At 41.7% G+C, this 144179-nt stretch overlaps 6 protein-coding genes across 9 annotated transcripts; 3 read left to right on the top strand and 3 right to left on the bottom strand.

Moving 5' to 3' along the window:
- Positions 1–7718: 7718 nt before the first annotated feature.
- Positions 7719–23268, top strand: LOC306909725 (uncharacterized protein; the record flags this gene model as incomplete). Its single annotated transcript, XM_079483734.1, has 6 exons — positions 7719–7799; positions 7884–8084; positions 8671–8758; positions 8875–9017; positions 9154–9366; positions 22022–23268. 6 exons carry the CDS (start codon positions 7719–7721, stop codon positions 22127–22129), a joined length of 834 nt encoding a protein of 277 aa, XP_079339860.1. The 3' UTR covers positions 22130–23268.
- A 3721-nt stretch (positions 23269–26989) lies between these two features.
- LOC306909849 (serine/threonine-protein phosphatase 6 regulatory ankyrin repeat subunit C-like) lies at positions 26990–68931 on the top strand. The gene is made up of 20 exons (XM_079483930.1): positions 26990–27373; positions 40236–40350; positions 41168–41250; positions 44036–44108; positions 44195–44263; positions 47588–47728; positions 51903–51962; positions 52053–52164; positions 58325–58396; positions 59238–59439; positions 60204–60291; positions 61551–61668; positions 62155–62374; positions 64516–64603; positions 64693–64776; positions 64890–65035; positions 67722–67804; positions 67896–67978; positions 68389–68480; positions 68558–68931. The coding sequence occupies exons 2-20, from the start codon at positions 40343–40345 to the stop codon at positions 68683–68685; spliced, it is 1950 nt and encodes a 649-aa protein (XP_079340056.1). The 5' UTR covers positions 26990–27373; positions 40236–40342; the 3' UTR covers positions 68686–68931.
- Positions 68932–77561: 8630 nt separating this feature from the next.
- nabp2 (nucleic acid binding protein 2) lies at positions 77562–91063 on the bottom strand. Of its 4 annotated transcripts, none has more exons than XM_079482697.1 (8): positions 90786–90865; positions 89959–90071; positions 89706–89808; positions 80063–80201; positions 78782–78853; positions 78600–78675; positions 78481–78529; positions 77562–78340 (listed from the first exon to the last, which is right to left on the bottom strand). In XM_079482697.1, the coding sequence occupies exons 3-8, from the start codon at positions 89782–89784 to the stop codon at positions 78174–78176; spliced, it is 582 nt and encodes a 193-aa protein (XP_079338823.1). In that variant the 5' UTR covers positions 89785–89808; positions 89959–90071; positions 90786–90865; the 3' UTR covers positions 77562–78173. The 4 variants fall into 4 exon arrangements, with proteins under 4 accessions (XP_079338823.1, XP_079338820.1, XP_079338822.1 ...); XM_079482694.1 differs by having other exon boundaries at positions 89930–90071; XM_079482696.1 differs by lacking the exon at positions 89959–90071 and having other exon boundaries at positions 90786–91063.
- A 2894-nt stretch (positions 91064–93957) lies between these two features.
- On the bottom strand, positions 93958–95563 carry LOC306909802 (P2Y purinoceptor 1-like). The gene has a single exon (XM_079483844.1). The coding sequence runs from the start codon at positions 95490–95492 to the stop codon at positions 94467–94469; it is 1026 nt and encodes a 341-aa protein (XP_079339970.1). The 5' UTR covers positions 95493–95563; the 3' UTR covers positions 93958–94466.
- A 17760-nt stretch (positions 95564–113323) lies between these two features.
- sarnp (SAP domain containing ribonucleoprotein) lies at positions 113324–122629 on the bottom strand. Its single transcript, XM_079482678.1, has 11 exons — positions 122573–122629; positions 122182–122281; positions 118487–118527; positions 118280–118347; positions 117677–117728; positions 117489–117562; positions 115915–115946; positions 114997–115022; positions 114855–114923; positions 114521–114598; positions 113324–113492 (listed from the first exon to the last, which is right to left on the bottom strand). Exons 1-11 carry the CDS (start codon positions 122603–122605, stop codon positions 113451–113453), a joined length of 615 nt encoding a protein of 204 aa, XP_079338804.1. The 5' UTR covers positions 122606–122629; the 3' UTR covers positions 113324–113450.
- Positions 122630–131029: 8400 nt separating this feature from the next.
- Positions 131030–131975, top strand: npffl (neuropeptide FF-amide peptide precursor like; the record flags this gene model as incomplete). Its single annotated transcript, XM_079483741.1, has 3 exons — positions 131030–131188; positions 131479–131600; positions 131852–131975. 3 exons carry the CDS (start codon positions 131030–131032, stop codon positions 131973–131975), a joined length of 405 nt encoding a protein of 134 aa, XP_079339867.1.
- Positions 131976–144179: the final 12204 nt, after the last annotated feature.

Raw genomic sequence — 144179 nt, forward strand, 5'->3', positions numbered from 1 at the left:
CGGCGCTGAGTGTTTTGGTTTAAGATCTTCAAGTAAATAACCAGGAGATGGTCATTGAGATATCAGGATAAGTTTAGCAACAGCAGTGATAAGTAACAATGTATGCTATGAATACACTAATATGAAAGAAAGTACAAGTGCAGTGATACAACAAACCGATTCCGCTGCAGTGAGGTGAAACTCCGTGTGTCCGTGTGTCCGTGAGTGATAGTTGCTTAACCACTAATATTTTGCGTTCTATGTTCTGAATTATGTACCGCTTTACTTTTTCTATGAGGTTATATTACGTTAATTACCTGTCAAGCTTGAATTCCCTAAATTCAGCAATCACCCGAGGAAGACCCACTTGCCTTCATTGAACGCTGTGAGGAGTATTTTGCTGTCCGCCCATTAACAGATGAAGAAACAATAGCTTCTCTTACTGCTGTATTGAGTCACACGGCCAAAGATTGGTGGATTGCAGTGACGAAAAGGGTCCATGATTTGCAGCAGTTTAAAGCGTCTTTTCTTCAAGCCTTCTAAAATGATGATTATGAAGTAGTGGCAATGAGAAAGCTCATGGAAAGGAGGCAAGGGGTGGGTAAATTAAAGTTTCAGGGACTACGCTTTCCACTACCTTGCTATGTGCTTAAGGTGAAAAAAGGGAATGGCTGAATAGGAGATGATTCAGGTCATATTGAGGAACTGCAACCCGCGGTTTGCCAGTCTTTTAAGGGGGAACATACAGTCAGTCCATGAACTGGTTCGGGTTGGAATGCAACTTGAAAGGGACATTAGTGAGTCAAAGAAGTACTGGAGCATGATGAACGCTGATGAGCAGCGGAAGAAGATTGTCAGGAGTCAGGAGTCACAAAGAAGTAGTATTCCATCCTATACTAAAGTGGTGCAAAATAGTAAAGAGGATGTGCAACCTAATCCCAGAAACCTCACCATCCCGCTTAACATTCAAGGTAAACGGATATCTGGCCAACGGCCATCAGCAAGTGGTAGTTGGGAAAGTACTTTGGATAACAGAAATGCATGATGTTCCAATCTAGGTTGAATTCTACATAATGAACGATTCTGACCTTGCAGTGTCTGTTATATTGGGAATGGATTTTTTGTTGAAGTCAGGAATGGTGATAGATTTTCAGCTTGTTCAATATACCTTGCCCATAGAAGAGGGCCAGGTGATTACCCATCCCTTTATCTGGCAGGATACCATCTTGATGACACATAAGGTCCATTTCTACCCTGCCCTGTTTTTACCATCACGCAATAAAGAGGATCTTCAGGCTATCCATAGTCTGACTGCCCAGGCTGACACTAGCATACAGGGGCAGATTCAGTTAGAAGGTCTGATGTTGGGTTGGCCTACAGTTTGTAGTCACGAAATCAGTCATACGACATTGGTTAAACACAGAATTCTTATCACTGATGAGGTGCCTGTAAGGAAGAGAACTTCTCGAGTGTCCAGGGAGAAGCAAGCTTTCATTGACGAACAGGTAAAAGAGATGTTAGATAAACATATAATACATTCATCTACCTCAGCTGGGGCTTCTCCGGTAGTTGTGGTACCAAAGAAAGATGGTGGAACACGTTTTTGTGTGGATTATCGGGGCCTTAATGCCAGGACACCTTTGGAAGCATATCCTATGCCACAGATTCAAGACATTTTGGAGTCTATGCATGGGGCATCCGTGTTCAGTACCCTTGATCTGAAAAGCGGGTATTGGCATTTGGACATGGATCGTTATAGCATTCATAAAACAGCCTTTGTGACTGCATCAGGGTTATATGAAATCCAACGTTTACCTTTTTGCCTGAAAAATGCTGCAGCGTCTTTCCAAAGATTAATGGAGCATGTGCTTAGAGATCGGAAGGGGAAGTGATGTATGGTATACATTGACGATGTGGTGATCCACTCCAAAGATGAACAAGAGCACTTCAAGCATTTTCAACAGGTATTCAAATGCCTATCCAAAGCTGGTCTTACCCTCAATATGAAAAAGTGCAATTTCATTAAAAAAAATCCCTTAAATTTCTCGGTCACCTAGTTTCTGGAGACGGCATTAGAACTGACCCAGACAAAGTTTCAGCTATTCAATCGTTTCCATCCCCTGAATCCCTGAAAGATGTACAAAGATTCTTGGTATTAGCTGGGTGGTATCATAGATTCATTCCCAACTTCTCAGAAAAAGCATTCCCCATTCATGCACTAAAACAAATGAAATACCACTTGGATTTGGTCAGAGCAGTGTCAGCAATTGTTGGATCTACTCAAGATGGATTTAACCAAAGCACCCATTCTGGCAGCACCTGATTTCGATAAACCTTTTAAAGTGCAGACGGATGCGAGTGAAGTAGGTTTAGATGCTGTTCTTACCCAGGGAGAAGAGGGAATTGAGCGTGTCATTGCCTATGCCTCACGGTTATTGAGGGGGGCAGAAAAAGCCTATTCGGTGTCAGAAAAGGAGTGTTTGGCAGTTGTGTGGGCTGTTGAAAAGTGGCGACCCTACTTAGAAGGGTCGCCACTTTTTTCTGAGGAGGAGTCAAGTCGCAGTCAGACGCTCCTGCTTACTTCTCCACGCTTTACTCTGTCGCTTTTATACTTTTATATTTTATCTCCTTTTAATACCTAATTTTAACTTCAGCAAATCAGCACAGTGCTCAAACGCTTGTATTACTACAAAAATCCAAATTTTATCTTATTTGACCAGCCTCCCACTGATCATAAGGATAAGAGAAAATGCCTTCTCTGGAATCTACTTGCTGTATAAACTACCACAAACTTTTACAAAGGATTGCAGTTCTTGAAACAAAGTTACTTGTGGGACCACCAAACCAGACGGAACACAAATCAGAGCTCCGTCATGGACGCCATCAGCACACAGCCGGTGAGTCCCATAAATCTAGTACTCCTCGACCGGCCATTCTGAGTGTAGAGAAACAAACTCGATCAACTTACAAATGATCAAACGATCGTCTTACAAATAGATGGCATAAACAGGGAGCGAGACCTAAAGGCACTCGAGACATCAGGCTGTCACGAGTATCACAAATTGCCGCAGCAGCATCCTCTACCCCAAAAACGGCTACAAGGATTGCAAACACTGGTCTCCGAACACCGCCTATACATCTTTACTCTATGGGGCATTCCAGCATACCCCATATGCTGGAATGCATATGGGGTAGTGTCTGATCGGGGAACACAGTTTACTTCTTAACTACTCAGTCTTGTATGCAAACAGTGGGGCGTTGTTCAAAAACTAACAACTGCCTATCATCCCCAAACTAACCTTACTGAGCGGGTTAACAGAAAATTGAAGACAATCATTGCCTCATATGTAGGTTACCATCACCGATCATGGGACAGATGGATTCCTGAATTCAGGTTTGCCCTCAATACAGCTTTTCATGAAAGTACTGGAATTACTCCTGCGGAAATAGCACTAGGAAGAAGACTTAAAGGTCCCCTGGAGCGTGCGTTTCGGAGACCGCCAGATCCTAGTAACCCTGCCTATAATACCCTTGATAAACAAAGTGAACTTCCTAAAATTGTCAAGTGTAATGTTTGCTCAGGCAAAACAGAAGAAATACTATGACCAACGTCGAAAACCTGTTCATTTCCTGGAAGGAGATATGGTTTGGGTACAGGCTCATCCCATATCTAAAGCTGAAGATGTAATGGCTAGATGATCTGCCAAGTGGAAAGGGCCGGCCACAGTTAAGAAAAAGTTAGGACCTGTAAACTATGCAATTGTTTTGATCTCAGACCCTGCTAAATGTGACACCTATCATGTACAAAATCAAAAAATTTGCCATGGTTATGACAAATTTTCCTCTGAGCGGTGGGGTATGTAACAGTTTTAACTCTGTTTCCTAAGCGGTTATATTGCTCCCCTCCATTAGGGGGCGCTAATCATCTTGCTAGATGAGTATTTAGCCAGGTATTATACCTGAAGAAAAGGCAAGCATGTGAATGGGGAAAGAAATGTCGTTCGGTGGCCTATTACCTGTCTCTAGTCCCTAGTGTCTACCACTGTTTTCCAGGCTGTTTTTAGTAAGTCCCGAGCCACTTCCCTACCACCACACCGCTCCTATGATTTGACCATTGACCATCTCCCTGGCACCTGTCCTACTAGGGATTGTATCTTTTCACTGTCTCCTCCCGAGCGCATCGCTATGGACACGTACATCAAGGAGTCCCTAGCGGCCGGCATCATCCGTGCTTCCTCTTCCCCGGCAGGAGCGGGCTTCTTCTTTGTGGGGAAGAAGGATGGAGGACTCAGGCCGTGTATCGATTAACGGGCACTTAATAAAATCACGGTTTGGAATCTCTACCCCCTTCCTCTGATGGCCTCCGCCTATGAGCTGCTACAAGGACCTTCAATTTTCTCCAAGCTGGATCTACGCAATGCCTAACATATTCATTCAGCAAGGGGATGAATGGAAGATTCCCATGGGTCACTTTGAGTACCTGGTGATGCCGTTCGGGCTCACCAACGCTCCAGCAGTCTTTCAGACTCTAATAAATGACGTACTCCGGGACATGCTAAACAAGTTTGTTTTCGTTTACTTGGACGATATTTTAATCTTTTCGAGGTCTCTTGAGGAGCATGAAGGGCATGTCAGTGCCGTTCTCGAACGCCTCCTGAATAACCATCTCTATGTGAAACCTGATAAATGTGAGTTCCACGTTACCCATGCTCAGTTTCTCGGCTTTATCATCACCCCAGGTCATGTTTAGATGGATCCTAAGAAGGTCGAGGCAGTCCTGAAATGTCCTACCCCTACGACTGTCAAGGAAGTTCAACGCTTCATTGGCTTTGCTAATTTCTAAAGGAGATTTATCAAGAACTTTAGCTCAGTGGCTGCACCCTTAACAGCACTGACTAAGGGGGGTGTTACCAAGATCTGCTGGACCTCAGAGGCAGAAGGAGCCTTCCGTGACCTCAAGCGTCGCTTCACATCTGCACCTATACTCTCAGTTCCCGATCCTGAAAGACCTTTTGTGGTAGAGGTGGATGCATCGGATGTGGGAGTTGGGGCCATCCTTTCTCAGAGAGGGGAGGACTGTAGGATGCACCCTTCCGCCTTCATGTCTCGGCGGAATAGGAACACAACTACCGGGAACCTCTTGCGGTGAAGCTCGCCTTGGAAGAGTGGCGCCACTGGCTTGAGGGTTCTCAACACCCTTTCCAGGTTCTCACAGACCACAAGAACCTTGAGTACCTGCAGTAGGCTAAGCAACTCAATCCTCGCCAAGCTAGATGGTCCTTATTTTCTTATCATTTTCAGTTCCTCCTGTCCTACAGGCCCGGAACCAAGAACGTCAAGCTGGATGCCTTGTCCCGAGCTTACTCTCCTGAGTCACAAGAAAAATCACTAGAATTGATCATTCCTAAGGCTTGGATCGTTGCGCCGCTTCGCAGGGAACTGGAAAGGGGGATACGTGAAGCCCAAGATCCAGACCCAGGAGGTGGTTCCCCAGGTCGCTTTTACGTTCCTCAATCCGTCCGAGCCCGAGTTCTACAGTGGGGTCATGACTCTCCAATGACATGCCATCCTGGTATTGCACGTACCCTGGACTTCCTCCTGCGGTGGTTCTGGTGGCCCTCCATCATGAAGGACGTAAGGAGCTTTGTGGAGGCCTGTCTAGTGTGCTGCCAAGGGAAGTCGAGGCGCCAGCGGCCTTTAGGACTCCTACACCCCTTGCCTGTTCCCCGGACACTGTGGTCGCATATATCTCTGGCTTTCATCCCAGGACTCCCTCCATCCCAGGGCAACTCTGTCATCCTTGTTATTGTGGACCGGTTCTCGAAGGCCGCCCGATTCATTCCCTTAACCAAACTGCCTTCATCCAAGGAGACTGCCACACTCCTGATGAATCACGTCTTCAGAGTCTTTGGAATTCCTCAGGATGTCGTCTCAGATCGAGGCCCCCAGTTTTAGTCTCGATTCTGGGGGGCCTTTTTTAAATTGGTCGGGTCGTCTGCCAGATTGTCTTCTGGGTTCCATCCTGAGTCTAATGGCCAGACAGAACGGGTCAACCAGAACCTCGAGACCACCCTGTGCTGCATGGTGGCCAACAACCCCACCTCATGGTCCACCTTCATCGTGTGGGCAGAATATGCACACAACACCCTCCGATCATCTGCCACGGGACTGTCCCCCTTTGAGTGCTAACAGTGCTATCTCCCTCCACTGTTTCCTGAGGAAGAGGCACAGGTCGGTGTCCCATCTGCCCAACACTTTGTCCGACGCTGCCAGCCGACCTGGAAGAAGGCTATATGTGCGCTTATCCAGAGGCTGGCTACCAAGAACTTACCTTTTCGGGTTGAGTCTAAGAAACTTGCCCAGAAGTTGGAACCGAAGAGAGCGCATATAACTCCGTTCTTCATCAGGTTACACTGGCTCCCTGTTGCCGCCCGCATAAAGTTCAAAGCTATGCTCCTGGCCTACAAGACCAACACCGGATCTGCACCATCGTATCTCCACTCGCTAATGCAGATCTATGTTCCTGCCAGATCACTGCGGTCTGCAAAGGAACAACGACTAGTGGTACCATTCCAAAAAGAAAAAAAGTCACTTTTACCTTCTCTGGATCTGTTCCACATTGGTGGAATGATCTACCAGCTGCTACAAGATCAGCAGACTCGGTTGCCATCTTTAAAAAACGCCTAAAAACGCATCTCTTCCATCAACACGTCGCTGATTGATTTTTCCTAATTCTCTTCACTTTCCTTCTTTATAATATAAAAAAAACTTCTAACCTCACTATTCTTAGCTTTTTATTCTGTGCTAGGCTTTAATGGACTAGTTTGATGCACTTATGTATTTTGTGGCATCTGTCACACTGCACTTTCACCTTTGTGTGCTTAACTTTTATTTTATTCTGTACTTTCATTGCCTTTGTTGATTGTTACTTGTCTTGTAACCTTACTTGTGTACTGGAAGCTTCTGTAACCAAGACAAATTCCTCGTGTGTGCAAGCACACCTGGCAATAAAGCTTGTTCTGATTCTGATTCTGATGTTGTTATAATTGCTTCCAATGTTTCCTCATCTGTAAGTCGCTTTGGATAAAAGCGTCTGCTAAATGACTAAATGTAAATGTAAATGTAAGTTCTCTGGCATCTGTCTATTTTTCTCCCCTTGTGGAGTTTTGTTGGAGTTTTTGTAATCATCTTTTTCATTAAAACATCTTACCTGAGAGCTTGTAGCCTGTGTTTCGATTGGATCCTACCCCTGCTTGCTGGTGACTCATCTGTATCATCTGTAAATATTTCCTCTGAAAGTCTTGTGGCTTTACAGTTTCCATGTTTTACAGTCTCAACTGTTACCTTTTCCTACATGTCCTAACTGTCACATTGTCTCTCATATTGTGTCTGATGTATTCTTTTAAAGGGTCATACGAATCTGGTTTACTATATCATTTTTGATTGAAGTGGAAATCTATTTAATACATAATGTTAACTTGACTGGATGGTTCATTTCCACTTTAAATAAAATGTAAATAAGAAAATACAAATCTCCATGTATATTTCATCTAAAATAAATGTATTTTTACAAGTTTAATCTTTTATGCGCTTCTGAAGCTATAAATCAACATGCCATTGTCAAACCATATACAAACAAACATACAACATTGGGCTCTGGAATGGTGTATGTACAGTAAATGATGACAGAATTTATCATAACTGCTCTTTTACTGCATGTTTTAGTAGATTGGGATTTTATGTTGTCAGGTGCGAATGTGAACGCTAAAGATCAGGAGTGGCTGACTCCCCTTCACCGGGCAGCTGCCTCACACAATGAAGTAAGAGCAAAAAAGGTGAATTTATTTTATTATTTTATTATTTATTTTGTGTATTTGGTCATTGTGTATCGCGTTTCATTGCAGAGAGCTGTTTGGCTGCTAGTGAAGAAGGGGGCAGACGTGAACACACAGGATAAGATCCGGCAGACTCCTCTACACGTGGCTGCAGCTAACAATGCAATAGATTGTGTTGAGGTTCTGCTTCTTCATCTCAATGATGTAGATGTAGCCGATTGTTTTGGTAGAACAGCTCTACATCACGCAGCCCACAGTGGACACACAGAGGTATGAATTAAAATATCAATGATTGAATTACTGTATCACCATTTACTCACCCATGTGTTGTTCAGACCTCACATTTGTTTTCTTCCATCATTTGGTTAAAATTTGGAGTGGCCTAATGGTTAGAGAGTTGGGTTTGTGATCAATCAGGAAATGACCCAAGTCAGTGCCCATGAGCCAACACCACATAAAGGTTTGTAGCAAACAGACATACACAGAGCCAAAGCTCCATCTGAAGCCCATCGCTGAGAAGAATTTGAGGAGGTTTGGCCAAAAGTGACACGTGAGTGCAGCCTATTGAGTCAAGAGCCAGTGAGAGTGACTGTTGTAGTTAAAAACAAGAGAGGATCACTTTTAGTCGATACTGTGTAATTTTCCTGAGGGGAAATTGTAAGTATGTTCATGAGAAGAGGCTGCGTAATTTCCTTTTGTGTTCCACATTAGAAAGTCATGTGGATTTGGAACAACAGAAGTGAGTAAATGATGACAGATTTTTATTATAACGCTATTCCTTTAAATGTTGTGGTTGTCAAAAACTGGATGTCAAACTTTGTTAAGGTTTCCATTAACACATTTCAAATGTATTCAGACAGTGACCCTGCTCCTCAATAACAGGGTCAACCTGAATGCCAGAGACATCAAGGAAAGACAGTCTATCCATTTGGCAGCTCATCTAGGTACTTGGTGCTTTGATTTGCTACTTCAGAAAGCATGTCTGCTATTGGGGATTTTATTCAGATTATATAGTTTTTTACGGTGCATATCTTGTATATGTATTTTGTCTGATGGTCAGGGCATCTGGAGGTTGTGAAGCTTTTACTCTCATGCAGTGCTGATGTATCATGCAGGGATAAGCAAGGATTTACCCCACTGCATGCTGCTGCTCTTAGTGGACACATCGAAGTGGTCAAGTGCCTGTTAAGACATGGAGCAGAGGTGAAGAAAACATTCTGTTGGCTAATTTTACTTGCTATTAAAAAACTACGTTTTTTTATATCGTGAATAAATGTTTGAGGATATAATAGGATATACTGTAAGTGTTTTTCTATTGTCTCTCTTGTTCTTCTCATAGATTGATGAAGTAGATATCTTTGGAAACACGGCCCTTCATATGGTTTGTTACACCTGTCAACGGAGAGTAGCCAGTGAGCTGATTTACTGCGGTGCCAGGGTTAACCAGACAAATGTGCGTGGCTGCACACCGTTGCACCTGTCTGCCATCGCTACAGATGGAGCTGAGTGTTTGGAGCTGCTGCTTAATAATGGGGCAGACATCAATGCACAGGTCAGTAAGGGAAAGAGATCATGATTGATTACATTTTTTAAAATCTTTTGAATCGTCCTCTGAATTAGGAGTGTGCGATATAACCAAAATCTTCTGTCACGATAGAAGCAATTTTATACAACAATAAGAATACACATCGATACTAATTATGATTCGATCTGGGGAAAGACGTCAGATGTCATGGTGGGATGTAGGGATGCTCATTTCAGCCAATTTAGATTTTTAAAACCGAGAACCGTTATCCGAACATTAACCGATAACTGATAAGATCTGAATATTTAATTGGAATTAACAAAAAATACATAATGCATCTCATTTAGAAGGCATGCGTGATTTCCAGCATGGAGATGATTGACTGTGTAGTGAGATGTAAGAAGGTAAACATAACAATGCCAACGGTTCACAGTAAAAATTTAAAATGGTAAGATTCAGCGATGCAAACTACTTAACAGGCCTCAAGATTCAAGATTAGTAATGCTGTTTATTTGAAATTCCTAATCTACCTTTTTTATGTAACTTCATAGTTACAGGCTTACAGCACATATTTAGCGACATGATAACATTCATTTGAATGGAGAGCTGGCGATACGAGCAGTAGAGGCCGCTAGACAGCCTGTTAAACAGCAGCACAAAACACCCTTTCAGATGGAATTCAGAGATAACGGCTCGGGAAGCGTATTTCATGTGCTTTCCACCAGCCAGGAGTAATATCCAAAGAGGGCACTTGGCCACATTAATGTGTCTCATCTTTCACAATGCGCAGTGAGCGATTTTCGCGCATCTACATTTGAAACTGAACTTGAACAATAAATTTTTTACCATCAGTTAACGTTAATTCTTACTGGGATGTTTTCAGGAATATAAAAAATTGATGGAATGTTCAATTCAATTTTTAATTCAATTTGATTTATATAGGTAGTAACTTGTTATATAAGAACCTAGTAAATAATATCTAATGTCAGCAGTCTCCCGGTGGTTTATTTAGCATATTTTGCATGAAGTGAATAATGTGTCTTTAGTCTAGATTTAAATTGGGCGAGTGTGTCTGATCCTGGAATAATATCAGGAAGGTTATTCCAGAGTTTAGGTGCTACGTATGAGAAAGCTCGGCCCCCTTTGGTGGATTTAGATATTCTAGGTATTATCAAAAGAGTTTTGAGATCTTAGAGAGCGTGATGGGTTGTAGTGTGATAGAAGCTCTGTTAGGTAGGTAGGGGCTAAACCCTTTAAGGCGCTATAAGTGATTAAAAGAACTTTAAAGTCAATACGATACTTAATGTGTTGCCAGTGAAGGGTTGATAACATTGGGGTTATGTGATGGTATTTTCTGGACCTGGTTAGAACTCTGGCAGCTGCGTTCTGCATATTTCGTAATTTGGCAACATTTCTTAGGTGGAAAAAGGCTGTTTTTGTGACATTTGACATGTGATTTCGAAATGACAGGTTGCTGTCTAATATAACGCCTAAATATTTTACAGTATTTGTTGGAGTGACATAATCAGAAATATTCGGTTTGCGTGTCTTTGGTCCAAAAGTAATATTTCTGTGTTATTAGAATTTAAAAGAAGGAAATTACAGGTCATCCAATGTTTTATATCTTCAATGCACTCTGCCAATTTGGATAGCTGGGAGGAATCATCTGGTCTTGATGAAATATATAGCTGAGTATCATCTGCATAGCAATGGAAGCTAATACCATGTTTTTTAATAATGTTTCCGAGGGGCAGCATGTATATGGAGAACAGCACGGGTCCCAGAACCGATCCCTGAGGTAATCCATAATTTACTTGCGTTAGATTTGATGATTCCCCATTTAAATGGACAAATTGATGTCTGTCAAGAGCACAACTGAGTGCACACTACTTTTCTAGTATTTTAGACAGGTATGGGAGATTTGAAATCGTTCTATAGTTTCCTAGTTCATTTGGATCTAAGTTTGGTTTTTTGATTAGAGGCTTAATGACGGCCATTTTAAAGGGTCCTGGGACATGGCCTAGATTAATTGATGAGTTGATAATGTTATAAATGGGCTCAATTGCAACAGGTAGTAGCTCTTTTAATAATTTAGTTGGTATGGGGTCTAATAAGCAAGTTTTAGGTTTAGATGTTGCAATAAGTTTAATTAAATCTTCCTGTTTTATAGGTGAAAAACACTGTAGCCTTTCTTTTGGAGCGATGGTTGGTTCTAATTCCTAGGACAGACTTTGATGTTGAGGTTGTACTATTTTGTCTGAAATGTTTTCGATTTTCTTTGTAAAAAATATCATGAATTCATTGCTACCGAGGTGCGGCGGAATAGCCAGGTCAGGTGGAGTCTGTTTATTTGTTAATTTAGCAACTGTGATAAATAAAAACCTTGGATTGTTTTTGTTGGTTTCTATGAGGTTACGGAGGTGCTCAGCCTTTGCAGCTTTTAGTGCCTTTTTATAACAATTTGCAATCTCTAATTCAGAAAACCAAAAATGTGCAGGAACTATAGGCCTGTATTGATTACATTATGAATAAAATGTGCGTTATTTAGAAGAAAGTCGAGGTGGTGTGTGACTGACTTTAGCCCACTAATTGAATTCGCGTCATGGGAGGGGTTTCTGCCGCTAGCTATGTCATAATCACAGCCTTACTAGAGCAAGCTCCTGATTGGTTAAAGCGGCACAAATTTTTGCCAAAATTCAGATTTTTCAACTTGCGCTAATCATTCGAACGATCATTTCGCACTATTCGTGCAATTTGCGTCATTCGTGCCGCCTCATTCGCGCGAATCGCACCTCAAGTAGGTCATCACGTCTTTGCATTGACTTAACATGTAAATCACCAATTAACACTTCATTCACGTTCGGTGTGAACACACTATTACCTAGAGGTGAACTATCCCCTTTCCCCTTCTCATAAACACGGCACCTTCTCAGCATGCAGGGGCGCGAATTTTCCAATACCCCACACAATGAATGAATGATAGAAAAGTGCCGCCCCGGGCGACTGCCTGGTTCGCCCGTGACTAAAACCGCTACTGGTGATCGGTGACATCGTTGCTTTGAGGCATAATATCTATATTGGTTAGATCGGCTCCGTGAGATATAATCAGGTCTAGTGTATGATTAGATCGATGAGTGGGTCCTTTAATGTGTTGTATTTCTCCAAAAGAGTGTAGTAGTTCTGTAAACGCCACAGCTAATGCATCGTTAAAGCTATCTACATGGATATTAAAATCTCAGACAATTAGTACTTTATCAACGTTAACCAATAGGTCCAATAGGAAGTCTGCGAACTCTTTCAGAAAACCAGGGGGTCTATACACCGTAGCCAATTTAAAAGAAAGCAATGGTTTTTCACTTTTGTTAGGAATAATTATGTTCAACGCAAGCACTTCAAAGGATTTAAATTTATGCTCTGTTCTCTGAGTTACAGTAAGAAAGTTTCTAAATATTGTAGCGACACTGCCAGCCCCAACCAACCGGACGTGGCTCATGCATATAACCGTAACTGGGTGGGGTACACTCATTTAGACCGAAATAATCATTTGGTTTAAGCCAGGTCTCGGTAAAACAGAGTATATCAAAACTGTTGTCCGTGATCATTTCATTTACAATAACTGCCTTTGAATTTAGTGACCTAATATTAAGTAGGCCGAACTTTATGAATTGGTTTTGGTTGTTTATTACATTGTCTTCAGGTTTAATCACGATCAAATTTTTTCTCTGACTTGCCAAAATATTTACTTTGTAGTTTTATTCGGGGGACACATACAGTCTCTATATATTTGGAAACAGTAACATTTATAGCAGTTGAGGAGCACAGAATATGGTTAAAGTTTTGACTTACCTGAGGGAGACTTACCGGAGGGAGACATAGTCAACAGGTGCGTAGCGCATTCAAGATGTTGTTGGACAGGAGAGCCGCTCTGATGCTGCTGGGGTGCAGACCGTCAGGGCGGAAGAGCCTAGGTCACTCTCAAAACGGATCAAATATATTAACAAAGAGCAGCTTCTGTTCAATACACCATGACATTAACCATTGATTAAGCGAAAAAAGTCTACTGAACTTTTCATTCCCTCGTCGGTAGGTAGGCAGCGGTCCTGATACGATGATCCTCGCTGCGGGCGATGCATCGCTTACCGTCTCGATCAGACTCCTGAAGTCCCTCTTCAGGATCTCCGACTGCCGCATCCTGACGTCGTTCACTCCTGCGTGCAGCACGACAGCTCCGACGTTAGCGTCGTCCTTCTGGATCGCAGGTACCTGCGCAGACACATCAAGAACACGAGCGCCAGGAAAACAATGAGTGCGCACATTACCTTTAGTGGAGGAAGCGCGTACGCTCCGGACAATCGAGTCTCCGATGATCACAGCGTTGCATTCAGTCTCTGTACAGAGAAACACGCGGAGTAGATGTGGTAGAAGTATTATAATCGCGATGAAAACTTCCTGCAGATTTGTGAGCTTCAGCATGGGATGTTTCCAGCGCCGTTTTATGTTCTCGCAGCCGTGTCTGCTTCTCAAGTAAATCCTGGATCTACTTCTCCACAGCCTCCAATTCTGACTGAAGTGCGAGCGTTTCCTCATCTGCACTCAAAGGTACAAACACCTCTGAAACATTAGCATTAACCATTAGTGATGTAATAATGAGAACAGTGAGTTAAGCAGTATGCAGGCTGGTAATGCTAACAGCCTTAGGGCTAACACAGAAGGATCCGATAAAAATAATTTATCAAGGCAAGGCAAGTTTATTTGTATAGCACATTTCATACACAATGGCAATTCAAAGTGCTTTACATAGAAGAAATTAAAAATATCCATTTGATAAAACAGTTAAGAAATAAGAAAAATAAAATTAACCAGTTAAGAATAAAAATAAAATAAAATATAGTTTAGAATAGATAATAAATAAAATAAAGTACAAACAGTCGGGGGCACAGTGGCACATTAATCTAATGTAAAACTTAAACAGATGTGTTTTGAGTCTGGATTTGAATGTGGCTACTGTGGGAGCACATCTGATTTCTTCTGGAAGCTGGTTCCAGCTGCGACTGGCATAATAGCTAAATGCAGACTCTCCTTGCTTGGAGAAAACCCTTGGTATTTCTAGCTGATGTGATCCTAATGACCTGAGTGTTCTTTTGGGTCTGTATTCAATGAGCATATCTGCAATGTATTGAGGTCCTAGGCCATTGAACAATTTATATACCAGTAATAAAACTTTAAAATCTATCCTATATGTAACTGGTAGCCAGTGTAAAGACCTGAGGACTGGTGTGATATGATCATATTTTCTGGTTCTGCTCAGAATCCTTGCCGCAGTGTTCTGTATGAGCTGCATCTGTCTTATGGTCTTTTTGGGGAGGCCAGTTAGGAGTCCATTACAATAATCCACCCTGCTGGTGATTAAAGCATGCACAAGTCTTGACTGGAAACAAAGCATCTAATTCTTGCAATATTTTTCAGATGATAGTATGCTGATTTAGTTATTGCTTTGACATGACTACTGAAGCTAAGGTCTGACTCTAGAGACACACCGAGATTCCTGACTTGATTTTTTGTTGTTTGACCTTTAGAGTGAAGGTCCGCGTTCACCTTGAGAACTTCATCTTTATTTCCAAACGCAATGACTTCAGTTTTGTCTTTGTTTAACTGAAGAAAGTTTTGGCTCATCCAACTATTTATTTCATCAATGCATTTGAGCAGGGAGTCAATGGGGCTGTAATCGTTAGGCGATAGGGCTAAGTATATCTGTGTGTCGTCTGCATAGCTGTGGTAAGCAATTTGGTTATTTCTCATTATTTGGTTCATTGGGAGCATGTACAGGTTGAATAGGAGAGGCGCAAGAATTGAGCCTTGGGGGACTCCGCATGTCATGGATGTCCACTCAGACTTATGGTCACCTATACTCACATAATAACCTCTTGCTTCTAGGTATGACCTGAACCATTTTAGGACTATCCCAGAAAGCCCCACCCAGTTTTCCAGCCTGTCTATAAGTATGTTGTGATCGACCGTGTCAAATGCAGCACTGAGGTCGAGTAGGACCAGCACGGATAATTTGCCTGAATCAGTACTTAAGCGAATGTCGTTTACTATCTTAATGAGCGCTGTCTCTGTGCTGTGATGCGGGCGGAACCCAGATTGAAAATTGTCAAAGTATCCGTTTGAGCTTAAGAATTTGTTCAGCTGGTTGAAGACAACCTTTTCAATTATCTTACCTATGAAGGGAAGATTTGAGATCGGTCTATAGTTGTTTAATATGGTCTTATCCAGATTGCTCTTTTTCAGGAGGGGTTTGACAACAGCAGTTTTCAGGGAGTTTGGGAAACTTCCAGAGAGAAGTGAGGCATTTACCACATCTAGGAGATCTGCTTCTAAACAGTTTAACGCACTTTTGAAAAAAGATGTGGGAAGTGCGTCAAGGGCGCAGGTTGATGTTTTAAGGTGTTGAACGGTTTCTTCCAAATTTTTGCCATCAATTTCTTCAAAATCAGACATTGTAACTACTTTCTCAGGTCGTGGTGTGATCTGCCCGACCCCAGCGCTACTCAAGGATGTGCTGATCACCTTTCTAATATTATTGATTTTATCAGAGAAGAAAGATGCAAACTCACTGCACTTGCTGTCTGAGAGCATTTCACTGGGAATCTGTCTTGGGGGGTTTGTCAGTCTGTCTACAGTAGCGAAAAGAGTCCGGGTGTTGTTTAAGTTGCTGTTTATAATATTTGAGAAGAAAGTCTGCCTAGCTTTGCCTAGTTCCATATTGAAAGCATGGATGGTGTCTTTGTAGATGTTATAATGGACTACAAGTTTTGTCTTCCGCCACAAGCGCTCTGCTTTTCTGCATTGTCTTTTCATATTTTGCACCGCTGTTGAGTTTCTCCAAGGTGCTTTTTGTCTACCACTCTTCCTGACTTTCACAGGGGCAATATCATCAATTACACTTTTAACCTTCGAGTTAAAAGAATCAAGGAGAGAATCAACAGAGTCAGCAGATATGCTTGGTGTTAAGGATATGGCCTTCATAAATAGTACACTAGTGTTCTCATTTAAGCATCTCTTCTTGACAGACACAGATCTAACTTCAATGGCAGGAGAGATCAATATATCAAAGAAAATACAGAAATGATCAGATAGTGCTACATCCTTAATAACAATAGATGAAATGTTTAGACCCTTACTGATAAGTAAATCTAGAGTGTGTCCACGATTGTGTGTGGGTCCATGTACATGCTGAGTCAGGTCAAATGTTTTTAAAACAGTTTTGATTTCTTTTGCCATATTGTTTTCTGCATTATCTAGGTGCATGTTAAAATCTCCGGCAATAGAGAAACAGTCAAACTCTGAGGAAATTGTTGATAACAGTTCTATAAAGTCCTCAGCAAAGGATGAAGAGTATTTTGGAGGCCTGTAAATAGTGATTAGTAAAATGCGAGGAGCACCTTTTAACACAATACCCAGATATTCAAAAGACGTGTAATTTCCAAATGATATTTGCTTACATTGATAGACATCTTTAAAAAGAGCAGCTACTCCCCCACCTCTCCTAACTGATCTGCAGACACTCATAAAAGTAAAGTTAGGAGGTGATGCTTCATTGAGGACTGTTGCACTGCAGCTGTCTTCTAGCCAGGTTTCATTTAGAAACATCAAATCCAGGTTGTATGTGGTTATAAAGTCGTTGACTAGAAGTGATTTGTTTTTAAGTGAGCGGATGTTTAAAAGTGCTAACTTTACAGTCTTGCTTTTTGCCCCCATAGCAATCTTGGTTTGACGTGCAATGGGCACCAGATTAGTCTGGTTTGATCTACGACTATCGAAGGCCTTAGACTTTCTGTCGTGTGATAGCACAGCAATAGAAAAAGATACAGGCACACTGGATTCCCGCTTGTTCTGTAAACATTTGATAAAGTTACTGTTATCATAGCGGGGACCCGACACATATCACTGGAGGAGGGTGTGGGCCCTGGCGTTGTGGTAGAGGCCGAAGAGCTCTCACAGGAGGAGGGCGAGGGCGAGCTGGGTCCGCAGGCTTTGGTGGCCGTGGGGCTTGTCGTTTTTTGGTCGATATTTGGGGGCTTCCAGCATGTTTGGTTCAAGCATACACCAGTTTTTCCATTTTCTCTGAGAAGCACAGAAGTGGAGATGCTGGGGAGAGAGATAACGTGTCTGGTGAGAGGGGCTGTATCTCTGGTGTTATCAGAGGCTGTAATACGCTGTCCTGGTTTCCCTGGCTGTTTTCCAGGAAGTCGTCCTTGGGTGCTGAATCTTGGAGCAGTTCTAATATGTCACAGTCTGTCTGTGTGGAGCTCGGTGGGCAGGGCTCAGCTGAGATGGTGTCCATGAACTGAGTGGTGTTATCATTGTGTGACGTGTCAGCCGCATGTCCAACCAGGTGCTGAGGTGAAGACATGTGGTCATTCACACTGTGTTCGGGTGTGTGTGTGCCATTCTGGTTGAGTGGATTGGCAGAAGGATGACTGAGGGAGGAGAAGATATTGTCCTTAAGCACTCTGGAACCCAGTTTGTTTAGCTGGTGGCCATTTTGTTGAAACAGTTGCCTCTGACTCCAGAAAATATTGAAGTTGTCAATGAAGTTCACTCCTTTTATATTGCAGTTTTTTTGCAGCCATGTATTAAGCCCAAGCAAACGTGAAAACCTGTTTGTTCCTCTTGCTGGGAGTGGTCCACTGATGAATGTTTGCACATTCAGTGTTTCAATGAGTTCATTGAAGTCCTTCTTAAGAAGTTCTGACTGTTCTTTATGAATATCATTTTTCCCCACATGAATGATGAGTCGATTTACAGTCTTATGTTTCATCAGAATGTTCTGAAGTTCCCTGTTTACATCAGAAGTTGTTACTTGTGGACGGCAGCACGTAGTTGTATCCCTGCTACTAATGTTTCTGATTATGGAGTCACCCACTATCAGAGTCCTGGGCTCAGCTGCGCTTTGAGCTGAGTGCCGCTGTCTGTTCGACCTTGAGCGCCTGTTAAAATCAGAGTTAGCTGCTGGCTGATTTAGTCTGTGTTCAGACACATTCATCAAATTTGGGGATTCCTCATTGAATAGTACTTCAAATCTGTTCTCAAGATGTATGGGCGGTGTTCGGAGACCAGTGTTTGCAATCCTTGTAGCCGTATTTGGGGTAGAGGATGCTGCTGCAGCAATATGTGATACTCGTGACAGTCTGATGTCTCGAGTGCCTTTAGGTCTCGCTCCCTGTTTATGCCATCTATTTGTAAGTCGATCGGCTTGTTTCTCTACACTCAGAAAGGCCGGTCGAGGAGTACTAGATTCATGGGACTCACCGGCTGTGTGCTGAGGGCGTCCATGACAGAGCTCTGATTTGTGTTCCGTCTGGATTGGTGGTCCCACAAGTAACTTTGTTTCAAGAACTGCAATCCTTTGTAAAAGTTTGTGGCAGTTTATGCAGCAAGTAGATTCCAGAGAAGGCATTTTCTCTTATCCTTATGAGTGTAGACAGTTGTGTTTTCTCTTCCCCGGAATGTAAGCTTTCAGTTGGAGGCTGGTCAAAATAAGATAATTCTGATTTTTGTAGTAATACGTTTGAGCACTGTGCCGAAGTTAAAATTAGGTGATAAAAGGAGATAAAATATAAAAGTATAAAAGCGACAGAGTAAGCGCGGAGAAGTAAGCAGGAGCGCCCGACTGCGACTTGAATCCTCCTCAGAAAATCTAAGTAAAACAGTCAGTTTTACTTAGACGTATCAGTACGTTTAACAATGGTCGTACTCAGGGGAAATGAAGTAGAGGTTGTCATCGAAAGTCTTCGATGCCCAAGCTGCCCACGCTTTGCGATGGGTACATCAAGAAAGCGGACTCTCCCGATGCCTCCCATCTGCGCAGAAGAAACCACCATCTGCAGGGGGGCCACCTGAGGAGGGGGCACCGGAACCACAGGTGGATGTACGGGGCTGCTGGGATGCAGGCACCAACCGGGACCACGATGCCCTAGTGGGGGCCGGGTCGCGGCAGAGAGGCTGATGGCCTCCGTCTGCTATTTCGTAGAAAGACTTGAAATTCTTCTATGATGCCCAAGCAGCCCACGCTGTGCGATGGGTGCATCAGGAAAGCGGACTCTCTCGACGGCTCCCATCTGCGCAGAACTGAGTCAGAGGTGTCTCTCTTTGACCACAAGAGTGGACATCTTCAGACCCAGTGTGCGCGCCGTCACTTCGGTCGCCCGGAGAGCGAGGTCTGTGGCAGTGCGCAGGCCCTGCATAACCACTGGGTCGGCGGAGTTAGGCCCACCGGGACTCCATATAACCACCGCCGCTCTGCTTTTTAGCCGTGACCGCAATACCATTACCACGAACAGTGCTTTAGCGCGCCGAAGCATGTAAGGTAGTTATCATGCCTGTCTGTCTCAAGGATGGTGCGGTCGCACCCAAGACTACAGCGGCGAAACATGTCTGACGACATGTGTACGCTGCAGGAGAAATTGCTCTTTTAGAAATACACTCTTTTAGACACCTCCAACCAGCTACAGAAATGCCCAGGGGGATTGCAAATGCCAGGACAAGTTCCGCTGCTCTGTGTCGTAGATCCAGTAGGTAGATCCATTCGCCAAGTTCATTGGCCTTTTCAAAGAGTCGGAGATGATTGGTTCTCAAGTCAAACCCCATTCTGTCAGTCTCGACACAACGTCGAGAGACTGTGAGAAAGGGAACCGTGTAACTGAGATTACTGTCAATCTTGTCCTCTGCTACAGTGATCCAGGTCTCTGCTTCTTTGATGCGCTTTTCATTAGCTGACATGTCTTGTTTAATATCAGACAAGCTGCTCTCCAGAGCACCTATGGAGTTTGCCATTGCATCAAGACGATTGTTTATAACGTTTAATTTTGAACCAAACTCTGAGCTAAATTATTTCAGTTCAGCTAGCACATCCGCTATGTCCGCTATTCTGTTAGCATCGGCACACTCTGCTATCATTGTCTTCACGCTTCGCGTATGTTCATACGTGCTTTCGTAAAAATGTCACATTCCTTGACTGAAGGGGCCTGAGACATATTTTCATCCAGATGGAATGGTCGGGTTGCTAAGATTCAGAGGTAGTTTATATTTCAAGGGCATGTCTTCTTTGCCATAAGGCAGCACCCGTTTAAGTATTTAAGTGTACTCAAACTGATCCATGATCCCTGGTATGCTATTGTAACAAGGTTCAATAGAAGGGAAGGAAGGAGGCGGGAACTTAAACAGTAAAACTTTAATTAAACAAACAATAAACATGGAAGTAAAGACTCACGGTAGACTGCCGGCCAAAAAACATAAACACAAACTTAACATATGTTTGGGCCCGGTGCTCTCTCGTCAACAGTCCTGCCAGTCGTCCTTTTAAGCTCCCGATCTCCTTCATAAAATATGCGTGACCGCTGCGTACACAGCTGATTGCAACTATCACTCACGCCACCGACCCGCTTCACGGCTCTCGTCCCGCCTTCCTCACCACAGCTATAAAAAGGCCCAACACCATGGAATGAAAAAACATCCCCATATTGTGAATCTTCAAATTGAACTGTGGTTTGATTTCAGTGTTTGGAGGGTCGTCTAACAAACTGTCTTTGGCCTCTAGACCCAAAAGAATAAACTTCCTTTCATCAGTCCAAAAAAAAAGCAACATTCGCTTTAGACCAGTCAATGTGTTCTTTGGTGAATTAAAACCTCTTCAGCAACAAAACTCTCACAAACTCTAATAAAAACTTGAAATAACATGAACACTGAAAATGTTGAAGCATTGTTCCAGCCCTACATAAAACAACAAATGTGAAATGAAAGATGTCAAGTTGTTCCAAACCTGTACACATTTCTTTGTTCTGTTGTACACAGAGAAAGATATTTCAAACATATTTGGAAACCAACAGTTCAGGGGCAGCATCGACTACCATAGTAGAAAAACTTACAATGGTAGTAAAAGATGCCCGAGAACTGTTCGCTTTCCTAATTTTTTTTATATTTGATTTTGTTTACAACAGAACAAAACAAAAATGTATGGATTGCACAATGTTGCATATTTTGAACATGCCCCTTTCAATTCATGATTTAACAAAGCAAGTATGCATGTCATGACTGGTTGGGTCTGTTTGTTTTCTATTACTCTACTACACCTACTTGCGAATTATTTGCCTTGTAGAAATATAATTTAAACCAAAAACAGTGATTGATCTGGTTAGTGATGTTTGACTGCTATGGAGTCCAGCCACCTGCCACGGTTCATCTTTGTTGATTTAACACTTAAATGTTAAATATTTCACATGGTGTGGGCACATTCGGAGAACGATCATAAAGTGTGGTGGGACTGGGCCACTTTGAACACAATATTATATCTAACTAAAGTACTGTTGGTCTGATTGACTTCAATAATTGACATGCAGTGTATTTGTCTCAGTTGCTATTAAAATTTCATCACTTTTAATATTTGACAGAACATGCACAGTTTCATCACAATGCTACTGGTGCAAACTGCCAAATTTTTTTTTTTAATTTATATTTTTGATTATCACTTTGTAATACTAAACTTGTGTCTAAACTCATAATGGTGTTTCATAGTTCTTTTAAGTCCTTTCTCAAATTCACCTTTTATTTCTCTTTGTGCCTTTAAAAGGCTTGATCCCATAATTGCTGCTTTCCTTAGGAAAACTTCTTGTGTTTTCAGAATAAAGAAGGAAAGAGCCCTTTGCACATGGCTGCTATTCGTGGATGCTGCACCCGTTCAGAAATACTTATTCAAAAGGGTATGTACTTAACACATACAAAAACATAACATTTAGCAGCCCTGCTGAAATAAGGCAATAATAATAATATATTTTATAAGGACACCTTACAAGCAAAGATTATGCAGTGCTTTGTAAACAAGAAGCACATTTTTTAATTCAATACGCTGTGTAACAGGAAGCCAGTGAAGTTGTTTAAGAACTGGAGAACTTAGAAGTTCTAGTGTTTATTCGTGCAGATGAGTTCTGCACTAACTGTAACTTGTGTAGGAGTTTGAGGGGAAGACCATAGAAAAGAGCATTGCAGTAGTCAATACGTGAGGTAACAAGAGCATGAACCAAAGTAGCAGTGCTCCTTGTTGAGAGGGCAGGGCAGAGGCGATTAATGTTACAGATGTGATAGTATGCAATCCGAGTAATCTTGTCAATGTGCAAAAGACAGAGTACTTTAACCTGCGTTGAAGGAGCAATTGTGGAACTTTCAATGCACATAGAGAAACTGCTCGACATATTATTGTTTTTACCTGTGTTAAAACCTATTGTTTTAAACTGTTTTAGCACTATTATGCTTAAGATTAAATAAATTGAAAACCAAGCTTTAACTTCAGACAAACAGTTAAAAAGAGAGGACGGAGGAAGTTCAGGAGGGGGTTTTGAAGATAAATAAAGCTTGGTGTCATCTGTGTAACAATGAAAAGGGATACCATATTTCCTAAAAATGTTTCCAAGTGGCAATAAATAAATAATATAGGACCCAGAACTGATCCCTGTAGGACACCTGTAGTAATATTTAATGATCTAGAACTGGCCTAATTGAATAAATTGTTAACGGCTGGAGAGATATGATGTGAACCAAGCCAGAGGAGTACCAACAATTCCAATAGACTGCAGTCTGGCTCAAACGATTTCATGAGAAATAGTGTCAAACGCTGAAGTTAAATCAAGAAGAATTAATATAGATCAGAGTCCTGAGTCAGCCGCTACTAATCATTAGAGATCTTGACAAGGGCAATCTCAGTACGAAGATAGGAACGAAAACCTGATTGAAATTGTTCATAAAGGTTCTTCATTGAAAGATGATAATTTACCTGAGCCGCAACAATCTTTTCCAGATTTATTAATAGAAATGTCCAATTAGAAATTGGACGGAAATTCAAAAATTATTTGGACCTGGCTTCTTAACTACTGGATAAATAAATAAGAAAGAGAAGAATGAATGATCAAAGCAATAAAAGGCAAAATATCTAACAGACAGGCATTAACTAATTGAGTTGTAAGAGGATCTAATTGACAAGTAGTTGATTTCCGAATAACTGAAGTTCCCTATCGATACTTCACTCGTACTGAGTAGCAGGACGCTATGGGGAAAACTCCTTTTTCTCCGATGACTGAAGCAATTCAATAGCGCAGTGAAAACTGCACGGTGATTGGTTGGAAAAAAGTAAAACTTTAAACCAATCGTAGCCGAGCTGCCGGACCAATGGCGATGGAACCCGCCAAAATGGGCGGGGCTTATGGCTATATAAGCAGACACATCGCCATAGGGTCTTCAGATCTCTTCTCCTTCAGGGACGACCTGATCTTCGCCTGCCGAGACTGACTGCTTCGCCGTCGAGAGAGCACCTGCAGCGGATTCGACCTCCTGCTCAGCGTCTTCGCTCAGCGGCTTCGTTCAGCGCTTCCCCTCCGGCGGATTCTGTTGACGGCTTCGCTAGCGAACGGTTCGCTACTCAGCTACGGTCTTTTCCCTGCCGCTATCCGGCGACGCTAAAAGAGTTAATTTCTGAGCAAATTTCCTGCGGTATTTACGTGCAGTTTTCACTGCGCTACAATGCCGCGTCGTCCCTGTCGCTCGTTTGGGGTCTTCCTACACGCCGCTGACGGGCACGACGAGTGCGTCTCATGCCTGGGTCTCTCCCACGCAGAGAACACGCTCAAAGAGACGGAATGCTCTCACTGCGAGAGTATGAGTCTCTCCTCTCTGCGCTCGCGGATAGCTTTCTTTTCAGAGAGTGACTCCGCCCCTCGATCCCCGCCGCCTCTGCCCGCACAGGCCACTGTGCGAATGAAGCAGCGGGGTAGAGGAACTAAGGGCTCGGGGAAGCGCAAGCTCACGTCGGCTCGCCGTGCCTCGCCTTCCCCGGAGAGAGAGCTTTCCCCGGTCTGTTTCACCCAGACAGATCAGCGTCCACTGGCGGCCGCCTGTGACATGATCTCGTTCGGTGGAAACGAACTCGAGGAAGACGACACCATGTCGTTAGCGGCTTCAGACGGGGAGGAGTTAGCGGGCTCGTTAGATGACCCCGCCCCCTCGCCGTCTCCAGAACCCAGCGGACACGGCCCAAGTGCGGACTCCGAGTTCTTCCGGGTCCTCACGAAGGCAATCAACGAACTGGGTCTAGAGTGGTCACCCCCAGAGGAACCCACTCGTAGCCGCCTGGACGAATGGTTCTTGCCGGGGCGCCGTCAGGCTCTGCTTCTCGCTTTAGCATCGGTGAAGCATGTGGGTGACCTACAGGCTCTCTCTGTGAGCCCATCCTGTCTTGAATTTGGGCCTAACGACGCCAGGGTCGTCCTCAAACCAAGGCATGGCTATGTACCTAAGGTGCTCTCTACTGTCTGTGTTTTTCGTTCCATCTGTGGCACGGCGTGATTATACTGGTTCCCCATAGCGTCCTGCTACGCAGTACGAGTGAAGTATCGATAGGGAACGTACTCGGTTACTAACGTAACCTCGGTTCCCTGAGATACGGGAACGAGTACTGCGTTCCTTGCCGTGCTACGAGCTGCATCGCTTCAGTCGAAGTAACCTGAAGACCCTATGGCGATGTGTCTGCTTATATAGCCATAAGCCCCGCCCATTTTGGCGGGTGCCATCGCCATAGGTCCGGCAGCTCCGCTACGATTGGTTTAAAGTTTTACTTTTTTCCAACCAATCACCGTGCAGTTTTGACTGCGCCATTGAATTGCTTCAGTCATCAGAGAAAAATGAGTTTTCCCCATAGCGTCCTGCTACGCAGTACTCGTTCCCGTATCTCAGGGAACCGAGGTTACGTTAGTAACCGAGTACGTTATCTCATTTACTGTTGGAAGTTTGAAAGTAGAGCGAGTAGAGTTAACTGACTGTGTAAGACAGAAACAAAATGAAGAACAGGCTAAATCTGTAGCTAACAAAGACTGACTATTAATTTCTATTTTTGCATTACAAAAGTTAATAAAAAGCATCACATAAATCAATTGAGTGTAAATATGATGTTATTGAATCAGAAGGATTTGAAATATTGTTTGAAAGTGAATTTCAGTTTTGGTCCAGGCAGGTAAGTGCTGGTCTGGTGGTGATCTCGCTGGAGAATGTGCATATCCACTCTATTTACTAGGCAAAATAATATTTCTACCAAAGCACCTTAAGTAGTATCTGTGACACAGACAAACTTCATGAATAAATAGTTGTAGACTGTCAATTAAATGTAAAACAACCATTATATAAAAGAGTCTGCCAAAATGTGTAGTCTATAAATAATGCAAATATAATACACTTTGATTTTAATAAAAACAATTAAAGGATTTACTTAACCACAAAATGAAAATTTTGTCTTAAGTTAGCTCCTCGGACTATTGATTGCACTCACCTGTTCCCCTTTACACAGACTCTATATTCCTACCTTATGTGTCTAGTCTTTGTCAGATCTAGTTGTTGTATGTTGCCATATCTTTAGTGCTGATCTTCAGTGGATGTATTTTTGTGTTTCCCTGTTTGTATTTATACCTGTGGATGTCTATTTGTGTTGGATTTCTTGCCTGTGTGTTCCCCCTCTTCGTAATCAACCATCTTATAACTCACCTTCTGTTTTCCTCCGGTTCCTCAGACCTGACAAATGCTGTGATGATAGAGCTGGACAAAGGAGGTGGCGAATCTACAAAATTATTAATGATAATCTTAAATCTAATAATTTTTTATTTTGCCTTGTGCAAGCACTGTCGAGCTTGTGCATAGGCTGCAGCTTTTGCAGGATGGGAACTGGAATCCCCTGGTTAACCCCTCTGAGGTTTTTTTCTCCTCCAATGGAGTTTTGGGTTCCTCGACACTGTTTGCATACTGTTTTGCACTGTTTCCCTGGCCGGAGGGGCTGCTAGAATTTTATAGTTTTATTTAATTAACACTGCATATAGGAATTTATAGTGTGTCTGATATTTGACCTGTGTTTTGACTTGCATAACCTTATATGTTTTGCTTATAATCAATGTTTTCTTGTACAGCTGCCTTGTAAAGTTGACTTGAGTTGACTTATTTTCGCGCATATCTAAACACATACTCAAGAGGTGCTGCTTAAGCCCTCGTGTGAATCCCGCCTCGTGTGAATACTGATGAGTGTTAAGACCTGCGACTCTACCTGCACGACTCCACCGAGCAAAGACACCTGAAAGGCACTTTAGTATATTTAATATACCTTTGCTTTCACACTCCTTTGTATACTAGCAACATGTGTTTACAGTTTATTCCTGTACTCCTCCGTAGACATTGTTCTCACCCAAGATGCAAGGCATTACGTGCTCACTCTCACACGAGTCCCGTTCACACCTCACCTTCTACACCTCTGACTCTCTTTGTGGGTCTCTGGAACTGCCAGACAGCTGTGAACAAGACTGACTTCATCCATGCTTTTGCTAGCCAGTCTTACTAAGACATGGATTCGTCCTGAGAACTCCTCCGCTGCTCTCTCCACAAACTGAAAGAGGAGGATGCACAGGTTTAGCTTATCAACAATAATTGGAAATATGTCCCACTATCTTCACTATGCAACAACTATTCATTTGAATACCAAACTGTTAATATCACTTGTGTAGGAGCCATTTTTGAGTTTAATCTAAATTGTTGTGCTATATAAGCACTGGTAATTTTTGTTAGATATAGGGTTCTTTATTTTGTAGGGACTTTTATTTTGATAGGGGGTGAGAAGGTTGAAAGATAAATATGGCCACCTGTCGCCTGCCTAGAACAAAGAATAAGAAAGCTGTTGGAACGTGTTAACCATACAGTTTTTTACATCGCTATTTGAATTAGTATTGAATTGTTATTGAACATTATTTTGATCTTAAGTTGTGACTTTTTTGACCACCATTCTCTTTTGACCATGGTAACAACAATTAACCACTTACTAATCGTTTGTTGGATTACTGGAGTCCATGCCTTTTTGATACTATCAACCTACTTACCTGCCTGCTGCCTGCATTGCTCTGCTTACCTTCCCGGCTAACCATTTGCAGGAATCCCATTTCGTCCTCCACAAAAAAAGGTAAAATTTTAAGTTCAGACATCGTTGGATAGCTTGTCAAAGAAGTTAAGCAATACATCCCAGCTGAGAGTGGTCCGCCACAACATAAAAGTAAAAAACTTTTCAATCGTTTACGCTGCTTCACAACCTTGTTTGGAACACATGGAAGCATTTGTTTGACTGCCATTGAAGCGTAAAAGTTTTTTGATACTTTGGAGTTGACGAAGTTTTGGATCTTTTTGACAATTCACTATTGGAGTGCATTATTGTTTGTTAATGGATTTGCTACTGGAGCGGACCATGCCTTTTGTTCAGCATCTGTAAGCTTAAATGAAGCCAGATAATAAAGAATTGAGTTGAAGATAATTGTGCAGTTTCATTTTTTGAAAAGGAAACTTTCACAACAAGGTTAAAATATGGCTGATGACAAATTTAAAGAGCTTTGCGCAACGCGCAGAGGAAAACTTGGCGTGTGTACACGTAGAATGAATGAGTTAAAGGAATTATTAAAAGGTGGAGATATTGAAGCCATTGACACTGGCCCTGTACAGCTCCATGTGGCATTGGACTAATTTAAAGATGTGCATCAATCCGTGCAAGTGCTATATGAGGAAGAGGAAAAGAAAAGTGACAATGATGATTGGTACCAACCAAAGATGCAAACCTTTGAAAAAAAATTTAATGAGGTAGAAATGTGGAAAAGTGCTCAAAGCTATGGACACCAAACTGCGGTGTCTCCTTTGGATAGTATATCCATTGTGGCAGCACGCGCCAGTAAAGTAGAACCTTCACGTTCTGGTGCCAGTGTTGCCTCAAAATCTTCGTCAGTGTCTTCCGCACGTTTGAAAGCTGAATCTGAAATTGCAGCTCTATTGCAACGTACTGAAGGACTCAAGAAAAGACACGCCTTGGAAATGGAAAGAATTAAAGTGCAAAATGCAGTGGAAAGAGTTGAACTTGAAACAGAGTTGGCTACTGCAATGGTGCAAGTGTTACAGAGAATTGAGGACGAATCTATTTACTCTAAACTCAATTCGGCAGAAGTTTCAGAATCATCAGGAGCTCTGCACAGTTATGCTCTTTTCCTCTGTGGATGCTGTAATGTAATGCGTACCTTAAGGTACATGGATGAGCTGAACCTTCCATTAAACCAGTGGCTTCTAATATCCTAGGTGCCTTACAAAGTGAAAGTAAAAAGGACATCACATGCTTTTGACATCAGGCCACGGCCACGTTTGCCGATCTTGTCCACTTCCTGGAAAGGCAGGCCAGGATTTTACAAGACCCAGTCTTTGGTAACCTCCAAGACGGTTCCTTAAACAGAAGGTAACCAAAAGTAGCCGCTAATAGTAGCAAGCCAATGAGTTCCATGCAGAAGAGCAGAGGGAGCAGTTTCGCCACAACAGTAGCAGCTGTGCCAAAGTACGACACAGAGAGCACAATGCAAGTATCCAATGTGCCCAAAAACAGCTCATCAAAACTCTGTCCTGTCTGTAATGGTGAACATGACATTGTGTCATGTCAAGAGCTGATGAAGAAGCCTCACAACGCACGAGTTGAGGTGCTAAAGTCTAAAGGTGTCTGCTTTGGTTGTCTTGCTAAAGGTCATATGAATTTGACTTGCAGAAATAGACAAACATGCTCAATTTGTTTAAAATTACATCCCACTATCTTGCATATGCAGGTCATTCAGACAAAAGGACAGTGAGCAGCCGGTTGGTTTCATTGAAAACAGAGGCACCTGACTGTAGTGATAAACATTGTACACTTGCAATAATACCAGTTCAAGTCAAAATGAGTAATTCAAATCACGTAGTTTAGACATACGCTTTCCTTGACCCAGGGAGTTCTGCAACATTTTGCACAGAACAAGTTAGGAGGAACTTGAATGCTAAGGGCAGACATCAACAAATACTTCTGCGCACTATGGGGCAAAATAAATCTGTTAACAGCCTTGGAGTCAAGGGCTTGGAAGTATGTATTCTGGAAGGAAAGGAATTCATAAAATTGCCTGAAGTCTACACTCAGCAGGAAATTCCAGTCAACAGGAAGCATATTCCCAGATGAGAAGATATTCGAAAATGGCCTTATCAAGATGTTGATATTCCCAACATTAATGCTGGGGTTGATCTTCTGATTGGTATTAATGCACCCAAATTGATGGAACCTTGGAGAATTATCAATAGCCAGGGTAATGGACCCTTTGCTGTTAAGACACTGCTAGGTTGGGTAGTGAATGGACTTCTCCACACTGAGGATGCATGCATCAACAAGCAAGGTCAGAAATATGTTCATGCACATCGGATTTATGTTGATAACCTGAGTGAACTTTTGATTCAGCAATACAACCATGATTTCCCAGAAAAGAGTTTTGAAGAAAAGAAAGGAGAGCTTGCGTGTGGTATTTGACTGCTCTGCAGCTTATCAGGGGGCTTCACTGAACGCTGAACTCATTCCAGGTCCCAATCTTACAACCAGCTTAATTGGGGTCTTAGTCAGTTTTCGTCTTGACAGCATTGCTATCATGGCTGATGTGGAGAAAATGTACTATCTAGTAAAGGTCCCACCTCATCATGTGAACTTCTTGCGCTTCCTTTGGTGGCCAAACGGGGACGTTAGTCAGCCACTGAAAGAGTACATGATGATTGTACATCTTTTTGGCGCAACATCATCAGCTAGCAAGTTATGCTCAGGACGGGTGAGGATAACAAAGGGTGTTTCTCAGCTAATGCAACTTGCACAATCACTAACAGCTTCTATGTGGATGATTTGTTGAAGGCTGTGGACACAGAGGGCCATGCCATTAGACTTTGTAAAGAGCTGAAATTACTCTGTGCAACTGGAGGCTTTTAGTTGACCAAATGGATTAGTAACAACAGAGCTGTCTTGGTTTCCATTCCAGAGCATGAGAGGGCCAAGGACATAAAGAATCGTGATCTTGACATAGGGAATTTGCCAGTTGAAAGAGCTCTCTGTGTGCAATGGTGTGTTACGGAAGACACTTTCACATTCCAGGTGACCATAAAGGAGCGTCCATGTACCAGACGTGGGATTCTGTCCATGGTCAATTCTATATATGATCCACTTGGATTCCTTGCACTTCTCACCATTCCAGCAAAACACATCTTGCAAGAGTTATGCAAGCAGAGCATTAGATGGGATGAAGAATTGCCAAAGGTCCACGCTCAAGCCTGGACACAATGGTGTCAGCCATTTGTGTCTTCCAAGAGTGAGGGAGTTCAAGGTTAATCGATGTCTTATACCATACAACTTCGGGGATGTCAAAACGGCACAAATGCACCACTTCTGTGATGCGAGTGACTTCGGGTATGGAACAGTTACCTATCTTAGGCTTCCTAGCAGCAACAAGATCACCTTTATAATGGGAAAGTCCTGAGTTTCTCCCTTAAAGCTGATGACCACACCACGAATGGAGCTCACTGCTGCAGTTTTGGCTGTAAGAATGGACAAGATGCTATCTGAGTGGTTGCAAATGGAATTGGAAAGGTCTCTATTTTTTTTAAACAGATAGTATGACTGTTTTAAGGTACATCACAATGAAAGCAGATGATTCCTAACCTTTGTGGCAAACCGTGTTAATGTCATCAGAAGTGCATCAGATGTCTCCAAATGGAAGTATATAGGCACAAAACTTAATCCCGCTGATTACGCCTCCCGGGGACTACCTGTCAACACATTCTAGAAAAGAACAACATGGATCAGTGGCCCAGACTTTCTGAAAGAACCAACTCATTGCTGGCCAAAGCTTCCTCTGAACCCATTCTCTTTCAAGATGACCTTGAATTAAGAAAAGGAGTTGTCACTGTCAATGTTGCTTTGAAGGAAAACTGTGACGCCACTACTTACCTCATGAATTATTTCTCAACATGGATGAGGCTAAAGAAAGCTGTGGCATGGTTCCTGAGGTTCAAATCTGTTCTGTTGTAATTATTTAAGAATGGCAAGAAATATCTAAACAGACATGACATATGACCACAAGGAAAGGAAAACATGAAAAGACAGGTCCATATGTTCTATCTGTCAATGATCTAGAAAATGCTGAGGTCGCAATCTTATAGTTTTGCCAAAAGCAGGGATTCCCACAAGAAATAACCTGTTTGCAGAAAGGCATGCAAAATGTAAACCGAAACAGCTCCATCTACAGGTTACATCCTCTTCTGGCCAGAAAGGTAGTTTACGAATGCACCATGTGCAGAAGAGCTATATTGAGTACAGGTTAACAGAAAATGGCAGACTTGCCAGTTGACCGGCTGACCTTCCGCCCTTCACGTATGTAGGGGTTGATTATTTTGGGCCATTAGAGGTCAAACGAGGCCGCTGCATTGTAAAACGGTTCGGCGTGATTTTCTTTTAGATTTCTTACTAGCCGTGCTATACACTTCGAGGTTGCACATTCATTTGACACTGACTCTTGCATTCATGCATTCAGACGTTTCATTGCCAGAAGAGGACCAGTGTCTGAGTTGCGGTCAAATTCAATTCAATTTTATTTATATAGCGCTTTTCACAATTTGCATTGTTCCAAAGCAGCTTTACAGGGGAAAAACACAAAAAAAGGTAAAACACAGAACATGAATAGTTTAACTTGTTATAAAAAAGACCTAGTAAATAATTTCTAATGTCAGCAGTCTCCCGGTGGTTTATTTTGCATATTTTGCATTAAGTGAATGCTTGGCTGAAAAGATGTATCTTTAATCTACTGTAGATTTAAATTGGGCGAGTGTGTGATCCTCGAATAATATCAGGAAGGCTATTCCAGAGTTAAGGTGCTACGTATGAGAAAGCTCGACCCCCTTTAGTGGATTTAGTTATTCTAAGTATTATCAAAAGTCCTGAGTTTTGAGATCTTAGAGAGCGTGATGGGTTGTAGTGTGATAGAGGCTTCATAAGTGATTAAAAGAACTTTAAAGTCAATACGATACTACTACGTGTAGCCAGTGAAGGGTTGATAAAATTGGGGTTATGTGATCGTATTTTCTGGACCTGGTTAGAACTCTGGCAGCTGCATTCTGAACTAACTATAATTTGTTTATTGATTATGCTGGACAACCACTAAGTAGGGCATTACAGTAGTCAAGTCTTGAGGTCTTAAATGCATGAATAAGCTTCTCCGCATCAGCAACACATAGAATATTTCGTAATTTGGCAACTTTTCTTAGGTGGAAAAAGGCTGTTTTGTGACATTTGAGATTGGATTTCGAAATGACAGGTTGCTGTCTAATATAACGCCTAGATCTTTTACTGTATTTGTTAGAGTAACCATACATCCTTCAACTTGTAGTTTATAATCAGAAATATTCGGTTTGCGTCTCTTTGGTCCGATAAGTAATATTTCTGTTTTATTAGAATTTAAAAGAAGGAAATTACAGGTCATCCAATGTTTTATATCTTCAATGCTCTCTGTCAATTTGGATAGCTGGGAGGAATCATCTGGTCTTGATGAAATATATAGCGGAGTATCATCTGCATAGCAATGGAAACTAATTCCATGTTTTTTAATAATGTTTCTGAGGGGCAGCATGTATATGGAGAACAGCACGGGTCCCAGAACAGATCCCTGAGGTAATCCATAATTAACTTGCGTTAGATTTGATGATTCTCCATTTAAATTGACAAATTGATGTCTTTCTGACAAGTAAGATCTAAACCATTGTAGTGCCTGTCCCTCAATACAGGTATATTTGAATAAATGATCTAGAACTATGTTATGGTCTACGGTATCAAACGCAGCACTAAGGTCAAGCAGGACCAGGAGTGAGATGTTACCTTTATCTGATGCTATAAGCAGGTCGTTTGTAATTTTAACGAGCACAGTTTCAGTGCTATAAGCCTGATTGAAATGTTTCTTGTATGTCATTATTTTGTAAGAAAGAGCACAACTGAGTGGACAATACTTTTCTAGTATAAATCGGTCTATAGATTCCTAGTTCATTTGGATCTAAGTTTGGTTTCTTGATTAGAGGCTTAATGACGGCCATTTTAAAGGGTCCTGGGACATGGCCTAGATTAATTGACGAGTTGTTAATGTTATAAATGGGCTCAATTGCAACAGCCAGTAACTCATTTAATAATTTAGTTGGTATGGGGTCTAATAAGCAAGTTTTAGGTTTAGATGTTGCAATAAGTTTAATTAAATCTTCCTGTTTTATAGGTGAAAAACGCTGTAGCCTATCTTTTGGAGCGATGGTTGGTGCTAGTTCATAGGACAGACTTGGAGGTTGAGTTTTTACAATTTTTTTGTCGCAAATGTTTTTGATTTTCTCTGTAAAAAATATCATGAATTCATTGCTACCGAGGTGCGGCAGAATAGCCAGGTAATGGAACAAACTTTGTTGCAACTGAAAAGGAACTAAAAGAGTCCTTAGAATCTTGGAACATTCTACAAATTGAAAAACATCTGCTCCAGCAAGGGGAGAAATGGACATTTAACCCTCCCCATGGTGCCCATCATGGAGGTATATGGGAGAGGCTGATTCGCATGATCAAAACGACGTTACGGTCTGTCACCAGCCAGCAGTATCTAGATGAGGAAGGCTTTCAGACAGTAATGTGTGAGGTTGAGGCCATTCTTAATAGCCGTCCACTCACAACGGTTTCTGACAACCCAAATGACTTGGAGCAGTTAACGCCTAATCATACTGCAGCTTAAAGTGCAGCCTGTTCTACCTCCAGGTTTGTTCGTGAAAGAAGATCATTACACCAGAAATCGCTGGAGGCAAATCCAGTACATTGCCGACTTATTTTGGAAACGCTGGGTCTGAGAGTACCTCCCTCTTCTGCAAACACGGCAAAAATGGACTTGTGTCAGAAGCAACTTCTGTCCAGGAGACGTCGTGCTAGTAGCTGATAGCACGGCGCCAAGAGGATCATGGATGCTGGCTAGAGTCACTGAAGCCTTCCCAGACTCCAAAGGCTTGGTCCGCAGTGTACTCACAGCCAGTACTCACAGATCAGGAAACCAGCTTGATCTCATCTACACCCGTAATTCCACCACAGATAACATTCAAGTTGCACCTCTTCACATTTCTGACCACTGCTTCATTATTTTCAACATTCTCCTTCCTACATGCTCTACACTTGCAACACCACCTCCAGTTTATTTTAGATGGGACCTTCGCACTCTCTCCCCTAGCACCCTTTGCCAAAGTCACATCCTCTCTTCCTCTATCATACTGTATCCTGTGACTTTCACTGAAAAAACATCATCTGTCAGCAAAAAATCCTCTCTACTACCGACAGTTGCAGACCTGTCTCTCTACTCCCATTTATTGCAAAAACACTTGAAAGGGCAGTATCAACCAGCTTTCTACCAATCCCAGAATAAACTACTGGATAACAAAGGGTCCAGCTTCAAAATAAACCACTCCTCTAAGACTGCACTGCTATCGGTCACAGAAGAACTTCAGCTAGCTGAGGCGGAATCTAAATCCTCGATCGTGATTCTGCAGCATTTGGCTCTTCTGTCTCCTGCTGTGGCTCCTTGCAGTCTTTATTAGGCCCTCTTGCCTGTTATTAAGATGCGTTTTGGTCGATTGGATCACAAGTTGACGAAAGAGTCGCACATACCCGTTTTAACCTGCTGTTGTAATTCGTCTATTTTGTCTACTTTGACCACTTCTGTCCTGATTTCTTCAAGAAATATCGGAAAAAGCATACACATTTACACAAGTAAATGTATTTGCTTTTTCAGATATTTCATTCGAATAGACAAAATAAGTGCATACAATGTACATATGAGCATGACTGGAGATTACATACATACAGAGAGCTGTGGTTTTATTTCTGCTTTGACAGATGTGAGACAGCGCCGATGTTTGTATGCGTGTGTTAGAAATGGAATGATGAGAACATTCTGCATGGTATGTTTTTCATCTTTAAACCAAACTTTTAGGTCTTTCCTGTAGCTCAGTGGTAAAAGCATTGCGTTAGATTATATTATATTCAACTTTATTGTCATTACACATATACAAGTACAGTGTTACGAAATGTAGTTTAGGTCTAACCAGAAGTGCAGTTAGCAAGTGCAGGATATACAGTTAGAATAAATACAGAATACAATATGAGAGAATATAATACAGTGGGCATGGACTATAAAAATATTTTGCAGTAGGAATGTTCTATGAAAATATGACAGAAGGTATATACTATGAACAATATATACAGATGGCTATATACTATGAACATTAATGTACAGCTGGATATGAACAGATAATAATTTAGACAAAAATAGTGCAAGTGACTTAGGTATGCATAAATTATTGACATTGGCTATTAAAGTTGCAGTGCAATAGGTGAGTTAATGCAGTTGTTGAAGTTACAGTGCAGTGGATGAGTTAATGCATGACTTAATGCGGTTATTAAAGTTACGGTGCAGTATACGAGTTAATGCAGTTAATAGGTTGCAGTCCAGAAGATGAGTTAATGCAGTTTATAGGTTACAGAGCAGTAGATTAGTTAATGCAGTTATTGAAGTTACAGTGCAATAGATGAGTGGATGCAGTTAATAGTTACCGTGCAGTAGATTAGTTAATGCAGTTATTGAAGTTACAGTGCAATAGATGAGTAGATGCAGTTAATAGAGTTACAGTGCAGTAGATAAGTTAGTGCAGTTATGAAAGTGGTCCATTAGTGCAAATGAGCATATTTCAGATGTGCAAGTGAGCAGTATAGAGTGCAAATGATGCTGTGCGTGTGTAAACAGTCCAGTAGAGCAGATACATGAAGTACTGTTGTGTACAGTTCAGTCATTTATGCAGCCCTGTAGTGCAATGTAAACGATGTTATAGCAGCTTGGAGTTCAAGGTAAGAGCGGTAGTGGAATCAGTGGGGGGCAGAGTTCAATAATGAAACAGCTCTGGGAAAAAAGCTGTTTCTTAGTCTGCTGGTTCTTGTGCGGAGGCACCGGAAGCGCCTACCGGAAGGCAGGAGAGTAAACAGTCTATGAGCGGGGTGAGAGGAGTCCTTGAGAATGCTGCGAGCTCGTCGCAGACAGCGTTTCTTCTGGATGTCCTCAATGGCAGAAAGTGTAGTCCCTGTGATGCGCTGGGCTGTTTTCACCACCCGCTGCAGTGCCTTGCGCTCAGCAACAGAACAGATCCCGTACCAGACTGTGACACAGTTGGTCAGGATGCTCTCTATCGTGCAGCGATAGAAGTTCACCAGGATAGTTGAAGACAGTTGGTTCTTCTTCAGTGTCCTCAGAAAGAAAAGACGCTGGTGAGCCTTCTTGACCAGGCATGAGGTGTTGGTGGTCCAGGACAGGTCCTCCGAAATGTGAGTCCCCAGGAACTTAAAACTGGAAACACGTTCAACAGCCATCCCATTAATGTGGATGGGGTCGTGTGTGCCTCCTTTCGCCTTCCTGAAGTCCACGATGATCTCCTTTGTCTTGGAGGTGTTAAGGAGCAGGTTGTTGTCTGAGCACCATGTGGCCAGGTGCCGGACCTCCTCCCTGTATGCAGTCTCATCGTTGTTGCTGATGAGACCAATCACTGTTGTATTGTCTGCAAACTTGATGAAGGAGTTAGATCCGTTCACAGGCCTGCAGTCGAGTGTGAAAAGGGAGTAGAGAAAGGGGCTCAGTACGCAGCCCCGTGGTACACCAGTGTTGAGGGTGGTGGTGGTGGAGCAGATGGGGCCTAACCTAACAAGCTGAGGCCTGTTCGTCAGGAAGTCCATAATCCAGTTGCAGGTAGGGTTGTTGATGCCTAGGTTTCCAAGTTTGACGATTAGCTTGGAAGGGATGACGGTATTGAAAGCAGAGCTGAAGTCTACAAACAACATGCGTGCGTAAGTGTCCTTATTGTCAGATATGTGAGCACAGAGTGCAGCGCCATGGACACTGCATCATCCGTGCTCCTATTGTTGCGATAGGCAAATTGGTATGGGTCCAGTGTGGGTGGTAGGGAGACCTTTAGGTGTGCCAGGACCAGCCGCTCAAAGCACTTCATAACAATGGGTGTGAGTGCTACAGGGCGGTAGTCGTTAAGGCATGTCGGGTTCGAATGTTTTGGAATGGGCACAATGGAGGTGGATTTAAGACATGCTGGAACCACTGCTTGGGCGAGGGACAGGTTGAAGATGTCTGTGAAAACCCCAGCGAGCTGCTCCGCACATGCCTTGAGTACACGACCAGGGATGCCGTCTGGGCCAGCAGCCTTGCTCGCGTTGATCCGGCTTAGTGCAGTGTGAACATCAGTGGAGTTAAGTGTGATGATTGGGTGGTCAGCAGAGGGTGTGAGCTTGGTAGCTGTTTCCTTACTGTCTCTCTCAAAGCGAGCATAAAAGTCATTAAGCTGGTTCAGGAAGACGGCATCTGTGGCTATGGGGGTGGAGTGTTTGGGTTTGTAGTCACTGATGGCCTGGATGCCCTGCCACATGCGTCGAGGGTCAGAATTGGAAAAATGCTCCTCTAGCTTCAGCTTGTAGCAGTGCTTGGCCTTTTTGATGCCCCTCTTAAGATTTGCCCTAGAAGTACTATAGGCCTGTGCATCATCCGATCGGAAGGCAGTGTTGCGTACTTTAAACAGGAGGCGCACTTCCTTGTTCATCCATGGCTTCTGATTGGGGTACGTGGTGATCTGCTTCTGGGTTGTGACACTATCAATGGTGGAATTGATGTAGTCCAATACAGAGGAGGTGTAACTGTCGATGTCCGTGTGAGAGCCACTGGTGGCCTGAGAAGCAAACACACTCCAGTCTGTATGTAGAAACCTTTCCTGGAGTCAAAAGTCTGCCCCCGCAGGCCACACCTTGATGGTCTTCACTGATGGCTTCACACGATTAATGAGATTACTATACTTGGGGGTGAGGAACAAAGAAAGGTGATCAGATTGACCCAGGTGGGGGAGGGGGTCGCGGCGTAAACTTCAGCCATGTTTGTGTAGACATGATCCAAAGTTTTGTTTCCTCTTGTGTGGCAGGAAACATGCTGATGAAATTTAGGGAGCACTGTCTTTAAGTTTGAGTGATTAAAATCTCCCGCAACAATAAATGCAGCCTCCGGGTGAGCAGTCTGTTGTTTACTGATGGCTGCATGAAGTTCTTTCATAGCAAGCTTGGCATCAGCATCCGGTGGAATATAAACTGCCGTTATAATGTTGAAAGTGAATTCCCGTGGCAGATAAAACGGTCTACATTTAACCATGAGAAACTCAAGGTTAGCCGAGCAGTGTCTCCCGACAATAACAGAGTTCGTGCACCAAGTTTTGTTGATGTAGATGCACAATCCACCTCCTCTTGTCTTACCGGATTCCTCTGCCGTTCTATCCGCCCGGTGTGTGTTGTAGCCCGCTAACTCAATAGCGTTGTCCGGTATGTCGCTGTGTAGTAGGGTGGCCATTTTCATAACACCAAAAAGGAGGACACTTTGCGGCATTTAGTGAGGCAAGAATAACTGCATCTGGTGTACTCGCAAATACAATACAATTTGTCTATCATATCTATGGTATCATGATACAGTGATTCCGAAATAGCCTACTCTATTCATTACCAGACAATTTGATCTACGACATATCTTGATGTAGACCTTTGTGTAACAGAAGCAAAAAAGTGTTTGTTCACAGTATTTATTCAGGACACTCCTGTATGACTGGTGATGCTTGACTGCATGATAGACTTTACAAAGCTCTGCAGTGGAGATTTTGTCATCCTGAGGTTACCAGTCGAAAATAAGACCTAAGGGAAGACGTACCAGCAGCTCATCGGTTACCTTTGTTTTTCAGTGCTGTCATGTCGGCTTTCCCTTTACTACTAACGTCCACTTCACAGCGACATAGTGTGCAAAATCCATGGAAATCATCTCTACTATTTTCGTTTTTAACCAATGATCTATTTGACACCTCTTTCAGCCAATCATTTGTTTGACCGGAGATCTTACGGCGTCAGACGCAATGCTGCTGCGTCCCAATAAAGGTTTTACAGCGCGTTTTTAAAGGGCGATTCAGCGCAACTCCGAAAAGGAGGACAAATGAGTGTCCGGCTTGAGGCTGCGCCGGACGCCGGACAGGGGGCCAAAAGCCGGACGTATGGCCACCCTACTGTGTAGCCATGATTCCGTGAAGATTATGACATTGCAGTTCAAAAGTCTTTTGCTGTTGATGATGCGGAGTCGAATCTCATCCGTTTTGTTCACTAATGAACATTAGCAAGGAAAATGCTGGGTAAAGAGAGCCGGTGTGGTGTTAGCTTTAGCCTAGCTCCTAGACCTCCGCTCTTCCCCCGCCTTTGTTTACGATCTTGACGCCGCCGACGAGCACTTCCGCCCGGCCGTGTGGAATGCGTTGCATCGGATGTTCTGACGATCTCAGGGACGAGTCGAATGTTGCTGATGCAACTTCCGGACATGCGTAAACTGATATCCAAACGCTCCTGCCGGGTGTACGATGTAAATGCACAACTGTTCTGGACGAACAGACCCGAGATGAGCAAGAAATACACTATATAAATGCTAAAACTGGAGAGACGCTGAGCCTCGCGATGTTCACGCGCCGCCATCTTGGTCATTAAAAAAATAAAAAATAAAATAATGGTCAGATAGTGAGGTTTACACACTGCACAGCTCTTCAAGCTGGCCTCCATTATACCAGCGATTAAATTATCCTGGTCATAGTCGTAAAAGAATGCCTTCTATTCTGTTTTTTTATGAACAGTTTAATATAGAAACCATTGGAGTCTGCCGTTTATCGCCTTTGAGGCTGATGTGGACAAAAACTCAAAATTCTCAACATAATCGATTGGCACCTTGCAATATATTTTGTAGTAATCGTGTGCCTTTCTGTTGTCTAAGAAGTCTTTCTAAGAAGAGAAACTTATTTATTTTGATGGTCAATTTTAGACATTTTTGTAACATTTTCTCTTCTAGGTGCAGATGTGGAATGCTCCGATAAAGATGGTAATACCTCTCTTCACATTGCTGCTAAACATGGTCATGAGCTGCTCATAAGCACACTTATAAAGAGTGGTGCAAACATGGCCAGGTGTGTCTATACAAACAATAAACTGAACACACATTCCAGATTCTGGATATACTTTGTATTTCCCATTTCAGATATGTGAAATCTTGGGCTGTATGTAGAATCAAATATTGATTCTCTGATTTTAACCGATTTTCAATATCACAAACAGTATCTTTTAAGAAATTCCCTGAAACAATTATTAATCCTCCTTTGGAGGATGTGAATATCTGTTCTTCACCTCTCATCCTGAAGCAGTCGCCAGCTTTTGATTTGGTCTGCTTAAAACTATATAATAACAGCACAAGCAGCCCTATGTCAGACTTAGACCATGTGGATTAGCTTCAATCAAAAAATGAGTAGGCAAATTAATAATGTTGAATTGTTTTAGGTAATGCTTGTTGGGCTGTCTGTGCCAATGCCTACCTTTGTGTAAGCAAAGGTAGTGTTTGTTACTGAAAGTAAAAGTCCAATGTTGATGTGTCTTTTAGTAATATATCAAAGTAAGAGGGTTTAGTAACAAATGTTGATAAATAATCTACTATTTATAATAAATGAATCAAATCAATTCTGAAATTTTAAATCAAAACCATTTAAATAAGTATTATAACTGAATAAATAATAAATTGGATTACCAAATTGGTTGCAAAACCTTTCCGTAATTTGAAATGTTTTGGTCCATATTTGGCTGTGTATGATTGAAACACTGACTTGTAGTTTTTTTTGTCATTCTCTTTTTCAATTATATTGACTACAGCAAAAATGTATTACCCTTTATCTTCAGATTACTGCAAACTTGATGTTGTTTAATTATAATTTGCTCTACTCAATCACCTCACAGACGACGCATTAATAAGATGTATCCACAGCACCTGGCTTTACTTCACCGCTTTTCTGGCTGTTGGCAAAAGTTACCATCATCAGGTAAAAATCATAAACCTGTTTAAGTATCTACCATGATAAGCAAGCTGGTGAGAATTTTAAGTGCAAGTAGTATACACTGCAACATTTTTACACTTCAAAAGTATTTTATACATTTTGTTGTTGACCCTTATTGTCATAATTATGTAGATTTTGTCTAAATGTTGCATTAGCATTTAGGGCTGGGCGATAAATGTTATTGATTTACTGGAATGTGTATTTTACATCGGTTTGTTTGAATGTCTCTTTAACGTCCACCGGCGCTCCCATAGTTCTGAATGGGCTCAGCCCTTCCCCATGATGGGGAAAAACTTTTGAATCTGAAAACATTTTGAATCTGTAGTGATAAGCCGTTTGTGAAGATTTTCAGCTTTCAAATTATATAATTTGAACTTCAGTTCCGTTTAGAGCCATATTCCTAACTGTTTGAACATATAAATGCGTGTTATCCCCCCGATGGAGGGGATGAGACGTTGTGTTGAGACAGACAGAATCATCTGCGATTTTACTTGTAAAAGACCAATGAACTTTGCAAATGGGACGGCATGCCAGTCCCTGCCCCCTACATACGTGCACATTCATTTAACTCTTTGGGCTGAGGAACCTGAGGGGTATTCACGGTCGGTACATGCTTGTAGTCTTCGCTGCACGATGCAACGTCGAGTTGATGCTGTGTTCCTGGAAAACATGCAGGGAAAAAGAACGGAAAAAGAAGTGGGCGCCAGGCAATGAAAAGGGCCTGGCATGAGATGAGTCCCTCCAGGTTAGTGAGTGTGTCGGGGCATGGGTGGTCCGTGGCAGTGGCTGCGGTGGGTTAACGTCCAAGGGAGTCCCCACATCACCATCGCCGCTGCGAATGGCTTGGCAGCCACCGCGGACCGAGAAGCAGTCAATGTTGTGGCTGCGTCCCGAAGAACACAGCTAACCGTGACTACATAACCTTGACTGGCATATGTTCGCAGTCCGGGCATGCCGTATCCACAAACGCTACATCAGCATGCTGCCCCAGCATGGAATGCAAGTATCATGCCTGTCTGGCGACATGTGTAAACTGTAGGCCATTTCAGGGAAATTTGCTCTTTTAGACACCTAACTCGGCTACCCAAACTCCCAGGGGAGTCGCACACAAGGGGACGAGTCCGCAGCTCTGCGCCGTAGAAGTCCAGTAGGATCAGAGAGATATTTATAGCTCAGAGTTTCTGCCTAGCAGGTTCCAAAGAACAAAAAGTTGAATGAAGGGCCATGAATTCGGCAAGTTTATTCGTCCTTTTAAAAGTACAATCGGAGATGATAGGTTCTCAAGTCAAACCCCATTCTGTCTGTCTCGACACAACGTGGAGAAAGCTGTATGTGATACACGACTGCGCTTGACCGCGCTCCATTGACGCGCACGCACTATAAAACTGAGCTTACAACATGTGAACACAACAGACTCTCATATAGATCAGCAGAATGATCTGATTATGTAGTTTCCTCTAGCCCATGTCCTGAATCGCATTTCAAGCACATATATGATTTTTTAAAGCACATTCCAACTACTATGCATGTAATAATTTTAGAGTAATTGTAGAACTTCATTTTAACTATTTCCCTGCCAGCCTTATTAAAAAATATTCAAATACTCCCCCCAGATTAGATTTTTTTTTAGATTAGATTCAACCTTATTGTCATTACACATATACAAGTACAGTGCAACGAAATGTAGTTTAGGTCTAACCAGAAGTGCAGTTAGCAAGTACAGGATATACAGTTAGAATAAATACAGAATACAATATAAGGAAAATATTATACAGTTATGAGAATATTTTACAGTAGGTATGTTCTATGAAAATATGACCGTAGGTATGTACTATGAACAATATATACAGATGACTATATACTATGAACATCAACACTATGAACATTAATGTACAGGTGGATATGAGCAGATAATAATTTACACTAAACAATAGTGCAAGTGATTTAGGTGTGCATAGATTATTGACATTAGCTGTTAAAGTTGGAATGCAATAGGTGAGTTAATGCAGTTGTTGAACTAACAGTTCAGTGGATGAGTTAATGCGGTTATTGAGATTACAGTGCAATAGATGAGTAAATGCAGTTAATAGAGTTACAGTGCATTAGATAAGTTAGTGCAGTTATGAAAGTGGTCCATTATTGCAAATGAGCATATTTCATATTTCACTCAAAACAATGATTAAAAACCGATAAATACTTTCTAAATTCAGAGATTCCGTACTTTTCCAAAGGTGTGTAACAGCACCACCTGCTGTACAACAGTACAAAAACCGATTGCCGTTATAACTCGTCTTTGGCAGGGAACGGTTGACTTTCAAATGGCGAAATAAATTGTCAATGGCGGGGAAAGAGTTAAATAGGTTATTGGTAAAAAGTTCGATTTTATTCTGTTGCAAAAAAATAAACAAATTTTGTCATTTTTAATGTTAAAAGTGTAATATTAAAACAGTTTAAATCCCCCATTCACTAATCATTTAAGGGGAATTCGCCCCAGTATAAAAACTAAATTCAGGCCCTGCCACGAAAGGCGCAGTGTCATCCGTAATTTGGAATTGGTTTGGTTTTTCGGCATCAGACACAAAACAAACAGCGCCCGCTGAAAAATGTGTTTGAAGGTAGCAAAGGTAGCAGTGCAACCTATTTTCTGCGGCACCACAAACAGAAAATTCTATTAAAATTGTACGAAATTTGTTAGGCCACATCACCCAGCCCTATTAGCATTATAACCACCATATGTCTTATATTGTGCATTTGTCTTATATACATGCAGTGTCAACAGGGCTTGAGATAAACACACAGGACAGCCTGGGAAGGACGTGTTTGCATATAGCTGCTTTAGGGGGGTATGTTGAACATATATGCATTATGTGCTTACATTCTTTTCAAAATTTGTTGTCATTCATTCTTTGTTCTTTTTGTTTGTTGCCAGAAATGTTGAATGTCTTAAATTTCTGTTGAGCTGTGGTGCTGATGTGAATAAAAAGGACATATTTGGAAGGTAAAATATAGTAGGTTTTATATTTAGAGTTCTCTATTTTTAGTGCAGTATGTCTTACTTTTGACGACAGCAGTACTTATGCTGGCAGGAAACATGGTGGACCATGTTAGAAACCATGAGATTAATGGGATGCAGTCATTAGCATAGGTCAGACAGGCACAAGTCAAAGGCAAAAAACAAGAAAACACTGCAAGGGTTTAAAAAAAAATCCACACCGACATAGAAGCCAATTAAAACGGCACATGTGACAAGACTTTGCATACAAGGGGAGAGTGCAATAATGTCTGTACATAAATAGACGTTGCATTGGTCGCTAATTTGTTTGTTGCCATCATACTGTGTTAACATCCAGTATGTTAACATGGTTTACAGTCTTCATCAAGTGCAAATAAGTTCTGACTCTACTTTAAACCTTAAAAGACTGTTGTTATTGTTAATCATGAATTTCGACAACTCTGGCTTTAAGCAGATGTCGAGTTGATTTAGCTTTTCATATTTAATTATAATATGTTGGAGTTGGGCTTGGCTACTACTGGCTTTATTTCAATAACCCTTGCATCAAGTCATCACACATTTGCAAATTCTGCTTGCCGTGTTCTCTGACTTGTCGTGTGACCTCAAACAGCCCTTGCCACTTTGCAAGTAAAATCTAATTTGGAATCAACACAAGCTATTTATCTTCCAGGGTGAATTTTGCTAATTGGTTCCCCTGTTATACTCCAAGTTCTCCATAGATAGCCGCCCCAATGTATGGAGTTTTGCTTTTAGGTCCACGACATTTCATTTTCTTTGAGAAGGTCCGTCCTACCAAGTTTCGTTTTAGACGTCTAAAACCCCTCAGGGCTGACGTCTATAAAGAAGCTTGAAGGGGGAAAACCCCGTGGAGGCTTTTGGGACCTCCCGCCCAGTGAATAAGAGTTGTTCCAACCATATTCAAAATTTGGTATCATATTTTTAAACGTGCGATTAAATCGCTCCACCAGACCGTCCGTTTGTGGGTGAAAGACGCTGGTGCGAATCGATTTAACCGTGGTGGTTGGGAGAGAGATGCCACTGGTAAAGGCTCGCCAACCCCGGGGCACGCAACCATATGGTCCTCCACCAGTTGGATGGCCGAGTCCAGGGACGTCTGTCAGTGGCACTGGACCCACTCTGCCATCTTCCTGGATAGGCAGGTGATGCTCTTCGGGCTCCGGCCGACCACCTGCAGGATAGCCTTCGGCAGGTCATCGTAGACCAGGAGGTTCTGGATGGGCAGTCACTGGGCAGCTACCTGGGACTCCCCTGCCAGTAGAGGCACCAGTTGCATGGACCACTGACCCCGAGGCCAGCCGCTGGTCTCTGCTGCCCTCTCAAAGAGATCCAGGAAGGCTTCTGGGTCATCCTGCGTGCCGATTTTGTTCAGCAACAGGTGGGTGGGACGGTGGACAGAGTCTTCCTAAAAGTATTTAAAACTCACCTAGTAATTGTTCTAGCTTTGTTTAGGCTCCTAGCTTGTAGGAGTTCTGTTTCTTTACATTACCATTTATTTACTTAGCAGACTCTTTTCTCCAGCTTCTACTGTACCCATATAGTGCTGCCCCAGCCATCACAGCTCTTGCTCTCGACCTGAGTGTTTATTAAGACCTGAGGGATTATCTCCCTGCCTAAAATCAAGTCTCCCGGTCTCGCCGCTGACTGCATTTCATCACTAAGGACCGTTGCTCCAGTAGCAGCTCTCCCTGCACATCATGGCAACATCCCCTCGAGCTGCTGAAAAGTCTACTCTCCTTGCAGGGTTACTTTCTCGTCCAAGTGAATTAATTCTCTCCATTTGGGGTTCACATTTCTCAAGACTCATGCGTCTGCTTGCGATTGGAATGAGAGCATGCTGCACGCTCGCTTCCTTGAAGGACTCAATCATACCATCGCCGATGTACTGGCTGCCCTAGACAGGCCACGTGATCAAGTCACTCATTAGTCTCGCTCTTTGGGTGGAGAGCCACCTTTCCTGTGGACGACGGCTCTTGCTGTTCCCGTCTCCGACTCAGAACCCATGCAGCTGGGACACCCTCGCCTCACCCGGTGCAGAAGCAACAGCCTCTGGTTCAGGGCCTCTATTTGTACTGTAGTAAGGCTGGCCACTTTGCCTTCCAGTGCTTGCTAAATGTCAGAGCCCACCATACGGTAATATAATAATACGGAGAGTCCTTTGGGTGCTATTCCATGCTCAAACTCTCCCACCGGCCGCGCCCAGCTGCCCTTCAAACTGTTTCCCCCCCCCCCACAACTGCCAAGCACTTCTTGGGGGAGCCAAGGGGGAACTTAATCGATGCTGCTGCGGCTATAGAGTGAATTACCAGCCATGCCAGGCAGCCCGGTTTTGGAAAGAGTTTTGTAGACCGATCGGGCCTCCAGGAGTCTGTCTTCAGGCTTTCACCACAGACCAACAGGCAATGCGATTGGTCCAACCAAGATCTTGGTAGAACGCTCCGCTGTCTGACATCCAGTAACCCAAGCTTTTGGTGCTATCAGCTCTCTTGGGTAGAGAACGCCCACAACTCCTGCTGACGCTGACACACTTGGGAGAAGCCTAGAGGGGTTCTGGCCCGGACCGAAGGACAAACCAAAGCAGCGGCCGATCGTCACAGGCCCTCTCCTCCTGCCTATGTGTGTGGTGTGCGGGTATGGCTCTCCACCAAGGATCTGCCTCTCCCAATGCCGCCTTGCAAGCCTTGTCGCACAAAATTTTTGAAGCCGTCAAACCGAAATCACACAAGCCAACTCAATAAACGTAATGAAAAGTGACAGAACTTTTGAATAGACAAACGTTAATTTGTTCCACAAGATTTGTCCACAGATATGTAAAAAAATTAATAGTGTTTTTCAGAATGTACATTAACCAGTTTTTAAAGAGTAATCATGGTTTTGATCTTGTGGCTGTTTATCGGATTACAGTGTAGTCTTGGTTTCTGCCCTCTTTCCTGTTTTGTTTATTTTGTATGGTTATACATATGATTCAGAATTTTCCTATTTAATTCTGCATTTGGATCCTTAACTGGTGTACTTCAGGGCATTTCTAACTGTCAAGATGTTTTGTACTCCATATAGATAAACCATTGAAATCAGTAGAAAAGGCAAGTGTTGTTATTCTTGAAATATAGTAAGATAGCTTAAAAAATTCCTGCATTGACATTTTGTAGCAATGTCCCAAAGCACTAGATGCAGATGTGACATAGAGTATTTTACAATTAAAGATGGTCTCAGACTTTCGGACCTGCCTCGGACCATTTTATACATTTTTTGTGTGGGTGTAAAAATGTTTTGTGTGTGTTTGTTTTGCAGGTCTCCTATACACTATACATCAATGAATGGCCTGTATCTATGTACAGTAGCTTTGGTAAAAGCCGGTGCTGATGTTAATGAACTGGATATAAATGGATGCAGTTCACTGCATTATGGAGCTACTGCCAAAACTTCACACAGGTATTTATATTTACCCCTTAGCTTATCTGTTAGAACAACAAAAGAAAGATAATTGCAGTGTATGTTTTTGGTATAGTAGATGTTCAACCAGCCTCAGACACTGTGTTTGTACTCTGCAAGGCACAGATCCCTTCTTTTACATGACAGTTGACAGCTTGCATTCACCATTCATGTTTACATTAACAGCTTGAGTAGTACGATCACATAAGTGTGATTCATATGTCCGAATGTGGGATTTCAAAATGAACAGTAACTTGTGCCGCAAAATTAAAATCCGCTTTTTCGGCATACAGAGAGATGCAGTGGAAGGGACTTAAACAGCTTTGTAGACAAATTATGTGTGTATTTTCAGAAGAAACATACATTTCTCCTGGGCAGTGGGCAGAAAAGCTCCATATTCAGCAGAGAAATACAGCTAAAACCAGCATTGGCTGGCTGGCTGGTTTAAAATGGTCTCCTAGCCTGGTTCTGTCTGGTTAAGATGGTCAAGCAGGCTGGCGTTTTGGCCACTTTTTTTAAGCAGGTCTTCCAGCCAATAAACTAGTGTTTAGCAGGTGGGTTCCAGCTTGAGCAGGCTGAAAGACTTGCTGGTACAATATTTGCCAGGCTGGGTGGATCAGCTTAAACCAGTTTTACCAAGGTGCGATTCACAATTGCATCATCAGCCAACTATGGTCGCAAGTTCTGTTGTCCCAGCATAGTTCAATGATTCAAGTGTTACCCAAATCCTTTGTTCCAACGATCAATCGCAACCAGCATCCCAAAGTTGCATAGTTAGAACTTCAGGTCTACAGCTGTGGTCTAAAGTCTAGTTCCTTATTATTATGACATGTAAACTTACATGCACCATGCTGTCAAGCAAAGTAATCAAGCAACATGTAGTGCATTTCTATATCCATCATTCTAAATATATACAATTAAATTTTATATCTTTTAATTTGTCAAGAAAATATAAGCGCTGTTTTTTAAAAGTGCACATGCACCTGAGCCTACATGCTCTGAGACCCTGGGGAATCCCTGGGCGGAGGGACTTAGATCCAAATGAACTTGGAAACTATAGACCGATTTCAAATCTCCCATACCTGTCTAAAATACTAGAAAAAGTAGTGTGACTCAGTTGTGCTCTTTCTTACAAAATAACAACATGCACGAAAAATTTCAGTCAGGCTTTAGATCGCATCATAGCACAGAAACTGCGCTCGTTAAAATTACAAACGACCTGCTTATAGCATCAGATAAAGGTAACATCTCACTCCTGGTCCTGCTTGACCTTAGTGCTGCGTTCGATACCGTAGACCATAACATACTTCTAGATCGCTTACACAATTATACCGGTATTGAGGGACAGGCACTACAGTGGTTTAAGATCTTACTTGTCAGACAGACATCAATTTGTCCATTTAAATGGAGAATCATCCAATCTAATGCAAGTAAATTATGGATTACCTCAGGGATCGGTTCTGGGACCCGTGCTGTTCTCCACATACATGCTGCCCCTCTGAAACATTATTAAAAAACATGGAATCAGCTTCCACTGCTATGCAGATGATACTCAGCTATATATCTCATCAAAACCAAATGATTCCTCCCAGCTATCCAAATTGGCAGAGTGCATTGAAGATATACAACATTGGATGACCTGTAATTTCCTTCTTTTAAATTCTAATAAAACAGAAATATTACTTATCGGACCAAAGACACGCAAACCGAATATTTCTGATTATAAACTGCAAATTGAAGGATGTATGGTTACTCTAACAAATACAGTAAAAGATCGAGGCATTATATTAGACAGCAACCTGTCATTTCGAAATCACATCTCAAATGTCACAAAAACAGCCTTTTTCCACCTAAGAAATGTTGCCAAGTTACGAAATATTCTGTGTGTTGCTGACGCGGAGAAGCTTATTCATGCATTTATGACCTCAAGACTTGACAAATGTAATTCGTACTTAGTGGTTGTCCTGCATCATCAATAAACAAACTACAGTTAGTTCAGAACGCAGCTGCCAGAGTTCTAACCAGGTCCAGAAAATACGATCACATAACCCCAATTTTATCAACCCTTCACTGGCTACACATTAAGTATCGTATTGACTTTAAAGTTCTTTTAATCACTTATAAAGCTTTAAAGGGTTTAGCCCCTACCTACCTAACAGAGCTTCTATCACACTACAACCCATCACGCTCTCTAAGATCTCAAAATGCAGGACTTTTGATAATACCTAGAATAACTAAATCCACCAAAGGGGGTCGAGCTTTCTCATACGTAGCACCCAAACTCTGGAATAGCCTTCGAGGATCAGACACACTCGCCCAATTTAAATCTAGCTTAAAGACGCATCTTTTCAGCCAAGCATTCACTTAATGCAAAATATGCTAAATAAACCACCAGGAGATGCTGACATTAGATATTATTTACTAGGTCTTTTTTATAACAAGTTAAACTATTCATGTTCTGTGTTTTACCCTTTTGTTTTTTTCCCCTGTAAAGCTGCTTTGGAACAATGCAAATTGTGAAAAGCGCTATATAAATAAAATTGAATTGAAAGGGGAGAGAAAAATCCGGGCCATGTAATAGCGGGCCGCCACACAGAGCAGCCTTAACTTGGGTGAAAGCCTGCTGGCACAGCTCTGTCCACTGGACGGTATCCGGTGCCTCATTTTTAGTGAGGTCAGTCAGCGGGCTGTGAGTGCCGAATAATTAGGTACAAACCTTTGATAATATCCCGCCAAGCCCAGGAACTGCCTCACCTCCTTTTTGGTCACCACGGCAGTCTTATCAATTTGGGGACGCACCTGAACATGGCCCAAGTCGAAGCCCAGATACCTTACCTCCACCCGCCCAATTGCACACTTCGGGTTAGCCGTAAGCCCGGCCGCCCTCAACGACTTTAGGGCCGCCCTTAGGTGTTGGATATGCCGCTGCCAATAATTACTATAAATGATGATGTCATCCAAGTCAACCGGCATACGCTGTATGGGGTCGCAGGATTCGGTCAATGAGGCGCTGAAAAGTGGCCGGTGCTCCGAATAAGCCAAAAGGAAGGGTGACAAATTGGTGTAAACCGAACGGCGTGGTGAAGGCTGTTTTTTCTTCAGACATGGGAGATAAGGGGATCTGCCGATATCCCTTCGTCAAATCCAGTGTTGAATAAAAGCGAGCCGAACCTAGTCGATCTAGCAACTCGTCAACTCATGGCCTTGGGTATGCATCTAATTTCGACACAGCATTCACCTTGCGATAGTCCACACAGAACCGTACTGAGCCGTCTGTTTTAGGGACCAAACTTCTATTACCCCCATATCTAGCATTGCTTTTAATTCATACTGAGCCACAATTTTGTTGTGTTCAGGCAACTTATAGGAGAGGGGAAGAGTGGAAAATGGCTTTCATCACTCCTACTGGTCATTACAAATATCTGGTAATGCCTAACGGAGTAGTCAATGCCCTGTCAGTATTCCAAGACTTTATGCATAATGCTCTCCAGGATTTCCTCAGCAAGTTTGTTCTTGTCTGCATAGACGATGTCCTCAGCTACTCTGAAGATTCTTAGCAATCCGATCCCACAAACCTCTTTCCACTGAGCTAGTTTCCAAGTTTTCTAAGATCTCCAAGCTTGTCACGATCTCACCATCCACGAACGGCACCTCTCCGGATTCCTCTGCCCGCCGTCCATGATCTCCTATCAATACCAGTTTACTCTCATCGGTCAATATCTCATGAAAATTACTTACCTGTTGTTCTCCTGTCTGTTTATTAAACATTGTTGAAGTCTTAGCTCTCGCCGTCTAAGTGGTTCTGTTACACCATGTCTCTTAAGAAGAATAACAGTGTTTTAAACAGACAGCTTTGTGAATGAATGGTGCTACTGAAACTCTCATTATGTAACATAAAATGTCAACACGTGCCTTTATTCAGCAGTTTTATGCAGCACAGTGATGGAAAGAGTATCTATCCATCTTCTGATGACAATTTGAGGCAATAACAGTTTTGTAATATATCATTATATATTTAAGCATATCAGGCATGCTGTAGTTTGTTTTGTAATGTTGTTTCAACTTTGGTGTTTATACTGGAAGAACTACAACACTACAGCCACTTGACTAAATAAATATTTCAAATGATGTGTTTTAGAGTTTCATAAGTTTACTGTATGTGTTTGTCCCATAGAGTGGAACAGATCTGTCCTGACCAACAATGCAGCAATGATTGTGATGAGGAGACCCTATGGTAAAGATGCAATTTATAGTTTTACAACAAAAAAGATTGACCTCCCTGTTCAATTCAACCTAACAATTCATGTGTTGTGCGTTCTTGCAGGTGTTTAAAGTTTCTGTTGAGTTATGGTGCTGATCCAGCCTTGCTTGACAATGAAGGGTTCAGTCCAGTTCACTATGCAGCTGCCCACGGCAAGAAACACAATCTAAAACTGGTAATGAACTCCAAACACCAAATGTGATGTGTATTAGGCTCTTGGTCTGAAATAAAAAACAGGGCTTTGAAATGCTCATGTGTGTAAGGTAACAGTAGCCCTGTAAATTAAGTTATTTTTATTCATTGTCATTCCTGGAAAATGAGTGTCCATTAATGTATGTTTTGTTAGAATATAACAATATTTGTCCGAGATACAACTACTTAAAACTCTGGAATCTGAGGGTGCAAAAAATCCAAATAATGAGAAATCGCCTTTAAGGTTGTTAATCAGAGGTGCTGTAGCAGGCTGTTGATAAGAAGAAACCGTTTTGTTTTAATGCTCTCTTTTTGCTTTCCGCTGCAATGACGTTGTGGAGAGTAGATAAACCTGAAAACTGATATTCTAAGCTTGTCATAGAGAGTAAACTTGAAGAGCGGCCAGAAGCGAGTGAAGTTTGTAGGCGTGTGTCTGGACATTTTTGTTAGTGATTTTGCCTCATCCACTCACAAAAATAAAGTTTTGACCCCTACAATGCATTGTTAGCTTTTGCCACAAATATTCCTGTGCTATGAATGATATTGTGGTCCAGGGTCACATATTACTAAATTATTAACAAATAAGTAAAAAACTAAAATCAAATGAAACCAATAAAAATGTCAAAACTATTATACCTTCGGTGTTATCTTCTCGTGCCCCTTCATTCCACCTCATCCCAGCAATGCTTTATTGTGTTAAGGGTTGGATATCACCAAATTGAAAATTTTCTGTTAAACTACTCGCCCTCAGGCCACACAAAATGAAGGTAACATTCTATAGAAACCATTTCTTAAATGAAGTAAATGACCCCCAGTCAATTTCCAGAATCAACATCTTTAAGAAAGACTTTAATAAACACTGTTTATATATTTTTAGACATTTATTTATTTATTTTAAAAGGACCCCAAAAAGTATTTGGGAAATGAAGCCACAGTTTTATGAATGATTGAGATTCACATTAAAGTTCCTGTGATATTAAGATGGCTCATTTTCATATTGAAGTGTTTGTTATAAATAAAGTATCATTGCAATTCATTCTCTTTTTAAAAATCAAGTGCCCTCGTAATCTTCATTTCTGAAAAGGCTCTTCCGTCCTCCAGTGGCTATCCACTTCAGATGGTGTTAGTTAAGATTGCTTGGGCAGAACATACGTTCCCTTTCTGTCGGTCTCTCGACGTTGTGTCGAAGCCGACAGATGGGGTTCGCCCTTGAGAACCAATCATCTCTGACTATTTTGAAAAGGCCAATGAAATTGGCGAATGAAATTTGCATGCCGGGCCCCCCCCGGATATCCGGGTGTAAAAGGGGAGCCGGCGTGCTCATTCATTCACCTTTTGTTCTTCGGAGCCTTCGCATCTGATGACATTCTTCGAATTGCCGATTTCTACGACGCGGTGCAGCGGAGATTCCCCTGGGCGTCCTGGCAGTTCCTGAGGTATTTTTCTAAAAGAGCAATTTCCTCAGCGTGGCATTGCCCGCTGATCTCTTGGGTGCAGTACACTCATCGAGGACGGGGACGGACACGGTGGTTGCCGCAAGTGTTCGGGGGTCCGACCACTGTGGCAGCCTCGTGGATTCGTCCTGCCCGCACGGCGCGCGGATGGCTATTCAGACGTTGCGTCACTGCGCGCGGATGGCTAGTCAGACGTTGCGTCACTGCGGGCGGACGGCTATTCAGACGTTGCGTCACATTGGCTATGTTCTGTCAAGAGCAAGCCACCACCTCGTTTGCTTCCCGTTCTGTGACCACAGCGGCTACGGCCCTGCCGTCAGCGGTGGCGAGCAGCGAGGGTGATGTGGGGATTATCGTGAGCGTTAATCCGTCAGCCGGTCGGCTCGCGGACCGCTCGCGCCCCGTCTCGCTTGTTTAGCAGTTCCCCAAGGATGGTCCTAAGCCATCTTATTCCTCAGCCACGCGCTCGGACACGAGCCGTGGAGATGAGGTGTCTCTTGCAACATCGGAGCGCGACCTGCTGGCATCAGACTCTGGCGATTCCCTGAAGCTCCCTCCCTCGGGAGGTCGAGCACAGGTGAGAGCAGACGTCAAGATGTCAGCCATGCTGGCTCGGACCGCCGTGAGCGTCGGGTTGCGGTGCAGCCCTGGTGCTCGCGGCTGGGTACTCGCACATTGGGCCCGGCTCAAGTGCCAAGTTTTACCGAGCTGCATAAGGAGTTCAGTAGGACCTGGAGCGCCCCCTTCGGCGCGCTTCCGTCTAGCTGACTCTATCGCCCTCTCTTCCCTCGGGGCGGGGAGGCAGCTAGGGACTATGTCAATGCACCCTGGGTGGAGCATGCTGTCGCGGGTATCTGCAGACGGCGGGCACCTGGGGAGCTTGACCTAGGCTCACCGTCCAGGGCATGTAAGGTCTCGACATCGCTGGTGTTGGGGCTGGCAGTGCCGTGGACCAAGCTGCCTCCACTCTTACGCCATGGCCACCCTGCAGGCCAGGGCGCTAAAGAGAGCCCCACGGGGTAAGACCGACCCAAGTAGTGCCGCCGCCGACTGGCCCTCCGGGGACCGCGGTGGCAGCGCAGGCTGGGTCGGACGATGTCCACATCAGTGGCCCGGAAAGATGCCTCGGACCCAATCTTGCGCAGGGGGGCGAGCTCGAGAAAGGCCACTTTCCCGACTCCCCTCTCGCAAGGTCGGCTGATTGGTGGCGCTGTCAAGGACTGCTCCAGCAGCCTTTTGACAGTGTAGAAACAGACCGGCCTGCTGTGACCCGGCCGCCTTTCGGCCGTCGAGGTCTCGCACGTGGTCTGCCCCAGCAGCCCTGGCCTTCTCCAGCGTCGACTCCGGTTCCGGTGCCCCCGCAGGTGGCCCCCCGGAGGAAGACGTCGAGAGAAGGACCACCTAGAGAGATTGAACCATCGGGCCCGACCCAGCCTTGGTTGCTGGATGGTCGGAATGGGGCGGTCCCTGCCGTGTCCCAAACACCTTCTGGGCCCCTTCGGGGGCCTAGTGCCCGCCTTCTCACAAGGAGAGGTCTCTCTCTGGGTCCCACTTGTAGCCGCTCTCACCCTCTGAAAGATGGTGTTCGGCAACTCGACGTTGCGTCGTGGCGGCACGCAATGACGAGTATAAAGCAGCCCTCAGCACTCTCGCTTCGACGGTGCGTCGAGCTGCGCCATCGCCTGGCAGGTGATTTAGCAGAGCCGTTTCCCCCGGGGGGAACAGCACTGCTAGTCATTGAACCAACCCCCGCGGGTTGATGAAGTAGATCGCAGCCCCCCCTGTGAGGTCTCTGGGTGCTTGGTTAGCATTTCAAACCATCACGGTGGCTGGGAGTGTGGTCCGTCTCTGCATTCGATCCAGCTCGCCAGACCTCCGCCGGACTTCAGGCATCCTCTTACCTCAGCAGAGGCAGGGATGTTCCTGTGCTCCAGGCCGGGGCTGCCACCCCTCTGGCGAAGGCGATCGAACCGTCCCCTCGGCCAAGATGTCCAGTAGCTTCGACAGCCGCACTTCATCATCCCCAAAACCAGGGGTCGCTGCATACCTTGAGCAGCACCTTGCAAGAGTGCCGTTCGGGAGGCGCAGAAGCGCGTCCTGGTGTCTGTCAGACGCCAGGAGTGGTTCATGACAACTGACCGCATACTCTCATGTACAGTTTCCCTCGGCACTGTCGAGGGGCTGGCATGTCAGTAACGGGTCAGCCGGGACAAAGAGAGCAGCTCTCCCTGGCGCGGAGCTCCCCTTTTTCCTGGTAGAGAACTCAACACTGTCTCCATGACGGCGTGCTCGCTCACGAGCACGCACAGTCAGTGCTGAGCTGCTTGAACTTTCAGGCAGCAGCCAGCGGTCCCCTGAAATCAGTTTCAGAGGCTCCTGGGCATGGTGTCCTCGGGGGTGGCCTGTCCCCCTCGGGTTGACGCACATGGGACCGCGACAGCACTGACTACAGAGATGAGTTCCCTGGAGAGCGTGGCGCACTGGCAGTAGGCGTATCGTCATTACGCCTGCTGCCGTCGCATCCTAACCCCGAGCAGGTCTTGAGGCCGGTCGTGGAACGACAGACGCCTCCCTACGGGGTGCGGGTGCGGTGTGCAACTGGCGCGCAGTGTCGGGTCGCTGGACGGGCCCCCGCCTGCGTTGGCAGATCACTGCCTTCAAGTTGCTAGCTGTCCTGCTTGCACTGATGAGGCTCCGGCCTCTCGTGCAGAGCCAGCATACTGGCCCGGACAGCACGACCGGCGTAGCGTACTAAACCTCAGGGTGGCATTCGCTCGCTGCAGTCATCGCAACTCGCCCAAAACGCCTCCTCCCGTGGAGACAGCAGGTGGCAAGGCCCCTGCAGGTCACACGCCCACCGGGTGTCCTGAACCAGACAGCCAAGCGCTCTCTCGTCAGTTGACACCCCGTGGGAAGTGATGACTCCACCCCTGCGGGCTGGCCTGGGTGTGGTTTGGGCGGGCACAGGGGGACCTGTCGCCTCCCTGAACACCACCCAGTACCGCTGGGCATTCCTTGGACGAGGACCCCCTCGACACGGAGGCCCTAGCGCGCAGCCTCCAGTGGAGACAGCAGGTGGAAAAGCCCCGGCATGTCACACGCCCACCGGGTGTCCTGAACCAGACAGCCAAGCGCTCTCTCGTCAGTTGACGCCTCGTGGGAAGTGACGACTTTGAAAGACTGGAGTCTTTCAAAGTGCAGAAGACGACCTGTTTCGAATGACCAGCGACATCACCTCACCAAGCTCCTGGCCACACGTCTGAGCGCAAAGCGCCTCCTGGTGCAGGATGCAATAAAAACTTAGGATGGCTCTCTTTTCATGTTCACGGAGAAGCGCTACAAATCCTTTGTTCTTCCCCTATATACAGGGTGCACCATCAGTACAGACAGAAATAAGTTTATCCATCGGTAGTTTGTTTTCTTTAGTAAACACCATGAAAGACGTGAATAAATCCTCTCCTCTTGTTGTCCCTTTCATTGGCAAAACAGCTAAGCTTTCCTCACGCAGTGTGTCACCTGCAGCATACCTGGCAATTATACTGCACTGAGATAGATGGCTAACGTCTGTTGACTCATCTAACGCGAGAGGAAAGTATGTCCCGGCGTTTATGTCCTTAATTTGTGTTTCCTCAACTTGATTTGCTATCATGATGCTACGATCGTGCACAGTTCTTGCTGACAGGGGCATGTCTTTTATCCGTTTGATTATTTTGTCTTTTTTTGGGAAGTCAACAAACAGTTCATTGGCCACATCAAGCATGAATGTTTTGGCATACTCGCCATCTGTGAATGACTTTCCATTCCTTACTATTGCCAAAGCACCCGCAAAGCTAGCGGAATTCCCGTAACCTTGCCTGGTCCACACATATAGTTGCTGCTGACTCGTCTGCACTCTCCGCTGTAGCTCCTCGCATGCCCTTTTCCTGCTGTCCCCCGCTGGATATTTCGATGCAAATGAAGCATGGTGCGTATCGAAGTGCTGCTTTATATTTGACCGTTTCATCAATGCAATTTTATCATTGCATATTAGACATACCGCAGATCCTGCTCTGTCCACAAATGCAAATTCCTCTGTCCACACGGCCTGGACTGCACGGTAATCATCGTTATTCTTACTTTTCGTCATCTTTTCCGTTACAAGGGTTGAAGCGGATAAACTAGTTGGCTAAATGATAAAATTTATTTCTTCACCTGGACTTTCTTTCATCACGAGCCATTGGTTCCCTGACCTGTGATCCACGGAATTTATCTTCAAAACTAATTTCTGTTTACTTTAAAATGAGACGGTATTATTAAGAAATATCACAAGTATTTTAAAATCCGTTCCAAACTTTGGATTCATTTCAAATTTTTTTTTCAACTCAAAATTGTCTGGGAGCCATATGCAGTCACCGGAAGAGCCATAGGTTCCCGACCGCTGCGTTATCTCCTCCCCTTCAAGTGTCAGTCTGCTTACAGTTTCATTTGAAAATAAAACACCTATTTATATACATCCAGTCAAAGGGCAAATCAATTGGAAATTCTGTTTCACTCGGAAATGCTTCAGAGTTAAAAAATAAATAAAACGATCGCCATCTTCGGTTCACTGGGGCTTTAATCCACATACAATTTGAAACATAAAATTCTACTACATTAACTTGATCCCTATGATGTATTCAGAGTGATTGTCTGTGTAATTGTCTTTTACAGCTCTTAGAAATGTCTTTCAAGTGTGTGGAGGATGTGAAGAGTTCTGTTCCCATAAGCCCTTTACACTTAGCTGTAAGTATTCTGGGAGGTAAAAAAGCAAAGATTGTCTGCACACAAATTCAAATGATGTTTACTGCAGTTTTAGTGCTTGATTCACAAAAGGGATTATTAAAGGAGCTAGGTGGAGATTTTAGCGGCATCTTGTGGTGAGGTTGTAATTTGTAACCACCGGTTACTCCACTCCTTACCCATCCCCATTAAAGCACTGCGGTGGCTGACAAAGCACAACCATGTCGTAATGTTTTCACTTCTTCACCGAAGGAGATAACATAATCACGAAATGCGCTCTTTGGAGCAGTTTGTCCGTTTAGGGCTAATGTAGAAACATTTGCGCTGCAGCCCGACCAATTCCATGAAACAGGACTTGAGGTGTGTGAAGATAGAAATAGCTCATTCTATGGTAATAAAAACAGAAGGCTATTCATTAATGTCTTTATACACCTCTGAACACATTGTTATTGTTATTATGTTGCATTTCTGTCAATGGATCCTTCTTTTGTTCTCCACATTGCACATTTAAGCAAATAGAACATTAAACTAGCACAGATTACAATTTTGGTTTGTGAATTAAAATATTTAAAAAGCTGAAGATGCTTTCAAATCCATTTTCATTGCATATGTGAATGTGTTTTAACTGCCTGCTTTCTTTGTGCCAAGTTTTGTAATGTTTCCAGGTTAATGAATGACAATTATATAAAAAAATATGAAACTAGTGAGTGAACAAGACAGCCTTTTGTGCCGAGTAATCTCTAGAATTCTGAATAAATATTAAATGTGTAGTCTCATTCTCTCTCTCTCTCTCTCTCTCTCTCAGTAATGAATGAAATAATTTTATGTGAATTGTCTCTGTCAGGCTTATAATGGTCACAGTGAAGCCCTTCGGGTGCTGTTAGAGACGATGGTTCATGTAGATGTGCAGGATTCTGGAGGTCGTACAGCACTGTATCTGGCATCTCTAAAGGGTCACAGCCGCTGTGTGGAGGTACTGCTGCTTTATGAGGCCTCATGCAGTATCAGGGAGGACAACTATAGGTGGACACCACTACATATTGCTGGTCTGTCTTTTTTATTATATATTAGACAATGTTAGAATATTACCAATAACTGTAAAACATGTGTTTTGTTTATCTGGCAGTTTATTTGGATTTCTACTGCTTGTGTAGCTGCGCATGAGATGTGCGCTCTATAAACTGTCCGTGTGCGGCACTGTTCCCACACTTGATCTCTGCCTTTTGGTTCAGATAACATCCCGTTATAAAGTTTTGAAAAAATACATTTGTAAATCGATTCAGAATCATCCACGTCTGGTTTGTGATCCATCTATGAATCAAAATGTTGCCCACCCCACCATACACAACATTGATGATAAATCCTACAGCAAAGATAATGTTGGTCAATTAAACAATGTGTGATTGAAAGCTGTGTGCTCAACCTTTACATCTGTCCCTGCCCAATCTGAAAATCGACCATTAACAATTATTAATTAACATTAAACAAACATTTAACTTGAATGACCTCAACACTGACAGAATGCCAACGATGTTTAATGAAAGATAAACCATTGCTACTTTACATTATGGTCGCAAACATGCACCTGTGCATCGGTAATGATGTGCCCTACTGATGATAGTAAAATAACAGATTTTAAGATACAGAGAAATTAGGTTTATTTCAAACAATTTCTAATTTGTTGGGAATGTTGTACAACTGAAATTGATGCACTATATGACTTTACAAACATGTTGAGATCTCAAACCATGAGATGATACAAGAGCCTATAGATCACATTGTTGACTAAATGTAAGATTGGTCCTACTAGCTGCGAAAGGTCAAGCTGACTGCCTGCTCATGCTGCTGAAACGAGCTGAAAAGACGGATGTCATCAACCTCAAGGACATACAGGGACGGTATGTTTTACTTTAGCAGTATTTAAATGATGTCATGCAATAAAATGTGTCTACATTTTTGCCAACTCAACAGTATCTCTCAAGCCTGTTTGGTGAGGTTATAAAAAAATTCTATTTAACCTTAACAGAAGCATCTAATATTACATTAGAGGAACGCGATTAATAGTTAAAAGTATTGCATTAACATTTTCTAGACTAGTGTGACCCAAATGTGCATTGATGTGTATAAACATCCCGAAAAAAGATTCGTTTCTGCTGATACACATCTCTGGTTTGACGGTCTTCAAAATCACTATGGAATTTGATTCTTGCCCTGATATCAGCCCTTATGCCTCTTATTTTCCCTACACGGAGCATTCATCAGAACAATCCTAGGGAATATTGCCATAGGATTTTAGTCTGTTTCAGATGCTGCAGTGTCCTCCTCCTTTTCTTCTGTTTTATTTATTTGTTGTGTATAAATTTAAAGGATATCAGTTGGTCAGTTCAAAACAAATAAATCCTCCAGCATAGGGTATGCGTCAATGCGTAGGCTACCTGTAGGCTATGCGACTATGTGTAGGCTACGATGTAGGTTATGAGTCTCCGCGTTTGCTAGTCAACGTGCCTTGTGCCCTTTAAAGTAACTGCAGGAAGGCTACACCATGTGAACTTTTGTCTCAGATAAGAGAAGAACTGTGGTAACTTCTAACTGTGTAGGGTACACGAATGCAATTGGAATTCACCCGACGATGCGTTAATATCCATACCTATGATAATAGAGCTAATTTTCTTGTACAGACAAATTGATTGGTTTTATGACGTCACAAGCAGCAGGGATTTATTTGATTCGGAATGTATTGGCGTTTATTACTTTTATTAATTTGACTTTCATGAATTCAACTAAATATCTTCATAAATATCTTCTTGAAAAGCAATGCCACCCACATCTTGAATGTACTGGGGTGAGTAAATTAACAGCAATTTACTATTTGGGTAACTTACCCATAAAATACAATTATAAAGACAATATCGCTTTAAAAATATAACCTATTTTTTAAACGTGCACACAAATATTGCATCCAGTATTTCTACCTTTTCATGATGTTAAATAAAAGCGATATTGTCTTTATAATTGTAATTTATGTGTTAGTTACCCAAATATTAAAGCAAATTAAGTAAATTTGCAACTTAATCAAAATAAAGTGTTACCTTCTTCTCTTTCTCTTTTACAAATTTGAATGATTTTTCTTGTAAACATAGAGTTGTGGTGTCTGTAGGACTCCATTGATGTTGGCTGCACTGAGCAGTAATACTGACTGTGTCAACATGCTTCTTGAGAGAGGAAGCAAACCAGACACTGGCGAGAGAAGAAATCACACTGCACTTCACTATGCAGTAAGTGTATGTGTGCCTTTGTAATCATAGGGATCTTATGATTTCTTTAAGTCAGCAGAATTTTGATAAAAATGTTTTCATTCATTAAAAACTTTGAAAATGACAGCTGATGGATAAAAAAATCCTGCTACCTTTAACCTGTGGAATAAAAAACAACCCGCAGCAAGAGTTTAAGTAGCCCAATTCTGCAGGAAAACCAAGTACTTGGCAACACTGCTGCACCCCTCCGTCAAAACGAGTCGGAATCTTCCTCACTGCCAAACATTGTTTTCCATTGTTCATAGACAACCACTCACAGTGAGTGATATACATCAATGAAGTCATGCATATTAAGTGGACCCTGGGAAGTATTGCATTATGTTGTGATGAGCATGCGTCATGTGTGGTATGATTTGAGGGAAGTATACTTTGCAAGGCTGTGCATTCAGCTGTAAAGAAAATAAGTATACCACGGGCTTAAGTACTCAGTCACCCCTCTTATTTCAGGCAGTAGTTGGTGGTGAACAGTGTGTTTCAGCGCTGCTGGTCCATGGAGCCTTCATTCTGTGCAGAGATTTTCATGGCAGGAGCCCTCTGCACTTGGCGGCCTCTTGTGGTCATGCAAGAATACTGCTACTCTTACTGGAGGCAGCAGCTCTCTCTGACCCTCTTGACTCTCTGTTAGACTACAGTGGATACACACCTGCTCACTGGGCAGCTTACCACGGTAAGAGTACCACTTTTTCCACGTCATAAAGTGAGCATAAAGTTAAATTGACATTATGTGTTTGTAATAGACAATCTATTGGGCAAGATTCATTGTTGCATGAAACGAAAAATGTTGGTATTGGTAATCTGTCATGCCTTTAACATATCGGTCACCAACCCTGCTCCTGAAAATCGACCATCCTGAAGATTTCAGCTCTTACCTCAATCAAACACACCTGAACTTTCTAATCAAGGTGTTCAGGTTTGCCAGACATGTACAGACAGGTGTGCTGAAGCAGGGTTTGAGCTGCAGTCTGCAGGATGGTCGATCTCCAGGAGCAGGGTTGGTGACCACTGCTTTAACACAACCCTGCCATTCTTGTACCTGTACGTTAGACCACTTCTATTTCAGGACTTAGCCTTGCAGATAATATGGTGGGATGGATAGTATACATATTTGGCATGCTGTGTCCCGGGGAGGGAGCTCCAAACTCTGTAATTTGGAGTTGTCTGCGATGAATGGGCCGGAGGGAAGTTTAGCCTGTGGGCGTTGGAGATGCAGATAGGCTAAGAGGGAAGAGCGAGAGGAGGAAGGGAGGTGGCCACCAGAGCCGTGTGCAGAGGCAATCTCATGTTTGGGTCGGCTCCTGGGGCAAGCTGAAAGAAAAGTCCCTCGGAAAGGAAGCCAGGGCCTGTGCCGCTAGCGGAGGCAGCCTCACGCTAGAGCTCGACAGAGGGGCAGCAGCTCTGCTGAAGGATTTTAACGTCGTCCACATTTATACCGTAAGACAGTATTAAATCTAAAGTATGGAAGGAAAAACGCTAACACCTTATCACTCAGTCAACGAGTGATTAAATAAACACAGAGCTCCACTTCTGTACAGGCTCTCCTTCACAGATATTCTATAGGACTAGGGTCTAGTGTTTTGCATTGTTTGCCTGGCTGGGGGTCTGCTAGAGTTTTATAGTCTTATTTCATTAACACTGCATATAGGAATTTATTGTGTGTCTGATATTTGACCTGTGTTTTGACTTGCATAACCTTTTATGTTTTGCTTACAGTCAATATGTTTTCTTGGACAGCTGCTTTGTAACAATGAAAATTGTAAACAGCGCTAAATAAATAAACATGCATGCATGTTGTCTGTTTTCATTAGAACGCCTATTTGTCACACAAAGAAGCTTTCACCTTGCAAATAGATACTTACCCATTGCTTATAGGCCTATTGATATTATTATTTTAGATTTTAATTGTGTAAATTATCTTAGATGTAGGCTAGCCTTATATTTTCACTGAAGCTCTGTTAAGGTCTTTGAACATACAGTCTGAAATTCTTGTATGCATTTTTCGTATTTAACCCATTCAGAATTTTTTTATGACTGATGAAAATATCGTAAGCAGTGTGTAAATGTGATTGACACAATGTGAGGTTGTATTTATATTTTTACAAGCGGAACTTTCGGACTCCATGTAACCTGTAACCCTGTAATTTCAAACAATTAAATGTTCATATAACTAAACTATTAAGGAAATAGGCCTACTTTATAAATCGCTTTGGAATCTAGTTTTACATTTGATACACTAAATTAATTTTTATTTTATTTCTATTTGTCATTATTCCTTTTCAGTGAACTAAAAGGAAAAGTGTACACTGACCTTCACCTCATCTCACAACTTGCAGCGTACACGAGCTAAGACCTGTCATGAGATTTGATCTTAGCTCCCATCCATTTTGATAAATGCCAAGTTTTGCGTGAAAGCAAACATACGCAGTTTTCTGGCGTACGATCATTTGATAAATGAGGGCCCGTATATTTTTTTGACATCTCCGGTCGCGCTCATATGTACATTGCATATCTGAAAAAGCACATACATTTACCCATCCAGGTAATGTGTATGCTATTTAGATATTTCTTGACGAAATCAGGACAGAAGTGGTCAAAATTGGACAAAATAGATGGATTACAAAGGGTGTAAACGGGTATTTGTGTCTTTCGTCCGCTTTTGATCTGAAACGCATCTTACCAGGCATAAAGAGGGCCTTAAAGACTGCAAGGAGCCGCAGCAGGAGGGCAGAAGAGCCACATGCGGCTCGAGAGCCACGGGTTGCCGACCCCTGTGCTCGCATGACAATCCAAGTAAAATTGTCTTTTTTTTAGGACACAAGGACTGTTTGGAAGTTGTACTTGAACATAAAGCATCAAGGATCCTGGAAGGAAATCCCTTTACACCGTTACACTGCGCATTGTGAGTGAACCCCGCCTGCTTAACTTCAGAACACACACATCCTTCATCATCTTTCATGAACCTGTATGGTCCTGTATCTTTATCTACAGAATAAATGGTCATGTTGGTGCAGCTGAACTGCTAGTTGAATTGATGGGAACACAGATTATGAACCTAAAAGATTCCAAAGGAAGGTGAGTTTTTACCGAAATTAAAGAGAGATCAGAGCACAAAAAAAAGAAACATCTTTGTTTACCATCCATTCAGGTATTTATTTCATTCACATTTCACGTGTTTTTGTCCCCAGGACTCCACTGCACGCAGCAGCTCATGCAGGAGGTGTTGCAGCGCTACAGTTTGCATTGATCTGCGGTGCAGATGTAAACACAGTTGATCATGCAGGACGCACTGCATTAATGGTGGCTGCTGAAAATGGGCATACTTCTGCTGTTGGTTTGTAGTTTAATATCACATCAGTCATTTCACATGCATTCACAAGCATATTGTGAGCAATTATACAGTTTAGAATGAAAATGCAATTTGAAAGTGTGGTTTATAAAATGGAAAATGTGTTTCTGTATTGCAACATTGTGCAAATTGGACAATGAAACAACTGGTTTTAGACCACAATCATTTATTCGAATGGTGTAGGGTATGCCTTTGTGGCAAATGCAGCATAAGTTCATTTTGGGAATGACAGAGACAAGTCCTGCACAGGGGCCAGATGGATTTTGAGTCACTCCTCTTGCAGAACAGTTGCCAGGTCACTACGTGATGATGGTGGGGGAAAACGTTTCCTGACTCACTCTTCCAAAACACCCCAAAGTGGCTCAATAATATTAAAATCTGGTGACTGTGCAGACCATGGGATATGTTCAACCAGTTAATCACCAGTCTTGCTGTGTGTATTGGTACCCAATTATTGGGCCTAGAAAATGCCATGATATTACAGGCCAAACCATTACTGATCATTACGGATTCACTCTGAATGTGTTGTGTTGTGTTTGTGTTGGGTTTATCCACATACATTTATACACAGGTATCTGAAATCCCCTGGGATCCAACACACAACCTTGCATTGTTAACGCAATGCTCTTAACATTTACATTTAGTCATTTAGCAGACGCTTTTATCCAAAGCAACTTACAGACGAGGAAACATTGGAAGCAATTATAACAACATAGGCAACAAAATACATAAGTGCATTAAACTAGTCCATTAAAGCCTAGCACAGTGTACAAAGCTAAGAATAGTGAGGTTAGTATAATTTTATTTATTTATTTTTTAAGAAGGAAAGGGAAAAGCATTAGGATAAATCAATCATCAACGTGTTGATGGAAGAGATGCGTTTTTAGGCGTTTTTTAAAGATGGCAACAGAGTCTGCTGATCTTGTAGCAGCTGGTAGATCATTCCACCAATGTGGAACAGATCCAGAGAAGGTACGGGAGAGTGACTTTTTTCCTTTTTGGGATGGTACCACTAGTCGTTGTTCCTTTGCAGACCGCAGTGATCTGGCAGGAACATAGATCTGCATTAGCGAGTGGAGATACGATGGTGCAGACCCGGTGTTGGTCTTGTAGGTCAGGAGCATAGCTTTGAACTTTATGCGGGCGGCAACAGGGAGCCAGTGTAACCAGATGAAGAGCGGAGTTACATGCGCTCTCTTCGGTTCATTGAAGACCACTCTTGCCGCCGCATTCTGGATCATCTGGAGAGGTTTGATTGTGCAAGCAGGAAGTCGAGCCAGAAGCGCATTGTAATAATCCAGTTTGGACAAGACAAGAGCCTGGACTAGGACTTGCGTAGAGTGCTCTGATAGGAAAGGTCTATTTTTCCTAATGTTGTAGAGGATGAATCTACAGGACCGGGTGGTGCTGGCAACATGACTTGTGAGGTTAAGCCGATCATTGATTACCACTCCCAGGTTTCTCAGGGCTTGTATTGTTATTTTCTTCAGGCTTTTGGCCTGCACAGGTTTTTCAAGTGCAAAACATGACACCAACAGAGCAGTAGGTTGAAACATGACAACAATTTTGAGCTGCGGAAAAAATATGGATTTTGTTAGAATTTGAGATTTTCATAAAAACTAAATATGTTGCCCTCGTCTCATGATCATAATCAAACATCTAAAATTATCTTTATTTGTTTACGTTTTCTGAGAGGTGCACCTTTCCTAATATAAACTGGATGCGTGTCCATCAGAACCAAAGTGTTTGCGCGTCTTGGGTTTTGGTTTTAAAACATGCAGGATTGAGAAAATAAAGTGCGGGACTGATGTTAATAGAGATATTAAGAGAAATAAAGTGCAAGACCTGATTTATGCGAGTGCTAAGCGCTTTCATAAAAAAGAAAGGTCAAAAAGCAGATACAAGCAATACAAAAGTAATCCCCGCGGCTACTGACGACATATTAACGTATTATGAAAGCGACATGATGGGTCTCCAAAATAATGATGAAATATCATCTGTAAACTACAGCTTCTGTAATTGCAACTTCGGATGAATATCAATTGCACCCAAGTGTCTTTCTCATTAAGAAGGGCAGAGCTCTAGAAGTGGAGATTCGAAAGGGAGACTAGCAACTGTCTCTCATAACATCACAACTGTCTCTCCGTTTCCATCACACGGGTGACCTGAATAATAAATATCAAAGGAATTTTCTCTTTGACAGACACTTTGCAGTCTTCCCCTTCAGCACGTGCGCAAACATGATGTTCAGAAGGCGTGATTCTGGTTCGCCCAAGTACCAAAATAGACGTTGCGGTTAGCTGTTATCTTGATTCTGGTTGGCCAAACGAATCCAGGTGCTGGACCAAAGACTTTTCAGACACTCAAGAGTAGATGCCCAAGACCTCCCCCCAACCCATGTACGGCTGCAGAACTAATAAAAGTGTTAAATCATATGATAGAAATAGTACAGTTGCACATGCAGTGTAATGCAAGATTAAAAACAAAAATACATTGTCATATTGGATATTGGTTCTAAACTGAAAACGGCTCCCAGTATGCCTCCATACATTTCATTGTGCGGGGAATGTATTGTATCGATTTTGAAATCTTTCTTTGGCAACAGTCAGTATTAGTATCTCCTTTGAAATCTTTCTTTGGCAACAGTCAGTATTAGTATCTCCTTTTTCAGATATGTTGCTTCATCAGGCCAGAGCGGACTTGTCAGTGCTGGACATGAACAGGAACACAGCCCTGCATCTCGCCTGCAGAGGAGTAATGTGGCCATCATCGTATCCTATCACATCACATGTTCTGTGCTCTGTATTTCCATCTCTAAAGCATTTTTACGTATTGAACTCAACAGGGTCATGAAATGTGTGCTCTTCTCCTCCTGGCTGATATAGACGACCCCTCGCTTATTAACACAGCCAACGGTGCACTACAAACGTGAGCATTCAGATGATCTTACATGGCAAGAAACATCTTTGAACAAATCAAACATCTCACATGGTACCACCTTATTACAATAATGTGCGCTCTCGTTTTTAGCATTTAGGAAACATAATAACATTTTGATTTATATTCTTGACGTTATCTCACATGAATACAGTTATTGACTGTGTATGATGTGAATCACACAAAAACGTGAATTATTCCAAAAACCCCACCCCATCCCCAAAGCTAACAGCAGGATGTTGATTGTACAACTCTAAATGTATTCCAACGAACCACCTTGTAAAAGTACAAATTGCCATGAGATGAGAACACTGATGTTGACAAGTGCATTTGTAATTCATTTGGTGTGATTGTTGGGTTGTTTTCACAGTGAATGTCTGTCTTTCTCCACACCTCTATAGGCCGCTGCACACAGCAGCCAGAAATGGTCTCGTCACTGTGGTTGAGGTGCTGTTAACACGAGGTGCAACAGTTCTGGCAAAAGATGAGGATGGTGAGTTTTTGCAATTTAAGACAGACATGCACTGTACATTTGCAGCATTCATGTAGAGGATATGTGTGTATGTTCAGGTTGTACTCCAGCTTTGGCATGCGCTCCGAATAAAGACGTGGCAGACTGTCTGGCTCTCATCGTTTCCACCATGAAGTGTTTTTTTCAGCCGAGTGCTATGCTGACACCAGCTTCAGCTTCAGTCTGATGCAGTTCTGTGGCATTGTCACATCCTATCGGTCTGGGCATCAGAAACCTGTGTGCGCTGGATTTTAGAGAAACTGAATGTTTCACTGGGTGATAGTTCTTCTGCACTTCATACAGAACAATAGTGCCCTGAAACAATGCTGTAAAGCGTGAATCTTAACAGGTATAACAATAACAATACTTGTTAAGCCTGTTTCTGAAGCACAACTACAGTAAGATTTTACAATAAACTCTGCTTGTTTCATCATGTTGTCTCCAGCCTGCTGTTCTTCCCGTTCATCACACTATGTGCCATGGGGTTGATCTAAAGCGTTACCTCACAAAAGAGTTCATATATTTTGGTACAGACTCGATTATTCTACAGTATCAAGACAGAACCATGTTTAACACTTAAGTATATTCATTTTATTAGGGTGTACTTAGGCTACTAGTGAATCCTCTGGCTATAAACATTGATGCTAGTTATATAAATTATAATACATTTGGACAAACATAAATTTGCGACGTAGGTGTGAGTTTGTAATCCTGCAAACCTGGAAAATGTACTTCTCACGTGATCAGTCACAATCGCACGTATTTAATCATTCTAATGGAATAAAATCGATATTTAAAAAAATGACAGTATTGAATGTTTTCATATTTTTTTGTCTTCTTTCGGTTCTTATCATCTCCCTCTCTGTGAAGTGAAGCTGTGATCCTGATCTATGTGAACTTGTGTATGTTGTGTGTTCTCGTAATGATGCATCTACGCCAGGGGTCAGCAACAGTGCTCGAATTGAAGGGGACCTCCCATATCTCCTAAACACTTACATGTAGGTCTGCTGAGCATTTCCTCCTAGTTTCCCCCTGTGCAAGGCTAAAGCAGGGGAATCATTTGCCTTTGCATGTCTTGCATTTAATACAGTATCAATAATACTTTATTGTGTACGGTCGACATGTGTATTTGCTGTAAATGTAATTGCCTATTTTTTATTCTACCCTTGGTATTTGTAAATATACTTACTTGTATATGTATAATGTATAATGTCAGTACAGCACTTTGGTGAACAAGTCTGTTCTATAAAAGTGCTTTATAAATAAACTAAACCATAAGGCATTAGGGACCCCCATAAGATAATAAAAAATAGACATAGGGGGATCCCTCAGATATTTGAGTACAAATGACAATGAAAAATGTAATTAAATTCATGCAAAGAATTAATTATTTACAATAATTCCTATTAAGTTTGTTTATGGGATAGTTGTCATGTCTCTTTAAATGTTAAATGCCCCGCCCCACATCTAAAGAGCACGATGATGATGATTAATTGGCGTCGCTGCGGTGAAGATAACTTCAGGTAAAACCTCCTCTCGCAGTCAGGAAGAAGATAACTTTCATTTTCTCTATCTATGTATCTTTCCAGTATTATTTCTCGATCTCGATGAAGATGACTGACAGCTTTTTAGTCATTATAAAGGAAGTGCTCATTGTGCGGTTTCGGTGCTATATAGGCCTATATATTATATATATATATATATATATATAATCCATTCACTGCCATCTATTGCGTGAGACAAAAATGTATAAATTGCATCTAAATACAATAAAAATCGCACTATATTGCCACCTAGTGGCAACTGGGTAACTACTACCTTACATGCATAACAACCTGCGTTATAGTAATTAAAAGGTAACATGTATTTAAAGCAGGGGTGTCAAACTCATTTTAGCTCAGGGGCCACATGGAGGAAAATCTATTCCCAAGTGGGCCGGACCAGTCAATCATGGTATATATAACTTAAAAACAACAACTTCAGATTGTTTTCTTTGTTTTAATACGATCAACATAAAACAAAGCTGGAGCCTGAGGACAGTGTGTCCAAAAGCACAACATCACTATTAATCATAAAACACCTCAAGTTATTTGAAAATTCTGAGGACAAAGAACACACAAACACACAATGCCTCAGTGATTCACAGAAGTATATCACAGATCACAGAACTATATCAGGGTGTCTCATGCAGCACTTTAAGCATCAATATCAGGCGTCACATCCTGAGTGGCAGCCAACTTCAGGATATGATTCAAGTGCTTGTGCGTGAGCCTTGAGCGCAGCTTTGTTTTATTTATGCTCATTACAGAGAAAACTTGCTCACAAAGATATGTGGTTCCAAACATGCACAACAATTTTGCAGCGAGGGCTGTCAAGTTGGGGTAACCTGGCAAGATATTCTGATAAAATGTGTCCAAGCCAGATGCGGCAAATTTGCCCTTCAAATCCGAGTCACACTGTAAGTCTATTATTTCAAGTTGGATGTTGACGGGCAGATCAGAGGGATTCACGGTGAATGGCGAGCAAAAAACTTTGAAGTCTTTCTCCAGTTCACCAAAAATCTGAAAGCGTTGCTCAAACTCCCGTAACAGTCCCGTTATTTTATCTTTGAACCGCTTCATGTCTGCCACATGTTGGGTCGCGCACACATTTTTCAGACAGGGGAAGTGAGCTGCATCACCACCAGCGAGTTGCGTCTCCCACAATGACAACTTCAACTTGAAAGAACGTATGCTGTCATAATACTGCGTGACAACTTTGTTGCGCCCTTGCAGCTGTTTGTTCAAGTTATTCAGGTGCTCTGTAACATCCACCATAAATGCAAGGTCCTGCATCCATTCTGCGGAATGAAATTCTAACACTGGTTTGCCCTTTTCTTCCATGAACTGTTCAATTTCTTCTCGTAAATCAAAGAAACGCCTCAGCACAGCACCTCGGCTTAACCATCTTACCTCAGTGTGGTATGGCAGGCCATAGATGTGGTCTTTCTCTCTGAGAAGGCTGTCAAACTGACGGTGATTCAGGCTTCTGGATCGGATGAAATTAACGGTTTGGATGACCACCTTCATGACGTTATCCATCTTTAATGACTTGCAACACAAAGCCTCCTGGTGCATAATACAGTGAAAAGTCCAAAAATCACGTCCTCTATTTGCAGATTGCACTTTCTCTCTGAACTTTGTCACAACGCCTGCTTTTTTCCCGATCATTGAGGGCGCACCATCTGTAGCTAGGCTGACAATGGCTTAACCAACGGTCTGCTTGCCGTCTCACGTTGCAGAACACACATAATACACAACATGCGATAATACTTTCTCCCAAACATCATAAAATAGAGACTGTGTCTGTCCCCCGGATTAGTAAACATAAAATAAAGCGTAAACCTCTCAAAGGTAATTTAGTTAACGTTAAACTAACTAAACATGAACATAATACAGATAATCAACTGTTACGACTCGGATTGCTAAATATTAGATCTCTCTCTAAAAGCACTTTTTGTTAATGATATGATAACAGATCATAAAATAGACATGCTCTGTCTCACAGAAACATGGCTAAAGCCAGATGATTATATTGCTTTAAATGAGTCTGTCCCCCAAGATTATTATTATAAACACGAGCCTCGCCTAAAAGGCAGAGGGGTAGGTGTTGCTGCACTTTACCGTAACTCTTTTAGCATTTCTCAGAAGTCTAATCCTAAATACAATTCTTTTGAAGTCATGGTACTTGATGCATCAATACCTAATACTAAGGACAAAACATCTTTAAAATTTATTCTGGCTATTGTATATAGGCCTCCAGGGCACCACACAGATTTTATTAAAGAATTTGGTGGGTTCTTATCAGAACTAGTACTGTCTGCAGACAGAGTCCTTGTTGCTGGTGACTTTAACATTCATGTAGATAATGATACAGATGCTTTAGGAATGGCTTTTAAAGACACTCTTAACTCCATGGGCGTTAGTCAACATGTGTCAGGACCTACTCACCTTCGTAATCATACTTTAGATTTAATTTTGTCTTACGGTATAAACGTGGTCGATGTTAAAATCCTTCAGCAGAGCGAAGACATCTCAGATCATTATCTGGTATCATGCTTGCTTCAATACCCAATGGTGGCAAATCAAACTCCAAGTTACAAATTTTGTAGAACATTAACTTCGACTACAAAAGGTGCGTTTCTTGATAATTTGCCTGAATTGTCTCAAATCTCTAGCATGAGTAATAACGTTGAAGATCTTGACTTTACCATTGAAAATATTAATGCCACCTTCTCGGAAACGCTAGACATAGTTGCTCCTCTGCGCTTAAAGAAGATTAAAAATGACAGACCGACACCGTGGAATAATGAACACACTCAGGCTCTAAAGAAAGCGGCACGAAAAATGGAGCGCAACTTTAAGAAGACTAAATTAGAGGTATTTCGTACTGCCTGGAAGGATAGTACAAAAAAATACAGGAAAGCCCTAAAAACGTCTCGATCCGCCTACATTTCATCACTAATAGAAGAAAACCAGCATAACCCTAGGTTTTTATTTGATACAGTGGCTAAATTAACCAAAAATAAATCGTCAGCGACTTCTGATGCTGTATACCAGCATAGCAGTGATGATTTTATGAACTATTTCACAAATAAAATCCAAGATAGTCGGGAGAAAATTATAGCTATGCAACCAGATGCGAAACCCGCTGACCATATGACTAACTACAGCACCCCTAAGGAGAAATTATGTTTATTTTCTACTATAGATCACGATGAACTATCGAAAATCATTAGATCATCTAAATCGACTACATGCATGCTTGACCCTATACCTACAAATCTTCTGAAAGAGATGCTCCCAGAAATTATAGATCCTCTACTTAGCATTATTAACTCATCTCTGACATTAGGACATGTGCCTAAAGCATATAAGGTGGCTGTTATAAGGCCCCTTGTCAAAAAACCCCATCTGGACCCTGGAGAACTAGTTAACTATAGACCTATTTCGAATCTACCTTTCTTATCTAAAGTTCTGGAAAAAGTAGTCTCAATTCAAATATGCTCCTTCCTCCAAAGGAATGAGATTAATGAAGATTTCCAGTCTGGATTTAGAGCACATCACAGTACAGAGACTGCTCTGATTAGAGTTACAAATGATCTGCTTATGGCGTCTGACCGAGGTTGTATCTCCTTATTGGTGCTGCTAGATCTTAGTGCTGCATTCGACACCATTGACCACAGCATGCTCCTACATAGACTTGAAAATGATGTCGGTATTATGGAAATAGCTTTGAAATGGCTTAGATCTTATTTATGCGACCGTTTCCAATATGTAAAGATAAACAATGAGGTATCACGCAAATCGCAAGTCCAGTACGGTGTACCACAGGGCTCAGTACTAGGGCCTATGCTCTTCGCATTATACATGTTACCCCTAGGAGATATAATAAAGCGACACGGACTAAGCTTTCACTGCTATGCTGATGATACGCAACTTTATATTTCCTCGAAGCCTCACGAAACACAGCAATTCCATCGAATAGTGGAATGCATAGTCGATATAAAAAAGTGGATGAGTAGCAATTTTTTATTACTGAACTCGGACAAAACTGAGGTGTTACTTATCGGACCGAAAACCGCCCTACGTAACAACCAAGAATACTGCTTAACTATTGATGGATGTTCCATAAAACCCTCATCTTCAGCTAAGAATCTTGGCTTTATATTCGATAGTACTCTGTCATTTGAGAACCAGGTCGCCAACACCTGTAAGATTGCGTTTTTCCATCTTAAAAATATATCTAAACTACGTCATATGCTGTCATCATCAGATGCGGAGAAGCTTATACATGCCTTTATGACATCAAGACTAGATTACTGTAATGCACTATTAGGTGGTTGCCCTGCAGGCCTATTACAAAAACTCCAACTGGTCCAAAATGCGGCAGCTCGAGTTCTTACACGTACAAAAAAGTATGAGCATATTAGCCCGGTTCTGTCAACCTTGCACTGGTTACCTAAAAAGCATCGCATAAATTTTAAAATCTTGCTTATTACCTATAAAGCCTTGCATGGTTTAGCTCCTCACTACTTGAGAGAACTTCTAACGTTTTATAGTCCATCACGTGCACTACGCTCTCAGGCGTCAGGTCAGTTGGTAATACCTAGAATTTCAAAATCAAGTGCAGGCGGCGGATCCTTTTCTTATCTAGCGCCTAAACTTTGGAACAGTCTTCCCTGCAATGTCCGGGAGGCGGACACACTCTGTCAGTTTAAATCTAGACTAAAGACGCATCTTTTTAATCTTGCATACACTACATTATCATAATATATATATTTCACAGATCTAGGCTGCACTAGTTAGATCAACCGGAACCAGGGACACTTCCAATAACAACTGATGCATTTGATGCATCAAAGAGTGCAGAACAGTACTCTACTCTCAGCCAGTCTTGTCTCATTGTTCCAAGGTTACAAGAGCGGAGCGGGCAGGGCGCAATCCATTCCTAGACCTGACAAATGCTGGACGAAGGAAGTGACGTCCCTACAAAACTTCAGCCACTATTAGATTATTAATGATAATTTTAAATCTAATTTTTTTATTTTCGCCTTGTTGTGCGCGCACTGTTGAGCTTGTGCAGAGGCTGCAGTTTTTGCCAGAGGGGAACTGGAATCCCCTGGTTAGGCCTGGTTTCCCTCCGAGGTTTTTTTTCTCCTCCAATGGAGTTTTGGGTTCCTCGCCACCGTTTGCATACTGTTTTGCACTGTTTTGCCTGGCCGGGGGGGCTGCTAGAATTTGTTAGTCTTATTTAATTAACACTGCATATAGGAATTTATTGTGTGTCTGATATTTGACCTGTGTTTTGAATTCCATAACCTTATATGTTTTACTTATAGTCATTTTTTCTTGTACAGCTGCTTTGTAACAATGAAAATTGTAAAAAGCGCTATATAAATAAAGCTGACTTGACTTGACTTGACAGCGCGGGACCAGTCCACTCCGACCCTGTCCAGCGCGCCGACGAGTGCGGCGAAAATATCAGCTGCTGTCGTTGTATCGGTCATCGGCACCAACTCCACGAACTCCTCGGTGACGGTCAATGTGTCATCAACTCCGCGGATGAAAATGGCCAGTTGTGCAACATCTGTAATGTCCGTGCTTTCATCAATTGCAACTGAAAACGCAATAAATGACTTTACTTTTTGCTTCAACTGGCTGTCCAAATCCACTGAAAGATCGGAAATCCTGTCTGCAACTGTGTTTCTTGACAGGCTAATATTTGCAAAAACCTGGCGCTTTTCAGGGCACACAATATCTGCTGCCTTCATCATGCATGTTTTTACAAATTCACCCTCACTAAATGGTTTTGAAGCCACTGCGATTTCATTAGCAATGAGGTAGCTAGCTTTCACTGCAGCGTCACTGAGTTCTCGGCTGTGAGTAAACACAGACTGCTGTTTCTTGAGACCCGCCAACAGTTCATTCACCTTCTCTCTTCTCCGCTGTCTTTGAAAGTTGTCATATTTGTCGGCATGAAGACTCACATAGTGGCGACGAAGGTTATATTCTTTCAGCACTGCAACATGCTGTGAACACACCAAACATACAGCTGTCCCATTCACTTCCGTGAATAAATAGGAGGATGACCATTTGTCTTGGAACACTCTGCGTCCACTTTTCTCTTTTTTGACAGAGACATATTGTAGCAATGAGGGTGCCAAAGCACATAATGTTGAAAGTAGAAGCCGTAATAAATATCGCGGGCTGGCTGCACTTGCTTGCCTTACTTGCTCTGCCCCGGTATAAACAGTTTGCTTGCATCTCACAATTGCTATTGCGAACAGCAGTTTCTTGTATGGAAAAATTGCAGCTCATTTTTATACTTTACAAAATCATCTCGCGGGCCGGATTAAACCCGTTTGCGGGCCTGATCCGGCCCGCGGGCCGTACGTTTGACACCCCTGATTTAAAGGCTCCAGGCCATTTTTATTTGGTGGGAGAGGGCCCAAAATGGTCACAAAGATTGCCGACCTCTGACCAACGCGATCACGTTAAACAGCCGAAACGTATTAAACTTTGTATCATGATATGGTCATCATACAGACAAGTTTGATATCATTCGAAGCTGTAAAGGATTTAGATTTATTTGCGTAGACCCACGATTTTCAAGTGAGTGGTGGGAGAAAAACACAGACACTATGGATTCGGACGGCGTCCCTATGAGAAACAATTACCATCCGAATAGGGCTTTTGTCAGATAACAATATTAGGTGTGTGCTAGAGATGCGCGGTTGGAGGCTACAGCCACAGACTCCGCGGTTCGGGCGGATGACGTGACACATATTTTTTTTATTTTAATTAAAAAATGGGCCGGTGGTTGAACCAATCAAATGAAAAATATATGTATACGTTGTAAAGTATTGTTATCTGACTATACCTACATCCCCAAAAAAATCGAGCACACTTTGAAATTGTAAAATTTTCATCAGGCAGTAATTTTGCCTAGTCGAGTCCATGCAGACTGCTTGTTATTATCAGAGATGGCGACGCTGGCGAAGGAGTTAGTTTCTTATATGATTGTTAGGCCTGATGTTGGTATAAAATGTGCTTTTTTTCAAATGTGCTTTTTCAGGCACTGTCCTAGTCGTCACCCTGACATGACAGTGCGTAGGCTATAGTAATTAGCCTATAATGTAAATGACTTGTTATTTTATTCAAGCTTTTTATCTATTTGCTGAAAAATAAAGTGAAATAGGCATTCATTAGTAGTAGGCTAAATAGCAGCATGTTGAAATGCGTTTTCTATTAGGCTATAATGAAAATATCATTATCAGATAAGGTCAGGTTTGCCGAAGTGCGTTTAATTTAATCTATTTATTTTTGTCCCTGTGCGCCGATCGGAGTTCACTGCTGATATTCTGAGGTAAGAGCTTTCTAGTCTTGCGGTTGTCATCGCCCAATCGGCGGATGGTGGGCGGGTGCGGTTTTGAAAATTGGGTCAAAAACGTTGGTGCGGATGGATGGCGGACGGATGATGAGTTTTGTGATGCAGTTGCGGATGAAATAATAGCCCATCCGTGCATCAATTTAAGGTTTCTTTATTGGCATGAAAAAAATGTACATTCGTATTGCCAAAGCATTTGCAGCTGGGCTGCGTACAAATAGTGCAAGTATGTATACAAACAGCACTTACTATCTTATCTGTTTGTACCCCACAGATTACTGCTCAAGTCCGTTTTTTTGTCAACCTACTCCGATTTATTTAGTCTATTGTTAGCTGACAAATGAAATGAACATTACAATACAAAAAATGTTAGAACAGGTATGTTGATGGGTAAACTTTATGGACAGGACTGTACAGAGTAATACAAACGATATGCGTGGGGCGGTTTCCCGGACAGGGGTTCGATTAAACCAGGACAAGTACTTTGAAAAAACGACTTCCAAATCCTACTGTGACCAACATGCCTTACAAAAACCATTGCCTGTGTGCATGTTGAGACAAAGCAATGGGACTGATGTATTTTTCGATGTGCAAGCTGTTTTCAGTTTAGACAGCTCCAATATTTATTTAGTCCTTGAGGCCTTAAGCCTTGTATGGGAAACAGTCCCAAAAGTATGTTTACTTTAACATGAGCCACATAGACACAGCTGCGTAAGAAAATAATGTTGCTATGCTTATTCATTTGAATCATCTTTTGACTGTACGTCGTGTCTCCTTCCCATTGCTTACAATGGTACTTCCTCCCACACCAGGACTGGATGTCGACCTGTTTCCATTTCCACTATTTGCTCGCCCACCAGGTGGTTTGTTTGTGCTTTGAGAATTAACCCCATTTCCATTTGGAGTGTCGTTTCCTTAAAAATGTAAAAATGTTGCTCATGTTAGAAAAAAAGTAATCAAATCGACAACCTACAGTGTACATGTGTGTTAGAACTCAGATTGGTCTTATTATTGTAATGAAATGCTAGTGCTTCAATGGGGAAATGTTTTCTACCTGAAGAAGCAGTAACACTGCTGTTCATGTTGCCCTGGTCATTCAATCCCTGATGTGCAAGAAGGACAAAATTAACTCCTATGACCAAAATAATACAAAAAATAAACAACAAAATTTACCGTTTTATTCTTCTGGGTCAAATATTCTGGATTTGGTTCACTAAAGTTTGGCACCTCCGAGTACACCATGCAGAACCTTTAACATTTTATGCAGAACAAAAGTTGTATTTTCACGTGTCAATGCAACAACACAATACAATCATTTCAAATTAAAGCAGCATTGTAGAAAATCATTAACTTACTCTCCAATCTTCTGCAGCTCACCTCCCCTTCCAGTGTACAGTGTCAAACAGCCTTTAAAAACTGATGCGTAACTTAACAACAAAAAAAAAACATTTCAACATGAAAAGCTGTAGCGTTGTATCTCATTCTCAGTGTGGATTGATTATTTTAAACTGAATCAAGTAAGGTGTCAGTCCTGGCAGGTCACGTCAGTCAAGCTTGGATCGGTTTAGCACATCAGGTGCAGCTAAACAATGTCCAACAGGGAGACAGCTGACTCCATCGATGATTCCTTCTGGGCAGGCCCAGGCTCCAAACAATGGAAAGAAGCGGCGTCCATCTTTTTCAGAGTCTATGATTTGGACGCCAGAAGTCAGGAAATAGACCTTCGGCAGTCACGTGACCTATTGTGTTTACACCGCCATCTTGGCAGGCAGTGACAGCCGGGAGCGAATATGAAAGGAATGGCGCCAGCCTGAGTTTCAAGGCAACAGAGTTCACGGAGCGCTTTAATTCAAAAGACATAAACCTGTGCACAGCTAAACCTAATAGATTAAACATAACAGATCCCTATAATGCCCCAGGATGCTTTTAACACGCATAAATAAAGAAACGGATACATTTCCTGACCTGCAGGATCGTCCTACTCCGGAGACTCTTTAAAAGCCTGGAGTGTTGAAAATTGACAAGCTTTATCGTCAACTGTCTTGTTAGCTAACGGAATCGACCCTAGTTGTCCTTGTTTGTAGGTTGCTTAGCCAGCATAGCTATATCACTGATCTTGCAGGTTAAACATTCCCAAAAAACTAAATGACCTTCCGTTGAAACCATGGGTGGTGATCAGGCACAATGGTGGGGTTGTGTCAGGAGCCCACTGCGAATGCACAGCTGGACTAGGCAAGCGCTGCTCTCGTGTGTCTAGTTTAGGATTGTGCAGCATGAAGACAGAGAAGGAGCGATAGGAAGGAGTCTTTGCTTTCCCCGTCTGTTCCGGCATCCTGGCACAGCAGCTGTCCATCATGTTAAAATAGTATGATTGTAAAGTCTATACGGCCTGGTTTTAATTATTGTTTGACTTGTCAATACCAATGCTACAGCCGCTCTAGCGCTCTCCTGAATGAGTTCAGATTCGGGACGTCATCAAAACTCATCAAATCTTCATTTGGTTGTAGGGTTAACACACATCTTCAAATACATCAATTTTGTCATTGTTTGCACACCGTCCAGTTGTTACAAACCTGTATCAACACAATACAATGTCAATATAATCTGAGAGAATAACCTTTCAGTGTGTCTCTCACCCTTTGGTAAGTCTGATGATGTCACCAGCTTGAATAAGTCCTCCGACCTCATCCCAAACTGATATACTGATGCTGCCCGTCTTGTCAGCCACTTTGCATGTGCGCACTTCATGACCGTCTTTGGTCTTTGTCACTCGACCTTAATTAAAAATATAGAAGACAACATTTAAACTAGGGCTGTCTCAATATCATATTTTCAAAATACGGTTATCGTGGCCAGAATAGTTCACGGTAATAATATTATTGATATCTATAGAATTTGAACAAATGAATGAACAGTATATTCATCTTAAAAATATATATTTTCGGCAGATGAGTTGCAGTCAAAATATGAGTGTTTTATTGAGACAGAGAGAGAGTTTGTACAGATTTAAAAGATACTTCACCCAAAAAGGAAAATTCTGTCATCATTTATTAATGTTCGAGTTCTTCCAAATGTGTATAAATGTGTTTGTTCTGATGAACGTGGAGAGAGATGTTTGGAAGAATGTTTATAACCAGACAGATCTCAACACCCATTGACTCCCATAGTCGGAAAAAATACTTTATTTTTTCTTCTTCTGTTGAACACAAAAGAGGACATGTTGAAGTTCTGGGGTGCTTTAAACTATCATTTTTTCCTTCTATGGGAGTCAACGGGTGTTGAGATCTGACTGGTATAAGCATTCTTCCAAATATCTTTCTGTGTGTTCATCAGAACAAACACATTTATACACATTTGGAACAACTCGAACATTAATAAATGATGACAGAATTTTCCTTTTTGGGTGTAGAGTTCATTTAAGCTTGTAAAGCAAAAGTTGCTGAATTATTTATGATATTATTATATGTGTAAAATGAACACATTATCAATTATCGTGGCTTTAATATCACGGTTATTGCCGGTACCGGTGTTAGGGATCAAATGGGGATTGTGTAATCTGGGGGCATGCGCGTTCATGGTGATGATTTTGCCCAATTACAAAGTAGATGGCGGCAGATTCGACAAATATGATTTTCCACAAACATTATTAAAAAACATGGAATTGGGGGGCTCTAGCGAGCACCACATGGAGTAGTCGTGTTATTTTTGCACGCTTCAAATCCCTTATTATTCTTTAATTTCACCAAAAAACTAATTCTGTTGAAATCTGCTCATTACCTTCACTTACATCCGCAGACAACATGACCAGGTCAAAATCCAAAAAAGGAGACAAATTAGTGGAGGATGCAGGTGAACAAGGTGCCTGTCAGTCAGACGATGCCCAGGCCGTTGCTAACTCCACGGATCCGGTCAATCTCGCTGACATTATGGAGGCTATCAAATCGATGAACGGCTCCATGAATGAAAAATTCGATTCTCTGGAATCTACGCTGTCTCAGACGCTGGTCTCGCTATCAGAAGTTACTTCTCGAGTAACGGATCTCGAATAGGCTAGGCCGAATCTCTGAACTAGAGGCTCACTGCCGCGACTGGTTTGAAACATGTAAATCTCTGTCATCCAAATTAGATGACCTTGAAGGGCGTTCGCTGCGGCAAAATATTAAGATCATTGGTCTACCCGAAAAAGGTTGAGGAGGGCCGCCCAACTCAGTTCGTAGCCGACTTTCTTGTGAAAATCTTTGGCGCCAGTAATTTTCCAAAATCTCTGAAGATTGAAAATGCACATTCCCGTCCTCGGACCATGGTGGCCAGATTGCATCACTGTCCGGATAAGGAGAAGATTCTGCGTCTTGCAAGGCCTCTGATGTACAACGGAGTGCGCATACTCATCTTCCCGGACTTCACCTCCGAGGTTCTGAAGCAGCGTCAGGCTTTCAATGCCGTGAAGAAAAATCTCAAGGAGGCGAATGTTCGACATGGGTTGCTATTCCCTGCCCGACTTATCGTGACTCACAACTCATCCAAACATGTGTTTGACTCTGCAGAAAAGGCTCAAGCCTTTGCTGACTCTATCACTGGTGAGGTCAGGGCGGTGCAGTCTTCATAACCATGTTGTATAACTAGTCAGTAGACTGGCAATGCTTAATGGGATTTGAGGTGTAGTTTAACCTCAGTTACTAGCCACTCTTTCTCGTTTTCTTTTTTGCAACAGTGCTACTCTTTGTGTTGCCTTTCGGCTCTACAGTAAATATGGGTTTGTTAAACTGCTTGGTTTGGGGAAGCAGCTGGGACGGGGTGGGGGGTTGTACTCTTTGTTTACGGTTGTTTGTCTATGTTCACCCTTCATTTTACCTGTGCTATTCAATTTTTTCAGTTGAATTAATATTGTTTGCTGTAAAATGGTATCTAGTATGATTTCATCAGGGGAAGGGAAGTGTCATTACTTTAGCCAGCTGGAATGTGCGCGGCTTGAACAGTCAGGTGAAGCGAGCTAAAGTGTTTTCATATTTACGTTCCATTTCGGCTGACATCATTTTTTTACAAGAGACGCACATTAAACACGGTGAACAGAATCGCTTGAAGTGTAACTGGATTTCCCAGGTATTTCAATCCACTTTTTCGTGCAGAGCCAGAGGGGTAACTCAGTTTCGTTTAAATATATATCTACGTTAACAGACCCTAACGGCCGCTATGTTCTTGTCACTGGCATAATTGCTTCTCAACATTTTACTTTTTTTAAATCTCTATGCCCTTAATTATGACGATCCGGCTTTCTTTCGTAAAGTATTTAATCTTCTACCTTCTCAAACTGATACTCACTTTATAGTTGGTGGCGATTTTAACTGTATATTGGACCCTGTTCTGGACAAATTTCCTGTCCGTTCAGATCCTTCTCTCAATTCTACCTCAGTTATTAAACATCTTTCCGACTCACTGGATATTGTTGATATCTGGAGGCTTCAACATCCGGCCGATAAGGAGAACTCATCCTTTTCCCATGTTCACAAGTCGTATTCAAGAATAGATTTTTTTTAATAGACTCTAAATTATTATCGAACGTCTCTTCATCCAAGTACCATAATATACTGATCTCTGATCATTCCGCTGTTACGGTATCTTTAGATTTCGGCTGGGCAAAGCCAAGTTATAATTGGAGATTTAATACTTGCCTCCTTGCTAATGAAAAATGTAGTCAGCATATTTTGGATTCTTTGACAGAGTTTATAGAGATCAACGATAAAGGAGATGTTTCTGATTCGGTGTTATGGGAAACTTTTAAAGTCGTGATGAGGGGACACATTATTTCTTATGAGTCAGCAGTAAAGAAACACAGACAGAAACGCTTGGTAGAGATAGATGCTCGTCTTGCCCAGTTGGAAAAATTATATAGGGATACCACTGACTCTTGTGTTATAAATGGCATTAGGTCACTTAAATATGAATATAATAAGATCATGTCAGACCAGGTGAATAAGATGTTATTAAAAATTAAGCAAAAACATTTTGAGATTGGGGATATAAACCAGATAAATTATTAGCTCGTCAGCTGAGGGGTTTTTATACCAGTAGATCAATTCATAGTATAGCTGACAAGGATGGTAAAATATTGACTAATCCAAAGGATATCAATAAACGCTTTATGGACTTTTTTGCAGACGTGTACGAATCTAAGACGTCAGTATCATCTGAGGTTATTTCTGACTTTCTTCGTTCACTTTCCCTCCCAAAATTAAGTGAAGCAGACCAGGAAATCTTGAATGCTGATATTACAATCCAAGAGTTAATAGACTCAATTAATGCCTTTCCTAATGGGAAGGCTCCTGGCCTTGATGGCTTCAGTTTCGAATTTTATAAGAAATATTCAGATAAAATTGTACCCCTTATGTTACGGATGTTCAATCACTGGAATTTCCCTCTTCTCTATACTCTGCCTTTCTTAAGAAGTAAAGAAATATTGGCGAAGATGAGACTGATGTGTCTTCTTTTCGTCCAATTTCTCTTCTCAATTCGGATTTAAAAGTGTTCACAAAAATTTGGGCAACAAGATTAAACAAATGTATTTCAACTATTATTCATCCTGACCAAGTTGGCTTTATCCCAAAAGGATTTTCCTTTTTTAATGTTAGACGTTTCCTAAATATAATCTATTCTAAGCTAAATTCCCACTCTAAATTGGCAATTATCGCATTGGATGCAGAAAAAGCTTTCTGTAGCTTTCCATAACCTTTTATGTTTTACTTATAGTCATTTTTTCTTGTACAGCTGCTTTGTAACAATGAAAATTTTAAAAAGGCTATATAAATAAAGCTGACTTGACTTGAACTAATCTCGATAGATCACCGGAATTTGAGTTGCATAGGGGTACTCGACAGGGGTGTCCACTTTCACCCCTGTTATTTGCCATTGCCATAGAACCTTTGGCAATAGCCATTAGACTTCATCCACAGATTCCGCCCTTAAATATAGGTCAGATTGATCATATCATTTCTCTTTATGCTGATGATGTTCTTCTGTACCTTTCAGACCCTGAGCGCTCTGTCCCCCCTCTGTTAGATTTATTAAACTCATTTAGTAGCTTCTCTGGTTATTCTGTTAATTGTCAAAAAAAGTGAACTTATGCCCGTCAGCGATAATATAGATCCAGTTTTTATGAAGAGCCTGCCATTTAAAATCACTTTAGACAAGATAAAATATCTCGGTGTGGTGGTCCCTAAGAATCCAAAGGATTTAGTTCAATTTAATTTTTTTACTTTATTAGACAACCTAAAGAAGGACATAGAAAGATGGAGATCACTCCCTATTTCAATGATCGGCCGCATTAATGCAATTAAAATGGTGATCCTTCCTAGATTTTTATATCTCTTTCTAAATTTGCCCTTTTTTTACCCAAATCTTTCTTCAGTACTCTTGACTCAATAATTATGCCTTTCGTCTGGGGCTATAAAGTCGCTCGTATATCCAAAAGCCACGTGTATAAACCAAAATGCTTGGGGGGTTTGGGTTTGCCCAACTTTGTCATTATTACTGGGCCGCGAACTGCAGAACATTAATGTATTGGCGGGATTCTTTTCCAGACATTGTTTAAGTGGAAACCCTCTCTTGGCTAGCGATAGAACAAAATGCCATCCACTCATCTCTTTCTGCTCTGCTTTTTTCGGCACCTTTGTCTAGTAAAGAAGTCCCTAAAACAAATTTAATCCTTAACAACTCTATCAAAATATGGTATCAGATCAGAAAGGTAATTAAGCTACCAAATACTTCTCTGTTTTCTCCTATCTGCTATCAATCATGCGTTCAAACCCTCCCTTTCAGATAATGTTTTTAGGGAATGGCAAGGTAAAGGTATTCTCATTATGAAAGATTTATATATTAATAATGCATTTCCTTCCTTTTCTCAGCTCAGGGAAAGATTTGACCTTCCCTCTTTTCACTTTTTTTAGATATCTTCAAGTCAGGAACTTTGTTCGTACAAATATTAGACACTTTTATATTTTGCCATTAGAATGTAAAATATTTGATTTATTTTCTAACTCTCCTGATGCTAAGGGCATAATATCCCTTTTTGTTAATGCGTTTAAAGATAATACAAACTTTTCTTCTCTTCATTTGAAAAAGGCTTGGGAAGAAGATTTGGGGATTCAGGTTTCTGAGACGGTTTGGGACCGATGTCTTTCATCTATTTATTCTTGTTCGAAAAATTCTAGACACCAACTTATTCAGTACAAGGTATTACATAGACTTCACTACTCTAAAACAAAGCTTAGTAAATTCTATTCTTCCGTCTCTGCTATATGCGATAAGTGTAAAGCTGCTGAGGGTACCTTGGCGCATCTTTTTTGGTTCTGCGCACAAATTCAGAGTTTTTGGATCAAACTTTTTCAGTTTTTTGCCAAAGTCTACAATTGTGCTTTACTTCCTGACCCATTCATAGCAATTCTTGGTTGGTCAGACTCATTGCAGGCTCATAGGCCAAAGGTACGGTTACCCGTTCAATATGGTGTGATTGTAGCTAAGAAAGTTATCTTGCTTTTGTGGAAGAAAAATACCAGACCCCTTTTTTCTGACTGGCTAACTGGACTCACTTCTACATTACATCTTGAAATAATTAGATACTAGATAACTAGATAAGATGGATATACTCTTTATCTGGGAATCCTGCAAAATTTGATAAGATGTGGGAAACAGTTTTTACTTTTTTTGTCAAACCAGAAGGATTAAATTACTTATTTGTTTTCCTGATCTGTAATAATCACTTTCTGTAATTATTGTGATTATACTCTGTAATAGTGGTTGGCTTTATGTACGTCTTCCTTTTTATAGTACTTTTGATTCATTTTACACATAGCACAGATTTTTTATTTTTTTTATTTTGAAGGGTCTTTTTGGCTGTTATTTTTATTTTTGATGTTTGAAAACCTCAATAAAAAATATTATACACAAAAAACATGGAATTAGCTTCCATTCCTATGCAGATGATACTCAGCTATATATCTCATCAAGACCAGATGATTCCTCCCAGCTATCCAAATTGGCAGAGTGCCTTGAAGATATAAAACATTGGATGACCTGTAATTTCCTTCTTTTAAATTCTAATAAAACAGAAATATTACTTATCGGACCAAAGACACGCAAACCAAATATTTCTGATTATAAACTGCAAGTTGAAGGATGTATGGTTACTCTAACAAATACAGTAAAAGATCTAGGCGTTATATTAGACAGCAACCTGTCATTTAGAAATCACATCTCAAATGTCACAAAAACAGCCTTTTTCCACCTAAGAAATGTTGCCAAGTTACGAAATATTCTGTGTGTTGCTGACGCGGAGAAGCTTATTCATGCATTTATGACCTCAAGACTTGACTACTGTAATGCACTACTTAGTGTTTGTCCTGCATCATCAATAAACAAACTACAGTTAGTTCAGAACGCAGCTGCCAGAGTTCTAACCAGGTCCAGAAAATACCATCACATAACCCCAATGTTATCAACCCTTCACTGGCTACCCATTAAGTATCGTATTGACTTTAAAGTTCTTTTAATCACTTATAAAGCCTTAAAGGGTTTCGCCCCTACCTACCTAACAGAGCTTCTATCACACTACAACCCATCATGCTCTCTAAGATCTCAAAACGCAGGACTTTTGATAATACCTAGAATAACTAAATCCACCAAAGGGGGTCGAGCTTTCTCATATGTAGCACCTAAACTCTGGAATAACCTTCCTGATATTATTCCAGGATCAGACACACTCGCCCAATTTAAATCTAGATTAAAGACACATCTTTTCAGCCAAGCATTCACTTAATGCAAAATATGATAAATAAACCACCGGGAGATGCTGACATTAGATATTATTTACTAGGTCTTTTTTATAACAAGTTAAACTATTCATGTTCTGTGTTTTACCTTTTTTGTGTTTTTCGTTTTTTACCCCTGTAAAGCTGCTTTGGAACAATGCAAATTGTGAAAAGCGCTATATAAATAAAATTGAATTGAAAAATTTAGATCTTAGAGAGCATGATGGGTTGTAGTGTGATAGAAGCTCTGTTAGGTAGGTAGGGGCGAAACCCTTTAAGGCTTTATAAGTGATTAAAAGAACTTTAAAGTCAATACGATACTTAATGTGTATCCAGTGAAGGGTTGATAACATTGGGGTTATGTGATCGTATTTTCTGGACCTGGTTAGAACTCTGGCAGCTGCAGGGTCAAATGAATTTGAACGCACCTACAATAGAGTGTTCTAGCGCCTAAACTTTGGAACAGTCTTCCCTGCACTGTCCTGGAGGCGGACACACTCTGTCAGTTTAAATGTAGACTAAAGACGCATCTTTTTAATCTTGCATACACTACACTATCATAATATATATATTTCAAAGATCTAGGCTGCACTAGTTAGATCAACCGGAACCAGGGACACTTCCAATAACAACTGATGCATTTGTTGCATCAAAGAGTGCAGAACAGGACACTACTCTCAGCCAGTCTTGTCTCATTGTTCCAAGGTTACTAGAGCGGGCAGATGCCCAGACCTGACAAATGCTGTGATGATAGATAGGTTGTATTAGCACCTACTTTACTGTTGCTCTTTGTATGACATATCGCTTATTTCTCCCTGAACTCTTTGTAAGTGACTTTGGATAAAAGCATCTGTTAAATTACTAAATGTAAATGATAGAGATGGACAAAGGACGTTGCGACTCTACAAAACTTCAGTCGCTATTAGATTATTAATGATAATTTTAAATCTAACTTTGTTTTTTATTTTGCCTTGTTGTGCGGGCACTGTTGAGCTTGTGCAGAGGCTGCAGTTTTTGCCAGAGGGGAACTGGAATCCCCTGGTTAGGCCTGGTCTCCCTCTGAGGTTTTTTTTCTCCTCCAATGGAGTTTTGGGTTCCTCGCCACCGTTTGCATACTGGTTTGCACTGTTTGCCTGGTCGGGGGGGGCTGCTAGAATTTGATAGTCTTATTTAATTAACACTGCATATAGGAATTTATAGTGTGTCTGATATTTGACCTGTGTTTTGACTTCCATAACCTTTTATGTTTTACTTATAGTCAATGTTTTCTTGTACAGCTGCTTTGTTACAATGAAAATTGTAAAAAGCGCTATATAAATAAAGTTGCCTTGACTTGACTTGATTGCGTTACAACGAAAGTGGGCGTGGTTTCCGGCCAGACATGGAAACTCGTTTAAATTTTTCTTAAATGGCGTCAAATATACGGGAAAGGCCATCGACGACATGCACTGATAGATAGTGAGACACACATTAAACGCTCTAAGTGTTTGACCAGAAAATCATATTCGTAGAATCAGCCGTGAAATCATCACCATTCACGCGCATGCCCCCAGATAACACGACCCCCAGTTGATCAATAACACCGCTATATGTGATGTGACACCCCAACTGAAGCTGTCCTTCACTGCACCACAGACTTACTGATGCTTTTCTGTGAAACTTTTTCTAAGTTTGCAATTAATGACTGAAAAATGTGTAAAAACCCAATAAACAAGGATTACACAACAATTCAAGTAGAAGAAGCTTTAAAGGATCCCACCAATTCTGTAATACATTTTACTACAATGTAATGTTTGAGCCGTTAACATTTCCTACATTATTAACGGGTACGCTACGCGTTATATGGAATACAGACATCCCAAGTCTCCCGGAAGTTCCGGGAGTCTCCCGCATATTGATAGCGGCTCCCTGATGCCCGCAAATGAGTTAAAATATCCCGGAAGGAGGGAGGGAGGGAGGGGGGGATTTATCTGTCATTGTGCAGTAGTACCATACAACGAAATTTACTTGTGCATCCTCTAAAACAATATTCACTTTCATATACACACTCACACAATAAATAAAGTATAAAACATATAAAACAATAACAGGGCATCCAACATTACTCTGAAGTCCCATTGCATAAAAGCCCCTATCTATAAAGTGCAACTGTGCTGATTGGGTGGGAGGGGTGTATGATTGTTCAGTTCTATGATGGCTCTTGGGATAAAAGTATAAATAGTAAAATTAATCTACATATAGAATGAAAGCTTGCAAGAAAAGTAAAATGTAGGAAATAGGCCTAGGCCTACTACATTTGCAGTGTGTGTAAATAGTTATTTTATTCATTCGTTGTTGTTATATTCAAGTAAAGTGCTGTTCTGTGTTGAATTGTCATATCCTTGTCCTCCTTTTTATTGGCGGGGGGGGGGTTACTTCGGTATACCGCCCTGAAATGACTTTTTGCAGGTTAGGATGTCTGGGAATATGTCGTGCCTACCTGTTTCCAGCACGATGAAATTGATATTGAGATTCTTGAGTCCGGGTTTAATGTCCTTCACGTATGTCTCCGAGCTCATGATCAGCGCGGTTCTCAACAAATCCTGCAAACAACACGTCGGTAACTTACACCTGTTTCATTGCACATACATTTCATTAACACCACTAGTGTAATACGCTTCAAGTTTACATGCACGGCACGCGCGAACCTGACAGCTAGCAAACCTGTAAAAGCAGAACAGCGCAGCTATTACCGGTTAGCATTGAGCATTGACGCTGCATTGACACGTGCTTTCCTCTTGGATCAAGAGTCACGAGAGGCTCCTCCGGCTCAGCTGTGTGAGGAACTCTCCGCTCACTCGTGCTGCTGTGAATGAAAGCTGACAGCTGTCAATCATCTCACGCGGTGTGGACGCTTAAACACCACGCACTCACAGCGGTTGATGAAATTGCTAAACGTGATGATGTGACGTCACGTGCGTCATGACGTTTTTGATTAGCTACTGCACGTATGCAATCTGCGCGACATACGCATAGATATAAACAACTAGATGCCGCATTAGTATCTGTTTCTATGGGCCGCTATACGTAGGTCGTCCGCCATATTGGAACGGTGCGAGCCGATCTGTGTTGCCAAGTCTGCGAATTTCCCGTGGTATTGGATTACTTTGTAACTGCTGCAGGGGGTTGTTTTTTCCGCAGCTTAAGAGTCAAATGATTTTTAAGCGGTCAATCTTAAAACGATTTTATTTATGAATGCTTTGTTCTGCTATTTGGACTAGAATCAAAAGGCTCGCGATGAATGATTTTGTTTCACGGATCTGGCAACGATCATGCACAAGCCGATCTGTTTACACTCAATGTGACTGTGCGTTATGCGATGATTGTGTTAACTTATTAACGGTTATGTAAACTCAAACATTATATTTGCTAAAGTAACACATGGCAACGACTAAAGGGTATCCCGTTTTGGGGGAATTTTAATTAATTTAAAGTGGGTGCAGTTCTGTCCTAATGGTTAGAGAATCGGACTTTGACATTTCAAAACTAGCTGGAAAACTACAAACTTGGCAACACTTACCCAATACAGAATGTAGCTTTTGGTCACACAACGCAGAAAAATGTAGTTGACCCACTTGTAAAGCTACACTGTCTAAAAGCAAAAGTGAATAGCGTTGATAGGCTACTTGTATCTATAGCCACACCCAACACTGGAAGATGGACAGTATAAAATAAAACATAAAAAATACAACTATTCTCCCAATAAAAAACTTTTCATTTGATACTAATAGGCTACTCAAATGAACATATTAAAGAAAGCTGCCCACTGATCCTGGCTCCTGGTTACTCTTAAGACTTTCTTACTAACACATTATAGAGTATTATACAACGGTTATTTCTGGTTCTCAAATCTGATTGGCTGTGATATTCCTCCAGGATCACCACAGGAACTGACTGTTGAACCGTTTCACTGACTGTTTGTATCACTCTGCCACTAAACTAGACCATGGTGTCCTAGACAGCTAGCTAACAAGCAAACAAACACACACCAAAGCAGTTTATCCTTTCCAGAATGTTTACTTCTAATGTTTTTGTAAAACTGACAGACAATAAACAAGATATGAAAATACAAACTGCACATTAATAAAGGTCAATATAAACGTGTGCACTGCCATCTGCAATTGGGACTTTCTTTCATTATCATATTGTCGATCACAGTTAAACTTCCATGAATCAATATTATGTTAACACATGAATGTTTACAGTTAATAAATAAACATAAAGGCACATCATTTTCCAAGGCAAAGATTGTTTGCGTAGTGAACCGAAACTAATGAGATCTAATCTGTTCTAATTGTCATTGTTACAAAGCAGCTGTATTAGTCAAGAAAACATTGACTATAAGTAAAACATAAAAGGTTATGCAAGTCAAAACACAGGTCAAATATTAGACACACTATAAATTCCTATATGAAGTGATCTTTAAATAAAACTATAAACACTATAAAAAAGTATTTGAAAAATCTTTCTTAATTCAGGAGAAAAGCAGGGTTCACACCATAACTATAACGATAAAGATACAGAGAACACTATCGTTCACTGTAGTGGTCAGAAAGCGGATATTAAATCTATACTTATGAGTCAGCAAGCTGGCAAACTATATGCTTTACGTGCTAGACATGGGCGCACCTTCAGCCGTCACAGAGAGCATCCAGCCTTCGCTATCATGGCCTATTTTGGAGAAAAGATGTTCGGGAATGAAAACGAAGGCATCAGCAGGTCATCTACATTCATTTTAGTGACTGAGAACACTGCAGCGGGCAGGGTTAAAATAAACTTAACGTTATTGTTATCGTCCGCTGGTGTGGACGCACATATAGTAACAGTTATGTTATAGTTGTCGTTACAATATGAACGGCCCTTAAATCAAGTCAACTTTATTTATATAGCGCTTTTTCCAATTTTCATTGTTACAATGCAGCTGTAAAAGAAACATATTGACTATAAGCAAAACATAAAAGGTTATACAAGTCAAAACAAAAAAGTGAAAATACAGACACACAGATTCAAACACACATACACACAGAACACTCCAAACAACACGCACCAACACACACAAACGCACACACAAGACAGACACACACACACACACACACAGGGCCCATCACCTAGAACCACACACCCAAGATAAGAAGAGAGAAACACAGGTCAAATATTAAAAAGACATTTACATTTACCACGGGACGTATGGCTTGGCTGAAGAAGAGGCAACGGAGGAAGGCGCATGATCCAGCCCAGGCCTTGCTGCAGTCAACGTCCAGTCCGGGGCAGCCGGTGTCCGGTCCAGTGTCCGGTCCAGCGTCCAGTCGGGTGCAGCAGCCGGTGCCAGTCCTGCCCTGCCGCAGGCTTCCAGTCCTGCCCAGCCGGCCTTCCAGCCGGTGACACAACCGGTCTTCCAGCCGGCCTTCCGTATTGTCAGGCTGACTATCCAGTCGGCAGTTCCCCCCAGGATGTCCCAAGTGCCACCCTGGACTAAGACTGTCCCACCTTGTCCCAACCCCTTTGGATTTGTATTATTATTAAAGTCTATTGTTTAACCCCTTCATCCTCGCTGCCTGCACTTGGGTTCTTCCACCCCTGATCACAACAGGTGTGTATGTACGCAGAGTTTATATGTATGTGCGAGTGTTGTATAGGTGTGTTTGCACGCATCAAGTTAATATGTATGCCAGAAAAAGTGTACATGAATGCATTGAACATCCAATACTAAACATGTATTTGTGAGCATGTATATGTGTGTATGCACGCTTTATATATGTATTCATAAGCGCAGTTTGATTTAAACCCTATTCGGCGCCCTTATAAGCGGCTGTGATTGTCTCCGGCACTCGGCATGGGACTCTGGCTTAATCACAGCAATGCAGATATAAGAGCACTATATACAGGACTACGAGGGCGATGTTGCATTAGTGCACTCTTTCTTATAGACCAAAAGAGATTCAAACTCTAAGAAGAAAACTTGACATTAACAATGATTTTAAAACCATATTTCTAAAGAAGTTTTTCCCTTTCTGCAAAAGCTGTTAAGTTTAGGAAATCATTGACTTCTTTCCAAGGCTGATCCATCCAAAAATTAAACTGCTTCTGCACATTCAAAATGCCTGCAATCCTTCACAAGTTTGTGTGCTATGTTCCAAAGAAGAGCATTGTTACTTGGGGATAAGTAACAATGATGGAGGCACTTTGGCATGTGAAACCATCTGCATTCTGATCAGGTGGTATGAGGTTTATATTGAGAGTGCAGACACACACATTGACATGATATCATGACATGAGAATTTTTCCACATACAGTTTCTGCTGCATGATGATATACGGGTAAAACAAGATAATAATCTTTTAATGAAGGATCAAAGAAAGATTCAAATATGATGTGACATGTACACTGTAAAGAAATAACCAATTTCAGCTGCCTTCAATTTATAAGTTAAATCAAATTAGCTTTATGAGTCAATTGAACTTAAATACATTGAACTGACTTGAGATCGAACTGAAAATGGATTAAAATGCAACTAGATATTTTAAGTCAGTTCAATATAATTTATTTAATTGACTTGTTAAGCTAATCTGATTTAACTTAGAAATGTAACGCAGCTGTTTAACTTTTTTACGTTGTTGTTTTTTACAGTTTATTAACTAAATGAATGTGAACGTCAACATGCTTTGATATCCCATACGTCTTTATTGTTTGTCGATCTAGCTATAAACCCAGTCTCTGCATTGGACTTTGTAACTGAAGTCTCAGTTGTAATCTGTTCTTATCTTTCAGTTCTCTCCCAGGTGCTTGAACTTGGGGTGTGGTTGGATGAACATTCAGTGCACTGAATCATTTAGTACCCTCCAAATGTGCGTTTGTGTGCTTCAGGTGTATACCTCACAATTTTCCAAAGGCTTAAGAGGTACATAGCTGTGCTAGTTTCATCTTGAGTTTCAGTCACTTTTATTGATAGCGTTTTTCATACATATGGTATTTATGCATTCATGTCATAAAACCCCCAGTAAGCAAGTGAAAGGCCATTAAATGGTAAGATCCTTTCTGCAGATAACATTAACCACAGCTAGATGTATGATGCCAAAATGCACTAATTGTTCTTGTTAAAACAAGACTTATTATCAATATGTAAGGTACACACAGTTGATATATATAACTGTATAAATATATAAAAGCAGATATCTCTACAGTGTTTATTATATAAAGAATGCTATTCTGTGTTTTGACACTGCATCTCAATATTTACAACAGAATAAGTGTCTTTTGGTTTGCGGTCACTGACTGTTGAAGTAAGCATTGTAAAGCTCTTTCTGGCTCTTTTGCACAAGTTGTGAAGACACATGGAAACTTCGTCGTTTCCTATCACGTAAATCAGCGGGTTCATGGCGCTGTTCAGACAGGCTAATCCCCTACTGACCTGATGCGCAATGTAGATATTATCAAAGTTTTCACCACAAATGCCCTGCTTCTTTAATATTCTCGTCAGTAAATTCAGATTTCTGAAGACATGGTAGGGGATAAAACAAATCGTGAACAAAAGCGTTAAAACACAGATCAGTCTGATGCACCGCTGCTTCAGTAAAGTGTCCATGTTGTTCTTGGTGGCAAGGACTATGATGATGTGACCGTAGCACCAAAACAATATAAAAAGTGGGACAACAAACCCAGTGACGGTCCATCCCAGACTGTACGACAGATAGTCAGAAATCCACTGATCCGTGGTGGTATCGTAACATGAGTCTGTGGAGTTTTGCTTGGATTTCTCAAAGAACATGTCCGGCAGGATCTGAATAAAAACAAGAATCCAGACCAGGACACAGATCGTCACTGAGATCTTAGTGTTTATTTTCCCCATCACCCTCATGGGATGAACAATGCTGAGGTACCTGTATACACTCAAACAAGTGAGGAATCCTATACTGCCGTAGAGGTTCATATTGAAGCAAAACCTTGTGATTTTGCAGAAGGTCTGGCCGAAGATCCACCTGCTGTTCCCGGCGTAATACATAACCAAGAAAGGCAAGGTAAAGACATAAAGTAGATCCGCAACACCGAGGTTGAGAATGAAAATGTTTATATTCCCACGTTTTCCCCACTCGCAACAGACCGACTTAAGTCCAACACTATTAGCGAAGACGCCGACAATAAAAACTGTGACATAGACAGCTGGCAAAAACACCTTTGTGAAGGGTAAATCAATCTGAGGGCAGCTGGAAATGTTTCTTTCCTTTTCCATAGTGAATCAGTGAACAACTCATCGTCCTCAGATCGTGTTCCCAGCTGAATCCAACGCCTTCCTCATGCAGGAACGGCACAACCTTGTGTTCACATTGCACTCGCATTCACAGAGCAAATCACTCCCTCACTGCACCTCTTGCTTACTTTACAGTTTACAGTTACAGTTACAATTACAGTTTCAACTGCTGTTCAACACTGAAGCCACATTTTAAAACTCTTAATTCAGTCTGTGATACCAATTTAAATGTTGGCAAAATAGTTAATCTCACCCCCAAACTCCCTCAGACCAACAAAACACTTCATATAGGTCTCAAAATGAACAACAGACTCTTGATTGAAAGCACAACAAGACTGATTTCAAAATACTGCCACAAGTTCTCATCAACATCACATCTTATGCATCTTGGAAAGTATCTAGAGTAATCCAACAGTGTCTCCACACTCCATATTAATTGCCTCCAGTAAGTCATCTGGTGATGTGAATGCTGGTGATGATAAACCTTTCACCTCAGTGAAATGTGAGTTTTTAAAATGCTTCCGTATTGAACAATGCTTGTTAGCAGTTGAAAAAAACTGAAAAACCCCAGAATATTATAAATGTATGACACTTCTCCCCCAAAAACAGAGTGTTTTTAAATATTAACAATTTGTTTGTCACGATTTATTCATCAACTACCCCATATTCATAGAGCTGACTATAAGTCACAAGACAAACTAAGCTCCAGATTGGGTTGTTCCTCAAGGTTCTGCATCTTAGGAATGTTTTAGGTCTCTTGTGATACAGCTCCCTCTGCTGGTGTATGGGCTGTGTCCACACTTTTTTGTGAAAACACAGGAGAATCAGGACAAGTTGTTGATATGGTAACAACTTGGCAAAGGCCAGGAGCAGATCTCAGTAAGTTGATTCGAGTGTCTTTTAAATTTTATTTATTTTATCAATTTTATTTATACAGCGCTTTTCACAATTTGCATTGTTCCAGAGCAGCTTTACAGGGGGGAAAACAACGTCTGCCTGCGCTTGGGTTCTGTCCGTACACCGTGACAGAATGAACCGACCAAGAAGAACCCAGAAGGCAGCAGTGTTCGCTGCAAGGTCCCGCCAGCCTCGTCCCCTCTGCAGCGTTTACCAGGATAACTCAGACCTGGCGGACTGCCTTGATAGGTTTCTGGAAGCTGCAGGAGAGGTGGTCCTCGGAGAGGAGGAGGTGACCGCAGCATTCATCCACGGCCTCAGGGTTCCCCTATTGCCAGCGGAGATGAGGAGGGTGAGACCGCTGGACTTCGAGGCTGTGCTCAGGTTTGTCATGAGCCGACTGGAGCCCAGGGTTTCAACCCATCCGACTCTTCCAGCACGGAGATAGTGGGGTCCCCCACTGCTACTCCGCAGCCGGCCACACGTCCTGTGAGCCAGTCAAAGAGGAAGAAGCAGAGGAGAGGGCAGCCAGTATCCAGCCCTGCCCAGCCGTCAAGTCCGGTGGTCCCGAGTCCGGCGTCAAGTCCTGCACCCAGTCCTGCCCAGCCGGTGTCTCAGCCGGCCCTCCAACCTACAGTCCAGTCGGCCTTGCCCCAGCCTTTCCCTACTATGGCCGTCACATTATCCAAAGCGACTTACAAGTAGTTTTTTTTTTCAGTGGCACATTACTGCAGAGCAATCAGGGGTAAGTTGCCTTGCTCAAGGGCACTTCAGTCATGACCTGCTGGCAGTGAGATTCGAACTGGCAACCTTCTGATCACAAGCCCAACACTCTGACCACCAGGCCTTCCTACCCCAGCCCTCCGCCCAGCTCTAGGAAGCAGGGTCCTGTCCCTCCTAAGTCCCCACCCAATTATAGTGTTCCCAAGTTTGTCCCACCCATTCCGCCTCCCCCTTCCCATTAATGTTTATTTTATTGTCCAACCCCAGTCCCTTTTTAGTCATGTCAGTCCTGCCCTTAGTGTGTTCTGTTCTGTGTTTATGGTGTCTGTCCTCCTGTCTGTCGGTTTTGTCATGTTTAGTGCGATCTTGAAGAACTCCTGGAGGAGTTCTTTAAGGCGGGGACTCTGTCATGATCCTGCCTCTCCTTGTCTTGGTTTTCAAGTCTTGTGGCAGGATCATGTCAGTCCCATGTGTTTTGTGTGGAGAAAGAGCATTGTTGTGGTTTGTCACGCCATGCTCTCTCTGGTGTCGCGTCCTTAAGCCCCGCCCCCTTGTTAGCGGCATTAGTGTTTAGTCCTGTCACCGTCCCTGTAAAATCTTCCCCTCAGTGTTTCATTCACTTCACCTGCCTCGTGCAATCCAATGTTTGGTATATGTCATTATTTTGTAAGAAAGAGCACAACTGAGTCCACACTACTTTTTCTATAATTTTAGACAGGTATGGGAGATTTGAAATCGTTCTATAGTTTCCTAGTTCATTTGGATCTAAGTTTGGTTTCTTGATTAGAGGCTTAATGACGGCCATCTTAAAGAGTCCCTGGGACATGGCCTAGATTAATTGACGAGTTGATAATGTTATAAATGGGCTCAATTGCAACAGGAAGTAACTCTTTTAATAATTTAGTTGGTATGGGGTCTAATAAGCAAGTTGTAGGTATAGATGTTGCAATAAGTTTAATTAAATCTTCCTGTTTTATAGGTGAAATACGCTGTAGCCTTTCTTTTGGAGCGATGGTTGGTGCTATTTCATAGGACAGACTTGGAGGTTGAGTTTTTACTATTTTGTCGCAAATGTTTTCGATTTTCTCTGTAAAAAATATCATGAATTCTCAGCCTTTGCTGCTTTTAGTGCCTTTTAATAACAATTTGCACTCTCTTTCCAGGCCATTTTAAAGATCACTTATTGCGATTTTATCCATTTGCGCTCTAGTTTGCCTGTTTCTCTTTTAAGGGCGCGAGTGGTGCTATGGTACCATGGTACAATATTTTTCTCATTAATCTTTTATGACTTCATAGGTGCAACGGCTTCTAATGTATTAGAGAAAATAGTGCCCAATTTGCTGGTCATGTGGCTGGCTAAGTACCTGTTATAAGATAGTGATCGCTGACATCGTCGCTTTGAGGCATAATATCTATATTGGTTAGATCGGCTCCGTGAGATATAATCAGGTCTAGTGTATGAATAAATCGATGAGTGGGTCCTTTAATGTGTTGTTTATCCAAAAGATTGTAGTAGTTCTGTAAACGCCACAGCTAATGCATCGTTAGCGCTATCTACGTGGATATTAAAATCTCAGACAATTAGTATTTTATCAACGTTAACCAATAGGTCCGATAGGAAGTCCGCAAACTCTTTCAGAAAATCAGTATAGGGACCAGGGGGTCTATACACAGTAGCTAATGTAAAAGAAAGCAATGTTTTTTTACTTTTGTTAGGAATAATTATGTTCAACGCAAGCACTTTAAATAATTTATATTTATGCTCTGTTATCTGAGTTACAGTAAGAAAGTTTCCGTACAGCAGAGAAACTATTCCTGAGTCAGGCAACACAAAGAGTATTATCTGGGTCACCACCCGAGGGAACTAGTCGAGACAGGTTCCTTGAACGGGCAGTTGGAATGTGCCCAATGGTGGATTTGAAAGTCAGGGGTGTGCAGGTGTCATGCCTGCTCGACACTGGTAGTCAGGTCAGTACTATCACAGAGGCGTTCATCCGAGAGCCCCTATTTGGGAATGAGAGTGATGTGTTGTCCACTTCAGGCTGTCTGAAGATCACCGCAGCCAACGGTTTGGACATTCCCTACTTGGGTTACATGGAGCTGGACGTGGAGGTTATGGGGATGACTTTGCCTGAGTGTGGCTTCTTGTTTGTTAAAGAAACTCCTAGTCCATCGTCTATGGCTGTGCTTATTGGAATGAACATTATCAGTAAGTGCCGGCAGATTTTCACACTGAATTTGACACCACACTAAGGGAGGCTTGACTCCAACTGGAGGGTAGCCTTCCAGTAGGCCCAGTCGGTTGAGTTAGTGGAGCGAGTTGCATTTGCTTGTGTTGCAGGTAAGGCTCCTGCCCATGTGCCTGCTTGGTCAGCAGCCACTGTTCTGATCAAGGGAATGGAGTCTGGTGGAAAAAAGGAAGGTTCTGCATGGTTGGTAGAACCAGTAGACACACCTTTACCAGGAGGTTTGGTGGTAGTACCTACCTTGGTCACATCGGAGTTACCACTGTGTCCAGTGAGGGTACTTAATCTGTCTCAGGAAGACCTTTGGCTCCAACCCAGAGCCCGTTTGGGTATGTTGTCCCTGATAGATGGTAGCGATGCAGGTTCGTCCTGCGAAGTGAAGTTTCAATGAATCTCCGCAGACACAGAACAGGTTACTGTTGGTGGCGGTCCGAGTTCTGAACACCCCATCCAATCAGTCTTGGACCACGCTGACATGGGAGGCACACCTGAACAGCAGGTCCAGTTGAAAGCAGTGCTTGAGAAATATTTGGGTGTATTTGCTTTGGACGATGATGATCTGAGTTACACAGATAGGGTTCAACACGGGATACACTTGACTGATGATGTGCCAGTGAATCAGCCTTACCGACGTGTTCCACCCAATCAGTACCAAGAGAGCATATCACAAAGTTGCTGAAGAAAGGTGTCATTCAAGAGAGTGTGAGTGCTTATGCCTCGCCGGTGGTATTGGTGCGCAAAACAGATGGGTCACTACGATTGTGCATAGATTATAGAAAGCTAAACGCTAAGACAAGGCGTGATGCATTTCCGCTACCTAAAATTGACGAGAGCTTTGATGCCCTTGGGGGTCCAAAGTTTTTCTCGACTGTGGACTTGGCCTCTGGTTATCATCAGATTGATGTGAGTGAAAGGGATAGAGCCAAGGGCGTTCACGACACCATTTGGTTTATTTGAGTACAGGAGGATGCCGTTTGGGGTCTGCAATGGACCATCGACCTTTCAGCGGCTTATGCAAGCTATCCTGAGTGATCTGATCTTTCAGGTGTTGATAGTGTACTTGGATGACATTTTGTTGTTTTCAAGAACATTTGAAGAACATCTGGAGAGACTGGAGATGGTGCTGAAGCGGTTGGCAGAGACCGGGTTAAAGGTAAAGCTGGGGAAATGTTGTTTCCTCCAAGACTCTGTGCGCTTTCTAGGTCATCAGGTGTGAGTTCAGGGGATTTCTCCTGACCCTGGCAAGGTTGCTGCAGTTAGTAACTGGAAGATCCCGGAGACTGTCAAAGAATTGAGGTAATTTCTAGGGTTTTGCAGTTATTATAGGAAGTTCATCAAGGGATTTTCAAAGATAGCTGGACCCTTACATGATCTGGTGAATGTGTGTCTGAGAGGAGGCAGGTGTGCAAAGAGTGGTCGTCACTTTAGTACTCTGTGGTCGAATGAATGTGATCATGCATTCAATCAGCTAAAGGAGACCCTGATAACGGCCCCTGTACTTGTTGTTGCCGATTTCAGTTGTCCTTTCATTCTCGAAACGGATGCGAGCCAGAATGGTTTAGGTGCCATCCAGTATCAGAAACAAAGTGAAGAGAAAAGAGTAATTGCATACGCTAGCAGGAGGTTGCATGACGCAGAGAAGAACGATCGCAATTACAGTAGCATGAAGCTTGAGTTACTGGCTCTTAAGTGGGCAGTAGTCGTGAAGTTTCGTGGCTACTTACTTGGGTCCTGGTTTGAGGTGATCACAGATAACAATCCGCTCTGCCACTTACACACCGCCAAGCTAGGAGCGATTGAGCAGAGGTGGGTAGCACAGCTTTCTGTCTTTCACTTCGAGGTTAAGTACAGACCGGGCAAGAGTAACGCAGCAGCCAATGCTCTGTCTAGGCAGGAGTTTGCAGGGGAGCCAGAATCTGATCCTGATGCTGACTGGAATGAGGGTGTAGCGATTTTCAGTGTGATTATTCAGGGTACAGCCTTGGGACCCGAGCTCGCATTGAAGGGTGTTGAGTGCTCCAGGGTGAGGCAGATACGTGCGTTTGAGGCAGGAGAGAAAGCTGTCACTAGTCTCCAAGGCAACACTCATACACTTCCCGGCTACACGAGGTAACAGCTTGTTGAGTTTCAGAAAAGCGACCCTGTTCTGAGAGAATTTAGAAGGTACTGGGACAAGGAAAAGAGACTAGGTCACTCAGAAAGAAAATCTCTGTCCAAGTCAGTGAAGTGTCTTCTGAAGTAGTGGAGTTGTATTAGAGAACGTAATGGGTTGCTGTATCGAGCAGTAGATCATTCTGCTGAGGAGAGCTGTTGGCAACTGTTGTTGCCGGCATGTTTAAAAAACAAGTGTTGCAAAGTATGCATGATGATATAAGACACCAGGGCATTGAGCGGACTGTGGGGTTGTTGAAGCAGAGATGTTTTTGGTCTGGTATGTACGAAGATGTGGGGGAATGGGTAAAGAAGTGTCAACAGTGCATCCTCACAAAGATGCCGCAGCCCAAAAAGTCTGTGCCCCTATGAGAGCATTTTTGGCCTCCAGGCCCCTTGAAGTGGTTGCTGTAGACTTTACTGTTTTAGAGCGAGCTTCTGATGGGCGTGAGAATGTCCTGGTTGTTACAGACATTTTCACAAAGTTTACGCAGGCATTTCCCACCAAAGATCAAAAGGCCGATACCACAGCTTGTTGAAGATCTGCACCAAGACTTGTTGAAGGAGTGGTTTATGAAGTATAGCGTCCCAGAGAGGTTGCACTCCGATCAGGGTTCGAAACTTCGAGAGTGAAGTCAGCCGATCTGTGCAGACTCTATGGGGTGAAAAAGACCCGTACAACCCCTTACAGGCCACAATGAAATGCCCAATGTGAACGATACAATCGCACGCTTCACAACCTGCTACATACACTACCCCCGGAACGTAAACGGGGTGGGCCTGAGTACTTGCCAGAGTTAGTCCACGCGTACAATGTGACTCCGCATGCTACTACCGGGTTTTCCCCTTACTATCTTCTTTTTGGGGTACAACCGCATTTGCCCATTGATGCATTGCTGGGTGTTGAAGAAGGCTCAGACATGAAGCAAGACTGGTTATCTGTTCATCAAGAGAGGCTGAGGTATGCCCATGAGAAAACTAGGGAGTACTCTGAGGAAAAAGCTCCAGAGAGAGTGCCTCGGTTGAATGAGAAGGCATTTTGTCCCCAGGTCTGTGTGGGTGAGTTGGTGTATTTGCATCAGCGGTTTTCAGGCAGGATCAAGATTCAAGATGTCTGGAGTCCGATCGTGTACAGAGTAGTGGAAATAAGAGGCACAACTTACACGGTGGAACCTTTAGAGGGAGGTCCCTGGAAAAGGGTTCACCGATCAGAGTTGCGTCCAGGTGCTGTGCCCACTCCTAGGACAAGAAGTAAGTACAAACCTCAGTCAGACACACAGCATGTCACCATGGACGAGAATGACACTTTGCCGCCTGATGTTGTGGTAGTAGAGGAGGTGCTGCAACCCTCTTTGAGAGGGGCCGCAGACATTTCACTTGACTCGGAGGCACCAGAATTTGATGGTGAGGTCCAGAGTGCAGGGACAACAGATGAGGCTGTCCTGTCTCAGGAGTTCGAAACTGGTGAAGTGTGTGGCGGAGTTCAGGTAGAAGTACCAGTTCCAGCGTTGCATAGAAGTAAGCGTGCCACTGCGGGTGTTCACACAAATCCTTTCAATGCACCCAGGTCTGCTTGTAATGCAGTAAGCGTCAGCACAGATATGGTGTCTCAGGTGTTAACCAGTATTGGCATGGCGTTGTTCGAGAAGGCGTTACGGGGTGCCATGGCGATAGAATTTGTAACTGAGTGAGTTATCGAGGACGTTGACCTATTGCAGGGGAGAATGTAACCGAGTGGTAAAAGCGTAAAAGGTTGTTTCTCCTATTTCATCGTTAAGCTTGTTTTACTTCTATTTATTGTTTTCTTTCAATTATCTAATCAGAAGAAGCGGTGAATACCTCCAAGTTCCTCGAGTCACCAGTAGGTGGTGGTTTGTGCATTACACATGAGAAATGCGCGTGCGCTGTTTCCCTTAGACAATTCGAGTAATGCACAGTGAGCAGTGCGAGGGAGACGCGCAATCTCTGGAATTAGTGACAGATTAAAGACCATCCAACGGTAAATAATGTATTTCCGTCTAATCTTTCTGTTAAATATCCATCTGGAATATATGTTTTGCTGCAGGTTCTTAGAGATGTCGTATTTGTAAAGTTATATTTTGTACGAGATACTATGTTATGACGTCACACCATGTGGTGTAGGCCACTACTTGTAACGTATTATAGTCCATCACGTGCACTACGCTCTCAGGTGTCAGGTCAGTTGGTAATACCTAGAATTTCAAAATCAAGTGCAGGCGGCAGATCCTTTTCCTATCTAGCGCCTAAACTTTGGAACAGTCTTCCCTGCACTGTCCGGGAGGCAGACACACTCTGTCAGTTTAAATCTAGACTAAAGACGCATCTTTTAATCTTGCATACACTACACTATCATAATATATATATTTCAAAGATCTAGGCTGCACTAGTTAGATCAACCGGAACCAGGAACACTTCCAATAACAACTGATGCATTTGTTGCATCAAAGAGTGCAGAACAGTACGCTACTCTCAGCCAGTCTTGTCTCATTGTTCCAATGTTACTAGAGCGGGCAGGATGCAGTCCAAGGTTACCAGAGCGGGCAGGGCGCAATCCATTCCCAGACCTGACAAATGCTGGACGAAGGACGTGGCGACTACAAAACTTCAGTCGCTATTAGATTATTAATGATAATTTTAAATCTAACTTTTTTTATTTTGCCTTGTTGTGCGCGCAGTGTCGAGCTTGTGCAGAGGCAGCAGCTTTTGCCAGAGGGGAACTGGAATCCCCTGGTTAGGCCTGGTCTCCCTCTGATGTTTTTTTCTCCTCCAATGGAGTTTTGGGCTCCTCGCCACCGTTTGCATACTGTTTTGCACTGGTTTGCCTGGCCGGTGGGCTGCTAGAGTTTTATAGTTTATATTTGATGAACACTGCATATAGGAATTTTTTAGTGTTTCTGATATTTGACCTGTGTTTTGACTTCCATAACCTTTTATGTTTTACTTATAGTCAATGTTTTCTTGTACAGCTGCTTTGTAACAATGAAAATTGTAAAAAGCGCTATATAAATAAAGCTGACTTGACTTGACTTGTTCAACTGCGGTTTTACAAAACGTCTCATACTTTTACATGTTGCAAATGTTTCATGTGTTTTCATGTGATCGATACTTTGTCTGATTATTTACACAGTGGCACAGTATTATGTTGGGAATTACAGCCCTCATAAAGAGAAAGTGAGGTGTGAGCTCATCATTGAGTGAGTTTTATCTCTTTCTATTTACAAGTGAAATGTAAATGGATGTTATCATGTATTTATGTTTTTGTGTTTCTTTTGTATAGTATTCCCACTGCCGTTTTGCCGTATTTATCATATCGTACCGTGGAAATATTGCATGCGTTTCGATGCATAAGATTCTCTGTAATGTAATTTCTTATTGTGTTTAATCTTTGATGGCTGTATTTTTGTAGTGCCAGGGTTTTTGTTGACACGCAACTGGACTATAAAACTGAAGACATTAGACGGTAATTAGTCACCGAAGAATATCGAGTTGTGAGGTTTCTTTAAATTTTATACTCAGCTCTATGTTTCCAAAAGGAAAGCTGTTTCTTTTATTTCCGGTCAAAATTTTGAAAGTGGTAAGTCGGAGGTGTTTTTTTGTCCGTTCATGGAACATTTTTTCAGAACAAATTATTCTGTTGAAAATTATAAATAAATAAACCACAAAGAAAGTGAACCGCTATTTGTATTCCTGGTGGTAACTTTAAATCCCCGGTCACACATATAACAGTAGCTTGGTGGGGTGCACTCATTTAGACCGAAATAATCATTTGGTTTAAGCCAGGTCTCTGTAAAACAGAGTATATCAAAACTGTTGTCCGTGATCATTTCATTTACAATAACTTCTTTTGAATTTAGTGACCTAATATTAAGTAGGCCGAACTTTATGAATTGGTTTTGGTTGTTTATTACATTGTCTTCAGGTTTAATCACGATCAGATTTTTTCTCTGACTTTTACCAAAATATTTACTTTGTAGTATTATTCGGGGGACACATACGGTCTCTATATAATTGGAAACAGTAACATTTATAGCAGTTGAGGAGCACAGAATATGGTTAAAGTTTTGACTTACCTGAGGGAGACTTACCGGAGGGAGACATAGTCAACAGGTGCGTAGCGCCTTCGAGATGTTGTCGGACAGGAGAGCCTCTCCGATGCTGCTGGGGTGCAGGCCGTCGGGCCGGAAGAGCCTAGTTCGCTCCCAGAACAGATCAAAATTAATAACAAAGAGCAGCTTCTGTTCAATACACCATGACATCAACCATTGATTAAGTCTACTGAACTTTTCATTCCCTCGTCGGTAGGTAGGCTGCGGGCGATGAGTCAAAGGGGGAGATATTGGCTCTTAACTTAAGACGGTTCTGGGACGATTTGCCAGATGAACCGTCTTTTTATTGTGTTTGCACCGCAGGAACTGGCCGGAATTTTTGTTTGGAGGAAAACTTTAGCTCCTTCTCCGAGGCAGGGTCTAAACCAGCAGAACACAAACGATCCGTAACGTAAGCAAACGCTATGAGGCCAAACTTCTGTTTTTGGTTGTTTGTCATTGTTCAACGGATGCGCTTAAATGACGCCGCTGTCGAACAGCTGACGTCACTAAAAAGTTCATTTTGCCGTGGTGAATGGGAAAGCGCCTTTAGTAATGCAAATAGTTCTTGAACCAAATAATCCGGACACTGGAAAAAAGAATGGAATAAGGAAAAGAGAAACATAAATGAAGTAAATCAATTTAAGAAAATAAATTAGATAAGAAAATTAACTTAGAAGACTAAAGAAAAGATGGAATGAGGCTAGAAATTTAGATAAAAGAATAAAAACACTACTGAGATTTAGAAGAAATAAGTAAAAGAACAAGGAGGAAGGAAAGAAAGAGACAAAGAAAAGGAAGGAAGCCAAATGTGCTATGGCGAATTAAAAACCACTAGAAATCATGCAGAACAAAATGTCAACGTTTATTAAATTATTTTCAGAAATGCTAAATTTAGATCACTTCAAGTGCCAAATTAGCAGTTTCAGAAGGTTTTCATTTTTATAGCTGGCCTTCAGCTTTTATCATTTCATATATCTTAACATGCACCAGGCCCATGGGCAGGCCAGAAGGGATCCAACTGAGTTTTGAGGTTTCATCACAAGCTATTTTAAATACTTTATATATTGGTTCAATATACTATATATTGGTTCCCACTTGCAGACGTTAAACATAAATTATGATTTATGAAAAAACTGATAATGAACAAGTTTGGAGATTCCAGGTTTCTGTCAGTGACAATATGTTGTCATTATTTTTGATCATCAGTTTTCACAGGTTTTCTTAGTAAACTCAATTTATTACTTTTTACAGTGTAACGTGTTAACACGTAATTACATGTTAACATGTCAATTGTGTGTTAATGCATAGTTTAAAATGACAACCCATCCATGTAACATGTTATTTTGTGCATGCAAATTGGACCACAGAGCTTTTCCACCACCTCGTGGTTTGCGTGGCAAAGATCGTCAACAAGAGTGGCTTGTATAAGTAATACCGGAAATAAGACAATTATTTTCCAAGATCAACAAGGAGTTAATATATAGTCTAAAAATAGTAAGCAGAATATAATATTATTTAATGTTACGTAATTTTGGAGCATTGTGAACCCCTTTACCTCTTACAAATACAGCGTATTCCTGTTAACATCACTCACTTACCTCGCTGGCCTCTCTGGGATATATGATGATGCGCCCTGTGGAGGAGACGTTGGCAGGCTATCCCTCCCCTGGGACATCATCATCCCTGAAGAAGCCTGCACTCCCAACTTGTAGAATAACAACTTCATTGGTGGGGAAGGCTTTCCAGGCAGCGGGTCAAGTCAGCTTTATTTATATAGCGCTTTTTACAATTAGCTGTACAAGAAAACATTGACTATAAGCAAAACATAAAAGGTTATGGAAGTCAAAACACAGGTCAAATATCAGACAGACTATAAATTCCTATATGTAGTGTTAATTATATAAAACTACAAAATTCTAGCAGCCCCCCCGGCCAGGCAAACAGTGCAAAACCGTATGCAAACAGTGACGAGGAACCCAAAACTCCATTGGAGGAGAAAAAACCTGAGAGGGAGACCAGGCCTAACCAGGGGATTCCAGTTCCCCTCTGGCAAAAGCTGCTGCCTCTGCACAAGCTCGACAGTGCTGCACAACAAGGCAAAATAAAAAAAATGCAACAAATGCATCAGTTGTTATTGGAAGTGTCCCTGGTTCCGGTTGATCTAACTAGTGCAGCCTAGATCTTTGAAATATATATATTATGATAGTGTAGTGTATGCAAGATTAAAAAGATGCGTCTTTAGTCTACATTTAAACTGACAGAGTGGGTCTGCCTCCCGGACAGTGCAGGGAAGACTGTTCCAAAGTTTAGGTGCTAGATAGGAAAAGGATCTGCCGCCTGCACTTGATTTTGAAATTCTAGGTATTACCAACTGACCTGACACCTGAGAGCGAAGTGCACGTGATGGACTGTAATACGTGATAAGTTCACTTAAGTAGTGAGGAGCTAAACCATGCAGGGCTTTATAGGTAATAAGCAAGATTTTAAACTTAATGTGATGCTTTATAGGTAACCAGTGCAAGGTTGACAGAACCGGGCTAATATGCTCATACTTATTTGTCTGTGTAAGAACTCGAGCTGCCGCATTTTGGACCAGTTGGAGTTTTTCTAATAGGTCTGCAGGGCAACCACCTAATAGTGCATTACAGTAATCTAGTCTTGATGTCATAAAGGCATGTATAAGCTTCTCTGCATCTGATGATGACAGCATATGACGTAGTTTAGATATATTTTTAAGATGGAAAAACGCAATTTTACAGGTGTTGGCGACCTGGTTCTCAAATGACAGAGTACTATCGAATATAAAGCCAAGATTCTTAGCTAAAGATGAGGGTTTTATGGAACATCCATCAATAGTTAAGCAGTATTCTTGGTTGTTACGTAGGGCGGTTTTCGGTCCGATAAGTAACACTTCAGTTTTGTCTGAGTTCAGTAATAAAAAATTGCTACTCATCCACTTTTTTATATCGACTATGCATTCCACTATTCGATGGAATTGCTGTGTTTCATGAGGAAATATAAAGTTGCGTATCATCAGCATAACAGTGAAAGCTTACTCCGTGTCGCTTTATTATATCTCCTAGAGGTAGCATGTATAATGCGAAGAGCATAGGCCCTAAGACTGAGCCCTGTGGTACACCGTACTGGACTTACGATTTGTGTGATACCTCATTGTTTATTGCTACATATTGAAAACGGTTGCATAAATAAGATCTAAGCCATTTCAAAGCTATTTCCATAATACCGACATCATTTTCGAGTCTATGTAGGAGCATGCTGTGGTCAATGGTGTCGAATGCAGCACTAAGATCTAGCAGCACCAATAAGGAGATACAACCTCGGTCGGACGCCATAAGCAGATCATTTGTAACTCTGATCAGAGCAGTCTCTGTACTGTGATGTGCTCTAAATCCAGACTGGAAATCTTCATTCATCTCATTCCTTTGGAGGAAGGAGCATATTTGAATTGAGACTACTTTTTCCAGAACTTTAGAAAAGAAAGGCAGATTCGAAATAGGTCTGTTGTTAACTAGTTCTCCAGGGTCCAGATGGGGTTTTTTGACAAGGGGCCTTATAACAGCCACCTTATATGATTTAGGCACATGTCCTAATGTCAGAGATGAGTTAATAATGCTAAGAAGAGGATATATAATTTCTGGGAGCATGTCTTTCAGTAGATTTGTAGGTATAGGGTCTAGCATGCATGAAGTTGATTTAGATGATCTAATGATTTTAGAGAGTTCATTGTGATCTATAGTAGAAAATAATTGCAATTTCTCCTTAGAGGCGCTGTAGTTAGTCGTTTGTTCACGGATCTAGGTAGGTGGATCTAGACGTTTTAAGGGCTTTCCTGTATTTTCTAATACTATCCTTCCAGGCAGTACGAAATACCTCTAATTTAGTTTTCTTAAAGTTGCGCTCCATTTTTCGTGCCGCTTTCTTTAGAGCCTGAGTGAGTTCATTATTCCACGGTGTCGGTCTGTCATTTTTAATCTTCTTTAAGCGCAGAGGAGCAACTATGTCTAGTGTTTCCGAGAAAGTGGCATTAATATTTCCAATGGTAAAGTCAAGATCTTCAACGTAATTACTCATGTTAGAGATTTGAGACAGTTTAGAGTGTCTTTAAAAGCCATTCCTAAAGCATCTGTATCATTATCTACATGAATGTTAAAGTCACCAAAAACAAGGACTCTGTCTGCAGCCAGTACTAGTTCTGATAAGAACCCACCAAATTCTTTAATAAAATCTGTGTGGTGCCCTGGAGGCCTATATACAATAGCCAGAATAAATTTTAAAGATGTTTTGTCCTTAGTATTAGGTATTGATGCATCAAGTACCATGACTTCAAAAGAATTGTATTTAGGATTAGACTTCTGGGAAATGCTAAAAGAGTTACGGTAAAGTGCAGTAACACCTCCTCCTCTGCCTTTTAGGCGAGGCTCGTGTTTATAATAATAATCTTGGGGGACAGACTCATTTAAAGCAATATAATCATCTGGCTTTAGCCATGTTTCTGTGAGACAGAGCATGTCTATTTTATGATCTGTTATCATATCATTAACAAAAAGTGCTTTATTAGAGAGAGATCTAATATTTTGCAATCCGAGTCGTAACAGTTGATTATCTGTATTATGTTAATGTTTAGTTAGACAGTATTATCACATGTTGTGTATTTAGTGTGTTCTAGTGGGGTCAGCCTATTGCTGCTCAATGACCTGAGCACAGGAGGATCTGTTGACGAAGAGGCGTTCCCAGAACTTCGCCAGGCTACAGATGTATCCCAATCAATGGCATCTCTGGCTCAAGCTCACGGGCATGAAGGACCGGGCGTTCTCCCTTGATGCCTTCTGGTCTATATGGCAACGCTGTTTATACCATTGTCAGTAGATTTAGCCGTGCTTGATGTTTCTTCCCCGCCGTGCTCAGGCTTTGGGATTGCCCGCCACCTAAACCCGACCTGGCCACACCCAGACCTGTTCTGGTCCAGTTTACCTCAGGTGTGAGGTCCAGAAGGAGAGCGTGGTGAATCATGCTCCCTATAATAAAGATAGTGGAGCAAGGCAGAGTTTTTTTCAGGCCTCTTTGCATTATACATGCTACCTCTAGGAGATATAATAAAGCGACACAGAGTTAGCTTTCAATGTTATCCTGATACACAACTTTATATTTCCTCGAAGCCTCATGAAACACAGCAATTCCATCTAATAGTGGAATGCATAGTCGATATAAAAAGTGGATGAGTAGCAATTTTTTATTACTGAACTCGGACAAAACTGAAGTGTTACTTATCGGACCGAAAACCGGCATAGGTAACAAACAAGAATACTGCTTAACTATTGATGAATGTTCCATAAAACCCTCATCTTCAGCTAAGAATCTTGGCTTTATATTCGATAGTACTCTGTCATTTGAGAACCAGGTCGCCAACACCTGTAAGATTGCGTTTTTCCATCTTAAAAATATATCTAAACTACGTCATATGCTGTCACCATCAGATGCAGAGAAGCTTATACATGCCTTTATGACATCAAGACTAGATTACTGTAATGCACTATTAGGTGGTTGCCCTGCAGGCCTATTACAAAAACTCCAACTGGTCCAAAATGCGGCAGCTCGAGTTCTTACACGTACAAAAAAGTATGAGCATATTAGCCCGGTTCTGTCAACCTTGCACTGGTTACCTATAAAGCATCACATTAACTTTAAAATCTTGCTTATTACCTATAAAGCCTTGCATGGTTTAGCTCCTCACTACTTGAGAGAACTTCTAACGTTTTATAGTCCATCACGTGCACTACGCTCTCAGGTGTCCGGTCAGTTGGTAATACCTAGAATTTCAAAATCAAGTGCAGGCGGCAGATCCTTTTCCTATCTAGCGCCTAAACTTTGGAACAGTCTTCCCTGCACTGTCCGGGAGGCAGACACACTCTGTCAGATTAAATCTAGACTAAAGACGCATCTTTTTAATCTTGCATACACTACATTATCATAATATATATATTTCAAAGATCTAGGCTGCACTAGTTAGATCAACCGGAACCAGGGACACTTCCAATAACAACTGATGCATTTGTTGCATCAAAGAGTGCAGAACAGTACTCTACTCTCAGCCAGTCTTGTCTCATTGTTCCAAGGTTACCAGAGCGGGCAGGATGCAGTCCAAGGTTACCGGAGCGGGCAGATGACCAGACCTGACAAATGCTGTGATGATAGAGCTGGACAAATGACGTTTGTGACTCCATATGTAACAACCAAGAATACTGGTTTCCCTCTGAGGTTTTTTTCTCCTCCAATGGAGTTTTGGGTTCCTCGCCACCGTTTGCATACTGTTTTGCACTGTTTGCCTGGCCGGGGGGCTGCTAGAATTTTATAGTTTTATTTGATGAACACTGCATATAGGAATTTAGTCTGTCTGATATTTGACCTGTGTTTTGACTTGCATAACAATATTTGTTTTGCTTATAGTCAATATGTTTTCTTGTACAGCTGCTTTGTAACAATGAAAATTGAAAAAATGCTATATAAATAAAATTTACTTTACATTTGAAATGTATGCATTTGGCAAACGCTTTTATCCAAAGCGACTAATACTTGTTGGCTTTCTTTTTTGCTGAAAGACTTAACTGTTATTGCTCAAGTGTCTCTATATACATTTAACCCAAACTACATATTACTATCTTTTATTATTTAATCAATTTATTTTGATTTCGAAAGCAAAATGTTAGTGACTACAGAGGTTTTGACTTGGTTCAAACTGTCTCCTTGAGCCCTTATCAACATGTTCTGACATTTCATTAGCACAGTGTACGATGACTTTAATATTTGGGTAATTCCAGCATGATGGACGTGATATAAAAATGCTGAGAATGCATTTATGAATATATTGAACCATCTGTTTATATTTGACTAAACCTGTAAAATGTCTAAACATCAGAAAGATGTCAGCCTTTGAACACATTTTCTATTTAAATAAAGGGAAATAAACAATTCACAGAATTGACAATTTTCTCAAATCGCCAGTAGTTATTATTGAGCATTATTGAATAGTCGATTAAACTCGATCACAATCCGCAAATTTGATTCTGTCTGTGGTTTGTAGGTGATATTTGGGTTGGAAAAGCTACGTAAATGTTTCCTGCCACTGAGAGATCTAATATGAACAGAATCAGGTCAAAAGCGTAGGATCTATTGGATATACCAGACATTTTACTGCCACACGCTAATGTTTACTATTATTTTCAACCGTAATTTAATCAAAGATGATATTTTGTAAATCAAATACAGGAGCATTATAACATTACACACACATACATCATGGAAGTTTTTGTTTCTTATCCTTTGACTGTGGATATTTGTTTGTCAATTAACATAGTTGTTTTACCGGTTTATGTAAATCCATCTGATGCCCAGCTATAAACAAAATCATATTTGCGCAGTTTTTTAAAATTTGTTATAAATAGTCATCTATATTATTTATCATTAACATCATATATTAAATATATTGTGTGTGTATAGGCAATTATTTGCCTTTAACTGGCAATAAAATGGTATTAACCATTATAGAAAGTCCGTAACGATCAAAATCTGGAAAACAAGGCCAGGTAAGTAAAAAAAGAACCACCCTAAGATGTCCAAACATGAATCAATTCATCAGTGACACATCAGAGGAATGAGAGATCTGACAAAATAAAGAAACAGTGTATTTAATGAAACATGGAAAACTTCAGAATTACAGCATACAGCAAGAACCTCAAAAATACTTTCATTAAAAATTAATCAAAATAAAAAAAGTACAAAAAGGATCAACTCCATTTTCATACGTTTCCAAATCGCTCTGCACGTTTTCTCTTCTTCGCCTGAAACAGAAGTAATGGAGAAAGGCAGACAGGATGAGTGAAACACATCAGCAGCAATTTCATATTCATTAGTGTATGTTGTGTCAACTGCCCACTTCATTTAACTGTATGATGACACTGTAGTTTGTGTTTGGGGTAGTCTCTAATACATGTGACAAAAAACATGGAATTTAAACAGTTTAATTTTAACACCTTCAGCATACAGCCGTTGCCAATAGGACTTCTCTACAAATCCTAGGCAATTTTATCAACAATGGAAATGACTGGCTGTTTTTCATCATTATTCGTTCAAACTTTATTGCATGTTGTATAATTTTATATGGATAGTATTTTCTCCACATAATTTATTTTTAAGCATGCAGACATTTCACATATTTCACTCAAGTGACTGCTGCTCAAGCCATCATAATGATATCAAAAATCAACATTTCAGAGCGGAACTACATTTGTAGATTTTGATTTAAAGTGACATTGTGGATTAACATCACCTGTCCTAATTGGTAATGCGAACTTAAACAATGGGTCATTTTAGGGGTATAAGGGTACATGTATTTGTTGCCAATTATAACATAACTGTGCTGTCCTTGCTTAAGAACTCAGTCAGAAGTGAAAGGGAGTGAACGGGGCTCTCAGATTTTGTGTTGCTGTTCATTTGCAGTCTCTTAGTTATAGACCCATTTGATAATCATCCCCGCTTCAATTTGAGGAATGAACCCAGTGCTACAATTGGTTTTGCATAGTTTACGGTGACAAATCATATCGGCGTACTTTTTCAAAATGTTTCCTCGCTACGCAACATGCGTACAGGTTGGCAGGTCTGTTAATCGTGATGCAATCATTCTCACCGCATTTTGTACTCGAATAGAAAATGGGCATATATCTCTTTGAATGGATGTCTTGTCACATCCACGAATGCACTTGTTTCTACACATGACGGCAAAATGTTGCGATTATATTAATCACATGGCCTGATCGGATTAAGCGTGCAGCACTAGTGTTCAAACAGAAAATGTTTATTCTTTTGGTACCTCTACATCTGCTCCAGCAGCCGCCGTCATAATGCCAAACCTTTCCTTCCTTTTCTTCAGCTTTTCATCATCCTCAAACTGTGAAATCACAAAGAATGCAAATAAAAAGCACATACTAGAAGGGATGTGTGCATGACAGTGACCTACAGACTCCCATGACAAACAAACAGATCAAATGCAGAAATTACTTTCCTTTTATGCAGAATTTATGACCTCGCTATGGCAACATGTTTAATACATCAAAAGACGCAGATCAAAATTGGTCACCATACAATAAATTTAACCAGCAATAAAAGTAAAACAGCAGGTGAAGAATGTGACAAAGCAATTGTACCTTTTTAGAAACAGACGAGACATTCATGCCAAAACGTTCTGCTCTCTTCTTTAAGGCCTCAACATCCACCTGGCAGAGTATCATGGTAAACAGCAATTTAACTCCAAAGACGAAAAGCAAAACTGGCAACCAATATACTTACATTCACTTTTGGAATGGCTGAAGTTCCTAAAAACACAAACAAACAATCAGTGCCATAATCAGACTTCAAGTCATAGTACGGCTGGGCGATAAAACAATCATACACATAAACGGTCTTTATTTGTAAATAAAAATTCTCACACTAAGAAAATAAGTTCTTCTGTTTGCAATCTGCAAACAAATGGCTGCTAGTTTGGATATTACATTATTTTTACAGAGAGATCATTAATCACGATACAGTGTTCATTTTACAACTGCAGTTAACTTGCGGTCTGTGTTTGGCTAGTGTCTCATTATATAACCACTTAAATATTTCCTGTAGTTTGGTCACATTTGAAGAAACCATACGGTACAAGCTCAACCACTAGATGTCAGTCTAACTTCAAAATACTGGAAAGACAGGTTTAGCCAAGTTAGGCTACTCTGTTTCTTTTGTGTTGTGCCGTTGAAACTTTCAAGCTATTTCACTCTTTGTCGCTTCATCTGACATACAAGTACTCTTTCGAGTCCATTTAGCTGTAAACTGCACACAAGACTATGCTAAAAACAGTTCACAAACAAAGTTGCTAATGTTACAAGTGAGGTTACAAGTGGATCAGCCATAGCATTAGCTTTTAAAGTGACCTAATAAACCTATTGCTGTCTCTGTTATAATAAGTCTATTTAGATCCAAAACACTTCAGTGATACAGTTCACATTGGAAAAACACCCTGGTCAAATTGAAACCTCACTTTCAACTGATCTTAATAAAGGCTATATGAAACACTATTATTATTATTGATGATCCATGTTTCAGCTGTACTGCCCAGCCCTAAGCCATGGTGATTTCATCATGTGTGACCACAGGATCCATATTTCATCTCTGGCTAACATCATCAACCAGTAAAAACGTGGATAAACTGATTACATGCCAACTCACCTTTGGAAGATTCAGGGACTGGCAAACCAAACCTAACAACATACAATAGAAAAAAAAAGCATGAAATACAACAATTAAGACACGACCGTGTCCAAACATCCAAAGATTTTAAGGCCAATTTGCAACCCATCGATCGGAAGGGGCGTGGCCAGAGTCGAGGCTGGTCGCAACTGACATTTTGGCTGAGAAATCCCCACATGTGCTGTCATTATGATCGTTTTACTGCTTCCTGTAGCGTCAGAGCCTCCCTGATTCTGAATCAGTTTCACATGTACGACTCTCGATCGAGCTGCCTCTGACAGGACAGCCACAACAGCCAATTAGAGCAAGCAACGGTCAACCCAGATGTGCCTTTACAGCTAAAGCATTGCAGGCACAATTCATTTGTGTGTCGTTTTATTGTTTATCTCATTCCAGCATATATTCATGGTGAGAAGTAAATCTTTACACAAATCTATCCACCCACAAATTGGTGGGGACAATTTGGAATCCTTAATCAACATAACATTGGTTTCTCTGGTTTTCCTCTCTCAGCCCAAAGTCATGGCAGCCACACACAATAACATGAAAGTGGAGAAACATCAATTTGTACAACTAAAGACCTATTCGGACAGTTATTGTTTCTCATAGGGACGCAAGATATCTTCACCATTCGCAGCGAGAAAATTGGTGATTTTTTTTGCCGTCTGAATGTAAAGTGTCTTGTGTTTTTCTCCTACCACCCACATTAAAATCCCCAGCTGAACTACCTAGTGTTTTGACAAAAACTAAGATTGTGTGGTAATAACATTGCCATCTGAATCTCGGAGTTTATAATGGATGATAAATTCAAAATACATTATGTGAATCTGTTTTGACCTCTTAAAAGCAACGAAGTGCTGCATTTCAATAGGTTCAGGGACTCGGAAGCAATAAAAATACCATCAATGTTTTGGTTAAGATATATATATATATATGTGCAAATAGCAGCATAAACATCACATCACGCACCTGCGGTACATCTGTGAACCGAGAGAAACAAAGCGCATCATTATGAGTAACAACCACCGCCCCAATAGGGTTTAAGACAACAAAACAATTGTTTATAAAACATCCTACAGTGTTTAATACTGTGCCTATATAATGTCAAACGTCCTTCACATTTCTTTTCAAGTCATGTTTGATCACACTAAAATCATCACTCGAAAACCGTTCTACATGGCAATGGTCTCAGGATCTGGTCAAACCATCTGATGCATGCGTGCAGATGATAAGAATGTTAAAGATCGGTTAAAAGGTCCTAATGTCCCATGGATTTAAAATCTGTTAACACCGGAAAATCTCCTAATATGTGGCAAGCCTAAACTAGATGGGGTCAGTTGTGGCCTGCTGGTTAGAGAGTTGGGCTTGTGATCAGAAGGTTTGAATCTCAGTGTCAGCAGGTCATGACTGAAGTGCCCTTGAGCAAGACACCTTACCCCTGATTGCTCTGCAGTAATGTGACAATGTAAAAAACTACTTGTAAGTCGCTTTGGATAAAAGCGTCTGCCAAATGAATAAATGTAAATGTAAAAAAACCTGAAAAAATGGCAAACCTTGCAGCACGGGCAGCCCTCTTGCTGTCTGAACTGGGCTCAAGACTGAAGCGCTCGGCTCTCTTCTGAAGCATCTGTGGTAAACATCCAAAATGTTATAAAAGTATTCAACCCTTGATGTTATTTTTGCCATGCACTAAATAGGTTTTCATGCTTGGTGGATTAAAACAATGTAAATACAACATCACCTCTTTTACTGGAGCCGGAGGGCTTATCTTCACCATTTTCTTCTCAGTTTCCCTGAAATCACAATAAACACAAATGCATAAGAAACCGCCGGACCTGTTGCATCCTCTTACAGAAGGAATAGCCTCAGAATTTGTCACTCCATATTTTAAAATAGTCTGTTTCATATTTGCGCTTTAAAAAACTTGTGTTTTATCATCGATGCCAGGGGTTCTCCAACTAGGGATGCGTCTCTGGGGTCAGCCAAATGATTTCTGCAGTGCGGAAAATGCAAACGGAACCACATGATTTGTTGCAGCATGATTTCTCCCTCTCCATACTCTCGAAACATATACTCTTGGTGGCTATTGCATGAATTCCCTAGAAGGAGTATTTAACAATTCATGCCCTTTTTGCAAAATCTCACTTCCTGTTGGGCGGCGTTTATGGATATAGTGCGACAAGTGTAGTGGGTTAAAGAGAACTATACGTGTACAAAGACATGTATGAATGATCAGTGCACAATGTTTATGCCACTAATAATCCTGATGTATGAAGTATTTGATTTAATGAATGGTTTGCAACGGTTCCCCATTCTGTGATCAGCACTGCTAAACTGAACTTACTTGTCAGGTTCAGTAAACTCTTCCTTTTCATCTTCTGCTGCTGCTTCCTCTTCTTTAGCGAAGGACTCCTTAAATATTAACATAAGAAATATGAACAAAACATTGTCTGTGTTATCAAATCTTTAACAAGAAACTGTTTTACTTTTCAATAGGAATTCAAATGAACCAACCTTAGAATTTTAGAAGAGAACATTCAAGATAACTCACCTCTCCAAACTCTCCGAGAACTTCCTCTTCATTTACTTCTTCTAAAATGTGAAAAACCGGTTATGTTCTAAACAAACATGTTATAATGCAAAAACGAAGAAAAAAAATCTAGTCTGTGAAATAGACACTTCAAAATTAGGATATAGTATCACACCAGAGCACATAAGTGGGTCATTTCAGGAACCAAGTTCAGAACAAGTAATAGCTGGTGGTGGTCCCTTTATTTCTGGGTTAAACCCTGCTTTGGAGCCAATTCATTTATCCAAAAAGGCATTCCTAGACTAAAATTCTGTCTGGTTCCTGCGGTGTGAAAGCTCCTAATGCAACCAGGAAAATGGCCAAGGGGAAAGCCGGCAGCTCTTTTTACTTGTTTGTTTCCTGAACTTTGTTCCTGAAATGATCATCCGATGGGGAAGCAGTTTACAGGCAGCAGTGTAAGAGGAATGATTGCTTTCATGAAGAATAAGAATTGCTAAAATAGGAGAATAGAGAATGGGAAAGTGATGTCAGCAAAGCAATGCATTCTGGGACTTTAGGACACCGACACTGCAGTAGAGATGGGGAAATAGTGGAGGAAGATGTTTTAGGGACCGGTTACACAGGACACTTAAAGCTAGTCCCAGACTAAAATGAACATGTGACCTGTCTTGATTGAATACATTACTGGTGTGCATCACTTCTGGTCAAGTTATATTCTTGGGAGGCACTTTTATAAAAGCGACAAAAATCTTATTTCAACTAGGCATAGTCCTGGCCTGAGCTAGCTGTGTCTGTGAAACCTGGCCTAGTAGAATGCTTTCTGTGACATGAACTGCCATTTCTGCTAGGGATGGGCGATATATTATCGTTTGCGATATACCGTAGAAAAATTCTCATCGCGATAATAACGATAAGTCTAGTTGATGATGTAGTTTTGTGCGCGACTGACTCACTGTTCAAGTGCGGAGTGAAAACAAGCATAGTGGAGGGCGGACGTGAGGTTGAGGAGGAGCTTGTTAAGCGAAGAGCTACCTCTACAATTTGGAACTGGTCTGATTATAGAAAATCAGATGCGGAGCAAACTACTGTAATATGCAAGGTTTGCAGAAGAATTGTGGTTACAAAGAGTGGAAACCCGTCCACTTTGTTCCACCATCTAAAACACAAACCAGAGTACGAAGAAGGTTTGAAGCTACGTAATGCAACAACTAATACAATTCCCACCCAGATGAGAATTGCCAGCGCATTTGCTAATTGCGTCTCTTGTGATAAGCAAAGTAAACGATGGAACGAATTGACGTTTGTAATACAATCCATAAAAGGAAGGAGACGGAACCCGGTGAACATAAAAGGACTTTTATTTAATAAAAGCAACGTAAAAAACGGGTGACTGCCGGCAACACACACACAAACCATAACAAAAATATCCTCTGTGATGCGAGACCGGTGCGTGAACAGCAGACGCTCGTCATCACTCACACCGGTCTCGCATCCCGGCTCTCCTCCCGCCTACCTCACTACATCGTCAAATTTATTTTATTGGTTTGATTTTTAATATATCATCTTGTGTTTTGCACTATTTTGTAAACTATCTGAAGACACTGTTCTTTTTGATAACAGTTTGTTTTACAAATAGTTGTCCACTTTTTGCCTTTTGTTTCAGTATAGTCATATATTGAATCAGTTGCTCGTGTATATCAGCCAATATATCGGCTTCCAACGTAAAAATGATCAGTTTTCGGCCAAAATTTTCCTGTCGATGCATCCCTGAAGACAATGGTTTAAAAAAACCTTTAAACTTAAAACTTGTCTACATTATTACACATTCATAATATTTGATGCGCTCGAATAAATTTGGGAAAATACAGCAGTTGTGTCCTCTGGTGATTCAGTGTTTCCCATACGCTGATTTATTCCTGGCGGACTGCCACACTATCAACACCGGCTGCCACAAATAGAGGGTTCACGATTCCCCTTTACATCTTTCTTTTACTATTGAAAACAGTTCAAACACGATGCAGTTGTGTAGCTCAGCGCCTCAATCTCTCATGTTGAGTGTAGCTCAGCCCTCGACGCCAAGGGCCACTCTCCTACAGAAATGTGGCAATGTTCTTGCCTTTCCACATAAACGTCAACAGTCACTGACGTTATTGACAGAAAAGCCGGCTGATCGGGTTTATCATGACTTAATGAAACGTTGTTTCCCACACACCCTTTCTCCATGTGCTGGGTGTTGTGCGAGCTCTCTTGCCCTCTACCAGTGAGTTTGGTGTGGTGTGCCACGTGTACTTTAGTTGTGACTCTATAGAACATTGTATTCTCACATATTTCTGAATTTACACTAAATTGTCTGCACTATAAGCAATCTACAAATAAAAATCAGAGCAGCTTTCATCATACAGCAACAAATTAATGAGCAACAGCAGTAAAGGCTTCGCTGCATGAGACAAACAAGTAATAAAGCCAAAATCACAACATATAGCTAGGGATGGGTATCTTAAGGTTTTAACCGTATTAATACTTTTATCGATCCGGTACTTTAACTGTACTCTTATCGGTACTTTTTGTTGTGTTTTTTTATGAACGATAAAACTAAAGCTGGAGTTGTTCTCAATATTTCAAACATTCTTTACTGACCTAACATATCTTATTTCATCACTACAAATTCATTTTTAGGTAAGATCTGCGTTATAATTTCTTAAGCATATTTTATTATTATTCATCCATTTTAAATGCAGTACTGTGAAAGCATTTTTAATGTTTAAGATTTATTTAGGCTACTGCTGATTTATATTAGCTAGGCAGTCGAAAACTTAGCATTTTTCTGTCTGCACATAATGCACATTAGAAAGATGTTTTGCCAGATTATTTGTGTTTCCGCTCTTACAGGCAAAAATCTTGTTGCACTTGTTGCAACGAGCATCGTCTGCATCCACTCGAGTGAAATGTAACCAGACTTTAGACCGTTTGATTCTCTCCGCCATCATCACTCTATTAAGCGCGAGCTTTCATGTTATGTGCTTGGACGCTCTGGTGTTGTGTGCGCACAAGCTCTGTGTTGTGTGGGACAGACGGACATTTCGCGTGCTAGTGCATCTAGTGATCTAGTGCACTACATAGGAGAAAAGGGGCCATATTCAGACACAGCGAAGGACGCATCCATCCAAGGTCATTCTACATAGGCTTCCTCTCAAGAACACACGTCAGTTTTTTGCGTTCTTGAGAAACGGCCACAGTGATTTGTATTTGTTCTCGTCATTGTACGGCTCTCGCCAAATCCTTGGTGATGACTTACATGAGCTTTAGAGAATCGATATTGACTCGACCGCATTTATAAAAACGATTCATACATTTTTCTTACCAGCCCTTATTTGGCGGCATTAAACGAAACGTGATTGGTTGCTTTACCTGTCAGTCTGTGGCCTCTTGGGCGGGCCTTGGCCAAAGAAAGCGGAGAGAGTTCCAGACCTTTATTATGAAGGACCACGCGAGACTAGCTTAGCGTTAAGGTTTCGAAAGACTCGAAACAATAAGGCTGTAGTGAGGAGATCATTGTACAAGAAGCTCTATAAACGTTTAACAGCTTTGTTTACGTCCCCATGCAATGAAAGTCGATGATAACAAGCAAAGCATTAAGATCGAATGGGACTCGAGATTCTATTAAACAATAAAAGGCCACTGCCTGTAGTAAACAAACACAAAGCACTAGTACATACCTTGCTCATCCAGGTAAGCCTGCAGCCGCGCTATTAGATCCGCTTTATTTCCTTTGACTTCCAGTCCCCGGGCTACACACTCCTGCTTCAGCTCCGCCAACTGAACGACATTACACAACCGTCATAAACCACGAGAACTGTTCAGCAGTGCTCGCAATATATCAGGACGTAGTACCGAAGCAAACCGTCCGTCCACGCGGTTTTATAAAACACAGCAGCTGGATTTAATACCGAAACATGTTGCCGAAAGGAACTGCTCACAAAAGTTTCACACGTGACAAGTTAAATCTAGTAATATGACATCATCATCATTTCCCTTCACGCAGCTAAAGACAAACCACTGTTTCAAACAGCGGCAAACAAAAACACTTAATTTTACTCAGATTATTACCTTCAGTTTCTGCAGCTCGACGAATTCAGCCATTTTCTTTTGAGACGTGTGTGTGTTTAATGCGCTTCCTTCCGGTTTAAGAGTCTCCGCGCGTCAATTACGCTGCAGCGACACCGATCGGTCAGGAGCAGAAACTGTAAACTAATTCTATTTCATGTTGCGACGCATTATTATTTCACAACTTTATTCAATGCCATAAGAACAAGGGCCATCACCTTAAGAAGGTATTGCAACTTTACATTATTGCAGTATGCTTAATATGAATCATATATCCACCGTTTGTGGTCTACCAGTCCTGGGCAGTTAACAATTATGTGTTGATTTACAACTAAATAAAGATTTATTTCTTATATATGTCTCATATTTAATAACAAAATTGGGTGAGCACAGTGCAATAGAGGGTATGCACGTGTCATCACTTTACCACGTGAGCGCTTCACCTTGAGGGGCAAACTTCAGCAAAATGACTGTTTACAATAAGAAAACACAATTGTGCGCCACATTTCAGTGTCCAGGAACACCTGATTCCTATGTAAGTCACGGGGAAGCCGTAAGGATCACCGTCGAGTGCAGCTGCTTGTTATTTCAGCAAATAAATGCATGTTTTAGTGCCGGTTTCTTTGTTCTTCAGTCGCTATTAGATTATTAATGATAATTTTAAATCTAACTTTGTTTTTTATTTTGCCTTGTTGTGCAGCACTGTCGAGCTTGTGCGGAGGCAGCAGTTTTTGCCAGAGGGGAACTGGAATCCCCTGGTTAGGCCTGGTTTCCCTCTGAGGTTTTTTTTTTCTCCTCCAATGGAGTTTTGGGTTCCTCGCCACCGTTTGCATACTGTTTTGCACTGTTTGCCTGGCCGGGGGGGCTGCTAGAATTTGATAGTCTTATTTAATTAACACTGCATATAGGAATTTATAGTGTTTCTGATATTTGACCTGTGTTTTGACTTCCATAACCTTTTATGTTTTACTTATAGTCAATGTTTTCTTGTACAGCTGCTTTGTAACAATGAAAATTGTAAAAAGCGCTATATAAATAAAGCTGACTTGACTTGACTTGATTTTGCTGGGTGTTTCACCACTCAGGGGAACTTGTCCTGGCGCTCAAGGGGGGCATGACCCGGCGTGTTTTTCTGATTCGTCTATTAGCGAAAGTAAAACCAATTTTATCTTTAAATAACTTTGAAAGAATAATTCATGCATTTTTAACATCAAGGTTAGATTATTGTAATTCACTGTATTACAGGGTTAGCCAGTCAGATTTATCCGGGTTAGATGGTAGGCCTACAAAATGCGGCAGTGATCACTCGCGTGAACGAGCATTGATTTCTCTCTGATTTCTAAACCGGTTGGCGACTGAAAATCGGGACCAAAATCATGTTGCGTGAATTCCGCATAAGTCGCTAAATGGCTTGGCTCCTTTTACGTTTCTACTGACAGAATATTGCCATGTTGCAATCAGAGATTGTTACGTGTTCCAAAATCAAAAACTAGGGGTGACCTGCCTTCTCACGAGCTGCTCCCAGTTATGGCATGAACTACCCACTGGTTTCAGATTTGCCTCATCCATATCTGTTTTTAAAACTTCCTCTTTAAACTGGCATTTGGTAATTATTTTGTATATTGTTCTTATGTTTATATTTGTTTTTAAATTGTCTGTGAGAGTTGGAATGTTTATTTACTAGATAAAAGCAACATATCAACAGCAACATATCAAATCATGTTAAAACGGTACACAAACATGTCATATATTGTGTAATATTTAAAATGTTAAATATTTAAATGATTTTCTACAGACGCTTAACTTTATATAACAGTATTTAAAGCATTTCATACAGTATATCGCAAATGATTAAAGACAGATACTATCATTAAAGAAGTATACATTTGAACAAAAACACTTCAAGAGATCCCAGGCAGCAACAAAATAGCAGTTTTTCTTTAACAAATGTAATTTTACTCTGTTTATTAAAGGAGTCATCATGTCATGGAATTTTCTTATTCCTTAATCAAGTTGAGTTTTAAATACTTCAGACAAATGCAACACACAGAGAGTATGAGTTACTTTGCAAAGTAATTTTATTGACATTCAGTCTGCATCAAAAGAAATGTGCAGAGAGAAGGTCCTTCGCACTTACAGGGCTTTTATATGATCCAAACATGACACCCCTTCTCCTCCCCTCCCTTGAGCAAGAACGTATCTTTGGTAACAAAAATGTGTCGCCATCTCTTATCTTCACCAGAACCTCTTGGTCTTTGCTCAAGGGCAAAGGAGCTGAGTGGTCTGCCACATAGCAGAACATTTCTAAGGAATTTAAGAACAACAAGATAGACAGTCTTGAATAGATTTTAACAGAGATTAGCGTGAAGAAACCCACGTCATGAAAATTTCCACCACAATCAGATGAAAACCCTGTGTTTACGTGCTATTATCGGGTCCCCGGTGCATCTAGCTAACCAGAAAACGTGAAAAATAAGAGCCCAGTAAGTTTGTTTTGGTGAAGCTTTCCCTGCAAGCATGTGAGAAATGGAGCCGTTCAGATTTCGCTCCTGTTGTGACATAAAAAGATTATCTTATTATCATGTTTCCCTTTACTGCGAGCGGGCACGGTGATCCTGGGATTGGTACCCAGTGCGCCAATTCTGTTTGGAGACAGAACCCCCTGGGTGCTGTCTCCCAGAACAGACCAAGAGCTGCTCAGAGCTTCTGAGGCTCCGTGTGCGGTCCAGACCGAGGCGCAGCTGAGGAAGAAAGGCACTCTTAGGGGCTCACCAGGGCCGTACCAAGGCCCTGTAGGACCACATTAGGGTCCCAAGAGGGTACGAGGTGGATAAACCGTTCTCGCGCTCCTGAGGAACCTGGTGACCAGGTTGTGCTGACAGGGATACTTACCTGCGGGTCAGCACTGATCCGATCAGGCAACTCCGCGGGTTCTCCTCCCGGGGAGAACACCAGGACAAAATGGCGCCACTCATAAGCGTATACCCGCCTAGAGGCGGGACTCTAGCCTGTAAGACAGTCTCCCGGACCGCTAACGGCAAGCCCTCGTCCAGGGGCCAGGCATGGAGGTTCCAGAGGCCTGCGTTGGGGTACCACAACGTGCCCTTCCCCTGCAACAGAAGGTCCTTCGTCAGGGGAATGGGCCAGGGGGAGGCCGTCGTCAGATCTACCAGATCCGAGAGCCAGGTCTGGTTGGGCCAGTCTGGCGCCACTGATCAGAACCTGATGCCCCTCTTCCCTTCCAGGACCTGTGCAAGGAGGCTCACTGGGGGGGAAGGTGTACTTCCGCTTGTCCCGCGGCCAGCTGTGTGCTAGGGCATCCGTGCCGAGGGGACCCTCGGTCAGGGAATACCAGAGCGGGTAATGGGTGGAGTCCGGGGAGGCAACAGGTCCACCTGTTACTTTTACTGTTTTAGGGGGAAAAGCTCTGTATATATCTCAGTATTTGCAGTTTTGCACTTTGTTGTAGACCTAATCAATACAAGTTGAATGTGTTGAAATAATAAAGGAAACAAAAAGAATAATGTACCTTATTTTATTTCATATATTATGTACCTTAGTATATAGTATATTTTAAATTCCTTTAGCTGATATAAATTTGTCCGTCCGGCCCTCACAAAGTTTGGAATTTCCTAGTTTGACCCCCCTGCAAATGTATTTGAATAGCCCTGCACTACATCATACACACAATCAAGCCTTACCACGACCATAAGGATTGTAATCCGTCAGTGATTGTCTAAATCATTGTTAAATAGGTGTTTTAGAGCAACACATGCACATGACCAATAGGTATCACAGTGGAGACAGGTGTCAGAATGTTTAGAAGCCTCAACACGATATGGCACATTTGATCCAATTGTTTCAGTGTTTCAGGAAGCTTCGCCCCGCCTACAATTAGCCACACCCAGACCTTAAAGCATCACCTGACCTGCAGAGGACGCACATCTCAAAAAGAACAAAGACTGACACAATTAGGCTTTAATTAAGGCAAATAAATGGCTCCTACAGATAAGGAAAAATTCTAAAACTGGCAGCCTCTCATCTCTGTGTTGAGTAAATGGACAGCTTAGTAAAGACTCTAGGGAAATTTGTTTAAAACTTCAGTTTAGCTTAATGCATAATGGGTCAACCCATCCGAAATTCTCTTAAAAACAAGCTGCCTTCTCAAGAGACACCAGCTTTAACCTCATGATGTAATAATGTAATCTAGTGTTTATTCAACTTTACACAGTAATTTAAATGCAAGCTATATAACGTCCTTGTGTCATTGTTTCTTCCCTAAAAATAACACAAGGTCACAAAAAAGTAATTGTTAGATTATTAGATTAACAACCAGTGTGTTTTTCTCTTGCTCCAAAATGTGCTCGTAAATACTTAAGTAAATTAGCAAGATGTAAACATGTTTAGACATTTTTAGCAACAGAAATTCAATTCAATAAAATGTTATTTATATAGAGCTTTTCACAATGTGCATTGTTCAATGAGCAGCCTTACAGGAGAAAATAAGAAAAACAGAAAAACACAGAAGAGGTATAAACATGGCACATGGGGTTAATAGAAGAAGCAAGATCATTCTAATAAATAATAAAAAATATTAGCAGACCAACACGGCCCTGTGGCGAGGAACCCAAACTCTGATGATAAATAAATGCAGATAAGAACCTCGGGAGAAACCAGACTCAGCCGGGAGGGCCAAGTCTCCTCTGACATGTCACAGCTGCACTCGGTGACTTTGATTAATTGTTACTGAGTAAATGTTTATGGAAAACAGGGAGAGCTTATTAGATGTGATTTAGGCAAGGCAAGGGATGTTTATTTATATAGCACATCTCATACACAATGGTAATTCAAAGTGCTTTACATAGAAGAAATTTAAATATCCATTTGACAGAACAGTGAACAAATAAGAAAAACATTTTAACCAGTTAAGAATAAAAAGTAAAATAAAATACAGTTTAGAATATAAAATATATAAAATAAAGCACAGCACAAACAGTTGGACGGTCAGAGGCAAAGTGCACATTATTTAATGCAAAGTTAAACAGATGTGTTTTGAGTCTGGATTTGAATGTGACTACTGTGGGAGCACATCTGATCTCTTCTGGAAGCTGGTTCCAGCTGCGGCTCGCATAATAGATAAATGCAGACTCTCCTTGCTTAGAGAGAACCCTTGGTATTTCTAGCTGATGTGATCCTAATGACCTGAGTGTTCTTTTGGGTCTGTATTCAATGAGCATATCTGCAATGTATTGAGGTCCTAGGCCATTGAACGATTTATATACCAGTAATAAAACTTAAAAATCTATCCTATATGTAACTGGTAGCCAGTGTAAGGACCTGAGGACTGGTGTGATATGATCATATTTTCTGGTTCTGCTCAGAATCCTTGCTGCAGCGTTCTGTATGAGCTGCATCTGTCTTATGGTCTTTTTGGGGAGGCCAGTAAGGAGTCCATTACAATAATCCACCCTGCTGGTGATGAAAGCATGCACTAGTTTCTCTAAGTCTTGACTGGAAACAAAGCATCTAATTCTTGCAATATTTTTCAGATGATAGAATGCTGATTTAGTTATTGCTTTGACATGACTACTGAAGCTAAGGTCTGACTCTAGAGACACACCGAGATTCCTGAATAGATTTTTTGTTGTTTGACCTTTAGAGTGAAGGTACGCGTTCACCTTAAGAACTTCATCTTTATTTCCAAACGCAATGACTTCAGTTTTGTCTTTGTTTAACTGAAGAAAGTTTTGGCTCATCCAACTATTTATTTCATCAATGCATTTGAGCAGGGAGTCAATGGGGCTGCAATTATTAGGCGATAGGGCTAAGTATATCTGTGTGTCGTCTGCATAGCTGTGGTAAGCAATTTGGTTATTTCTCGTTATTTGGTTCATTGGGAGCATGTACAGGTTGAATAGGAGAGGCGCACGAATTGAGCCTTGGGGGACTCCGCATGTCATGGATGTCCACTCAGACTTATGGTCACCTATACTCACATAATAACCTCTTGCTTCTAGGTATGACCTGAACCATTTTAGGACTATCCCAGAAAGCCCCACCCAGTTTTACAGCCTGTCTATAAGTATGTTGTGATCGACCGTGTCAAATGCAGCACTGAGGTCAAGTAGGACCAGCACGGATAATTTGCCTGAATCAGTATTTAAGCGAATATCGTTTATTATCTTAATGAGCCACTGTCTCTGTGCTGTGATGCGGGCGGAACCGAGATTGAAAAGTATCCGTTTGAGCTTAAGAATTTGTTCAGCTGGTTGAAGACAACTTTTTCAATGATTTTGCCTATGAAGGGAAGATTTGAGATCGGTCTATAGTTGTTTAATATGGTCTTATCCAGATTGCTCTTTTTCAGGAGGGGTTTGACAACAGCAGTTTTCAGGGAGTTTGGGAAACTTCCAGAGAGAAGTGAAGCATTTACCACTGCTAGGAGATCTGCTTCTAAACAGTTTAACACACTTTTGAATAAGGATGTGGGAAGTGCGTCAGTGATTTAGGTAAATTTAGGTAAATTTCATTTGTTGAAACTGTTAAAGTCAGATTCTTTCTTATTTTGTGACCGTTATCAGACAACAGAGGAATGTTATGAGCAGGGAAATGGCATAATGTTACTAAGTGCAGCCTAGTCCGTCTTTCATAGCGATAATTTTATATTTATTCAAAGCTTGTGCACTGCAGTGTTCCCATTCACTTAAATGAATGTCGATGACCTGCTGCTGATGCTTTCGTTTTTTATTCCCAAAAGTCTTTTCTCCTGAATATGACAGAAATGGCCAAACATAAGAGATCTGCCAGAGGCTGTTTGACATAATGTTTTATCGTTCATCAGCTGGAAAAAAACGTTCTGAAATGATCCCAACAATATTGTTTTCTGTCTCTTTATCGTTATAGTTATGATGTAAACCCTGCTATTCTCCTGAATTCTTTTTATAGTTATCGTTGTCATTATGTGAATGGCCCTTAATCCTATTAGCTGTCATGGCAACTAATAGACTAAACACAGATGTTGACATCTGTGTTTAGTCCATTCCCAGTGATGGGAAGTCACATTATAGAGAACACATTTTCCATCATAATCAGCACAACGTCAGTTTGTGAAGATCAAGTCTAAATGTAGATTTTCTACCATTATTCCAAACAGGACATATTTTAACAGGGACGAATCGCCATAGAGAACACACAGTATTTTGAAAGAGCAGTCAAATAAAGAAAGCCAAGGTTCATTTCAATATCATTGCTATGTTGATAAGAATTATTTCACCAAAACAATTGACTTTCCATATAAAATATGAATAAAAATGAATGAGTCAATGGGGGACAATTTTTGGGTGAACTATTCCTTTAATGTCTGTGTCCCTTGCTTACTTCCTTTAATGTATGCCCACAGATGGATACAGATTGTATAGATATGTTTGTGGACAGTGATTTGTTTCACACTTTGAGTGTGAGGTGTTAGTGTGTTGAAGTTCTATTAAAAAGGCGAAATGTCATGTTTCCTGTACAAAATCCAAATGCAGACAGCAGACTTTGAAAACAATTGTAAAATAGGTTGATACAGCATCAGAAAAAACACAGATACAGTTTACTGAGGCGAAACGTCACATAAAGCTTTTAGTAAACAGAGTAAATGTGCGGTTGGCTTTCATCCACTGGTGAGCACTAAAAGCGAGGCTGCGTCTGAAGAGTAACGCATGAGTTCACATGTGTTCTGTTGGACACAAGCCTACTGTGCGTGTCATAATGTAGTCTCAGTACATGTCTCAGTAGTGGCTGCCAAAAAACACTTTAGCATTTTATGAACACACTAAACCCTTGAATTCTGTAAACATTTTCTGTCTAACAGAATCACTACAAACCAAGCAAGTTGTCATGGACAAAAATTGTCAAATACACCGGACGCGGCGTGACACACAGCTTGTTCCAATAGGATTGTCGGGCTCAAACAGTGTGGACAAAATGTTAAAATATAATGGGTATAAATGCGTTCTATTGTCTTACTTACTCTCTTGTACTTACTTACTAATTTACTGCTAAAAGCGTACATACTGCATGTTATTTAAGTTTGTATTTGCCTTGCACATACAGTAAGTTTACCTGCTGCATTGTTAAGTTTAGTGGCTTGGGTTAAGTGCGTATTAGTCACATCTGTCATTAGTAAACTATTTAAAAGAATGTTTGTGCCTCTGCTATTAAGAGTAACTGTGTTAATGTGCCTTCATGGGCTCCTGTGGGATTCATAATAAAGCCATTACCAAATCCCCAGCAACACAGACTGGACTCGTCCACTCATCCACCCTATAAACCTTCATCACTCATGTCTGTCTCTTGGGTTATACACTGATGTCTATATAAAAAAAACCTCACAATGGCTATTTGAAAGGTTGTGCAAGAGACACAGCAGCAGAAATTTCTCTTGTCAATACACTGGTTTCTGACTGTTTGTAAGTAATGGATTCAGGTGTGTGGTTCACGCTACTGGGTGTGTTGCTGGTGATGACTGATATGAGCCATTCCATCCCAAAAGAAGCACTTCTAGAGAAGAGCAAACACATTCTGGAATCACATGAGGACTCAGACGACAACATAGTAGAAAGTCGGGGGCAAGTGGTAAGAAACTTCTTGCTTTTTGTTTATTGGTATTTCTTTGAAAAATGTTGTAAAAGAAGAAGAAATGCCCAGTGTTATTGTTGGCTTTTTTGTAGAGCTGACAAGAAGTTTCACTACGATTGAGACCAATACTAGGTTCTGAAGCCAATGGTGTGCTTGTGTTTCCACATGAGTTGATATTTCGGTTGAATGGATGTTTTAAAAGCTATTTTTAATGGGGTTTTGTTTGAGTGTATCAACTGATATAGCACCTTTTTCAACCCCGAAAGACTATAAAATCTGTGTAACAGGTCACCGAAGAACACATGGAACATTTATTGGAGGATCGTCTTCTGTTAGATGTGTTGCAAGCTTTACTGCACGGTTCCCAGAGATACCAACGCAACCCTGCAGTGCTCCACCAGCCTCAACGGTGTGTATACAAACCAACAGCATAGAGGAAAGGCTCAAGTTAGCTTCCAAGTAACCAAAAACATTAAGCAACATGCCATTGCTGGACCAGTAGAGGCCAATTTCTTTGATGTCCAGTATACAGAGGAGACAGCAGACAGTAATGCACTGCTTATTCAGATTATTTACACAGATTATATGAAAAGATTGATAAATGAAACAAAATGACATTTGATTTTGTTAAATCAATGTTATTATTCCTTTTGTGGTCAGGTTTGGTCGTGGTGCTCGGAGTGGTCTGTCAGCAGAGACAGAGTGGATACAGTCTCGGGACTGGGAGACAGTTCCTGGTCAGATCTGGAGCATGGCTGTGCCGCAAAGATTTGGCAAAAAATAGCACCAACCTCCCTCAAACATTTAATAATAAAGTACACCAAGGAGAGTTAGGTCTTTCCATTCATATTTTGTCTACATTCCAGCAGAATCAATCAGCTCCTCTTCCCATGTTATCAACTGTGCCAAACATAACTCTTTGGCGTTCATCTTTAATAATTTCTATATGAGTGTTTGGACAAATCTTTGTGATGTTGTGTTATGATTTATTTGTCTATTACACCTCATGTGAACTTCATGTGTTGTGTGTTCTATTCTCCCAATATAAACTGATATTAATCTCTGCTTTATTAAGAGACTGATTTGTAAAACAATAAATTGTCAAACAGTGTCGGTAGCTTAGTAGGTTTCTTTAAGATGATTATGTGTGTCAAATAAAAACAAACACTACTGGTCAGATGTTCACTGTCACTTGACTGAAATTTAATTTTTCACATTTAAAAAACCTTTTGATCTTGCATGTTGAAATATCTGAAATTAGACAACTGTAGACAAAGAGACAAAAAACTGTACTGTCATGTCATCTTTCACAATTAAAGAAATAGTACTCCCCAAAGTAACAATCCTCTCATTTCTCATTCATCTCAACCTCATGGCATCCCAGATGTATATTAATTCCTTTCCTCAGTCAAACACAAAATATTTTAATTACTAAAATATCCATCACTTTATATACATACACTCATTTCACAATCAAAATTTTTCATGCACAACCATTTCTAGGGTTTACCAAGAATGGTGTGAAAAGGGAAAAACATCCAGTATGTGGCAGTCCTGTGGGTGAAAATGCTTTGTTGATGCTAGAGGTCAGAGGAGAATGGTCCGACTGATTCAAGCTGATAGAAGAGCAACTTTGACTGAAATATTCACTCGTTACAACCGAGTTATGCAGCAAAGCATTTGTGAAGCTACAACATGCACAACCTTGAGGCGGATGGGCTACAACAGCAGAAGACCCCACCGGGTACCACTCATCTCCACTACAAATAGGAAAAAGAGGCTTCAATTTGCACGAGCTCACCAAAATGGGACAGTTGAAGACTGGAAAAATGTTGCCTGGTGTCTGATGAGTCTCGATTTCTGTTGAGACATTCAGATGGTAGAGTCAGAATTTGGCATAAACAGAATGAGAACATGGATCCATCATGCCTTGTTACCACTGTGCAGGCTGGTGGTGGTGTAATGGTGTGGGGGACGTTTTCTTGGCACACTTTAATCCCCTTAGTGCCAATTGGGCATAGTTTAAATGCCACGGCAAGATGCTATCCTATCAATATGGGCCAACCTTTCTAAAGAATGCTTTCAGCACCTTGTTGAATCAATGCCACGTAGAATTAAGGCAGTTCTGAAGGCGAAAGGGGGTCAAACACAGTATTAGTATTGTGTTCCTAATAATCCTTAAGGTGAGTGTATGTAACTTACAATAATAAATGTGAAACAATACAGATGTATGTTTGGTCCATGTACCTTATGGTAATAACATTTTCGTTGTACAAACGTAATTAAAAAATCAAAATAGGACCCTTTTTATATACTAATAATTCAGAACCAAGCGGTGGAAAAACGAGACAATATTGTGTTTTGTCTGTCATATACAGAAAAGAAAATCCATTGAAAACGAAAACAGAAAAATTCCTCACTTTGCAATTTTTAAGTAAAATATGAATGCTTATGGCTCCGAAAATGTTGTGTACGTAGCTTATCTCTGCCTTGAGCCACTATTATATAAGTTGTTAAAGTTGAACCATGTTAAAGTTTATAAAACTTCCTTTATAAAGTTTTTTTCGCGTGCTACAGTCGAAACTGTGCAATGTATTAATTTAATGTTAATGTTAAGACATTTGAATCATAGAACAGCCCTTTCCCCATGGAAATGCATAGCGTAAATACACTTTTTCCATTCACCAGAGCAATTCAATTCAACTTTATTTATATAGCGCTTTTCACAATTTGCGTTGTTCCAAAGCAGCTTTACAGGGAAAAAAAATAAAACATAAAAACCCAAGAAAAGGTAAAACACGCTACATGGTGTTTTATATAATAAATTCAATTATTCTAGTAAATAATATCTAATGTCAGCATCTCCTGGTGGTTTATTTAGCATACTTTGCATTAAGTGAATGCTTGGCTGAAAAGATGTGTCTTTGTCATGAACTGTGCTCTGAGACTTGAGGGTGAGATCCAGATGCAGCTTTATTAGAAGGGTAATCCAAAGGCGTAATCCAGATAATGGGCAAGGGTCATACACATGCAGGCAGTCCAAACAAAGGAACAAAGGAAACAACAAACAAACAAAACAGGCAGGGACCAGAGGCAAAAGCGTAAACGGGAAGCAAGGCAAGAAATCCAAAAACCAAAAACCATAAACCAGGGAAACGCTCAGAAATGCAGTATAAAACAAAACAAGACTTCGCAGTGAGTGAATAAGTGCACATGGTATATATAGAGTGAATGTGAATGATATGCAGGTGTGTGTGAAATCAGTGCTGATGAGTCCGGGTAGTGAGTTATGGGAAATGTAGTCTGTGAGTGAATGATAAGTTTGATGTGGAGTGCCCTCTGGTGGTTTTCAAGGGCACTCCAGCTGGTGACCGTTACATAGCCCCCCCTTAAGGAGCGGATTCCAGACGCTCCTAACACTGTCCAGGAGGGAGGAGGAGCGGAGGCGGACCCGGGGGCGGGATGGAGGTCCAGGACCGTGGAGCGGAAGAGAACCCGGAGACTGAGGCTGAGCAGGTGACCAGGGCGGAGCAGGCTGTGCAGGCGGCCGGGGCGGAGCAGGCTGTGCAGGCGGCCAGGGCGGAGCAGGCGGCCAGGTTGGAGGAGGCGGAGCAGGCGGCCAGGCCGGAGGAGGCTGTGCAGGCGGCCAGGCCGGAGCAGGCTGTGCAGGAGGCCAGGCCGGAGCAGGCTGTGCAGGAGGCCAGGCCGGAGCAGGTTGTGCAGGAGGCCAGGGCGGAGCAGGCTGTGCAGGAGGCCGGGGCTGAGACGTCCCTTCAAGGAGACCAGGCCGACTTGTCGGTTCAGGGGTATAACGCGGGTCCGACGGTTCAGGAACCGGCACAGGCGTGGATTCGGCCATCTTGTCCCAAGACACAGGCGTGGATTCGGCCGTCTTGTCCCAAGACACAGGCGTGGAGAAGGCCATCTTGGGATGAGGCTCAGATATGGCAGACGTGACGTGAACAGTCTCTGTCTCCGGCTGGGCAGACGGGGCTTGACTTGATTCTGGAAGATCGACTCGGGTTTGACTTGACTCTGGAAGATCGACTCGGACTGGAGTTGACTCTGGCAGATCGACTCGGACTGGAGTTGACTCTGGCAGATCGACTCGGACTGGAGTTGACTCTGGCAGATCGACTCGGACTGGAGTTGACTCTGGCAGATCGACTATTGCTGCCCTTTCATGCAGGGGCTCTGGGTTGGCGACCATCTCGTGCAGTGTTTCTGGGCTGGCAGCCATCTCGTGCAGTGGCGCTGGGCTGGCGGCCATCTCGTGCAGTGGCTCTGGGCTGGCGGCCATCTCGTGCAGTGGCGCAGAGCTGGCGGCCATCTCGTGCAGTGGCGCAGGGCTGGGGGATGCTGTGAGATTGTGGAACCCCTCATCCACAAAGCCCACAGTAAAGGACGAGCCGCTTAGCCGAAGGGCGAGGTCAATATATTGACATAAAGACCATTGAGGAGTGTTATCAGGCATAAGGTACTCCAACATGTCCTCAAGCCCATAACAGAACATGTCCTTTAATACCGCCTCCTTCTCGTCCACCCCATGGCAGAGCTCACAAAACTCCATAACATAATCCTCTATCGGGCGGTTACCTTGGCTGAGGCGGAAGAGACGGATGACAGGGTCCATGGTATGTGTTGCTGCTGGATCTTGGGTGGCGAAGTCTTCTGTCATGAGCTGCTCTGAGACTTGAGGGTGAGATCCAGATGCAGCTTTATTAGAAGGGTAATCCAAAGGCGTAATCCAGATAACGGGCAAGGGTCATACACATGCAGGCAGTCCAAACAAAGGAACAAAGAAAACAACAAACAAACAAAACAGGCAGGGACCAGAGGCAAAAGCGTAAACGCGAAGCAAGGCAAGAAATCCAAAAACCAAAAACCATAAACCAGGGAAACGCTCAGAAATGCAGTATAAAACAAAACAAGACTTCGCAGTGAGTGAATAAGTGCTCATGGTATATATAGAGTGAATGTGAAGGATATGCAGGTGTGTGTGAAATCAGTGCTGATGAGTCCGGGTAGTGAGTTATGGGAAATGTAGTCTGTGAGTGAATGATAAGTTTGATGTGGAGTGCCCTCTGGTGGTTTTCAAAGGCACTCCAGCTGGTGACCGTTACAGTCTTTAATCTAGATTTAAATTGGGCGAGTGTGTCTGATCCTGGAATAATATCAGGAAGGTTATTCCAGAGTTTAGGTGTTACGTATGAGAAAGCTCTACCCCCTTTGGTGGATTTAGTTATTCTAGGTATTATCAAAGTCCTGAGTTTTGAGAGCGTGATGGGTTGTAGTGTGATAGAAGCTCTGTTAGGTAGATAGGGGCTAAACCCTTTAAGGCTTTATAAGTGATTAAAAGAACTTTAAAGTCAATACGATACTTAATGTGTAGCCAGTGAAGGGTTGATAAAATTGGGGTTATGTGATCGTATTTTCTGGACCTGGTTAGAACTCTGGCAGCTGCGTTCTGAACTAACTGTAGTTTGTTTATTGATGATGCAGGACAACCACTAAGGAGCGCATTACAGTAGTCAAGTCTTGAGGTCATAAATGCATGAATAAGCTTCTCCGCGTCAGCAACACATAGAATATTTCGTAACTTGGCAACATTTCTTAGGTGGAAAAAAGGCTGTTTTTGTGACATTTGAGATGTGATTTCACAATGACAGGTTGCTGTCTAATATAACGCCTCAATCTTTTACTGTATTTGTTGGAGTAACAGTACATCCTTCAACTTGCAGTTTATAATCAGAAATATTCGGTTTGCGTGTGTTTGGTCAGATAAGTAATATTAGAATTCAAAAGAAGGAAATTACAGGTCATCCAATGTTTTATATCTTCAATGCACTCTGCCAATTTGGATAGCTGGGAGGAATCATCTGGTCTTGATGAGATATATAGCTGAGTATCATCTGCATAGCAATGGAAGCTAATTCCATGTTTTTCAATAATGTTTCAGAGGGGCAGCATGTATATGGAGAACAGCACGGGTCCCAGAACCGATCCCTGAGGAAATCCATATTTACTTGCGTTAGATTTGATGATTCCCCATTTAAATGGACAAATTGATGTCTGTCTGACAAGTAAGATCTGAACCATTGTAGTGCCTGTCCCTCAATACAGGTATAATTTTGTAAGCGATCTAGAAGTATGTTATGGTCTACGGTATCGAACTCAGCACTAAGGTCAGGCAGGACCAGGAGTGAGATGTTACCTTTATCTGATGCTATAAGCAGGTCGTTTGTAATTTTAACGAGTTTCAGTACTATTATGCGGTCTAAAGCCTGACTGAAATTTTCCGTGTACGTCGTTATTTTGTAAGAAAGAGCACAACTGAGTGCACACTACTTTTTCTAGAATTTTAGACAGGTATGGGAGATTTGAAATCGTTCTATAGTTTCCTAGTTCATTTGGATCTAAGTTTGGTTTCTTGATTAGAGGCTTAATGACGGCCATCTTTTACGTTTTCCACATGAACTGAAGTTGCAAACCTACCCAACAATCTCCTTCTTCCTCCTGCACTACCCTTTTCTGTAATATTGCTAAGGCACATGAATAATTTCCATCACATTGAGCCTTCGCCACTCTTATCTCTTTGGTGTCTGGAGTGAGGTCGGAGTCCATAAAGAAATGACGGCCGTCCTGGGACATATTTAGTTGGTATGGGGTCTAATAAGCAAGTTGTAGGTTTAGATGTTGCAATAAGTTCAATTAAATCTTCCTGTTTTATAGGTGAAAAACGCTGTAGCCTTTTTTTTGGAGCGATGGTTGGTGCTAATTCATAGGACAGATTTGGAGGACAGATTTGGAGGTTGAGTAACATATTCCAGGGTACGCACAGAATCCCTCATACACGCAAATTCCAAAAACTCAAGAAATGCCAAAACATTATCTACATAAAATAAACTATGCTCATATGTGTTTGAAGTGTACTCAAGAAATTGCTATTATTTTCTACCGTAGATCACGATGAACTATTTCAAATCATTAGATCATCTAAATCAACAACATGCATGCTAGAACCTATACCTACAAATCGACACGGAGTTAGCTTTTACTGTTATGCTGATGTTAAGCAACTTTTTTTGAAGCCTCATGAAACACAGCAATACCATCGAATAGTGGAATGCATAGTCGATATAAAAACTGGATGTTTAACAGCTTTTTATCACTGAACACGGACAAAACAGAAGTGTTACTTATTGGACCGAAAACAGCCATATGTAACAACCAAGAATACTGCTTAACTATTGACGGATGTCTAAGACATTTATTAGTTCTTTGTTCTCAGAACACTTATGTGCTCCACTACCCTCACCTCTAACTCACAATGATATACCCCCTTATAAGGAAACATCATCCTTGTAGGTCGCTATTGCCGAGACACAGTGAAAATTAGGCTCAAGGTGTCTTATCTGAAACCTAGATTCTAGAATCTCACAATGGTCACTTTAAGACCATCAGTCTTGCAAATAACCATGTGTCCCTATAATAAACAAAACATATATTCAAATGTGTTAGTAATATATCATTTGTAATTAGCGTATTTTTATTTTGTTTTCACGTGCAAGCTGTTTATCATAACATTACATGAAGTAGGAAATCAAAGAAATCATTAAAATAAGAAATCATCACTTTCTTCCCTTCTTAAAAAGAAATTTCTCATCCTCCTCATCCTCATCGTTCTCCTCATGGTTCTCATCATTCTCATCACTTTTCTAATCATTCTCCGTCCCTACCTCAACTACTGATTCGTCTACAATCATTTCGGAGTCTGCTCTACTGTCTTCATCTACTTGAACCTCTCTTTCCTCCCCTTCCATCACCTGGGCTTCCCTTCATATGATTGGTGCAAGTGCCTCTTCATATAGGAGCACATAATCATCATCATCGTCGTCATTATCACTATCAAATTCGGTTCCCCATACCCTATGGTTAGTTTCAATGGCGGGACCTTCAGGTGTGGCTCTAGCCATCCTAATTCGGTTCATTTTTGTCAAATGGCGTGATATCATCATTGCCTGATAAGCTCCTTGCCTTGGCAAGGGAGCAAAAGATTCCATCACACATTTATGTAGGCCTTGTAAGATACAGGGCCCAAACAGTATGAAAACCAAAAAAAAAATTATTGGCATTACGGTGCTGAAGATCCAGCCACCCCATCCTCCTGCCAATCCGTTCAGCCATTCAAACCACGATGAATCAGCCGTTTCAGGTACCGGGATGGATTGCCTCATATGTGTAACAATGTCTGTGATGTTGTCTGAATAGTCTGGAATTGAAAAACATCAATAGACTCTGAACATTTGGCACACTCGTTTTTTGGCTGTCAATATGTCCAGAGCGAGTCTATTCTGAACAACTGCTTCTCTCATTGTTCTTAACTGAGTGCTAATCAAATTCAATGCTTGTGCTGTGTCATTCTCCAAAGATAGAACCTGCCATGCCAGACCATTCTACAGTTTCCCACAGGCTGGTCCATGGATCTGTAGTTCTGTGACCGACATAATAGTCTGGCGAGGGTTTAATATCCCGCTTCGATCGGCTTAGTGATTCTCTTCCCTTCTTCCTTAAAACAGTAGTTCCTGTAGACATAATAGCAGGATAACAACAACCTCTCCACTGTCCTCTATCCAAATGATAAAACACAGTTTCACCGTGTCTGTCCCCCGGATTAGTAAACATAAAATAAAGCGTAAACCTCTCAAAGGTAATTTAGTTAACGTTAAACTAACTAAACATGAACATAATACAGATAATCAACTGTTACGACTCGGATTGCTAAATATTAGATCTCTCTCTAATAAAGCACTTTTTGTTAATGATATGATAACAGATCATAAAATAGACATGCTCTGTCTCACAGAAACATGGCTAAAGCCAGATGATTATATTGCGTTAAATGAGTCTGTCCCCCAAGATTATTATTATAAACACGAGTGTAACTCCCTTCGGTTAACAGACACGGACACAAGGCGTTCTTGTTTACGGGCATTTATTAGTCATCATCGATGCCATCCAACATGCCGTGAGAACTAAATCAAACATAAAATCACATAAGTCACAGAAATAAGAATATTCTCACAGAGAATAGCATATTAAACAACAAACAACACAACGTTAGATTGGCTGCTAATAACAATCACACAGTTATGCGTTACATTGATAATTACACATGAACCTATGCATACCTCATTGGCAGCGTTAACTCCAAGGGAGTGAAAACACAGGTAACAGAGGCAACTTCTCTTCCGTGTGACTCTCGGTAAACTTACAAACATAATAACATCACCATATACTAAAATGAGACGAAGTTAGCTCGGCATGCGATATCCATGTGCGCTACCGACTACCAGAGATGTCTATATCACGAAGCTGGTGTAACATTGAGAGACGTCTGAAACAACCGAAACTCTTAAAAACAATAGTTCCGCTATAATAGCTTACATAAACCAGTCAGCCCATACATATATTTCAAAGTAAAATAAATGCAGATAAATACAAATATATTATGATATATTGAACGTGGAAACTTATTAAATAAAACTTATAAAATAAAATATTATTTTATGGAACTTAAATTATGCAACTGTTTCTGCAGGCAGCTACACTCCCACCAAATCACTGGTGATTTCTTATTAACTTAATAAACATAAGATTCCAACTTAAAATTATGAGACTTTATAAGTGAGCTAGCAACAACCATGACTGCATTAATCAGCTTCAAGCAGTGTTACCGTCTTGTGAATAGGTCGTTCTAGGTAAGTCTGCTTTGTGAGCCGCTTTCCTTTGTCATCCAGTGCTGAGTCACTGATCAGCAATCGCAGCTTTCTCACATGTCCATCGTCACCAGGATACACTTCAGTGACCTTGGCAAGTTTCCACTCATTTCGTGGTGCATTGTCATCTTGCACAATCACGATGTCGTTGACCTGCGCATTTCTGCGGGTTTTGTGCCATTTTTGTCTCTCGAAGATTTAACAGGTACTCTTTTTTCCACCTAGACCAAAACTCATTGGCCAAGTGCTGAACTTTACGCCATCTTTTGCGAAGATAAAGGTCTTCTTTCACAAAGTCTCCAGGTGGCGGCAAGACTATGGAAGACTTCATCGTCAAAATGTGATTGGGCGTAAGAGGCTGTGGCCCAGCTGGATCACTCAGCAAATGTGCTGTTAAAGGTCGACTGTTTATAATTGCCATTACTTCATAAAGGCAAGTTCTCAAAGATGAACTGTCAAGTCTTCGTGATGCCTGATCTAGCACGGATGTCAACACGCTTCGTATTGTCCTGATCTGCCTTTCCCAGACTCCACCCATGTGGCTAGCAGACGGAGGGTTCATGACAAACTCACATCCCAAATTTTTGAGGCATTCTTGATCCATCTCTTTAATTGCGTCCAGGAACTCACGTCTTGCACCAACAAAGTTGGTGCCTTGGTCAGAACGAAGTTGTCGAACATTACCACGCAGAGCAATGAGAGCACGAAGAGCATTGATAAATGCATCGGTCGTCATATCATCAAGTACTTCTATGTGCACAGCACGAGAACACAGACAAGTGAATAGCAGGCCATATTTCTTCACTTCCCTCCTTCCATCTTTAACGTAGAATGGCCCGAAACAATCCATCCCACAATATGTGAAGGGGGGCGTTGTCTCCATACGTTCACGAGGTAGGTCTGCCATTCTTTGTTCTTCTGTACGCCTTCTGAGCTTTCGACACTTGACACACTTGTAGATGTAGGACGAAACCGCATGACTGCATCCAAGTATCCAGATCCCGTTAGCCCTCAGCTCATTCATTGTAATGCCACGTCCTTGGTGTTGCACTCGCAGATGGTAGTGTGTAACCAGTAACTTGGTAATGTGACTGGTCTTTGGTAAGACTGCCGGATGCCTTATGTGAGGGTGCAGAGCAGCATGCTCTAATCGACCTCCCACCCTGAGGATGCCTTGTCCATCCACAAAAGGATTTAACCTTTGCAGGCTGCTTTTGGTTATTTCCTCCTTGCACTGAAGACTTTGCATCTCCACAAAGAAGTTCTTCTTCTGGACGATACTTATGATGGCAAGTTCTGCCTCCTTTCTCTCTTCCAGGCTGCTGACTTCATTGGTTCTTGATGTCAACCCTTTGAACTCTCTGACACATCTCCTAAGTCGAGCGATGGCTTTAACTAACCTCGTCCAGCTGGAGAACTTGAGGAAGCGTTCAAGCAGTGACTCTTCTGTTGTCAATGTCTTATGCACAAAGACCTTACGAACTTCTGGGTCTTCCACTGCAACATATTTCACCTTACTATCTTCACTGGGAAGCTCTTCACACCAAAGAAAATCTGGACCGTTAAACCAGTTAGAGGCGATAAGCTCTTTTGCCTTAAGGCCCCTTGACGCATGGTCAGCTGGATTTTCTTCCGAAGACACGTATCTCCATTGACTTGATTCGGTACTGTCCTTGATGCGCTGAATACGGTTCGCCACATAAACATGGAATCTTCTTGCATCGTTGTTGACGTATCCAAGGACAACTCTAGAATCAGTCCAGAAGAATTCCTGAATCTCTGATATATCCAACTCCTTTCTGAGCAGATCACTAATACGCACAGCAACAACAGCTGCAGAAAGCTCAAGTCTTGGAACAGTAGTGACTTTCGTAGGAGCCACTCTAGCTTTGCCCATCACCAAAGCACAGTGCGTTTGTCCTGATGTCCCGATCACTCCCAGGTAGCTGCACGCTCCATATCCCGTGACGCTAGCATCAGAGAAGTGATGGAGCTCATGTTTCCGGTCTTCTGAAAAACTTGTGGGAAGGTAACATCTGTTTATCTTGAGATCACATAGATTCTGTAGGTCCAAGAGCCAGGATTGCCATTGTGTTCGAATATCGTGTGACAGTGGTTCATCCCATCCGACCTTGTCCCGGCACATTTGCTGAAGCATTTGCTTTCCGACTAGAACGAACGGCGCTACGAATCCAAGAGGGTCATAGACAGACGCAACGGTCGATAACACTCCTCTTCTAGAGAACGGTTGATCACTCACCACTATTCTGAATCTGAACTGATCTGAAGTAATGCACCAATTAACCCCTAGGGCTCTCTCCATTCGGTACTCTCCCAAGGCTAGGTCTTGATGTATTGCTGTTTGAGCACACTCTTTTTTGGGAATTGACTCTAGCACCTCCTTGCTGTTAGAAACAAATTTATGGATGCGTAGCCCACCGTCGCTACAAAGTTGTCTTGCTTCACTGACTAACTGTTTCGCTTCTTCTTCTGTTGATACACTGATCAGCCCATCATCCACATAAAAGTTTCTTTCAATGAAGCGGATGGATGCTTCACTGAAGCGACCTTGCCCTTGTGCAGCAACGTGTTTGAGGCCATAGTTTGCACAGCCGGGTGATGAGGCTGCACCAAACAAATGCACTTTCATTCGATAGACGGATGGTTCGACGTGGTAGTCACCATTTTCCCACCAGAGAAACCTTAGATAGTCTTGGTCTTCTGCTCTTACGTGAAACTGATGGAACATGAGTTCTATATCGCACATTATTGCTACTGGACCCTTGCGGAAACGACAGAGAACACCTACCAACGTATTGGTCAGCTCTGGCCCAGTAAGCAGATGATCGTTCAATGACACGCCTTGAAACTTTGCTGAGCAGTCAAACACGACGCGTATCTTGCCTGGTTTTTGAGGGTGATACACCCCGTGATGAGGGATATACCAAGCAGGGCTCTTGTTGATTTCTTCTTCAGGAACTTTCTCAGCATCTCCACGCGTAATAGTTTCGTTCATAAAGCTTAAGTAGTCCTTATGGTACGGTTTGTCTTTTTCAAATCTTTTCCTCAAACACGTAAGGCGATGAACGGCACATTTCCTGTTGTCTGGCAGATTTGGCTTGTCTTCTTTAAATGGCAAAGGCATTTCACAGTGACCATCAGGCTTGCTCTTAATTCCTTCCTCCATAATTGAAATAAAACGAAAATCC

The sequence above is a fragment of the Barbatula barbatula genome (genome assembly GCF_947034865.1).
Source record: "Barbatula barbatula genome assembly, chromosome: 20".
Taxonomy (NCBI): Eukaryota; Metazoa; Chordata; class Actinopteri; order Cypriniformes; family Nemacheilidae; genus Barbatula; species Barbatula barbatula.

Bases quoted from the DNA above. Each gene is read 5' to 3' on its own strand.
- sarnp (XM_079482678.1), bottom strand. From the start codon at position 122,605: ATGGCTGAATTCGTCGAGCTGCAGAAACTGAAG. The intron at 118,528-122,181 runs GTATGTACTAGT...TTCACATTTTAG, and splicing joins GGCTTACCTGGATGAGCAAG to AAGAAGTAAATGAAGAGGAA. The intron at 114,924-114,996 runs GTAAGTATATTG...ATACTCTGCCAG, and splicing joins CAGCCATTCCAAAAGTGAAT to GTGGATGTTGAGGCCTTAAA.
- LOC306909849 (XM_079483930.1), top strand. The intron at 44,264-47,587 runs GTAAAATATAGT...TTTGTTTTGCAG, and splicing joins AAAAAGGACATATTTGGAAG to GTCTCCTATACACTATACAT. The intron at 65,036-67,721 runs GTTTGTAGTTTA...CTCCTTTTTCAG, and splicing joins TGGGCATACTTCTGCTGTTG to ATATGTTGCTTCATCAGGCC.
- nabp2 (XM_079482694.1), bottom strand. From the start codon at position 89,986: ATGCAGCGTCAATGCTCAATGCTAACCGGTAATAGCTGCGCTGTTCTG. The intron at 89,809-89,929 runs GTTTGCTAGCTG...TGTTGTTTGCAG, and splicing joins GCGCTGTTCTGCTTTTACAG to GATTTGTTGAGAACCGCGCT. The intron at 78,854-80,062 runs GTGAGAGACACA...TTTGTTGTTAAG, and splicing joins ATCATCAGACTTACCAAAGG to TTACGCATCAGTTTTTAAAG.
- LOC306909802 (XM_079483844.1), bottom strand. From the start codon at position 95,492: ATGGAAAAGGAAAGAAACATTTCCAGCTGCCCTCAGATTGATTTACCC.